This window comes from Magallana gigas, chromosome 3 (assembly GCF_963853765.1).
Source record: "Magallana gigas chromosome 3, xbMagGiga1.1, whole genome shotgun sequence".
Taxonomy (NCBI): domain Eukaryota; kingdom Metazoa; phylum Mollusca; class Bivalvia; order Ostreida; family Ostreidae; genus Magallana; species Magallana gigas.
The window spans coordinates 29,072,102-29,176,583 of NC_088855.1; the positions used below are offsets into that span (position 1 = coordinate 29,072,102).

The 104,482-nt window shown below is 34.6% G+C and overlaps 11 protein-coding genes and 2 long non-coding RNA genes across 21 annotated transcripts; 5 read left to right on the forward strand and 8 right to left on the reverse strand.

Annotated features, from left to right (window-relative positions):
- Positions 1 to 1,367: 1,367 nt before the first annotated feature.
- LOC105321852 (protein unc-93 homolog A) lies at positions 1,368 to 13,970 on the reverse strand. The gene is made up of 7 exons (XM_034483214.2): positions 13,948 to 13,970; positions 4,432 to 4,961; positions 4,072 to 4,238; positions 3,290 to 3,529; positions 2,915 to 3,050; positions 2,536 to 2,667; positions 1,368 to 2,056 (listed from the first exon to the last, which is right to left on the reverse strand). The coding sequence occupies exons 1-7, from the start codon at positions 13,953 to 13,955 to the stop codon at positions 1,818 to 1,820; spliced, it is 1,452 nt and encodes a 483-aa protein (XP_034339105.2). The 5' UTR covers positions 13,956 to 13,970; the 3' UTR covers positions 1,368 to 1,817.
- On the forward strand, positions 9,785 to 10,664 carry LOC136273358 (uncharacterized). Its single transcript, XR_010711549.1, has 2 exons — positions 9,785 to 10,203; positions 10,320 to 10,664. It is a non-coding gene; the product is annotated as an uncharacterized lncRNA (long non-coding RNA).
- Positions 13,971 to 18,558: 4,588 nt separating the features above from the next.
- On the reverse strand, positions 18,559 to 30,590 carry LOC105321853 (regulation of nuclear pre-mRNA domain-containing protein 1B). Of its 2 annotated transcripts, XM_011420329.4 has the most exons (9): positions 30,393 to 30,590; positions 29,280 to 29,409; positions 28,869 to 28,981; positions 28,078 to 28,170; positions 27,318 to 27,433; positions 26,107 to 26,233; positions 24,635 to 24,810; positions 24,071 to 24,216; positions 18,559 to 18,843 (listed from the first exon to the last, which is right to left on the reverse strand). In XM_011420329.4, coding segments are annotated over exons 1-9 (1,053 nt in total). In that variant the 5' UTR covers positions 30,544 to 30,590; the 3' UTR covers positions 18,559 to 18,842. The 2 variants fall into 2 exon arrangements, with proteins under 2 accessions (XP_011418631.2, XP_034339106.1); XM_034483215.2 differs by lacking the exon at positions 28,078 to 28,170.
- A 245-nt stretch (positions 30,591 to 30,835) lies between these two features.
- Positions 30,836 to 36,763, forward strand: LOC105321855 (DNA-directed RNA polymerase II subunit RPB3). Its single transcript, XM_011420332.4, has 8 exons — positions 30,836 to 30,998; positions 31,119 to 31,168; positions 31,961 to 32,082; positions 32,456 to 32,584; positions 35,306 to 35,354; positions 35,622 to 35,790; positions 36,264 to 36,301; positions 36,472 to 36,763. The coding sequence occupies exons 1-8, from the start codon at positions 30,913 to 30,915 to the stop codon at positions 36,648 to 36,650; spliced, it is 822 nt and encodes a 273-aa protein (XP_011418634.2). The 5' UTR covers positions 30,836 to 30,912; the 3' UTR covers positions 36,651 to 36,763.
- On the reverse strand, positions 33,383 to 41,054 carry LOC105321854 (serine/threonine-protein kinase nekl-3). Its single transcript, XM_011420331.4, has 4 exons — positions 41,018 to 41,054; positions 34,922 to 35,092; positions 34,586 to 34,757; positions 33,383 to 34,236 (listed from the first exon to the last, which is right to left on the reverse strand). The coding sequence occupies exons 2-4, from the start codon at positions 35,048 to 35,050 to the stop codon at positions 33,605 to 33,607; spliced, it is 933 nt and encodes a 310-aa protein (XP_011418633.3). The 5' UTR covers positions 35,051 to 35,092; positions 41,018 to 41,054; the 3' UTR covers positions 33,383 to 33,604.
- LOC136273359 (uncharacterized) lies at positions 39,282 to 39,738 on the reverse strand. Its single transcript, XR_010711550.1, has 2 exons — positions 39,635 to 39,738; positions 39,282 to 39,525 (listed from the first exon to the last, which is right to left on the reverse strand). It is a non-coding gene; the product is annotated as an uncharacterized lncRNA (long non-coding RNA).
- A 4,172-nt stretch (positions 41,055 to 45,226) lies between the features above and the next one.
- On the reverse strand, positions 45,227 to 47,315 carry LOC117692420 (mucin-6-like). The gene is made up of 2 exons (XM_066077847.1): positions 46,688 to 47,315; positions 45,227 to 46,572 (listed from the first exon to the last, which is right to left on the reverse strand). Exons 1-2 carry the CDS (start codon positions 47,313 to 47,315, stop codon positions 45,227 to 45,229), a joined length of 1,974 nt encoding a protein of 657 aa, XP_065933919.1.
- Positions 47,316 to 54,690: 7,375 nt separating this feature from the next.
- Positions 54,691 to 56,510, reverse strand: LOC105321857 (UPF0598 protein CG30010). Its single transcript, XM_011420333.4, has 3 exons — positions 56,291 to 56,510; positions 56,123 to 56,171; positions 54,691 to 55,295 (listed from the first exon to the last, which is right to left on the reverse strand). Exons 1-3 carry the CDS (start codon positions 56,438 to 56,440, stop codon positions 54,823 to 54,825), a joined length of 672 nt encoding a protein of 223 aa, XP_011418635.3. The 5' UTR covers positions 56,441 to 56,510; the 3' UTR covers positions 54,691 to 54,822.
- Positions 56,511 to 56,584: 74 nt separating this feature from the next.
- Positions 56,585 to 66,801, forward strand: LOC105321858 (katanin p80 WD40 repeat-containing subunit B1). 5 transcript variants are annotated; one of them, XM_011420334.4, is made up of 20 exons: positions 56,585 to 56,780; positions 58,262 to 58,392; positions 58,586 to 58,703; positions 58,908 to 59,008; positions 59,133 to 59,174; positions 59,283 to 59,366; positions 59,490 to 59,605; positions 59,807 to 59,878; positions 60,074 to 60,224; positions 60,609 to 60,662; positions 61,032 to 61,087; positions 61,196 to 61,264; positions 62,057 to 62,113; positions 62,454 to 62,761; positions 63,462 to 63,613; positions 63,863 to 64,030; positions 64,281 to 64,357; positions 64,840 to 64,914; positions 65,082 to 65,198; positions 65,377 to 66,801. In XM_011420334.4, exons 1-20 carry the CDS (start codon positions 56,750 to 56,752, stop codon positions 65,507 to 65,509), a joined length of 2,112 nt encoding a protein of 703 aa, XP_011418636.3. In that variant the 5' UTR covers positions 56,585 to 56,749; the 3' UTR covers positions 65,510 to 66,801. The 5 variants fall into 5 exon arrangements, with proteins under 5 accessions (XP_011418636.3, XP_034339108.2, XP_011418637.3 ...); XM_034483217.2 differs by having other exon boundaries at positions 62,060 to 62,113; XM_011420336.4 differs by having other exon boundaries at positions 56,586 to 56,780; positions 62,454 to 62,623.
- A 396-nt stretch (positions 66,802 to 67,197) lies between these two features.
- LOC105321859 (uncharacterized) lies at positions 67,198 to 68,121 on the forward strand. Its single transcript, XM_011420338.4, has one exon. The coding sequence runs from the start codon at positions 67,227 to 67,229 to the stop codon at positions 67,698 to 67,700; it is 474 nt and encodes a 157-aa protein (XP_011418640.1). The 5' UTR covers positions 67,198 to 67,226; the 3' UTR covers positions 67,701 to 68,121.
- A 1,316-nt stretch (positions 68,122 to 69,437) lies between these two features.
- On the reverse strand, positions 69,438 to 75,894 carry LOC105321860 (putative ankyrin repeat protein RF_0381). Of its 4 annotated transcripts, XM_066079163.1 has the most exons (4): positions 75,750 to 75,842; positions 75,100 to 75,123; positions 73,031 to 73,335; positions 69,438 to 71,163 (listed from the first exon to the last, which is right to left on the reverse strand). In XM_066079163.1, the coding sequence occupies exon 4, from the start codon at positions 71,039 to 71,041 to the stop codon at positions 69,881 to 69,883; it is 1,161 nt and encodes a 386-aa protein (XP_065935235.1). In that variant the 5' UTR covers positions 71,042 to 71,163; positions 73,031 to 73,335; positions 75,100 to 75,123; positions 75,750 to 75,842; the 3' UTR covers positions 69,438 to 69,880. The 4 variants fall into 4 exon arrangements, with proteins under 4 accessions (XP_065935235.1, XP_034339110.1, XP_034339111.1 ...); XM_034483219.2 differs by lacking the exon at positions 75,100 to 75,123 and having other exon boundaries at positions 75,750 to 75,894; XM_034483220.2 differs by lacking the exons at positions 73,031 to 73,335; positions 75,100 to 75,123; positions 75,750 to 75,842 and adding an exon at positions 71,350 to 71,744.
- A 92-nt stretch (positions 75,895 to 75,986) lies between these two features.
- LOC105321861 (charged multivesicular body protein 1a) lies at positions 75,987 to 80,715 on the forward strand. Its single transcript, XM_011420341.4, has 8 exons — positions 75,987 to 76,090; positions 76,567 to 76,586; positions 77,399 to 77,476; positions 77,563 to 77,709; positions 78,351 to 78,419; positions 78,905 to 78,964; positions 79,069 to 79,256; positions 79,992 to 80,715. The coding sequence occupies exons 1-8, from the start codon at positions 76,084 to 76,086 to the stop codon at positions 80,011 to 80,013; spliced, it is 591 nt and encodes a 196-aa protein (XP_011418643.3). The 5' UTR covers positions 75,987 to 76,083; the 3' UTR covers positions 80,014 to 80,715.
- A 943-nt stretch (positions 80,716 to 81,658) lies between these two features.
- Positions 81,659 to 82,656, reverse strand: LOC105321862 (small ribosomal subunit protein uS17m). The gene is made up of 2 exons (XM_011420342.4): positions 82,364 to 82,656; positions 81,659 to 82,101 (listed from the first exon to the last, which is right to left on the reverse strand). The coding sequence occupies exons 1-2, from the start codon at positions 82,574 to 82,576 to the stop codon at positions 81,721 to 81,723; spliced, it is 594 nt and encodes a 197-aa protein (XP_011418644.3). The 5' UTR covers positions 82,577 to 82,656; the 3' UTR covers positions 81,659 to 81,720.
- Between the last annotated feature and the right edge of the window lie 21,826 nt (positions 82,657 to 104,482).

Below are 104,482 nucleotides of genomic sequence, written 5' to 3' on the forward strand. Positions count from 1 at the left end.
AGTGAAAAATCACAATTTCAAGGTTACGTTAATTCGTGGTCAATGACCCTATCAATGCAAAATGTTAATAAAAATTGCACTTCAATGAACATTTAATTTCGTGGATCAACTTAATAACGAAATCCACGAAAATTGGTATTCAACGAATATTGATGAAACCACAGTATTAAGATTTTTAGGGTAGATCTGATGGATATAAATTTGTTTACCACCCATCCTCCTTAAAAATTGTACAATATTTGTACTCTCTTCTGCCAGTGTGGTTTTAACAAGAGTAACAGGTGTAAAGGGGCAAGAGCTTCCTATCTCATTAAGCGCACGAAACAGCTACATGTACTAGTAACTGATGGTTTGGCAAAAATGGGTTCCTTTAACCTTTTTCAGATTTTGACATTTGAAATAAGACGCCTATCAAGATGTGCACAAATGACACTTTAAATTTTTTACCAGGATTTATGTCGATTTACTTCTGGTCCGTGGAAAACTTTAAGATATCACGTAAAAATGTAGACTCAGCAGTTGGGATATTGTTTCAAGGTCATACACAATATTAGTGTACGTGTCCTCTTAAACTAACAATATATACAGGTACATACATTTCAAGTGAGAATGTTCATTTAATTGTTAGGTAGACCGACATATGGTTTCCGATTAACTGTTAAGAATATTTTTTTCTTCTGTTTTAAATTAAAATCATAAAGTTATCGCTTGTTATAAGGAAAGGTGGTAAAATCACATGTGTGTGTGTTCAACACCAAACGTATATTTTACATTTTGATGAATGACAATGCACTTAATCGTTTACAATGATAATAAAAAAGATTACCAATTGCACAACAACAAACAAACCGTATTGGTACCTATATAACAAATTACCTAATAAGGAACCAAGGTCCAAGCTCCTGTTAAAATGGTTCTAATTAAGTTGCCGGTTCTTTAAATATGCACTGTTTCTTACAGCCAAAATAAACGCATACCAGACTGTCGCTTAACTAAAGCTTATTTGACTAAAATCTGTCCCAGTTTACCGTTTTCGTCAATTTTTAGCTATTTTTTTTAACGAAAATAAGCATGCATATCAAACAAGTGCAATTGAAATGAAAAAAGAAAACAACTTGGACTTCACTTTATTTAAATAATTAAACAATACCTTTAAAATTCATTTATTTTATAAAATAAGCAAAACTAACTGAAGTCATAGCCAAATTACACAAAACTTAACAAGTATTCAACTGTATGGAAACTATTTTAATGTTTAAACACATTGCAATGCATATGTTATAATTATATATAAAAGTTATATATACATATAAAAATGGTTTATCACATGTAGACAAAATACATACAATAAAGCAATAAAAACAAACAAAAATGCGCAAAAACAATGGTGTAAAGACAGTGATATGCTAAGACTTAAGACAGGAATTCTCCATCACTCTTTAATGTACCAAGGGATAAATGCATTCAAGTGCCTATTTATAAAATGGTGAAAAGCAATAATGTATTGCTCTAATTAATGATGCTTTTAAGGCTGAGAAACAACAAAAATAAATAAAAAATCACGATATATCAGACTGTTTTAAGGAAATCTATATCTGATTTGGAGTAGAATCCTAAAAAAATATACTCCATTTTATTTTCATATCAAAATTTACTTCAATGACAATATCAAAAATATACATAATTATGTATATGTTTTCAAATATAAAACGAGCATCGCAAACAACTTTGCATTGCAATGAAAATTTTCTAGCAGAATCGTTAATTGAACAAGTTAATAACATACGACGTCACAAAAATGGATGACCTCCCCTGACTCACAACTTCGTCTTCTCGCTGATGTTGGCGGCCGATTTCCTGGCTCGTCTCTCCAGGTACTCCGTGACGCCATACAGGTACATTCCGACTACTAAGACGGTGAACGTCAGGTATAATTTGATGTCAGTCCTTACAAAGTTCCCGTAACCAAAGGCCAGGATAAAGCCCAAGGACTCCCAAAGGCGGTAGTTAGAGAAGGCAGCTTCCGAGTGGTCGGTGAATAAATATCCGTAGTATGCTGGAAGATAAAACAAAGAAAGATATATGAGAATAATCAACCATGATTAATTTAGGATATCAGTGAATGGATTTTAAAATTTTAAAAAAAATTAAAATGTTTGACCGTTTTCTTGACCCCATTTAGGAGGCCTGGATGGTCAACAAATTAACCATCAGATGATTCAGATCTACCTTAATTAAATTTGAATATGATTTTTTTAAAGTTATAACTTTTCATTACAAATTCTTTACGTTTTTGTTTAAATATTTTAATATTTTCTTATGATTTCATCCTTATATAAACCACGACCATCAAATCTTATTGCCCTTCTGGCCGAAAAAGTCTTTAGAAATAGTAACGAATTTTTGAGATTCTTCTTGTATTTCTTTTTTTAATTTTAATATCGGCCCACTTTGTATCTCTTTGTCCTCTGAGCCAAAATCTCAATAGTGAGAGCAACGAAGCCAGCGTGAGATTTATGTACATGAATTTCTTACCATTAATTTGAGTTTGAATGACGGCATCCCCCATCCCCCACAAGGCGGCGAAGATATAGAACAGGTAGACTCTGTCTGGGTCAGGGACCCACAGCATCAACGTTATCTGTACCCCTCCGTGTAACAGGAAAGCTGCAATAAAAAAACCCAAAAGCTTTGAAATCAAATCTACCATAGAACTGCATAAAATAAAGTTTATCACAATGCGATTCCAAATTAGCTGAGGTACATATATATACATGTATAATAGAAGAAAAATATTTTATACAAAAATGCTTATCATAATAAAATTCTATTGTTTCAAACATGCAGTGCGTTTAAAAATATACACAAAAAAATGTCAAATCGTTTTCTTTTTGATGCGGAAAAGTGTAGTTACCAAGAATAAAGAACGGGATATGGCCGACGAATTGGACCAATCGACCAAAGATGAAAGAGCAGGCTGCGTCCACAACGCCATAGCATATCATGATGTAACCGATGTTCCAGATTCCAAGGGCGCACCCAATGTAGGACTGAAAGGAAATGTAACCTTCTTAGGAAGGAAGGGGGTAGGTAATGCAACAAGATTACCTAAAAATGCTGTATTCGATCTTGCTCAACGTTCTGTTGACAAACTCTTTCAGACATTTATTTAAAGGAATAATTTCTTTATGAATTAACTACTAACAAAAATTTGACCAGATGAAAAATATTTGATTTCCCAGTTTGAATTCCAAAGCTTGTAAACTAACATAGTGGGCTGCATTATTACCTTTGTATAATCGCCCCCGACGAAGCCCTGTTCCACACCGCTGTAGAAAGTCAGCACCATCAAAAGTTTCTGGTACGGGGACCTCCACCAGTGGCTGAACGTGGCGATCAGGGTGTCGAAGGAGAACTTCCCGTATTGATCGTGATTATCCTTGTCCAGTTTGATTTTGTCCAAGAGAACAACAATGATGATGACGGCGACCACGGCACATCCGGTGTAGATTCCACACACCGTGTACACCTGAGTAACAGAGATTGCCACGTCAAAGAAAACCAGGCGAAATACGTTAACCATTGTCCCCACATATTGTTTCTAAATGATACTTTTTCATAATTGTATAAAATTGTAAGTTTACATTAGGAATTTATCATCATGATGGCCGTTTTAATTTCATAAGATCTGTCACATGCATCGCTTTTATTATTGTTTAGAGGAAAAATTTAATTCCACATTGTATTGTTCATGTTATAAAAGACGGGAAAAAACCTGCAATTCAATGTTGGGAATTTTAACACATTTGAATTACACTGTATATCCACCAAAAATTTGTAAACATTAGACACAGAGTATAAAATGTAAAACAATACAAAAAGAAAAGCCTAGCGCGTATTAATGTTTAGTAAGGTCGAGAATCCGGTTAAAGGGAGAAAACAACTGCAGGTATATAAAAGCTTAAATACACCAAAGGCGATTTATCGTGTGAATGTTGCCCTTTTTAACCAAGAAAGGTTGATTTTTAAATAAGGTGACGTAATGCGCATAAATGTACACTTTTTTGTTACCTTCTCTAGTTCCGGCTTTTTCAGAGTTGTTTTGTTTTCTTCGATTGTGGGATCGAAGTTAGCACCACAGCTTTTTAGCTCCGATTCACTTAAATCTAAATACAAAGACTCGTTTTCGGGACGCTGACTGAAAATTTCTGAAGAAATCAAGTTTCCCCAAATTTGACCTAAAAATAAATTTAAAAAAAAAATAAAAAAAAAAATAAAAAATATATATATATATATATATATATATATATATATAACTATAACTCACATTCTTATATATTCTTTTATGCTCTGTGAGTATTACTAAAAACAGATATTAACTTAAAAAAAAATTCAGTTTGAACTTTTACAAACATGATAGATGTGTCATACTTGTTTGGAAGAACATGAAGAAAAATCCAAAGAATCGGTTCACGATATCGTCCTGCGTGGCGCCCGTGAGTTTGGAATACCACACCGCCATCTGTGTCAAATAGGTACATTTAGCCGACCACAAGGTGGCAGCACCGAACCCAATGATGATCGAAGCAGGAACCATCAAGGCCCACACGGCATAGAAATTGGCGGCCATATACACAACATAGCAACACATGGAAAGAGCGATTGTCCACTTGCAGCCCAGTTTCGCTATGGCGACAGATGGCGTAAACATACAACTGACGACGAGGGAAGCGTACAATATGGCTAACCCTCCCGTTCCGACGCCTTCTTCTTTGTTCAATGTGCTTTGCAAGTTTGACAGGGACTGAAAGGCTGTGAACAAGAAGCAGAAAGCAAAACTTATCACCAACAGGTTCTTCAACATTTGGAATTTGGTCATGGGGAATGTTTCAATTTCTGGCGATCCGTGGCCATTTTGTTTCATCTCCATGGCGTCTGATGTTCCAGCCATGTTCACTAATCTGAAAAAAAAGTATTAAACATGTTATATGTTTTCTTACAAAAGTGTTTATATTATAAAATCCAATTTTTAAAGGTTATGTAGCGATAATTCATTTTCATTTCATGAATTTTTGTGTTTTTCCAAACGAACAATAGCACATTTACTGTGTATAATTTGCATTTCACTAAAAGAGTATTCACACCTCATTGTTTATTTGGTTACACTTTATGTGTTGTTTTTTTTTGTTTTTTTTTTTGAGATGCTGCAATTGCAACAGAATTGCATTTATAACTGATGCTAGTTATCGGTGAAACAATTTGTATACATAAACACGTCAATTAATCTGAACATTAGGCTGTCCTTCCTTCATTAACAGATATTGAATTTAATTGAACATATTTAACAACACAAAGTCAAAAGGATCAGACACAAGTTCTGAAACTTGGATAGTCTTTTCCTTGAACAAAATTTATATGCATAGAATAAAATACAATGATAGAAATAATGATTTTAACTACAAAATATAAATTTTCATAGTAAAAATTAAGCTTTTTTTTTGGGGGGGGGGGGGGGGGGGGCGACTTCATTCATTTAGAAAAGTTTTTGAATAATCTTGAAAGTTGAGTATTTCGTAACGTTACAATAATTAGATAATCATTCCCCCATAGCATCAAATGTACATCTATAATGTGCAGATTATTAATAATTATAGCTTATTTATTCAGGAATGTCATGTTTTTGCATGCTTTTTACAAGATGGTATACATCTTCTAGCTAATAAACCAAATGAACAATTCGTACTAACTGGCAATTATAAATAAACCAAAGTTCAAAATACAAATGTGTCTCATTCTTGTGTTAATTATATTCAAAAACATTTTTCCATATGAAAATTATTTTTAAGGTTTTACCATTACAAGTAGTGTAAACTTGAACTATTGCCTCTCGTATCGGGTATTTTATATTTTGTATATTATATAAGTAGGTACTGAATTATTGAGTATTTTATGCATTTTTATTAGTTTGGCTCTATTTCTAAAATTCTGTGTTCCACGGGTTCCCAACCTGTTTCCAAATATAATAAATTTCTTGAAGCATTATAATTTTAAACACAGTAATTATCTTTGCAGCAAAAAAGTGAACTTCAAGCTTTTCAATATCTGACTTTTTGCATCCAGCCAAAACTTCAACAGCATATTATTCTAGTTGTGTTCTAATAAAAGATATATTTACATCCACTAAGTATATATGAATCCCTCTATATCTTACGGAAATTAATAGTAAATCACAATTATTTACATCTACCAGGTATGATTCCCTCTATTTTTTTTTTTTACGGAAAATGATTGTAATTCATATCTCTTTGGAAACTGGCAGGACTGAAATCTACACGCCCCGTATATTGATTGGTCGAAACCTACAGCAACCTATGAAAAAAACACGGACTGCACGAAATAATAATGATGATGTCAGACTCGAAACCCATAGAAGACGATTCGGTTGGGGTTTTTTTTTAGATAACGTACTGATGTTCATTAACAATAATTCAGTAAATTTTACTTATTTTTTACGTTTAATTTATTAATTTGCTAAAATAAAAATGTAAATATAAACAATAAAATGTTTTCTTTGATGATCCATGCGGGTTATAAAGGTATTGATCATTACACAAAACAATTTCTGTGTATTTTTTGTGCAATGTCGCTGCCTTCATATAATAGCGCATAGAATATCCCATGCCACAGTAAATTTCAGCTTTTTCATTAACCCCCGTTTTTCGTAAGATTACATTTTACACTGTAAATCAGACATTCCTAAATATGAAAACAACAGGATCCCAAGATAATTGTATTCTCAAAAACTAAATTAGGAAATTGTTGCATATTTTGTTTTAATGAAAAAATTCAGTTTTTGGTGGTTAAACTTCAACAACCATTCTTACGAACTAGTACTAGTATTCTAAGATCATGACTCAGATTTTGCTCAATAAGATTAATATTTTCTGAACATTGTTGTACACAATTATCATCAGCATATAATGTACAAACAGATATCATTTTTTCAGCTATATCATTTACATACAATAAAAATAACAATGGACCAAGAACTGAGCCCTGAAGAACTCCAGTTTTTACATGCCTTACAGAGCAAAGAAGATTTCTATACATGACTTGTTGTGTTCTGTTGCTTGATTAACTATCAGTTTATCAAACCGATTTGGCATACTACCATTCATTAGACTTTTATGTCAGACTCTATAAAACACCATACAACATGATTTACATGTAGCTCGATCGACATCAATACTTTCTAAAATAAAGTGGTATATTTCTAGCAGCTGACACACTGTAGAATGGCTTGGTAAAAATCCTGCTTTGTATTTTGAAAAAAAAAAACGATTATGTGAATTAATTAAGACAGTTGTGTACATACACTGTATCTAAAAATAATTGCTTATACAGCTATCTTTGTTGTTATCAGCATTTTGAATATGTGGAATTTCATTTGATGGTTTAGTATGAAAACAATCTTTCAATAATTTCCAATATAGTTTTTAACTTTTTTCGCCATTTTATCAAAAAATAAAATTTGTGATATAAATAATCAGTTTGCATTTCTGACATCAAAAAAATCAAAATTTAGTTATAAGAAAATGATTTTTAGATATCAAGAATTCAGAATTTTGATATCAAAAAATACTTTTCTGGTATCAGAAAATATAATCTTTAAATAAAAAAAAATAAAGAAAGAAAACACCATAAAAAATACGAAAACGGCCCTCCATAGAAGTCATTGAGTTTGCTGAGATCCATAGAGTAATAATTATTCCTCTCCAGCAATTTATGGATAGCGTGGTAGACCGATACCAATGGCTAACGAAGAACGCTACTGTCCAGTAAAGCCCTCTTGTTTGGATTGATTTCACCTTTTTTAGTGCTTATATAGTGATATACAAGATATATATACCCAATCATTTAAAAATCTATAAAGTACGAACAAGGCCCTGCTAGTGAGTAAGTTTCCATACACTGATAAAGGCGAAAGTGTCATCAGTATGGGAAATTGCAGTCAGGAGTAACAGTTGAATGAAATTTTTATGGTTTAGACATTTTACAAAGTAGTGTTCCTATAACGTTCGTTATTTATTTTGTATTAACGTGTGACTCAGCCTGTGTATTTACACTTATTGACGCTGACCACAAGAAAACAAGTTGCTTGAAATTTCAATGATGTTGTGCACACTTTTTAAATTAAAAAGAAGATAAACGCGGGCAAGCCCAAAGTTTTCTTCGAGTTTTCGGAATTTTGTTGTCATTTTGCTAATTACTGGCCATCAACCTTCAAACATGTGACAAACAAAGGAGACGCCAAAAACACAATCAATTTTATGTACTACTGTTGTATTAGTTTATCATCGATGTAGGAATAATTAATTTTAATTCTGGTTGTGCAAAGCACTCTTGTCTGCTTTACGCCATTTAATGTTTTAAAAATTGTGACGTTAGTTTGTACAAAAAAGTCACAATTTAAACGTTTAATGGCGCTGATTAAAGACGGAATAGCAAAAAAATTTAATTGTCATGAATGAAAACAATATCTACCCAATTTATACGAGAATAAACTTAAGCGAATGCTTCCCCAATCCAGTTTATACTTGTATAAATTGGATTGATATTGAATAATTTTTCCCCTAAGATAGCTCATGTTTTTCTGTATTCATGCATGAATTACTCGCACACCAATGTGAAATTTCTTTGCACCAGAATGCGTGCAATTTCACCACAGATTCATGTATGCTATTAAACAATGATTTAAAATTGTTAGAGCGTATTATAATCTGTAGAGAAGTACAGATGTGTACAAACTCTCGACAATAACAAAATCCTGTACCCGGCCTCCAATTAAATCGACAACTTACCCCCCCCCCCCCATTTCCCCAACAAGAAAACATTATCCTTCAATGATGATAATGCCTTTTTTTTTTTTTTTTTATTAATTTTAATCGATCATATCAAATGATAACCACATATACCTGCAAATGTTTACTTTTTTCCCACAGATTGTAAAATCTAAAGAATAAAATACTACATATAAACAGATTCTAATGTCTGACGCAGAATTAAAGGATAATATTTATTAAAGTTAGAATTTTTGAAATCTTTTTTATATGATCTTTGTATGATGATATTCAAACTAAAATGTTACATAGATTTTTGAAATTGTCCATTACACGTAAAAACAGTTAGGTAAATTTTCAAATTGTGCCAAAGATAAGCATACAACAATATCTTTACATACGATACATTAGTATAGGTACATATGTTTTAACTGAAAATCGTTGGAAACCCAGGACCAATCTCTCATCCGCTTTCAAGAAACCCCTTTTTTTAAACACCTGATTCGGTAACATACAATAAGTAATTGCTATCAACAGCAATGCATTAAGAACATATGCCTTTCAATCAGTCATTATTACAAAAATATAACTGCTTTGTTTTTTCCTGCATATTTTCATTTCTACACTATAGACAATGGGGGAACAAACATTTCGTGCATATTGTTTACTTGTGCGAGCAACTGAATGTGTATTCGTCCGCAACCCTTTATCACCATCACATAAATAATTTCGATGATTTCGGTCAATCATTACAATACTGTAAAGATTCATTCATATTTTGATTGAAGTGAAAGACGATCATAATGCATGTATTTGTATGTATACAGCCGTTTCTTATAGCTTTCGGTGCATCACAGCTTTACTTTACGGTTACATTCAATGGATATTGGAGAGTTAAAAAAACCAGTCCGGTATACATGTACATCTCACCAGCTTAAAAGATAATCCGACTTAACTCGATATGAGTTAAGTCATGTTATGGAAATGAATAGATTAACCATTTCACTAATATCTACATCGAAAGAAAGATAACTCCTCAATATGAGGTTCTCGTAACTTTTCGCACGGCCCCTTTTGGGGTCCTTATATTACGCATGCGCAGTAGTGTATCGACCTTTCTCAGCTTCAACCTGGAAAAAATTCAATCCCTCCCCCTCCCACCCTATCTTGTAGGGTTATATATTCCATATTTTTCGTGTTTCTGTCTTCTTTTTCTGTATTTCAGATTCGTAATTCCTTGAAGTAGTACTTTCATCACATCCATAGATAAGCGTCATGGCTTTACAACGACACGTGTGGCGTGCAGCTGTCATCAGTCTAACGAATTTTGCTTAAGCCTGCCCCGGATTCTGTTTACTTCCAGGTCCGTGGCCAACAATCGGGCTTACTTTAATTGACACTTTGTTTCATTCAGACATTGATTGACAGTGAGTCATTGAATACACTGAGTAATTGAATAATTCTATTGATACATTGCAGTGGGTTGATTGTCATCATTGAATACATTGAGTAATCAATTAAATTGATACATTGATTGTCATATTGAGACATTCACTAAAGCAAAACATTGATTATACTTTATTGATTTGCATATTGATTGATTGATTGAAATATTGTTTGAATTATTGATCGATTGATTTTATTGATTGATTCATCTTGATTGATTGATTGTTTGGTTCATTGAAGATCTAACATCATAACTACCCAAAAGTCGATGTTGATCATTTAACTTACTCTATTGCTATATTTGCAATATTTTGCATACATTTGAATAGTTTATGATGTACTGATATATTAAAATAAAGCCATGACATAGACTGCCAATACGGTGTTGTTAATCTATTCTATTGAAATAACACGAAATTTTCATCTGATAAACTAAATCCATGTTCATTGATGTACTCGTGTTGATAAAACGGTTACACGACACGCTTATTGGACAAATCTCACAGCTTTTTTTTTACAGATAATATTTCTCGTTAATTTGACGATTTTTTTTTGGGGGGGGGGGGGAGGGGGGTAAAAAATTTTCTCATATTCAATTAAGTTCTATGATTCACGGGACAATGTCCTTGTTATGAAAAAAACATATCCTCCAAACAAACAATAAACATTGCGTACAATAGATAACACTATCTTACAAAATAATTTACATATATTTAAGATTAGGGTTCTTAGAAACACATAATTCGCTCCCAGGAATTCTCGATCAAATAAAAGTACCCCTATCATCATAAATCATTCTTGGTTGGTTTCGATCATTCCGAAACTCCTCAAATTTGACAGACGAGCGCGCGACATTGACGATTGACGTCGATACAAGCAGACGACAACATTTTCTTGAAAACGAAGCCCCAACACTCCCCCGCTTGTCTCAACACACCTTGTCCGTACCTCATTTGTGGGGCAGATTTGTTTACTTTCTTTTTGTTTGTACATACATGTACGTTCACGGTTTGGCGAGCCGTTGCTCTTGTATTACATGTACCTAGCATTTAAGAATGTCACTGACAAAGGCATTTTTTGTCGAACGAAAAAAAAAATTGTCATTAAAATGCCAAAATTTGCGACCGAGATAGCAGAACTTGTCACGGCGAGAGTAACAATTTTGAATATATGGCACTTTGTTCAGAAATTAATAATATATATAAATATATAGCTGGTAGTTTCGGTTGGTTGTTACAATGATAAATGTCGCCCCATGGGCTATAACAAGTCTAATGTTTATATTGAGATATGACTAGTCAGCGTGAAAAAAAAATATCCAAATTTCCATATCAATTCCAAACTGTGTATATTTAATCAGTTACTTAGTAATTTGTGATTTTTAAAACATGAAAATACCCTTGTGACCTAAGATCTAAGATGCAGGTAGTATTAAGGAAGGCGTTGAAAAAATGCAGGTATTCGTTCAAATCCATTAATATAGTTACTTACCTGAAATATTAACCGGTAAAGCCGTTGCGTTCACAATTCTGAAGTACGCGTGCTTGTGCTCTACTCTTAAAGGAGCCAGGTTTGGTTGGTCACGTGACTTCAGATGTCATCACGTTTGTCGACAAGAACAGGCGAGGTTTGTTTGTTTTCAGTATATATATCTACTACATTCAAAATTAATGCTACCTGTGTTACGTTAGGTAGTTATATTAAACGTCAATATTATCGGTACATTTTATTTTATAGGCCTGCACGTGCAAAGTTCTCGTTACGTCTAATTTTTTTTTTTTACATTGAATCAACATGAGTACGCTTTTTTATAATCGGTGGGATGTTTTGTAGTTTTGGAACTGATTCAAGATGTCTTCAGCATCTCTAAAAGTGGGACAAACATGACAGGAATCTCATGGAGTGTGCAGACATGTTTGCGCAAGAAGTGGTTGCTGAAAAATACGAGCACCTGTAGGAAATGCATAATTCTACTCTAATTATTCTGTGATTCTGTTTGTTGTTGACTGTAATGTTGGGCGTTTTTCAAAGTTGTCATGTTATGCATATACGAATTTACGTAATTATATCAAAATGGCTAATATTAACGTACATTCATTTTATAGTATTTAAGACATTAATACAACTTACATTCATTGTTTAAATAATTGCAAGTACCGAGTTTATGCAAATTTTATATTGGAAGTATGATAATAGGTTCAATTAAAAAAACAAAAAACAAAAGTCTGATACATGTATATTGCCCTTCAATAAATATCATTGTTTAGTAAACAAGAAAATGTTTTTAAAGAATTTCCAAAACATGCACCACGATGTCCGTTTCGTAGTTCCCATCTTGGGGTACATCGAGTACAGTCTTATTTACGTCCTATTCGATCGTCATTCTTTCTCTAAACCCTGGTTTCCAAAAAATTCAGAGTACATTTGAGAATAAGCAAGGGGGACACCACCTCCCTGAACTAGAAAATGCCATCCAATGACCATCGTTCATTTTGGAAACTCCTCTAAACACTTCGGAAATGAGGAAGTTGGACCGAAGGCTCAGCAAGGGCATTTTGCCGAAAAGTGTGAAAGCTTGACCCTTTGGCCTCAATGAAAAATTCAGGCTTGAGGACTAAGTATTGAATTCTAAATCATTCAAAACTTATCGAGCAATCCAGCGTTGCTGTGCCGGGGCAGACCCATTTAAATCCATATTTCTCTCAACTTCAGTCATATTGGAAAGGTTTTGCATAAGATAAAGTTGGAAAATTGTTTATCGCAACTGGAACCTCGCTAATAAAGATAATATTTTTTAAACCAAATTCTATTTTGTCGGTACCTCATATTTCGCTATTTTGTATGCAAGTGTATATCTTTTTTTTTCTTCTTTGTTTCTTTTGGGTTTTAATTGATCGAGTATATCTTCATAACACATCGGTTTGTCTGTTCAAAATATTTTCCTTATATGCACATTAGAAATACCGAAAGGTTCCGATGGTTTCCTAGCAACACATCTTATCAATAGAAAACAATCTTAGGTATATTTACTAAAATGTTCATCCCAAATCCGAATCCATTCTTGCTTAATCTTTCTGATACCTATTGAATTTTATTAGCTTCATTTAAATCGGTTTATTATTAACGATTAAGGTGGGCATATAATTTACAAAATGATACATGTCATATAACATACATGTAAACTAAGTTTGATCGCCATTGATGAGAGACACGTGCAAATCGTGCATCTCAGATTTAGTGTAAACAATTTAAGAAACACGTTCCATTGTAGCAGTATTATTTCCATTCACCGAGATTTCGAGTTTACGGTAATCTTTATCAACTCGTGCAAAAAAAAGGACACCCAAGTCGGGGACAGTTCCGGTGTTGATAAGAAGATAACGCATCCACATATACAGACGATCCCATCCGCCTGAATTTCTTTCTTTCCATAAATTCTGGGTTTCATAGAAACAAATTAGCTACTGTGTAACATGTCGGCATTCTTGTACACTAAGTACTATATAGTGGCATGCGGGCAAAGTCTACGAAAATTGCGTTAACATGTAAAGAACCAATTTACTTTGCGTCAGGCAAGTCGCTGAATCTGTAAGCCATATATATATGCTATAAACCTCACACAAAGTGAATAAGTTTATATAAAAATAATTAAGTTGCTCACCCAAACATGTGTAGGATAGTAGTCCTTGTAACCCACAGTCAATGTGGCTGTGTCTGTTTTGGTGTGTTTCATTCAAATCAAGAAATGTAAAAAAAAATTTTTAGGACGACTCTATCAGCAAAAAAAGGGAAAGCAGGAGAACAATATGTACATATGCTATGAATTGTACGTTATTTTCGATCGATCGAATTATTGTCGAAATATGGAGAGAGAAAATAAAAATAAATCAATACAATTCATATCTACAGGTGTGTTAATTTTTTTATATGACTTAGAATCTCAGATGAGTGGCACTCGTTCCAAGAAGTCGAACCTCCCAAGATGAACGAATTCTTTAAGATCGTTTTCCAAGATTACTTATTCAAAAGTGTGATGTGTTTCTTTTCTAAAAGATAACTCACAATGGAAATTTAAAATAAACTTCTGACTAAAGGTGCTGTGACATGCTTTGATTAAAGCACAACCAACTTCTCAGAAGGTAGTTTGGCTTTGAATCAAGATAGAGGTAGTCTTTATTAGCTGCATATAAATATATGAAGGCGGACAATTAGGTACCATTATCTTTTTACTATAGTATCGTATCTGTTACACACACAATTCGGTGCAAAAATATTCTATGTAGTAACCTATTAATGCATATACTGTACATACATATAGCTGTATATATCTGTGTAATATATCATTCATTACGTTAAAATAAACAGTTCTGACATACACAGGGCAAGGCTAAAGGTAAAATACTTTCTGGCAGTAGAAGCCAATGTCTCTAGCAAACACCGAGGAATCTGGGTACTTATATCTGTGTGCTGGCACCCTTACAAGTTCTTAAAGTTCATTGAACTGCACAGATAGAACTATTGTCATCTAGAGAAGGCCTATGAACTCACCTGCTGCTCGGTCTTAACTCTCTGTTACAACTTGAGCCTCTAAATCAGTAATATGCGCATGAGCTTAACTCGCTTACTATGTTGTACTCAGAAGAATACAAGAAAAAAAATGGCATTGTTCCTCTGGCAAAGCAGAAATTTTATCAAATTACCACGACCTTTGACTTTTTTTTAAAGTTAGTATGCTGACAGTGTAGATGACAGTTGTCTTATTCTTGGAACACGACAATTATGTAAATAGACAAAAAGATTATTTTTTAATAGAAATATAACAAATGCCTATGATTAATTCAAACTGCTACTCACTAATTTGGTCGATACTTTAACCATTAATTAAGTCAAGATCTTACCTACTAAATAAATCGAACCCTTGCCTACTAATTAACTAGAACTTTTAACCACTTATTATGTCGAACCCTTACCCAATATTTAAGTGGAACCCTTTCCAACTAAGAAAGTCGAACGCTTACCAAATTAATTCAGGCATACTTTCACCAACTAATTAGTTCGAATCCTTACTCTTTAATTAATTTGAACCTTTACTCATGAACTAAGTCGAACTTTTATCCACTTATTAAGTTGAACTCTTCCTCGTTAATGAAGTCGAACCTTTACTCATTTATTAAGGCAAACTCTTACTCGCATATTCAGTAGAACCCTTAATCCACTAATTAAGTCGAATCCTAACCCACTGATGGAATCGAACCCTTACCTATTAATTATTTGAACTTCTACCCATTTGATAAGTCGAACCCTTACTCACTTATTTAAAAGTCGAACTTTTATCCACCAATTAATTCGATCACTCACTCAATAATGAAGTCGAACCATTACACACTTATTTAGTCCACCAACTTTTATCCACTAATGAATCTAACCCTTACCCATAAATGAAGTTTAACTTCTATCCGCTAATTAGGTCGAACCATTACCCACTAATTAATTCGAACTCTTATCCAATCAAACCCTTACCCACTTAGCCCAGGCTTTCCAGATATTGACACAGAATGCCTTAACTACAACAGTATGAAAATATTATATATAGAATGTCTCATTACATGTGGCAAGTACATGGGAGTAGTAGAGCATATATACAGATGCACCGTATATTGAGACTTTTGTATTGCAACACGAACACGGTGTACTTTGATTCTTAGTACATTTCTGAGCTAATACTAATAGTGACCAAAATAAATGACAAAAGAAGGAATTATTTTTTCTATAACAAAATTATATCAGTAAATGAAGTTTGGTGAAAATATCGTGTACAGTTCAGTGAGTTAACTCAAACTAAGGTAAACGCTAAATAGTTATAAGTGAAGTGATCAAAATCAGAATATTAGATGTACTTTAATTACCCTCATCAATGTGTTACTTTGTATGCAGTTTGAAAATATATCTAGAAGTGTCTTTAAAAATGCATCTGAATAAAATGCAAAGTACAGGCGCAAATCCAGAATTTTTTTTCCAAAGGGGGGGGGGCTTCCGGGGGATATTTATGTTTGCTAAGGGTCAAGGCCAAAGACGTCATTGTAAAAATTTCTACACAGTTGAACTGCACTTATCAATACGTATCTTTGTATGTAAATATCTAAAGCAGATTCTTTAGTCACTAAAAGCAAATTAAGGGATGGTAAAGTTACTATCAATGATAAGGTCAAAACATCATGACAGAGCTGAACTGCTCTCATCAATACAAGTTTGATTGAAATATCATATGGAAATATTCTTTGAAACTGAGCTAACTGCAATGAATTTATAGTAGAATGGAAGACAGCATTGACAGACATCTTTCCATCATAATGATCACTTTTAAGCTTAGATCCAAGTACTAGTATTAAGTTGAATATTCATTTCTGCGAGGTTAAAAAAGTCAACATTTTAATGCACAACAAATGAAATAAAATCATCCTAGCTGGCTTGTTCAACAGAATTGGATCTTGCCAGAATTCCCTATATACTACTATAACACAAATGTTCCCAAGCTCTCTTGAGCACTGCAGGCCTTCGGTCAGAAGTATAACTCTCCAAATGGGCCTACTATAATATCAGAACATCCGATGATGTTTTAAAGTTTATATTTGAAGAAGCCTCTTATCTTGCTGTTTAATTCTGATAATTTCTTGTAGTAAAATTCAGGGGATTTTTCTGACCTGGGACCATTTATCACTACATGTACTAAATTGTAACCAACAAAACATTGACCCAGGAAGGTTTTAGAAGCATTTCAACAGGAGCTTGGACTTTGGGTTGTTGTGTCAAACAGCAATGTGACGTAGGCCTGTCTATTTCATTACTGGTCACTCAACCATGGCTCTTTGAAATCAACAAGATTTGTCTGGCTTTTGAGCTAAGGCTATATACACAATCTATGCATATTTCACTCGAAACCATCGTCATTTAAAGCCTGTTTAAATGCAAGAAATAGATAGTTACATCCTACCGAAAGTCCAAGGTCTTGTTAAAATGGTTCTAACTCATATCAGAAGAGATCAAAACAAAATGGATATTGAGGAAGAAAAGAAGATCAACAACACACACAATAGCAGACTACAATTCTCATTTCATTTAATTCAAATTCAAAAACAAAAATTCAGGAAGTATATATCCTTAAACAGTTGGTGTATTGATCAGAGATAACCTGATAATATATTATCTGTCGCTGTCAATCGTTGTTGTCTGAAGTACTGTTAAATCTTTTACACCTTTGATAAGCCAGATATCTTAGGGACAGGACAGGTTTGCACTGAATCTATCTAGCACTACAGTTAGACTTTAAGATCAAATGATAAAACACATTCTTTAATATAAATATTACAATTGGTTTTGTTTTTTGGGGTTTTTTTTTTTTGGGGGGGGGGGTGGTGTAGTAAAAAATAAATCATGCAAATATATACTTTCATAATAACTAAAAAAATAAAACAAATCTTATTTCTATTTAAAATGCAGTAATGCATATCATCAACTGAATGGAAATCAAATTAGTTAATGTAAAAAGATCAGGGCTTAGAAAAGAATCATCATAGGTTCATAACATTTTATTTTTACATTTATCAAAATGTATGCTAAAATTATCTCATGAACACTTTTGTCATTTCATCAAGATCATACCCATTTTCTAATCTCGTACATTACTACTTGTATGCAAAAAAAAAGAGAAAAGAAGAAAAAAAACTGCCTCTCTGGCAAAACAAATACAGTACATGTTTTTCTCTAACACAAAAACTTTAAAATTTAACAAAAATCATTTCTTAAATAAATAGTTCAACATAATTTTCAATCAAGTGCACTATTATCTCTGCAATGCACAATTAACAAACAACTGGAATAACATAATAACCGGTGTAAATCTTTCTCAATATACTGCATACCGGGTTATTTTCGCCCCATGTAATCTCCAATATACTGTATACAGGGTTATTTTCGCCCCCTGTAATTTCATCCTTCAGCACTTGCAAACAGTTTCGCCCCGTCTTGAATTCGCCCTGACACACTTGTGACAATATGAAACATTTGAATTCGCCCTGTCTTAAATTTGCCCACTGACAACAAGGGCGAAAAGGGGCGAAAATAAAATGGAGGCCAATATTTCACTGTTTACAGTATATATATGTTATATGTTAAGCTTGCACTTCAACAACTAGCAATACACCTTGAACAATATTAATGTATGTGGCAAGCTTGAATTGTTCGTACATAGAACAAAAAAAGTGGTGCATCTATTCAATAAAACTCACAATTTTTTTGTTTTGTTTTTTGTTATTCCAGTTCAGAACTTAGTTCACATCATATGGAACTTACAGGAAAATGTTGTGGAGTACAAACGTATATTGAAAACCACTGGATGTATACATACAACATGGATTCTTAACAATTCGGTGAAATCACAGTTGAAGATTCTTTGTAAGAACTGGTTCCGTATATCACTTTGCAGTCATCAGAAAGTCCCACTCATCAGCAACATCATTTACACTAGTCCTTTTACTCGTACACGTAGAACTTGCACCATCTGGAAAAGAAATGATATTTAAAGAAGAACTTTTTAAAAAAATCTAAACACTTCATTCACTGTAGCTAATTCATTATACATTTGTAAATTTACTTTACTCTAAATGATATCGAAAGAAATTACTTTGTTAAGCACTGCAAAAGTTAAATTAAGATGGAATATAAAATGAACGAAAAAGTGAGCATGCTCACAAACCCAACGCTCACCCATTACTTGACAGGTTGCTATTTTGTAATTACAAATTTATATCACGTTATAACAGTTGTAAGTTTTGAACAATTTTAATGTCAAAGACCTCGTAAGTAATTCATTAAAAGGGCATTGTGGACCCTTTTTACCTCCTCCCCCCCCCCCCCCCCAAAAAAAATTGAAACTACAATACATATTACATTAGTTTGCTGCCACATCAACAGAAGATGTAGCTATATTCTCAGAGCAAATTTCAATTTTTTACTTAATCATTTCTAGGATAAAACTTTGACCCCCCCCCCCCCCCACCCATAAACAAAATTATAAAAAAGCATAAATTGCTCCAACCCAGGTTATACTCGTATAACTTGGGTAGATATTGAGTTCATTCCTTATAATTTAATTTTCTGTAATTTGCTGTACGAATTGAGTCCGTTTTACTTTTAAAATTGATATCAATCTGTTCAAAATTCAAATGTAACGTCAAGCGGATTAGTTTGTTTTTGATGTGGTGCATTGTGACGTGTCTTGTGACGTGCAAACCAGGCTATACACATTTAACTTAATTTTTCTATCCAATCAAATGTCGCGTTACAACCAGAATTAAATTATTACCTGATAAATCTACTAATTATTTACCTTAATATACTAGCGGAAAAAAGAAACTGTGCATTATTTGATATATGAAAAAACATTTAAAAATTACAATGAACAAATTTTATTTTTTGTAATACTGTTAACACATGTATGCTTAACAACATCTCATAACACATTAATGTCAACGTCGAATAACGTCAATTTCAGCACACTCGAAAGTCACTGTTATTTGAAATTGAATTAACAAAATTAATAACGCGTGTGACCATCATTTGCGTTCACGCATGCTTGACAGCGACGCCTCATTGATGCCACTAAAGTGTTCAGAAATGCTTGAGGGATGTTGTTCCAGATGTTGGTTAAAGCCTGGCCTAAATCATCCAATGTCACTCGCTGATTTGGTAAATGGCGTAAACGTCTTTCCATTTCATCCCAGACGTGCTCGATCGGCGACAAATCGGGGGAAACAGCTTGCCAAGGCAATACATCGACATTCTGTTGAACAAACAAGTCCCTGACTACACGTGCCTTGCGTTGTCTTGCTGCAGAGTGATGTAATTTTGATGTCTCTGTATGAAGGGTATAACATGACGCTGAATAATTTCATCTCGATAGCGTACGCCGGTGAGATTTCCATTGACAATTTGTAGAGGGGTCCTTCCACGTGCTGATATTCCACCCCAAGTAGTTGGTACTGCTGCAAAGTTTTAAAAAATACATTAAAATTATGATTTATTGATACTAATAGCTTGTCAACAGTAAAAGGAAACTGTCAAGCATAATGAAGATATTTCTAGTATCAAATTACCTTAAGAAAAATATTTATTGATCAGACTCAAGTTAGGAATTCTGATGTTTTGCTCGCGCAGATGTTTACGCACAGTTCTTTGACTAATTGGTCGAAGCCCTGGAATGCTACGGGCAGTCAAACTTGCTGTCTGGAAACGATTTCTCAGATGCACAAGTCTAATGTGGTTGTCCTGTTGACATGATGTCACAGGAGGTCTCCCAGAGCGCAGTCGATCCTGAGTGTTGCCAGATTGTTGAAAACGTCTCCATAATGACTGGATGGTGTTCTGATGAACTCCAAAGTGTCTTGCTACAGTATTTTGTGCCATTCCAGCTTGCAGCATCCCAACAGCACAATTACGTTGGTTTTCGTTGAGTCGTAGCATGACATAGGGGTAAATTTTGTTAAAACTAAAGTGATTTCCTTAACAAAAAAAGTTTAAAGAAATCCTTTACAGTTCTTATTCCAAACAGTATTGGCCCGTGAAACTTGTGCGTACAAATTCTTCAATAAAGAACAGGTGCTCACTAACCATGAAAAAGTCCGTGCACCCGGACGGTTACCATCCGATATTATCAAACATAGGTAATCATAGATTACTAAGCTCACCGAGACGGAGCATCACCCTTATGAGACATCACCTACATAAGACCACCTTTATCATTTTATATGAAAATCATACTTTATGATCTTGAATATTCATGGATTCTGTTTTGACAAAATATCGTATATCATCTGATAAAATTTTTTACGATAATCATATGTTCATATGTTAATCAATACAATGATATAAAATTAAATATTGCATCATGTCATATTTATAATATATATCATATAATACAATAAAATACCGTAATAAACAATAATGAGATATGATATTGTAACGTATAATATGACATTGTATTGTGTTATACCTTATTGTATTTGATCACATAATACAATATCATAAAATATTATACAATATAGTATTATATTACAATATCATATTACATAATACATCATAACATTGAAACAAGATTTTATATTGTATAATATAGTATGATATTGTATTGAATGACACTGAAACATATTTGATACATTATATGATATTATATCATATAATACAATATAATTTGATTCCAAAATTGTATCTTATCAAATGATACAATATCATGTGATAAAGTAAAATATTATAAAATACATTATTATATTATACATATTGTATCATATGACACAATAATATATATTACAATATCATATAATACAATTTCATGTGATATGATAATATATCATAAAAACCAATATCATATCATACATTATCGTATGATACAATATTATATTATATTACAATATCATATAATACAATTTCATGTGATATAATTCTATATTACTGAAACCAATATCATATTATACAATATTGTATGATACAATATTATAGAATATACAATATTGTATCATAGGATACAATATAATATTTTGCAATATCTTATGTAATTGTATCATGTGATAAAATAATAAATTAAAAATACAATATAATATTATACAATATTGTATCATAATATACAATACTATACATAACAATATCATGATACAATATCATAAAATTAAAAAAAAATGATGCAATATCATATCGTATCGTATAACTTTTATAATATAACATATGATATCATTTTGTATCATATCAAACAATATTGTTTCATATCATACAAAACTATATCATAGAAATCATGTTATATCATTTATCAACAAACACATCTATCTATCGAGCTGGTTTGAGTGAGGTAGGAGATTTCTTTAGCATCCTTGATAATGGAGATCAGGCTCTGCATCTGAAGCAACCTCTGCATTTAATTTATGATAAAGTTAAATCAACTATGCAAGCTATCATCTATAAAACATGTGACCTGTTCCAAAAAACTAAACCTCATCCAGCATCCGAAACCTATGGCTCAGATTCAGCATTCAAGCCCATCAGGTGCATTGGTATCATAAGACGCATCATCCATGCAAGTTTGGTGAAGTTTGGACCAGTAATAACTAAGATATCAACATCAGAGGGCACTAGCAATTTAAACCTTAACTTCCTCCAGCATCCGCAACCTATGGCTCAGATTCAGCATCCATGCCTGTCAGGTGCATCTGTATCATAAGACACACCATCCATTCAAGTTTGGTGAAGTTAGGACCTGTAATAACTAAGATTTATTTTTTAGCATCCTTGATAATGGAGATCAAGCTCTGCATCTGAAGCTACCTCTGCAATTCATTCATATTACAGTTAAATCAACTATGCAAGTTTGAAATAGTACTATCATCTATTAAACATGTGACCTGTTCCTAAAAACTTAACTTTATCCAGCATCCGAAACCAGACTCAGCATTCAAGCCTGTCAGGTGCATCAGTATCATAAGACACACCATCCATGGAAGTCTGGTGAAGTAAGGACAAGTAATAACTAAGATATCATCATCAGAGGGCACCTGTTTCAAAAACTTTATTTAACCAGCTCTTAAAACCTTAACCTCCTCCAGCATCCGAAACCTATTGCTCAGATTCAGCATTCAAGCTTGTCAGGTGCATCAGTATCATAAGACGCACCATCCATACAAGTTTGGTGAAGTTAGGACCAGTAGTAACTAAGATATAATCATCAGAGGGCACCTGCAACAAAAACTTTAACCAGCTCTAAAAACCTTAACCTCTTCCAGCATCCGAAACCTATTGCTCAGATTCAGCATTCAAGCTTGTCAGGTGCATCAGTATCATAAGACGCATCATCCATACAAGTTTGGTGAAGTTAGGACCAGTAGTAACTTAGATATGGCTATCAATGGGCACCCGCAACAAAAACTTTAACCTGCTCCAAAAACCTTAACCTCCTCCAGCATCCGAAACCTATAGCTTAGATTCAGCACTCAAGCCTGTCTGGTGCATCAGTATCATAAGGCACACCATCCATGCAAGTTTGGTGAAGTACGGACCAGCAGTAACTTAGATATTGCTATCAAAGGGCACCTGCAACAAAAACTTTAACCTGGTCCAACAACCTTAAACTCCTCCAGCATCTAAAATTTAGGACCCAGATTCAGCATCCAAGTCTTTCAATTCCATAAGTAGGTCCAGATGCATCATCCATGCAAGTTTGGTGAAGATAGGACAAGTAATAGCTTGGATACAGGACCTGCAACAAAAACTTTAACCAGGTCCGGACGCCGACGCCGACGCCGACGCCACCGCCGACGCCGAGGGTATAGCATAAGCTCTCCTTGACTTCGTCTCGGTGAGCTAAAAACATTACCATTATCGATTGTTTAAATTTTATAAATACAAACAATAGATATAGAAAAATTATACTAATTTTTATAATGCACAGTTTCTTTTTTCCGCTAGTTTGAAAAGGACTTCGTTTATAAATTGCATAAACTTGGAACCCATTACCAACCAATTGCAAATTCAATGCTTTTTGCCAATAATAAGCCAAGTAGTTCAAGGGAGGAAGATAAAAAATAACATTTTAGGTAAGATTACAAAATAATGAAGGGCTTTTCTTACACATCAGTATCATCTTTCGATACAATTTCTGGATATTCAAAGGAAGTTTCAGGTTTTTTCTACAAGCTTTTTTCAAGAAACAAATCAATCAAGCCTGTGCACCCCTAGGGTATACCTACCATTGTGAGAAGAGATCCCCGGCTGAGGGGAGAGGGGCCAGACCTTTCTCAACATCGGGCAATTTAGTGAGGTCTGGGAGATTCCGGATGTGGGACATCAACTCTTCTCTTACCACTCCCACTTTTTCCAGTCTTTGTTTTGACTCCTGGAAAAAAAGAATAAGATTAACAATGGTCTATAGAGGAGGCTGGATAGTCCACAAATTAACCATCACATTAACAAACAATGTTTACATTAACAATTATTTAGTACAGAAAAAACACTTACATTTTAGCTGTATATAAATATTTTTCTATAATAGCTTTACACACAGTTCTCCTTATAAAGGAGATAAATATAGTTGAAAATTGTGAAGAACATCCATTCCTCTTAAACTCATAAGGCCATGAAGTGCTATTAATTATGCAGTCTTGTGCTGCTAAGCATATGAATGTCATGTATGACTCCTCCCCCCTCCCCTCTCCACCCCATCATGCATGAAAATTCCAGATTTACAAATATATGCAACTAGCTAATATACAGGTAATTTTTTAAGTCTCTGCTGTGCTTTATGGTCCACATACCTGAAGTTTTTCTTCCCCTTTCACCACCTGTTCCTTTTGGCACGTTAGGAAATCATACAATATCTTTCCGACTTGTTTCCGCTCCTCCAGCTCTGCGTTCAGGCGGAAATTGTACTCGGATAAAAGAATGCAAGCATCCTCGACTTGACGGAATAGTTTAATGGCTGTCTCTTTATCTGTTAAAAAAAAAAATCATATAAATTTACATGTATATGTAAAACTTTTCATGAAATAATCTTTCAAGCAAAGGTGTTTAAGAAAATGGGTCTGAAATTTTGAGTAGGTAAAAGTCTTTGAAATGATTTCAACTCAAAGAGCAAATAGCACAGTGAGATGTTGCATAGCTCAGGTGATATATGAAATTTAATTGGTCGAAGAAATATTGATATTTGTGCCCCTCTAAGCATCAATCAAGTACTTTTTCTTAGTCTTTGCTCTAAAGTAAACTTTTACCTTTACTGTCTAATATGATTATACAAGTGAAAAGCTGTCAATGTGACAGCAAACTGGGTTTTTATCTATGTGAACTGTATCCATAATCCATGTCAACCCGTATCCAGTGAAATGGAGTACCCTATATGCAATATTTTGCCAAAAAATTACTAAGTTCAAAAGCTGTGTTTTTTCATAAATTATCGGAAATCAAAATCCTAGCAATATGCACACCTCTAATATAAGTACAATCGATTTGCAAAAGAGCAACCTCTTATCTTAAAAACTTTAGGAGGAGTTATCCGTACAATGAGGGTACCCTATATGCAATATTTTGCCAAAAAATGACTAAGTTCAAAAGCTGGTATTTTTTTCATAAATTATCGGAAATCAAAATCCTAGCAATATGCATTCCTCTGATATATGTACAATTGATCTGCAAAAAAACAACTTCCTATCTTGACAACTGTAGGAGGAGTTATCCGTACAATGAGGGTACCCTTTTGGCAGCCGCCCACCGACCCGCCCGCCATTTTCACCATTTTAATAACCGGATTTTTCCGTTGGAAAACCCAGTTAATAAACAGTGAACTCCTAAGTTACCTTGCATGGTTATTCCCTGTTAGAGTACATGTATGTCAGAACTTATAAACTTTCCTACACTTTGTTAATATAAATGCTATATTTTAAAGTCTAGTCATTGCTAGTGCTATTTCTAGATTACAGATCATTGGATCTTAATCCAACAAATGTTTGATGCTTAAAATTATGTATACTGGGTATCATACATTTGCTTATATAAAATGATATAAACACGCTTAAATTTTTCTTCAAAAACTTTCATACCTGGCAATGATGTCAAACATTTATCTAGAGACATAGAAAGTTTTAGGGAGATGGTTGTCTAAGTTACAGAACTTGTGCCTAATTCCAATTGTACATCAGTATAATTATATTATGTTCAAATGATTAATCATAGCTTTAACATATACATGTATTTAACATTAAATTAATATACAATATCAAATGGAGTTACTGACCGGTGATTTTGGATAGGTGGTTGATGTCAGAGACCTCTGGTGGTAGTGCGGCGATCTTCTCCCTGACTGCCGCATCGCTGGAAGCGGAGTGTTCCAGATCAGCCAATCGCTTCACAAGCTCCTCCGCCTGTCAAACATGACAAGACACTCCTTCATTATACATGTGTTTTACAACCATTTCAATTTAATATTTACTTTTTTACTAATTAATGGCTTTCAATAAGCAACAAGGTAAATCATAATGTAAACATTCACACAGTGTTATACATGTGTAAAACAAATTATGCACATTCATAAGAGGGAAAGAGTTGCTGGATTATTAGGAAAGCAGACATAAAAGCTTGCCTCTAATATTCATTTTAACACCATCACCAGCCCCGTAGAATGAAGTGGTGCAGTTTGATTACATGTAAAAATGGTGACTCTTGATCTTGACGAGAATTTAACATACATCAATTTTTGAGATCGGTTATTATGTTTAAGAGAAAGTTCGAGCCAAGTACTAATATCAGTAGAAAAATGACGGAAAAATTTAGTAGTACTATTTTTTCTAAAGAACTTACATAAAAATAAGGTTAACCAGTCCAAAATTAAAACATTCTTTGAGTGCTGTAATTTGCAATTTTTTTACTACGGGAGGCACTGTAGCTCCCAGGTCATCAATCTGATTTTTTTCAGACCAGGAGCTAAAGAAATGCAGCTTCCATTCTCTTACTGTTGTAATAATGATATAAGAATGGGTGCAAGTTTTATGAGAATTATCAGTTATAATCTCCAATTTAAATGTGTGCCAAAAATTGAAATTTTTTTTTTAGATTAAAAAAAGCCTATGCTACATACTTTCTCTACCACTGTATCAAATATCAAATCAAATAAACTATTTGTAATAACAGTCAGTAAAAATACACACATTTAAGGTTTTGACTTATTATGGATTTTTGAATCATATTTTGACAACTGTCAATTGAATGACTTGATACTGTAAACATATTGCATTTGGCAGTGTATTCTAATTAGCATTTTAAGTGGAATGCAGCTACCGCTAAATCAAGTACATCGCTAAATGCCATTCACACATGTAAAGGAGTAGGAACATTCAGGAATACACTAAATCAAATCCACGCCAACATGTTAAAAACTACCTTCCCCCAAATATCGTACACGCAAAATATAATACGTTTACAGTACATATATATTGTGAATTGACTTACGTCAGGCACAACTTGAGTTTCGTCTTTAGGCATCGCCTCTATTTCTTCTCGAAGAGATGGCATTTCATCCATCTTTTTTCTTTTTGTAGGAGGAGCAGACTTTTCTGCATTTTGCACTGAAATATATTATATTAAAAAATTATCCAGTTTTGCTCTTCACTAAAATTGATACAATGAGACAGGTGGTTGATTCAGAAAAGTAGCATCAGTTATGTATCCTAGCTAGGCAGTGGCCAAAAGCAAAAGCATTTAAGACCCTTTAGATATACAGAAAAAACAACTTTAATTCAAACAAAGGTAACTCAATGATTTTTTAAAACTGATAATTGCTCAAAAGTAAATATGTCAAAATTCACTTGTCCCAACATTTTTGTATAGAAAAAAAAAGTTAGAATAAAGTTTATAACTATAATAATCAAGACAGAAAAGAATTGAAAAAAAATCCCACAAAATAGCATGCTAGAGAAACTGCAACCCATCAAAAAAGAATTATAGCAACTACAGCATTCAAGTTGAGATCACTGTGTCAGAATTTTTCATTCCCTCATTTCATAGCTATTTGACATTATCATAAACTTTACTACCGGCATATCATTTTTTTTTTAAAAAGTACGACTTAAAATTTTTGTATATTTTGAAGGCATTTCACCTCACATTTTAAAAGAATTAAAATTAAAGAAAAGAGAACTATTCTCTGTGCTGCAAAAGAAAATCAATCATAACGGGTCTACATAAGCTAGGACAAGCACTTCGTCTGCACCTTTAAACCCTTTTTTCTTGAGTGTCACTACATATTCCTCCACCTTTTTCTTGCGCTGGGATTTCAGGTCAGTTTCTGCGGGGACGGAAGTAGCTACAAAGACAAAACAAAGAGAGCCCACTGTACCAATAACAACAACAGCAGCAGCAGCAGCAAAATGTTGCACTGATCATCGCTGTGTTGCCATGGGGATTGACAGACAGCTCCAATTGGATGCTCATACTGGTAAGACTGCTAAATATAAATTTCTAGCATGTATGGTAAAATGTATATAATTTCAGAAGCCAAATAATCCTGACTTTTGTTTTGTCATTGTGGTGGCTGTTACCAAAGGACAAACAAATATTAAATCTAAAACAATTTACAAAATAAATTTCGGGGGTCAAAACCAATATCCATAAAGAGAATTTCTCATGTTGGCATACTACAAGAAGATTTTAAATAAATGTCTATGCCTTGAATTTTATATTTTTCTTTCTATATATATCAATAGACTGAATAGAGAAAACTATCTTCTAGCCAGGTAGCATGCAGAATTTGATGGGTAACATACATGCATGATTTAAGATTGACCCCCCAGCTTACTAGTCCATGCCTACACTTGAGTAGTGGCTAGAATATAAACCCATCCAAAATTTTTTTTTTACCATGTTCACCAAGTACACTTGAAAATAACTTAATTATCATGCACTTTTTCCCAAAATCTTAGAAGACAGGAAGGAAGAGTTTTGTAATGTACAAATAAAGTGTATGAGAAAAATCTTAATATTGTTTTTCAAAACCTATAATACCTCCAGGTTTACAAAGTCGGATTTGCTCGATAAAATGCTTGCTGTAAACAGCTCTCTCCTCCCATATTCCTAAAATTCTATCGACTGACTTCTTCACTTTTTCTTCTGCATCCCTGGAAAATAAAAAACACAAATAAAAAATAATCACATATCTAATGATTAAAGAAAATACAATACAGACTTAAAATTTAGTCTGCTTCACATATCATATTGTTCAACTATACTTATCACCCCATATATGGCTTTTTATTTTTATTGAAAATATCCAAATGAAATCTTCCTCTAAACATTATTCCACTTTCATGAAAAATCGATATATTGAGTACAATTCTACTGACCTAACATCACAGTCAGTTTCCATGTCTTAAATTTTAAATTCACTTTTACCCTTTTTCAAAGCAATGCACTTACTTTGTGGCAAATTTATAAGCATCAGGTAGAACAGTGGCAAAATCTTTAGTGAACTCGGGACCCTTCTTTTTGCTGTTCTGTATGACATCATTGGCCAGGTACATAAAGGTCAATCTATGACTTGCACGTACTGTTAAAAACCAAAATATTAGGTTACAAAGTGTGTAGTCTCTCAAAAAAATTTTGTCTTTTTTTTTTTTGTAAAAGAAATATATATTTATTTCAGGTAAAATGGTTAATAATTAACAATGTAAAATATCTATTTCAGATTCATAAACAATGTAAAATGTTTGTTTTATGATTTAAGATCCTAACATTCAGGACCAAGAAAATTTTAGAAGTACCGGTAAGAAAAAAAACACTTATAAGACTGTCATTTTAATACTGATCACTCAATTTATAACAAGTCTCAAGATGTGTAAATGAATATTCTTGCAACTGTACTTTCATAAGCTATCAATCTGTCTTGGCTTCATAGTGACACTAATTCAGGATACTATAGATATGTATTAGAGGCCACAAATTAAATGTTTATCAATTATTTTATGTTACCAGTATTCCGGTTCAAAACATAAATTCTTTTAATTATTATCAGACCAGTCAAACATATGCAATGATTTAAATTGTTTAACATAATATGCATGCACAATGATATTTTGTACTCATGAATAGTTCTTTGATATATGCAATGACCTGGTAGTGCATAATTAAACAAAAGGTAAAGAAGTCCTAACTAAATACACAACTACTTATGTGGATCTTACATGTGTAATGCAATAATATCATCACACAATTCCTTCTTCATAAAACCATTTTTAATTTCGCAGAACATTGTGGTGATGAAATCAAACGATGACTTTGAATACATAAAAGTTGGATTGGGAAAACCGTTCTGTACTAACTATAATTGCTATGATCAACCCACTGCTGATAATTTATAAAACCAGAAAAAAAAATACTTAAACAATGAAAACTTATGACACCAGTTTCAGAATTTTAAGCTTGGAGTTTCCTTCCATGCAATAATGTTAAATCTAATCCACGCATGACAAAAAGTGTTCATTGCGGTATTCCATATGTTGTAAACAAAAATAAAACTATGACGATATTTACCTCTCTGCATTTCTCTCAGCCATACTTGAACAATTGTCTTAGAATGTTTCCGGTGATGAATCAGCCATAACGACAAAGTCTGGATGCTTTGCTGTGTATTATTTAACTCCCCTAGCTTTTTGACAAAGTTGTTATCGGAAAAAGAGGACATTTTTCCTCTTTACACCTGCTCCAGGAGAATCAAAACAAAAGTTATCTTTCTTTCCGGAAGTACGATCGGCTCTTTCATTTTCAAAAAAGGGGTCAACGGAAAAATTGATTACTTTAAATCTGTAAAATACCTACTCTAGAATAAAATTAAAATTTGGAACACATTTATAGGTACACTAATATGATACATTATTTGTGGTGATATTGATAAAAGTTCCTCTTTTTCCTTTCCTTTGGATTAGATAGCCTGTTCTCCCTGATAAATTTTGGTTGCATCCTGTAAATAGAGAGGGCACTGTTATACCGGAAGTTGCATGTTTTGAGAAAAGCTGAGGCAGCTTTTGTCAGCTTTTGTAGAGGGAAACAGAAAATGCCGTATGCGAATCAACCAACGGTACAAATTACACAGCTCTCGGAGGAAAACATAAAGTTCGTTCTTGAAGACACGGATTTAAGGTACTACATCAATCGCTTGAATTGTATAACATTTTAGTAATTTGAAATGTCATTCATTATAGTGAGTTATCCCCCTTTTGATTATGGGGTAATGTAAAAAGAATTCTTTTTTTTCTCAAGTGTCGCCAATGCAATAAGAAGAGTATGCATAGCAGAGGTACCTACAGTTGGTAAGTAAACGTATATGTGAAATATGTATATACTATGACATTAATTTTGTCTAAGATTCAAAACATGACAAATGTATCAAGGAATTGGTTTGCCCAGAGACATAAATAACGTGTTATTTATGTCTCTGGTTTGCCCCATACACACTTATATAGCTGGTAAACAATGGTCAATGTATTTGATAGTGTTTCACTTTCAATCAATATTGGTGTTCGGATGATATTGTCGCTGCCATGAAAAGCGTTTATATTAAAGGGATGTAGACACGATTTTAGATGACATTTCATTTTGAAATTTTATCAACTTTTATGTATGAAATGGTTTATTTGCGCATTTTGAATGACTGACCAAAATTTTAATTCAGGTTACAAGTGAGTTACAGAGTCTTAGGAAAGAAGGTCTGTTATGAAAATGAAGCCCGAGTCTTTTATTTGTTTAGTAATAATTTAAAGTTTTGAAAAAATAACTTGTATTAAACAAGATAAACTAATTCAATGTGTTCATAAATAATTTTTTCAACAACAAAAAGCAACATTACCTTGATTTACCAAAACAAAGGTATACAATAACAGGACTCAAGCTTTGTTTACAAAACAAAGATTAAAGAATTCCAACCTCTGTAACTTGCCTGTAAGTTGTTACTCGATATTTGACTTTTAATTTTGACAAAGCATATAAAATATCCATATTGACCATTCTATACATTAAAAATGTAAAAATAAATTTCGAAAAAATTTGAGCTCAAATCATGTCAAAGTACCTTTAATGGTTACTGTTGCTTTTTTTTTCTTCAGCAATTGACTGGGTTCAGATCGAGTCAAATTCCACAGTTTTGTTTGATGAGTTCATTGCACACAGGATAGGCCTTATTCCACTGACCAGTGATGAAGTGGTGGACCGCATGCAATATTCCAGGGTATTTCAATTTGTGGTTCAAATATTTAGTAGTTGTAGCCAGCTATGAAAGAATCAGTTTGTAACTCTGAATTTTTGTCATTAGTCAATCATATCAAATGAATGAAAATTGCAATATACCGGTACATTTGCACATATTTTAATTAGGACGCTATTAAAATGTTCAATTTCGTTTACCGTTAAAAAAAACCAATAATTATACACTGTAAGAAGTAGCTATGAATACCCCGGGTATATATGTTATAATACAGCTATTTCTGTTTTTAAAATTCTTCATCAGTGAATAAATTTTTGAAAAATGTGTGTCATTCACTCCAATTACAGCTTTATAAAACCCAGTGAGTATTTTAAAAAGAAATGAATATTTTCACTAGGATTGTACTTGTGAGGAGTTTTGTCCAGAGTGCTCAGTTGAGTTTACAATGGACGTAAAGTGTACTGAGGATCAAACCAAACATGTGACCAGTGCTGACCTGATTTCATCCAATCCAAAAGTATTGCCAGTAAGTAACGTTTTAAATCTTTGTTTAGTGATTCAAAAGGAAGTCACTTTAATATACTGTAAACATATTATATTTGGCGCGTACGATATTTGGCGGAAATGAGTGTTTGAACAAGTTGGCGTTGATTTGAATTAGTGTATTCTTGAATGTGACTTTTCTTATACATATGTGCATGACATTCAGCGATATATTTGATTTAGCGGAAGTCGCATTTTGCCAAAAGCGCTAATTAAATAGAATACACAGTCAAATGTAGTATGTTTACAGTATAAATCTTTTGATCATTCATCATTGGACCTTTCGTTGACTTGGACCTATTCTCTGTTTCAAGCTGCTTTCTTTGACCAAAAATAAATATACGAGTAGTTATGATACTGTGGGTTTATCTTACTTTTTTAAAAATCATTGAATTAATTTTGATTGTTAATGTTTTCAGTGCCTTACTGAAATATTTCTATAAATGGGTAACCAAAGGAAATTTAAATCTATCAAGTTACAAGCAAAATTCAGCAATTCTTTGTTTTATAAACAAGGCTAAAGCCATGGTTTTGTTTTCTTTTTATCATTGGAAAAGCAATCAAACTTTTAGTATTTTTGTTAAGATTTATTATCAAAAGTGATTTTTATGTAGATTTTAACAATACGAATTCAGTATAGCAAAATATTTCTTATTAGGACAGCCTCATGTCAAAACAATAGAAATGAAGATCAGCTGTTACAGTATTGAAAAGGACTATAATTACTCTTAAATCTTCAAATTTTAAAAGCATTCAATGTTGAATTAGAAAAAAATTGAAATAAAATATGCATAGAATATATTGAAAACAAAGAAACAAATAGGGATATCACACAACAATATAAAATCAAAACATTTTTAAAATTTGAATTACAGTGTTTAAGATAGCAACAAATACTGGATAAAATAAGAAGAATGATAAAAAGAAATAAATGTTTAAAACGGGGAAATAGAGGAATAAACAGTGTTCAAATTATAATGACTTAGTCCAATGACTCAACCATCTATAGGTTAGTAGAGTTATGCTGAATGATGACATCCTCAATTTCCTGCAGACTTAAGCGATTAGCAGAATCACTGACAAGACAGCGGTTAACTAAATCTGTCAGTGACTGACTGGCAGAGGCTGGAATGGCTGGCAAATTTCCCTGCATGATGTCCATGAATACAGAAAACGGGTTCACTCCACTCCTGTCATAGAACGCTGGTTCCAGGGCAAGCATTTCATAAAGCAGACAGCCCAAGTTCCAGGAGTGGGCTTTGGAATCTGGATTCTGGCGGCCCAGGACTTCCGGTGCCTCGTACACGGGCTTATCTATCTGGGCATCCATGGCCGTTACCATCCCAGATTCCTCATTGTCGGGAGGATTGATCGTGATCCAGCCGTTTGGTAGATATCTGATATCTGTTGATGGAATACTGGTTACGGGAGAGATTTGCCCAGATAGAAAAACGTGCAGAACTTTGGTTAGGGTTTTCCAGATGAGGCCGTGTTCTAACGTCGTTCCGGACTCTTTCGCTTTGTCAATTTTCTCGGCAAGGGATTGGGTGGGAATTAGGACACAGCAAAGGTGGCCGTTTTCTTTGAATGAGGCCACCATGGAGGGATCATAGTCAGATAGATGGAAGTTGGAATCTAAAGGCAACATTAAATGAATTTTATGTCATAGTGATACAGTACATTTAATATACTGTAAAAATTCGAAGTTTTTCAACAGATTTACTAACACAAAATTAAAAAATTGTTTTTTTCAAAATTAAAATGCATGTCATTTTAGTAAAGATAAACTAACATCTGGTCTTGCAAATACAGAAACATGTCTGTACATGTATCATGTCAACTGCATATTATTGAGCCTCTACATTGGTTTCAAAATTGCTTATAACAAATGAGCAAATACCGGTACATGTACCAGTACTGTTGATATTATTACTCTGAATAATGTCAGAAATTTTCATTTTTCCATTATTTTTGTTTTTCTTACTTTTTGGGAAGACTTTGATGATGACATCATCATTGGTCAGGCAACAGGTGGCAGGGTAGCACCTCTTGGTGTGGTTCTCTGGGCTCAGTCTTTCCACATCAATAGCAAAGTCCTTCATACTTAATGCTCCGACCTTGGTTTTTATGGACGTTGGGAGAGGGAGTTGATGTACCTTTGTAATGATATGAGCATGATTAAACAGGATGAATCTTTAGAGGAATATTACAATTACAGATAAAGCTATTTTTGTTTGGATTTTTGGGCTTGTGAGGAAGGGGGGCATTCCCTCCTCCACCAAATTTTCAACAATTGGCCAAGTTGTACAATATATATTACCTTTTCTATGTCTCCCAATGTGACAGCCTGAATGATACTTTTTCTACATAAACCCTGTAAAGATGAAGGCTCAGGAAAGTCTTCCTTTTCAAAGACGGTCTGTGAGATAGGATCATAGAGTCGGGACATGGCTATCTAACTCATCACTGCCATCATTAGACAAAATATAACCTGGAAAATATAGAAAATGGGATTTAGTCACAAAAAAATAATAACTTTTAAAAACCATTTTGTTAGCTTAGAAAGTTTTTTGCCACTCCTAGAATGCAAATACACAGAATATAATTTTTTCAATAGGAAATGTTTTAATAAATCAGTCTGGTTTGCTAAAAAAAAATTTTATACTGGAATGCCAAATAACTTATTAATGTTTTTCTCTGACAGGTGACATCCAAAAACAAAGAGGAGACAAGTGAATATGAAGATACTGATGGTAATTATTATGATCATTTTTTATGCTTTTGTTATTTGGCCATCGCGTGAAGTGACTGTATAGTGTATCTATCTATTTGGTCTAATTCAACTGTCATTGAAAAAAGAATAACCTGTGTTCATCTAAAACCTTTCCAAAGGATGACTGTCATAATACCTGTAATTTAAATGACTGTCTGAAAGTTAACTTTAAACTTTATTTAGTAGGTAAGCTTAGTACCATCTTTTGCCTAATTAGATCTGTAAATATATCCTCTCTGTCTTGTAGATATTTTGATTGTGAAACTCAGAAAAGGACAAGAGTTAAAAGTTCGAGCTTTTGCTAGGAAGGGTTTCGCAAAAGAGCATGCTAAATGGAACCCAACGTGTGGAGTGGCTTTTGAGTACGACCCTGACAATTCATTGCGACACACCCTGTACCCAAAACCAGAAGAATGGTCTGTGTTTCATTTTTAGTAATGAATGTTGTAAATTATATTTTTATTAGGCTACAGGGCCATAAATCATGGACTTTCGTTTACAGTATCAAATGCTCCATTATACAATGTACACATGTGTATTCCTTTTGTAAAAGTAAAACTGAGTCAAAAGTGAGTTTGTCTAAGTTTAATTGCCCCCAGGTCAAACATGGTAAATAATACATGTATTTCTCTCAAAGGATAAAATGATATGGATTCATTAATATTTCTGGGACATTAATTTTTGTTGATTTTGCTGTAGAGGGGATCCTCAAAATCCCCTCTATCAATCCTCAAAACCAAATGTCACTGGCACTCTCAGTGCTATTGATTGTGAATTCATTTTGAAATGATGTTGATATAAAGGACACTCTTGTCCTTCCTGCTTGCTGTTCTACAGGTGTATGTACTTTTATTCTCAAGCATACAGAATTGTTTTTCTCTATTTATAGGCCCAAAAGTGAATATTCAGAGCTAGAGGAGGATGTCCGTAAGTACAGAGTGAATGGAAGAAAATTGAAATATGTTTAACTCTTAAAGCAATATGACAAATGCATATTATTGCCTGTAAAGATAAATGATTCTTAAGCATTAAATATGTATTTAAGAGTTTATGCCTAGAACTTCTATGGAATAAGCTGATAATTTATTCATTTACAGATGAAGCCCCATTTGACGGACTAGGCCAACCAAACAAGTACTTCTTCAATGCGGAGTCCTGTGGTTCACTGAAGCCGGAAAACATCATGTTCTCAGCCCTAGCAGTGCTCAAAAAGAAACTCAGTGACTTACAGACTCAACTCAGCCATGAGATCCAACAAGACGTGTTGGCTGTTTGAGTCTTTCAGTGATTTTTTTTCCCAAGAAAGAATTTTTTTGTTTGTGTATATACATGTCATCTTTGTGTCATTATCTTATCATTTTCATAAAGATAGAAAATATTATGAAAGAAGTTTTATCTTCTTTTTTTTTTCTTTATAGAATGACATCAAAATTATTATTCAACCTTTGAGATCCTTTCTGCATCTAACTAGATAAAGTTGGCCACTATAAAAGGGACAAGTTTAGAGTGTAATCATCATAGTTTAAGTAAATGCATGTACATTCAAACTTTGTTACCTCAAACTAAATGGGACTGTTAAAAAATTTCAAGATATCCGAAATAATTGAGATATCAAGAGTAAAATGCATAAAAAATAAGTGGTTGGGACTTACAAATTACTTCGACATATCCATTGTATTCGATTTATCAGTGTTCGAGATATCAAAGTTTAACTATTATCAAAAATTTTTTATCACCTGATTGTTATACATCTTAACTTAAATGGATGTAAAACATAGAAATCCATTTCATGAATGAAACCATGTTTGAAAATATATTGAATCAAAATCCCATGCTGAATGGTGTTTGATGATGAGAAATGAAGTCCATGGGTTTAAAGGATTAAAATGCTGTTTTTTGGAGCATTTGACAGATAATCTCTCATGTTCGAAAGGTTGTTAAATAATGATTTTGTTTATTGGGGTATCTAATATTATCTTGTTTATTTAGGAAATAAAATATCAATCTCGTTCAAAAACGTAATCAAGATAAATCTTGTTCAATTGGGAACTGAAAGTTGCCCTTGTTCAATAAGGTATTGAATATCTATTACATTCATTTGGGTAATGAATATAAAATATACTGTTTTGGGGAACTGAAAATTAATCTCGTCGCCGAGGTATTAATTATATTAATCATAGTCTTTGTTGTATTGACTATACATCTCATTCATTGAAGTACATGTATTGAATATCAAACTGTCGGGGAATTGAATAAAGTTATCTGCCATTGAGAAATTTAAATACATGTATAAATCTCGTTCAATGAGACATTGAATATAAATTCCGTTTATTGGGATATAGAATATAAATATGGGGTATTGAATATAAATCTCGTTTTTTGAAGTATTGAAAATAAATCTTATATTTTTTTTTGGGGGGGGGGGGGGGGGGGGGATATAAAACTTGTTTATTGGGGTGTAGAATATTATCTCGTTAATTGGGATATTAAATATATATCTCGTCCATTGAGAAATTTAAATAGATATCTCGTGCAATAAGTTGTAGAACTTGCTTATCAATCGTTGTCAAGTAAATGAGGTTCAGGTTTTTTTTTATATCTCGTGTATTGGGGTATTGATCATAAATCTCGTTTATTTGGGATAAATGCAAATCTCGTTTTGCGGGGTATTGAATAGAAATCTTGTTGTCTGGGGTATTGAATATTAATTTTGTTTTGGGGAATTTTGAATAGAAATCTCGCTTATTGAGGTATTGAAAATACACCCTGTCCGTGGTGGTATTGAATATCATTCCTGGTTATTTGTGTATCGAACATTAATCCGTTCATAGTGAGATAGTCGGCTATAAATCGATTGTTGTGGTGATTTTTAGTGGATTTACATGGTATCTGCAGTTACTTTGATATTGGATATCACACCGCTCATCGTGCGTTCATCAATGTTAATCTAGATTAATCCTGTTTGTGAATGAAACTAATCTACACCTATTTATGAAATAGAAATAAAGGATAGAAACAATGTAATTAATATTGCTCATGGAAGTAACAGATAAAATCTTGTCCTTGTGCATTATCGTCAATATATACATATTGGAAATTTTGTTTATGAATTAAAAAAAAGAAGAATAGAAATAATTCTAATTACACATTGGCGGATCCAGAGGGGGGGTTCCGGCCTTCCTCTGGAACATTTGAATTTTTTTGAAAACGTTTAGTGCCTATTTAAAGACAATTTTCCCATATATAATAGAAATACTGTAATTATCTCAAATAAATATTTTTAAAATTGCTTATTTAAAGAATTTCGTACTGCATCCCATAATTTTGTTCTTATGTGAAAAGACCCTATCGATTTTTTATCGAAATAAAGTACATTGTACTCCCCTTCAGCATCCGGTGTTTACTACACTGAGTAAACATGTGGAAAATGAAAGAAAAAATACATATCATTACTTAAGTATTTATAATAGATGAGTTTTACTTCGTTTTAAAGGGAAAATGCAAAGAAAATTACATGACCCGCTTACGCGGGTTATGCTATTTTTCTGGAATGCTAGCTACCTTCATACCCACACGAAACACAAAAGAAAGCCTTTTTTGTTTTGTTTCCAAAAGTCGGAAATTCTGTTACAAAAATATAAAGGGTTTATATGTAAATTTATATGTAAACCATTATGAAAATGCCCAGCTTTTCAAAACTTTTCTAAATATGATCGCATCTGTACTAGTGCCGAATGATGTAGCGCACCCGGCCATTACAGAGGTCACATCAAGTTCCCTTGGACGACAATTGCTTTTACAATTGTATTACACACGTACCATCTATTCAGCACATGAATTATCCCCATTTTTTGTCATATCCTATCATTTAGACCTTTATTTGAGAAGGCAATCGATAGAACTCAAAATCATTTAGACCTTTATTTAAGAAGGCAATCGATAGAACTCAAAATCGATAAATAGTTCAGAATTTAAAAACATCAAAGACATAAAAAATTTTACCAAAATATCCATTTTTATAATAGTTTGTCGTAATTAGTCTGAGTTATTCTTTGTTTCTTAGTGTTTAGTTTCAGTCAAGCATAGACGCACTTTCTCATTGCTGGAGACTTGGGTTTCTTGTGGCTAGATAGTATGCAAATCTTCCTTACCTAAACAAAACGGCAAAACGCTCAATAATGCAGTGCACTCTGCTGTTGAAATAGATGTGAAATAGATAGTGATGAGATAAATGTTTATAAAATACAGTTGTATACGCACGGAAAACGTTCAAAAAGTCCTTGTTTATTGACAAATGATGAATTTTGCACATTTTGGTTTTCATCAAATGGAACCCCCCCTTTTCCAAATTGCTGGATCCGCCTCTGTTACATCCATGTGATTATATTCACATAAAATAAATAAAACTATCTTGCACAATTTTTAAAGAATTCAAAGTTGTACAAAAAAGTGTGACGTCACAGAACATTGGATCTACTTTAAACAGAGATATATAAGTTAAAGATAAAATTAATGCAATCCTACTTTTTACTGAAAAGAACCTGTTTTCAGAATGAAAAATAAAGAAAGTTTTCTCGTTGGTGTGTCAGAAACTATTTTTATAAGTGTAATGGATTAATAATGTTCAGACTATAATGTAACGGATAAAAATTCCGTTTATGATTGTACAGAATGGGTACCCTTTCATTTCTTCAGATACTGATGTGCATCATTGGTCATCGTCGATGCAAAGTTCCCATTAAACGACTTGTGTGTTTCATTTACGTTTATTTTTTAAAGAATAATAATAGTGATACAATAGAACATGAGTTTAATGAATTATTAATTGAAATCTTGCTCAGTATCCGACTATCGAGAGTATGAAGAGATCTGCAGGGAGAGAGGGTCCACCTTTTAAACATTTCAAACTTGTTAAATTCACATAGTAAAGTAGTTACTGAAAATAGGACTCGTACCCCAAAAAGACCCCCCCCCCCAATTTAAAAAAAAAACAAAAACAAAAAAAAAACAACCCCCCCCCCCCAAAAAAAAAACAAATAAAAAACAAAAATGAAAAGACCCATTAATTTATGGCAGTATTGTACAGATTAAATTCATTGATTAAAATTTATCGGAAGAAATGTCTAGATAATTTAATTTTTTCATAGTTTTAAGCATTCCTATAATTAGGACATTTTACTGCGAAAAAAACACCCCCCCCCCAAAAAAAAAAAAAAAAAAAAACAATTAAAAAACAAAAATGAAAAGACCCATTAATTTATGGCAGTATTGTACAGATAAAATTAATTGATTAAAATTTATCGGAAGAAATGTCTAGATGATTTAATTTTTTCATAGTTTTAAGCATTTCTATAATTCGCTTAGGACATTTTTACTGCGAAACAGCTTACTACTTACAAATATATATATCTCAACGTGCTTTTTCAAAATTACATGGTAGATTGTGATACAAACATGCAATAACAACTATCAAATCGCAACTTGTATTATAATAGAGTTTTTGACTTCTGAACATTCAATATGATATGAGATTTGAGAAGGCAAAACAAGATTTGATAGGACGGTACACACTTTAAAAATCGCCATTAATTAAGGGTGTAAAGTAAAATTATCAATTTTGTAAAAAAAAAAATTACCACTTACCTTCTGATTCTGTAAAATCAATTGTGACGTCATTGACTATGACGCAAGATCGCGCAAATAGCAACGGTCAACTATGCGTACGTACTAAAACCCCGAACGTCAAGCCTTATAAAAATAAACTATGGTCAGAATATTTCATTTGTAGTTTTCCAGGTCAAACACTCCAAAATATAAATCGACAATGTGGGGTTTTTTTTGCAAGATTTGCAAAGGTAATCACTTAATAATTCATTTTTCTGTTAAGTTGAGTTGTTTCCCGATGCATCTTTTTACCCAAATGAACCCTGAGATATCCCCAATGAATTTGTTGTACCAAAATCAACCCCCAAAATACTCCTTTGACCCATATGTAGATATTCGGTTGTAATTATATATAAGTGCGGATCCAGAGACGGTGGTGGTGAGGGGAAGGGGGTCCGGATCCCTGGAAAAATTCACATAGTAACTTAACCAAACGTATGCCTCGGACCCCCCCCCCCCCCCCCCCCCCTCCGCCGGCAAACACAATTATCAAGTCACCAATCCCAGTAAAAATTCCTTGATCCGTGCATGATATAATAAACTTGCACGATTCTTTAAATTAAATATCTAATGTACTTATTTTACCTTTTTCTGCATTTACTTTTGATAAAAAACGCTGGTGATAAGATTGATGAGCCATGAATTGCATATTCAGTAGTACATTGTTTATTATTAATTGATGCATCATTGTACAACTCCTTTGTAAGGTGTACTTATTTTACTCTTGATTTGCCTGTTACGTGTGTATATATTTCTGACTACCTAAATAAACGAATTTAAATAAACCATGCTCTAAATTAGATAACAGATAATGTAACTCCAGTTACATTTTATTTAAAAATTTACAAAATCACAAATCTATGCAAATGCTTCCTATCGTGAGAACATCACACCCAAAGTTATTATTTCCAAAATAAAGTTGAAAAAAAAATTCCATATATGTTTACACCTCATAGGCATCGGAACCGGGGGGGGGGGGGGTTTCCCCCCCCCCCCCCCCCCCCACACTTTTTTTTTTTGGCAAAGTTATACATAACCATAACCAGCCTTTTTTTTAAACTGATTTTCTTTTTGCTTGTTAAGTGTTTTGATAAGTATAGCCACCCCCTCCCCACCTACACACACACACATACACTTTCAATTTGTTTATTGTTTTTGACTTTAATATATTCGACGCAAGTTCTTTTAAAACCCATCGAGACGACTCTATGGTCAATGGTAATGTATTCAAAATTTGAAAGAAATCTGATCACACAATTTTTCCCCACATTGCCCCAAATCTACCATTTCCACATCTACTTTAGGCGAATGTAAAATGGAATAGTGACTATTATAATTTGCAAAGCCAATGTTACTTTTGAAGATATTACATTGAAATGTTTGTGCTGTTATTTATACATTTCACACTCGGAGTAAATTTGATATAATGTAAAAATAGCGCTTGTCAATGATTTTAAGGCGAAAATTTACAACACTTGGGGTCTCTATACATAAAATTGCATTATTCAAATTTCAATAAAATCTAACCGTATAATATTGCCATAATGACTCCTGTATATCGAAAAAGTGAAAATTTTGACTTTAGGTTTTATATTTATTACGATTTAAGGATATTTGACAGATGTAAAAATTGATTTTAAAAAATCCAAAATTACGTCATCATATTTTCTTTTGATCTTTTCATATGACCTCGGAGTTTAATGACCATAACGCCTCAACACCTGTGATGATTGTGTCATAATTTCAGGCCTTTACTGTTCATTACAAATTATTAAATGATACGAGGATAAACTGTACAAAGATTCAAATGGTTTCGAAATAATCAAAATATGCTGTTCCTCGATTTCTTTCTGCTTCGAGTACATGATTGGTATGATTTATATTTTTTCCCGAAAATAATGGATTAAAATTAACTTTTACAAAATATTAAGCCATTATTTTGCCCATTGGAGAAAATATTTCAAATAATCGATTTTACGGGTGTTTTGTACTACTAACACTGAATATTAACCCCCTCTAAATAAATATATATAAAAATAAATAAATACAATAATTTAAATGAATAAATAACCTCTATTGAAAATGGAAGAATATAACTTTTTGTTTCTTTTTGAACGCACAATATAGATATATATAATTATATCTAGGGTGAGTGTAAATTAGTCATTCTAGATCTATTACTGGCCAGTTCACCAGGCGAATTTTCACACAGTTCTGCAATTGGATTTGTATGTTTCAAGGATATTTATTTTGCGAAGCACATATATACATGTATGCAACTTTTTCACATTTGAATTGTAAAAGGGAGTTTAATAATTGATTGTTCAAGCTTTTTGATATTTATAACGTTTGAATTTTTTTTAAAGTCCAGTTTACAGACTAACGCTGTGAACACTTCAATAATAATTATGCTTTCATTGGTGTTTTATACGGGCGGAGGAGGTAAATGTACATGTGTACGATCTGACACGGGTTATGTTTATCTAATTTTGCAATAATTGGTACTTTCATAGGCCGTATGAAACACAAAATTGAACTTATTGATAATTGTGTACATATTTTCTATATTTAAGATCTTTAAATTATTATTCTTAATTTTTTTTCCCTTCTGGGGAACAATGCCGTTACAGCAAAGGAGATGCTGAACGAAGGAAGAGAACCACAACTTTCATAATCGTCATCGTTCTCATCATCATCATCATCATCAGCAACAGCAGCAGCATCATCATCAGCAGTTTCAACAACAAAGTCTTGCAGCATGTACTCTATCTTTCGTAAGTGTGTTTCATGCAACAAATATTAATATTTATACTTTACCCCGTCCTATTCCTCTCACTTTCTGCCAACACACATGCTTGTAAGTCATGCGTGGAATCAGAAAATTTTTACTTGCGGGTGGGGGGGGGGGGGGGGGGGGTCCGACGGTTATTTGAGTTTGCCGGGGGGGGGGAGTTAATTTTATATTGTAATTCAAAGAAACTTGATTTTTGCAGGGGGGGGGGGGGGGCGGGAGAGACCCCCCCCCTCTGTATCTGCGCATGTCAGTGAAAATATAACTGTTACTGAAATCATGATAACGCAAATGATTTCTTTATTGTTTGACATGTTCCCTTTTAAAGTTGAAAAAAAAAATATTTTCCCCACGGGAATTCGTTGACTGATTGAGAGGAATTCATTGGACCCTTTTTGAACATTTTGCTAAATTTTTTGAACTTTCATATCTTTTGCAACGAACATGTAGCTCTCTTAAATGCATTTGACCTGTAGAAGATGGACTGTAGGGATGCAATTATATGATAAATGAATTTATCTTGTACTTTATAATTTTTTGAGGATTGCATTTATTTTCAATACATGCATCTTTTCTCGTGATAGATGAATAAAAATAATACAATAACGAACAAAACTAGACATACTTCCTGCCTTACAGAATTATTTTTAGAAACACGATCCTTTATTTTCAATTCCAGAATAATGAAAATAAAATTAATGTAAGTTAGGTAAAAGGTGAATTTTATTCTGGTTTTCTTTTGAGTCACATGTATTGAATAACATCCAAATACGCTTGATAACCAATAAGTTTGTTTTTCTCCATGAATAGATAGTTTAATAAAGGAATTCTAGATGATTGATTATTCATGTTCATTACAAATGTAGCTACCCAAAAAACCTGGACATCAAAACCTTTGTTGGAGTATCAAGAATAACCATTACAATGGATCCATGTTTAGGAAGTTTGAACATGAAACTGGAGACGCAAATGCCTGTATTGTAATTCTCCGAGACATCAAGGGACTTCTTGCTTGCGGTTGAATTGTGGAAGAAATAAAGAGCTGCTCTTGAAGAGATAGTTGTGCAACTTAATAAAATTAAAATATTCATTGGTCAATTTGTGTGCAAAGACAGTCTTACGTATATTGAGAGATTGACAGTGGAGCTTAGAAAAAAAACCGTGATAAATAGTTGGCTCAAAATATTGTACTTTTCCTAATGATGAAAAATTGTGTTGGCATAACATAGTTACATGCTTGAAGTTTTATTAATAAAGTTCTTTGGTTTGTTGTTATCTTTGATAGAGGAAGTAAGTGAAAGGAAGCAGAGGTAGATTGAGAGTTGAGGAGACTGGAGTGAAACAGTATACTCCCTCTCTACTCACCCCACTTTCCTCAACCCCCTTTTTCACTCCACTCACTCACTCTCGCCCATCTCTCCCACTTTAACCCACTCATCCAAGTGGATGAAGTGAGAGAGTGAGGTGAGAGAGTGGGTTTCAAAAGGGGTTCGAGAGTGGGGTGAGAAAGTTGGGATGAGAGAGTGAGATGAGGAAGTGGGATGAGAGGGTAGGATGAGAGTGGGTGAAAAAGAGGGTGGGAGAATGGGGTGCAAGAGTGGGGTGCGAGAGTGAGGTGCATGAGTGGAGTGCAAGAGTGGAGTGTGAGAGCAAGGTAAGAGAGTGAGGTGTAAGAGAGGGGTGAGAGTAGGAGGTGAAAGTGAGGTGCAAGAGCGGGGTGAGAGTGTTAGGTGTGATAGCAGGGTGAGGTGCGAGTGTGAGGTGAGAGAGCAGTGTGAGGTGAGGTGAGAGAGCAGGGTGAGAGTGTGAGGTGAGAGAGTGGGGTGAGAGTGTGAGGTGCGAGGGGTTAGAGTGAGGTGCAATAGCAGGGTGAGATTGTGAGTTGAGAGAATGGGGTGAGGTGTGAGATGAGAGAGTGGGGTGAGAGTGTGAGGTGCGAAAGCGGGGTGAGAGTGTGAGGTGCGAGAGCGGGATGAGAGTGTGAGGTGTAAGAGTGGGGTGAGAGTGTGAGGTTTAAGAGCAAGGTGAGAGAGTGAGGTGTGGCAGCAGGGTGAGAGTGTGAGATGTGAGAGTGAGGTGCGAGTGTGAGGTGTGAGAGGGATGAGAGTGTGAGGTTTGAGAGCAGGGTGAGAGTGTGAGGTGTGAGAGAGTGAAGTGCATGAGCGGGGTGATTGTGTGAGGGGGGAGAGCAGGTGAGAGTGTGAGTTGTGAGAGTGTGAGATGAGAGAGAGGTGAGAGTGTGAGGTGTGAGAGCAGGGTGAGAGGGTGAGGTGAGAGAGCAGGGTGAGAGTGTGAGGTGTGAGAGCAGGGTGTGAGAACAGGGTGAGAGTGTAAGGTGCGAGAGCAGGGTGTGATAGCAGGGTGAGAGTGTGAGGTGCGAGAGCAGGTGATAGTGTGAGGTGAGAGAGCGGGGTGAGAGTGTGAGGTGAGAGAGTGGGGTGAGAGTGTGAGGTGAGATGCAAGAGCTGGGTGAGAGAGTGAGGTGCAAGAGTTAAGTGATGTGCAAGAGCAGTGTGAGGTTTGAGAGCGGGTGGGAGTGTGAGATTCGAGAGCAGGGTGAGGTGAGAGTGTGAGGTGCGCAAGTGGGGTGAGAGTGGGAGGTGTGAGAGCAAGGTGAGAGTGTGAGGTGTGAGAGCAGGGTGTGATAGCAGGGTGAGAGTGTGAGGTGCGAGAGCGGGTGAGAGTGTGAGGTGAGAGGGCGGGGTTAGAGAGCGGGGTGAGAGTGTGAGGTGAGATGCAAGAGCTGGGTGAGAGAATGAGGTGCGAGAGTTAAGTGATGTGCAAGAGCAGTGTGAGGTTCGAGAGCGGGTGGGAGTGTGAGGTTCAAGAGCAGGGTGAGGTGAGAGTGTGAGGTGTGCAAGTGGGGTGAGAGTGGGAGGTGTGAGAGAGGGGTGCAGAGCGAGGTGAGAGAGTGAGGTGTGAGAGCAGGGTAAATGTGGGAGGTGTCAGAGTGGGGTGCACGAGAGTGGAGTGCAAGAGTGGTGTGAGGTGCGACAGCAAGGTGAGAGTTGAGGTGCGAGAGAAGAGTGAGAGAGTGAGGTTCGAGAGTGCGGTGAGAGTAGGAGGTATGAGTGGGGTGTGCGAGAGTGGGGTGCAAGAGTGGGTGATGTGAGAGTGGGATGCAAGTGTGGGGTGAGAGTGTGAGGTGCCTGAGTGGAGTGCAAGAGCAGGTGTGAGAGAGGTGTGAGAAAATGAGATGCAAGAGTGGAGTGAGAGAGTGAGGTGTGAGAGATGCAAGAGTAGGGTGAAGTGAGGTGCGAGTGTGGGAGGTGAGAGAGTGGGGTGGGAGATGAGAGTGTGAAGTATGGTAGTGGGGTCCAAGAGTGGTGCAGGAGTGGAGAGCAGGAGTGGGGTGAGATAGTGGGGTGAGATAGTGGGATGTGAGAGTGAGGTGAGAGAGTGAGGTCTGAGAGCATGGTGAGAGAGTGAGGTGCAAGAGTGAGATACAAGAATGAGAGGTGTTAGAGTGGGGTGCATGAGTGGCATGCAAGAGCAAGGTGAGAGAGTGAGGTGTAAGAGTTGGGTGAGAATAAGAGGTGAGAGTTGGAGGTGTGAGAGTGGGATGCACGAAAGTGGGGTGAGAGAGTGAGGTGCAAGAGTGGGGTGAGAGTGTTAGGTGAGAGAGTGGACTGCGGAAGTGGGGTGCAAAAGTGGTGCAGGAGTGGAGATCAACAGTGGGGTGAGAGAGTGGGGTGAGAGAGTGCATGTGAGAGCGGGGTGAGAGAGTGAGGTGCGAAAGTAGGGTGCAAGAGTGGTGTGGGAAAGGAGATTAAGAGTGGTGTGGGAGTTGGGCGAGACAGTTGGGCAAGAGAGTTGGGTGAAAGAGTGGGATGAGAGAGACTGGTACGCAAGTTGGGTGAGATGAGAGAGTGAGGTGGATGGTGAGAGAGTGGGGTGGGAGGTGAGTGAGTGGGTTGCAGAAGTGGGGTGCAAGAGTGGTGCAGGAGTGGTGTGTGAGAGTGGGGTGCAAGAGTGAGGTGAGAGAGTGGTGTGGGAAAAAAGTCTAAGAGTGGAGTGGGAGTTGTGTGAGACAGTTGGGCAAGAGAGTTTGGTGAGAGAGTGGAATTAGAGAGTGAGGTACGAGAGTTGGGTGAGAGAGTGGGGTGCAAGAGTGGGAGGTGCAAGTATGGGGTGCGAGAGTGGGAGGTGAGAGAGCGGAGCAGTTGTGGAATGCAAGAGTAGGGCAAGAGTGAGTGTGAGAAAGAGGGGTGGTAGAGCGGGGTGCAAGAAAAAGGTGTGAGAGAGGGGGATGAGAGAGGGGGTGCAAGAGTGAGGTTTGAGACAGGGGGAACAAGAGCAGGGAAAGAGAGTGGTGTTTGAGAGTGGAGAAAGCAAGTGGGATGTGAAAGTGGGGTACGAGAGTGGGATGCGAGTGTGGTGCAAGAGTGGGAGTGGGTTAAGAGAGTGCAGTGCGAAAATGAGATGAGAGTGGCTAATAGAAAGAGTGAGAAAGTAGGGTGAGAGAGTAAGATGAGTGAGTTGGCTGAGATAGTGGTGTGCAAGAGTGGAAAGAGGGAGTGAGGTGTGAGAGTGGGGTGCAATAGTAAGAGAGAGTGACACAAAAGAAAGGGGCACAAGAGTGGGGGTGAGAGAATTGGGTGTGAGAGTGGGATGCCTGAGTGAGGTAAGAGAGTAGGATGCAAGAGTTGGGTGGAGGAGTAGGGTTAGAGAGTGGGGTGAGGTAGATGAGTAAGCAGTGGGATGGAGGAGAGTGGGTAGTGAGAGAGAGGAGAGAGTGGGGTGGAAATGTGAGGTGAGAAAGTGAGGTGAAAGTGGGGTGAGAGATTTACATGTGAGAGGAGTGGGAAAGTGAGATTAGAGAGTGGGACCAGAGAGTGGGGTGCCAAAATGGGAAGAGGTAGTGGGTGCCAGACTGAGTGGAATGAGAGAGTGGGGTGAAAGGGTGCAGTGAGAGAGCGCGATGTGAGAATGAGGTAAGAGAGTGGGGTGAAAGAAGGTGTGAGAAAGTAGGGTAAGAGACTGAGGTAAAGGAGTGGGGTAGAAGAGTGAGGTGAGACAGTGGGGATGGGTAGGTGAGTACACAGTTGGGTTTGTACACAGTTGGGTTTAAGAGAGTGGGGTGAGAGAGTGGGGTGCGAAAGTGGGATGAGAGTGGGGAGAGAGAGTGGAGTGATAGAATGGGGAAACTGTCAATTTTTTTTATAAATGTATAAAGTATTTATGGATTCAAATCAATGACGCTGGTTTCAAGCGTTATATACATCGATTTCTTGTCTTTACTCAAAAGCTACACAAATCTTGTTGATTTCAGAGAGCCATGGCTGAGCGGCCTACAATGAAATAGACAGGCCTACATCACACAGCTGTTTGACACAACTACCTAAAGTCCAAGTCCTTGTTAAAATGGTTCTACTATAAACAGGCAATGGTTGACCCATTATCCTGGAAAAAACCCCCTTTATTATTGATATCAATGTCTATCAGGTACTCAGGATTCTTGATCTTGCACATCTGCAAACATTTGATTTCTGATATTCATGTATCTCCTCTCATAATCAATTGTTATATCTTGGCAACCACACTATAATGCAACATGCTGCTTATGTAAAATTAATTTATAGCTGTATTTCATTCTTAATGTAGTTCCTGTGAAGTTATGACTGTGCTGCAATCTTCAAATCTAAAATGCAGCCCTACCACCTCCTCTCTATCTCTCTTATAATTAACAAAAAAATGTCACTGACACTAAATACTTCAGTATGTTTATCATTTATCAGTACATGTAGTTGGCCATAATACATGTATGATGCAATGATAAAAGAATTCAGATTTTTTACTGATCTTACTTAGAAATGCAAGAAAATTAAGTACCGGTATACAACATTGCTCTGATTATGGCAAATCTGAATAAAAAAAAATATGGATAATTTTGTTTCAAATTTATACACAAATAGAAATATGTACAGGCAAAAACACAATTACTGGAAAATTTCAAAGATATCTAATAAAATAAATAAAGATACCTGCAAGAAAATAAAGTGCTCTGTTATTGTTTAGAATTAATTTTTGTGATACCTGGACCCTAAACATTCTTTACTTACATAGTTATTTAACTGGCTCTCTAACCATTCTCTTACTTAAGGAATTTTTTTAAACTTACGTATATAATGTTTGTTTACCTCTGAGAGTCTATTTTCATGGTAACACATAGCAATGACTGTTAACTCTTGAAATTTAAAAGATACATTGTAATACATTTACGATTACAAAAATTTACTCAAAATCGGTTATTTAATTCAGAAATGATTCATATTTGATGCATAACAAATAACAACATTATTACATGTATTATATATGACAGTAATGCTATACATTTCTTAGATAGACACATTCTCATTTTTATCATATTAAATGTATCAATATTTATCAATATCTGTACTATTTATCACATTAAAAATGGTTTGCTGTGATAACCACTGTCGTGTATCCGCGCCGGTAGTGACATGTTTGGATAACGTGAAAATGGCGTATCCAATTCAATTCAATTTATTCTCTCAAACCATTATCATACAATGGTACATGAGGTACAATAACATATTTACATTAAATTGTGATGTCAAGGGTCTAATAAATTATATATAAATTATAATACAACATAGTATTACATGTGTTAGTAAGCATAAGTAAGTAAGAGAAAAAAAAATAGTAATAATACAAAAAGTGGTAGAAAAAAAAAAAAATAGATCATCATATAAAAATTTAATACAATGTTTCATTGGTGTTCAATACGCGGAGAGTAATAATAATAATAAATGCTAATATAGTTTAGGCTGGACAGCAGAATTGCTCTTGGATATTCAATATAAAAGAGCTTAATTTTTTCAATGTTTTGATGTTCGTTGTCATCAGCAGTTCCCTAAATTTTAATGTACTTGGTTTTTGAAAATACTTGGTACATAGAAATTGCTTACGTAAAGTTAAAAAAAATTTACATTCAAGAATAAAATGGTATTCGTCCGCTAATTTACCACTATTACAGAGTGTGCAGCTTCTGTCATTTACAGGAATTCCATACCATCTACCGGTTTCAATCGGTAAACGGTGATTTGCTGTTCTGAATTTAATAAGTGGTTTCCAAAATTTTTTAGTAAGAATGCCTAAGTATTTTTCAAAACCAAACTTTTGTTTATAAATTTTATATATTTGACCTTTAGATGAATTATCTATATCTTTTGCCCATTTCTGAATGAACTGGTCCTGCAATCTTTGTTTGATGGCGGCAGAAATCCACTTATCATTAACTATTGCAGTACATTGTTCTGTCCAGATATTAGAGAACCCACATGAGTCTAAAATATGTCGTATAAAATCAGTCCATGGATTTACACAGTCATTATTATACATATATTGGTTTGCTAAATATTTGTAAACAGTAAACACAATCTTATTGTCTTGACCTTGGATCATTTTTGTCCAATAAGAAATCATTCGAGAATATACAGTTACGTATAAAGGATAACGACCTGATTCACCGTAGACCATATACGATGGAGTACTACTTTTCATACATAGAATATATTTTAAAAATTGCAAATGGATTTTTTCAATAATATCTATATTCTCGTAACCCCAGATTTCACAAGCATAGAGCAAAACCGGCACTACTACTTTATCAAACAAATCAAACTGTTGTTCCATGGGTAGATTAAAAAGTATCCAGTGCAAAAACAATGAGTGTTGTGTCCTTTTTTCTATCGACAACGGGGTAAATATTAATTAAAATATCGTAATAGTCATTCATATTTTTCTGAAGGTTTTGCAGTTGAAAAGAGTGTGCGTTATTTTCGTTCATCGTTTATAAAAACGACTTATTTGTAGAAAAATCAATCGTTAACGTGTCATTTTAACGCTAAAACCAAGAACTATTTCTAGATTACGTAGATATTATAACACATACTAAAAATCTGAAGCAGCCAAAATTAATTTAAAACATTACATTAACCAAATAAAATCAAACCGATGTCTTTTTAATACATTAATATGTATAAATATAGCAATAACTTCATGCACCTGCTAAAGAAGTAGTACGGTTTGGATAAATAAATTATTCCGGTTTGGATGCTAAAATATGAATTGTGCAAATGGTACGGTTTTAATAATTAAAAGTTATAGGATTTTTGATATTTTAGACATAATGAGAGCACTTTGCATTTTATCGATGTGCAACCGAAGATACATCTTTTAAAAAAATAGTGGGTCATTCAAATTACACAGCATGCAAAAGATGTATTTTAAGTCAGGTGAAAAGAACTTAATATATAGACGATGAATTTTTCTTTCCTGTCCGACATTTTTATAAACGTTATGAAACCAAAATACTTCCACATGTTCGATTGGAACTAAAACTGGATGCCTAAGTTTATTTCTTTAGACAAGCACGTTTTTTCTCTGATAAAATGGTATATTTAGTGTATAATTGATCAGAAATTGATTATTTAACGAATAAGGAATCATTCTTTGATCGAATATCATGAGTTGATTATTTTGGTCGGGGCGTGGTCAAACCCAATAAAGCTCGAAACGAAATTACACTTCACAATATCGAAAGAATGATTCCTTATTACTTATATTAATTTAATTCACAGCAATTGTACTTTTAAATATTTTAATAAGCAAACGTCATTTGATTTTATTGGACTGAATATGAACAAATTGATACTTAGTGTTGTTATACTTTCATGTTAAATACTGAAATCTGATTGGTTAAGACGCAGTTAATAATATTTTCTATTTCCATCAGCGTTAGCAACGCACTTAGCAGCGGGTAACATTAAAAAATGTTACATGCGCAAAAAATATGCGCGTACGGTTCGATGTAGAATTCACGTTATTCCTATATAAAAGCAGTAAAATTTTCTTAAAAATAAAGACATTCAGTATAACAAAATAAATAGCGCCTGTTTGGGAGGATAACAGTTGAAATTGACACCCCTCGAAAACCATTGTCAACCTCCGCTTCGCGTCGGTTGACAATGGTTTTCTCGGGGTGTCAATTTCAACTGTTACCCTCCCAAACAGGCACTATTTATATATTATCAAATGAAAAAACATTGAAAAATGTAAATATAGTTATATCAAATCTTTTTTTTTACTATGATTTCAAAAGAATACTTTCTTTAATTTTAAATTATAACGAAAATATGAGTTGAAACATGGGGAACACAATCAAATGTAAAAAAAAAAAAAAGTTTTTCACCTTTAACGTTAACCTGAAAAGCAATATATCATATGAACACCTTAACAGACAACTATCTACTACTTTTATGGCAAGCGACTATATGATGTGTTTTTTAGTTATTCTGATATGATATTTATAATCGTGAAGTAAGTTGAACGGAGAACGTGCTTGGTAATAATATTATGAAAGTGAGCCTCGTTTACATTCAATACCAAGCCTGTACATCGCTAGACAAAGAAAGTTCTACAATTATTTCACTCCCAGTGATTATACTGATATAATACAAAGTACCATAGATGTCTGCCAAGTCATATATTTACTCTGTTGTTAGAAATAGTTGGTCCAAAAAATTCAAGTGATGACGAGACCTAGGTAAACATCGCCATTTTATATGTACATTAAATTTTATTCAATCATAATTCTCACCTGAAAATCAAAACAATAAATATGTATCTATGTATATCAAGAGGTTTTGGTGACTCATGCGGGAAATGAAGGTGGCATTACTGCAGAAAAAGTACAAAACCCGCGTTAGTATTTAACATGAAAGTATAATGATTAAAATTTCATTGTTAAAAATTTGCCAAAGCGCAGTTGTTAGGCTGTTGCAAAACTAAAAAGTTGTTTGGGAACGTTTCAATTTTTAATTTAAAAAAATAGACAAGTATGGTGTTTGATAAGTTACTCTGTATAAAAGAGAATATTTTTTTTTCATTTTCATGAAACCCATATCAGGATACCAATAATTAAAAATATCCACGTTATCACGGTTTGTTCTGTGCAGTGTATCGATATATTATATCGTTTCAATTTTAAAAGAAAAAAAATATTTGTATCATTAGATGATTTTACAGACTTTAAGCTTTTTAAAGTTGGTATAATTCTGTATTTGACTGATCTCCTCTGATTTTTTGACGTTTTCACGTTTAAAGCCGATAACGATATAGAAGCATAACAATTGAAACTGTCGTAAACACATGTTTTTTGTGTCGGTAAAGATTTTGGTAAGGCTAAATCTTTCGAAATTAATATCGAGGGATTGATTATACAATATACTTAACATATCTGTAAAGCACCATGTATGCAATTTTTATAAGCCAATTGCAAGTTATTTGGAGCGTGTGTAAAATTGAAATTCAAATTACGGTATATTAAGTTTTGTTGGCTTAAATGCACAAGTCTTTAACGTGTATGTTTATTTTTTTAAACAATGTGACTTCATATGTCTATCACATGACGATATCCATTATATTGAAAGCATGCTTTTCAGTGAGGGCATGTATTTCGCATAGTAGCGATGCTATATCCCCTTCGCGAGGGGATAATTAAAGGAGCTGTTTACACTCACAAATTAATTACATCCAAACTGTATCAGATGCGTATCCAAACCGTTCCTATTTTGAAAAACAAGGTCATCCAAACCTGTTCCGTTGTTCACAATTAATCGACATGAACTGCTTATTTACATAATTTTAACATAAACTTCGTAGAACTTTAAAGATTTTATGCACTTTTAAATAGATCTGACGATCTTTTTCATGTAAAAGTAGACAATGTAAGCCTTAAATAACACGAAAACTTATTAAGAAGCAAACGGAACCACCATTTTCACTTTATCCAAACACGTCACTACCGGCGCGGATACACGACAGTGATAACAACATTTTAAAAAATATAAGTAATTTAAACAAATCATACAAATGCAGTGTGAAAAAATTAACAGGAAAATCTGTAACACTTTCAGTTATCAAGTTTTCTCCATTGACATTCAACAATACAATTACAGAATTAGGCTTAATCACTATTACTCAAAAGTTCACGGATCTCTAAGGGAGACTTATCCATTAGGTCAATCAAATCATTAGTCAGATGAAGCTTTTCCCCCTTCCAGGTAAAGAGAGTGGGAGGGTTATCTTCACCATTTTCAAACTCGAAATATTTGCTAAGCTCTATGGCAAGACTTGATTTGATTAGTCCAATGCCCCCGACTTTGGCTGGGGCAGGATGGTAAACTCTTCCAGTGTTTGGGAGCATGCATATCCTCGAGGGTAGAAATTCTGTGGTCATTGCATTGCCAGCACCCCCAAAGGATAAGAGAGTTTCTCCAGAATCACTTTCGATCAGGTGTGTATACACTATAGGTTTATCATCACATCTTATAAAGTTCCTTTCTCTACCACATGGTGAAAGATAGGGAAATTCATCTGCGTATCTGTCACTTTCATTCAGTCTCAGTCGTTTAAAAAAGAAAACCAAAAAGTCCTTTTCTGAAATAAAGCAAAACTCTGATCACAAAAGCTCATACTGTAAACAAAATTTTATTCACTTTGACTTATTTCATGATTTTCTAGTGGTAATCTGGTTTGTGTGCACATTTGGAATTTTTTCTGATCAATCTTCGTAAATCAAATTAAATGTATAACATCAAATGAATTCCATTACCAGAAACTTCTACAATATTTCTTTTTGATGACACTGTTAAGTATATGAAACAGTGACACATGGTAAAGCCCAAAAGCACCTATTAAAGTTCAAAAGATGTAAAATTAAAATGATGTGTAGCTCTTTGGGGCTCTATGTCACAGAATTTTCAGAAAAATAAAGCATGAAGTGGTTTTAAAAAGCTCAAAGTCTGCAGTACATGTACACCAACAAACAACATCTCATTAAAAGTAATTTTTTTTTAACTTTGAATGTACCACAGGGGTTAAATTTTATAGACAATAATATACTAGTATGCTGTTATTCCAACACACTAAAGGTTTACTCATGTAATACATGTATATATTGGTCTATTGGATTATTCAGAATGCTTTAGATTAACAGATTAATGGCAAGATACTATTGTACTGGTGAGAGGGATTATATGAGGATGTCAATCCAGGGTATCCAAATATTGAGTCTGACTATGCCTAATCTCCATCTTGATGTCCCATTATATTGTATGAAAAAATTCCTGAAATCTCTTGTTGTGGATCATTCAAATACCATATAATCTAACTTTGTCGAATGTTTATAATGACAGTCAAAAGTTGAAGATATATCAGTGTATGGGCATTAAAGTATAGTTGTTTTTTTTTTAATAATTGCTCACCTTTGAAACAAGATGTGAAATTTTTTATCCTTGCATCGTCAAGAAACAACTAAAATGTAAAAGATATGTGATCTGAATTCATGTAACAGCAAAATGAAGTAACGTTACACCGATAGCAAACCGTATGGTCTACATGAAGAGAAAATTCTAGCTGGGAATATTTCTTACTTGGCCTTGGTGATCAATGAAATAAAAGTATTCCCGTATTTTTGGCTCTGGTTCCTGACCTTGTACGTAGTGAAGGTATCGGAATGAATAATGTTTTGACCTGACAACGGCACGTCTTCCTAAAAACAGGGTAGAAACTTTCAGAAACATGCTCGTTTTGTAAGATTGTTTACATCGGAAGACATTACGTTGTCAAGCATGCGCAAAAACATCATGAAATGAATGTTACGTTGAATATTATTGGGTCTATTGGCACTACCGGTTATTCATACAGCGAATCAGAAAGCGTGTTAGGAAAACCCACACTGCTCAGCCATTTTTCATTGCAAAGTTTGGATGGTCGTGAAAATGAAAAAAGTTACTGAGAATTGAACTGATGCCGAATACATTATGAAGTTGGATATGCTAAATTCAGAGATTTGATATTGAATTTCAACTTTTTTATTTAGATTAACGAAAATGAGTCAAACTAAACGAGCATGGAAACTTCGTACGTAATAATTCTTTCTTGTACTTACTCTGTATTATATTCATTCATGTTTCATCACAAGTTTTTTTTAACTTTCATCCTTAAATATGCAGTAGGTTCTTTTCATTTGATTAATCACTGATATTTTCTAAAGGAAATTCTGAATGTGTTGTTTGTAGTTTATGATAGTTCTGTGAAATTGGGCCCTCTGAAAGTTCTTGTCAAATTATTCACTGGCAGAAAAAAGCACAAATTTAAATTACACAAGAAGTCATATGTCCTTTGACCATGTTGACTCAAAGATTGACAGATAAAAACAGAGTTTATCACCGTGTGCATAATAATGCAATTTGTTGTGTCTTGTGTTTTATGACCTATGCTATAATATGTTTTGTATTGTGATGAATATATTTTAAGGGCTAAAGTTAATTTTGAATGCATTTAAGGGGTTGAATTGCAATTTTTATCTAAAATCAGATCACTGTTGTAAGTGTTGTCAAAGATTCAGTCCTTGAGAAACAGAGAATGGGCAAAATTAGAGATGTTGAAGTATGTTGCAAAAAATCTTCATACATACACATTGTACAATTGCAGTGACCAGAGTAGAATGTTTAAATCATAACTAGCAAACAACCAATTCTCACCAAGGACCTTTTCTTGCCAGTGCATTGTTACGTCATTTTATCAACACATAAAAGTACAGTGTATATACAAATCAAAGTACTGAAGAACTTACGGGAGTTGATTTTGTCGATGTTTTCAATGATATGTTATTTTGCATGACAAGTACATGTATACGTAGTTTCTAATTTGAATAACGCATATTTTTATAAAATGAATTTTTGAACTTTTTCGACTAGAATGTCGAGAAACCTCCATATGAATCAGGTTAAATAATATTTAAAGATAAAATTAATTCAATCAAACTATGTATCAGTGGTAGAAATATTTTTCGAAAATTGTATGGATCCAAGCAATATTGAACTCTAGTCTCGTTCAACAAAACGCTCAGCTGACACCGTAAATCTCCGACAAGGGTTTACGGAGACAGCCAAGCGTCGAGTTGAACGAGACTATATTGAACTCTGGCGTAGGAATACATACGACTACAAAAAATATTTAAATTGTTCGTACCATTTAAAATCTGACTATTTTTAAGGTATTTGTAAATAAGTTTCCTTGAAAAACAATGCTTTAGCATACATTACATCGAATTCATCAATTATTTTCAAGAACTAAGTCTTGTCAGGAGCAATGATTTGTGCTGAGGTCCAAACACTGTTTCACTTTCGGTTTGTCCGAGTGACTGCATAGGAGAGTTGATTAAAAATCAACTCCCAAAAAATTAGGTAACTGGCGTCACTGGCAAGAGATAATACTTGAAGAGAATTGGTAGCACACCTATATGGTTTATCAGATGAAAATGATTGGCTTGATTTACTTATATTTGAAATTGACTTAGACTAAAGGTTTCTGTATCCACATTTTTCCTTTTTTTGTAGAGGAGTTTGTTGCACATGGCAGCACAGTGAACTGTGTTGCTTTGAGCAAGAAATCTGGGCGAGTCATAGTAACAGGGGGAGAAGACAGAAAGGTCAACTTGTGGATAGTTGGCAAGCCAAACTGCTTAATGGTAAGAAAATAAAGAAAAACATGATGGAAAACTTTAGAATTTTCAAAGATAAAAATTGCTTTATTGAATTCTCTTTAATGTAATATTTAATTACTCAAAGGGAGAGAAATTGGCAGTTTAGAAATGGTTGCAATAAAAGAATAAGGAATTTTTGGTGTTGGGATTAAAGTCTGTCCGATATTACTTTATTTAGAGTCTTTGTGGACACACAACTCCAGTGGAATCGGTTCGATTTGGACATGAAGAGGAGATGGTGGTAGCTGGTTCCATGTCCGGAGCCTTGAAGGTGTGGGATCTGGAACAAGCCAAAAGTAAGAACTGAGTACAAATATTCTGTACTGAAAGGGGGAGTGATGTTATTGAAATACTTTATGAGATCACAAATGACAGTTCTGAGTTACTCCAGTCATTCAACCTAACATTCCTCTTCATTTTGTTTAAACCCAGATTATTATGATGTTATGATATAAACCCATTGACATTTGTTCAGTGTCTGCATTTCATTTGTGTTGTAGTTATGAGGACGTTAACAGGGCATACCTCAAGCATTAAGAGTCTGGACTTCCATCCTTATGGAGATTACTGCACCTCTGGCTCTCTAGACTGCAATGTTAAGGTAAGGATTCAGATCACTTTATTAGGATATTTAAGTAGCTGTATATTTCATTTGCATGACTAGCTTCAAATTCTTTTTGAATTTCAAAAGTAATGTTTGTGCATCTTGACTTTCACTTTTACAGTTGTGGGACATTAGGAAAAAAGGTTGCATTTACACATACAGGGTAAGTATGAACTTTTGTTTCACAACATGATATTTGTGATACATGGTATGTGTATTACACGTAAGTTGGTGTCTTAGACTTGAATCCAGATTTACTCTTCATCCACAGGGCCATAAGAATGGAGTCAATTGTGTCAGGTTTAGCCCTGATGGAAAATGGATTGCATCAGCTGGAGAAGATGGCCTTGTCAAGGTTTGATTTCATTGTAAACAGTTTTGTGTACAATTAGATAATCTAGTACTATTGATGCATGTTTTGTAGTCTAAGTACATGTATAATGGAAATTCAATATACATGCATATTCTGTTGAAATAGATCTGGGATATCACAGCTGGTAAAATCCTGACAGATTTAACATATCACAATGGACCAGTCAACATAGTGGAATATCATCCAAATGAACTTTTATTGGCATCTGGCAGCTCAGATAGGTAGGTAGTGCCGAAACATTTACATATTAAACATGTAGTTAAGAGGTAAAAATATTGAAGATTTACCTTATTTGACATTTTTCACATTCAGATACATGTGTATGTAGGTAGTGAAAAAACGTCCATGTGCATGTTATGCATGTGATTTTGGGGTAAAAATTTAGAAAATTGATCTGATGTGTGTGCTCTCAAATTTTGCAGGACAGTGAAGTTTTGGGATTTAGAGAATTTTAATATGGTGTCTACGACGGATGGAGACTCGACCCCAGTGAGGTATGAAAACACTTGGCACAAATGTTAGCTTACCATTTGAAAAATGACAATTCAGATTTTTAAAAATGTTTTATTTATTAAATACTGGTAACTTTTCATATTGATTGATGAAATTTTAATACATTAATGATCAACTCAATGAACTCTAAAAATCAAAATTTACAGATGACTTGATGTTTAAAATGTTACTTTCAGGAATATTTTATTTCATCCGGAGGGAACGTGTTTATTCAGTGGCACAAAAGACTTGCTAAAAGTTTATTCATGGGAGCCATCAAAATGTTACGATTCCATTCCTGTCAATTGGGGAGAAGTAGCAGATATAGCCATAGGACAGAACCAGCTGGTGGGTATTACATGGAAACTGTCATTTATATGAAGAAGTCAGCAAATATTTTTGAATCAACAAACCAGAGAAAAAAATTTGATATACTCTTGCTGCTTGAATTTTTATTTCACTGACTCAAAAAAGTATACACAAAGAAAGTCAAATATTACTTTGATGAATATTGGAATGCTTGTTACATGTATTCATTTTTTTCTTCAGTTTCTAATGATACAGAATTTTTTTGTTTTTTATTCAAATTCGTGACATTTAAAAGGAGACATTTATATCTTTAGATGCAATTGGAAAAACAAAAGAATGATATATATAAGCCAACATAAGTGTTTATGTTAACATGAGTTTGTATTGCTGCAATTTATTTGTATTTGGGTTTTTTTCTTGCAGATTGGAACATCTTTTTCACAGACCAATGTTTCCACATTTGTAGTAGATCTGAAGGTAGTTATTCCATTGTCACCCATGACAAGTTACTGGATGATATGCCACTAGCCTACAAATATGGATTATATCCTTATCAGTTTTTGGATATATATATTAATGTATATGTACATGTATATGTAATCATAAAAGTATACATACATTAAATGCAATGATAAAACAAGAAATGGCCAAGAATTAGATTACATGTCTTAAAAATCAGTACTACTGCAAGAGTTTATTATGTCCATTATGTTTTAGTTGAAGCATGGTATAAAGTAATGATGTTTTGATGAAATACTTGCTAAAATTTGATCAAATACCTGATATATTTAATTTATTAAAAACATTTATCATGTACTAATGTACTCAAAAATGCTATTCTTTCAGAGGGTTCAGCCATTTGGAGGAATCCCACACCAAGAGGGTGGATCCAATTTTTCCAGGTGAGACCAATATATATTATCTAACAAGCGCCATTACTCTCTTTTCTGTGTGATTCTGCAATTTCAATTCATACTTTGCCTTCATCACCACCATTGTTTCATTTTCAGTAAAAATATAGATGAGGTTTTCACCGATTTAAGTATATCTAATTCCTCTGTATCAGAGGGCCTAAAACAGTAGGTATCTTTTCAACCATTGGCTGATATCTAATGTTGCATGTTGGGATAGGATTGATGTCTTTTTTTATGTGCATTGTAGACTCGGAATGTTGCAACATGTAACTAATACCTATTAAGATTACATAAGAAAATAATGCAAGAGCTTTGAGTCCTGTTCACATTTTCATTGTGTATTTTTATCAAGATAAATTCAATTTCTTTGTAAGTAATTAGTGCATCTGCATCCCTGCAGAAAGTTCAAGAGCTCTCAAATATTGGTTATTGTAAACTGTAACCTGTCATCATGAATATTCTATTCTTTTTTTGACTAGTATAATTGAAGTTATAATGTTGTCATATGGCTGGCTATAGCATTTTGGTCACAAATTATGTAGCTGTGCTTTTCAGTATCTTATTCAGACATCTCTTATACTAAACTTGTATTATTTGCCACCACTATCATGAAATCTTTGCTTACTCATAACAATCTATACATGTATTAACATTATTATATAACCAACTTAGTGCTTCGTCATCTTGCATTTTGTTGCTCTATATTCATATGTGCAAAATTTCCCTTTATTTTTCATCATGTGGTGCATATTTCATTCATTAAAAATAATTTTTTGCTTTTCATATAATACATATGAAATTTGAGGATTATGACAATTTTGGGGTGAATTTGAATTGCACTTCATTCAAAGATTTTGAGAATGAAAATTAAAAAAAAGAACAAAGATTATTCCCTATTGACTGCATGTTTTAGCTGGCTTTAAAGTTTGGTTTTTTTGTCTGTTTTCCATCCCTCAGCAGTCGAAATAAATTCATCACCGAGAGGCCGCCCACTCAGTCCTCTAGACAAGCCAGGTAGGACTTAATTGACCAATCATTGATCAATTTCTCATCTATTAACGTTTGTTGTGCATGTCACGGTTTGGTATTGACAGCTTGTGTGGCATTCTAGAAATAACTCAAAAATATACCTCTGGGGTCAAGTTAAAACTGTTTTGTTTGGCTTTTTTGTAATGTTAATGAAAATTTGGTGTAATATTTATTGTTTTCCATTCCATGAAATAATTTATTGCTTACAAAATCTCATTTTGTGTGTCAGTTTTATTGAGATCTTTTGTGGTGTTGAATTTAGGGGGGGGGGGTTGAAAGATTTTTAAATAGGAGAAATAATGCATTGTGTTGTCAACTATTGCAGTGTACCAAAAGAAGACATCGAAGAACCGACACAAGACAAAGAAGACCAAGACAATGACTCTTTCGAAATCGCAAATCCAGAAGATTACCGACAAATATTCCGACCAAAATCTCGACTCTCACATTCCCCTACTAGGCAAATAGAGCCTTTCCAACCACCTCCGGAAGATGGTATGTTCCCAACAAAACATGTGTCCTCCCCTCGTAATGTGAATCGTCAGATCTCCTCCGATCGGAAAGGCTCATCAGAGCGTAAATCTGCCACCCCGTTTCGAAAAAGTCAGTCCTCCAAATCTGTCTCGGACGATGGTAGGCCCCTTGTGTAATGTATGATCTGTACGCTGCATGTTGACTTAGCTCGGAGGTGTCCAGGACGGTGTAGGAACTTACCTATATAGTGTATCTGACCCTTCCTTTTTAATTGCTTACCCTAGCTGGCTTGTTGCTATAAGATTTACAGGGTATTCATATCCTCATCTACATATAAATGCATACATGTATGTAACTATAAAACCAGATATGCAATCTGATTCTTCAGTAATTTCATAATTCTTTATCAACAAAATGTAGGGAAAAGTTTATTGATTTTCTTTGGATTTTTGAAAAAGCTTTGCAAACTATTTTTAGATGAAGAATCAGATGAAAAATTTTAGACATCTAATCATTACTTATTTACTCATATCGGTAGTCCTGTATCAACTTACCCTATTACATCTATCAACTTGTCTTGTCCAAAGTCTTTACATGTACATGTATTTATATATCGGAATAAGTCTGTCAAAGATAAGTTGTACAGTTTATTTATGTAATGAAGACTTGCGGCATTGGAAAAGTTAAGGAATGGTTTCAGCTATTGATTACTGATATTTTCTTTGAGATAACAAGATAACAAATCAAAGGACGAAAGAAAAATTACCATGTCGTGCACTGATCTCTTTAAGTTTTTTCTTTGAGTTCAATTTTTATTGTCTGCACATAGCATAAAAAATTATAAAAAAATTATTACTAGGTGATATGGAACCAGTGAGGCAACCAGCACCAACCAGGTCCAACAAAACCAGTAAACCGGTCAATAAACCGCCCAGTAAACCAGTTGTCAAGCCTTCTCCTCGACAACCAGAGGAGGACAAATCCGGAATATCTCCTGAGGATTTCTTACCAGTAACTACTCAATCTTTTGTTGTATCAAGTGTAAAGATAAGAGTACTTTTATTTTTTTATTTATACCCCAGCTTTGTTTGCAAAATTATTTTAAGATATAGGAATGTCAATTTTTGGGTCCATTTCCTTTTAACTTTTTGAAGCAAAAACAATGGTTTGTAGATAATACCATTTAGTGTGTGTGTAAAGTTAAAATTTTCAAGTGTGGATTTCAGATTGTATGTTAAATTAAACATTGAATCTGTTTAGCAAAAGGCTGGCGGGAATGATGGCTACAGTTCGTATGGTAGAGTGCCTTCTGAGAATGAGACATTATCAACCTTGTTCAGTGGGCATGATGCCATGGCCAGGGTTTTAGCACATCGGAGCAAGAATCTGCAGATTGTACGGGCCATGTGGACTTCAGGGAACACAAAAGTAATTTTTTCATCCTTTTGATGCAAACTTTTCTTTACTTTAAAGAATATTTTGCAAAGCTCAAGAAATCTAGGCAACATGAACATTTTCTCAGTTTAAAATTCCTGTAATATCTTTGTAATTTGTTTAAGATTATCTACTTACACTTGGTTATTAAGAAAATTGCTGTAAACAAGTAATACTGGTAAGTCCTTTGCTAAAAACCTGATATACGTTGGTACAAAAAAAGGTTTTCTTTCTTTTTTTACAGACAGCAGTTGATTCGGCCATTAGTATGAAAGATCCCTCTGTGATAGTAGACCTTCTCAATGTATTGAACTTAAAATCGTAAGTACATGTATCAACATCAAAGAATACTGTGGAATCGTTTAAATTTGTGGGGACCATTTTTTGTGGGTTTGCTTGTTAGTGGGGATGTAATTTCATGGATGCATTGGTTTTCAGTTTCAGTAAGAAAATTAACTCTTTCAAAATTCGTTTTCGTTGAGGATGCAAATTTGTGGCGTAGGGCTACATGTACCTATGAAAACAATGAAATTAACCACCACAAATTATAATGATTCCCCACTGGCACAAGTAGATGGTTTTTTGTCGGAGGATCAGTTCTCATATCCTTATATATTGAATGAGCAAATACATTGCACCATGGAAAGTGTCATGTAGTTTCTACATTGGTTATCATTTCAGTTTTATATGATTGTTTGTATAAATTGTTTGTCATGTATATATACTGGATCGACATTTCTGTTCTGGCAAGCTTGTTCTATTTTCATGTATTGAACGTGTTTTTTTTCTGCTTTGAATTGCAGAGGCTTATGGAGTTTAGATCTTTGTTCATGTTTGTTGCCTCAAGTACAAGATTTAATGGACAGCAAATATGACAGGTACATAAATGTATAGGTCTAAATTATTACGAATATTAGCATCTATCGGTTATTTTAACAAATGTTTTTAAAAAGAATTAAAAATTTAATAAGTATCTCTCAATATTTGTTTGACTTTACAGATTAAATTGAGTTGATTTTTAACAGTTTCTATTTTGTTTTGTCAGTTATGTGACTGCAGCATGTGAGGCACTGAAGATCATGTTGAGGAACTTTGGACCAGTGATAAAGTCGAATCTGACGGCCCCACCAAGTCAAGGGGTGGATCTATCCAGGGAAGAAAGGTGACTGCCATTAGTTTTGGTCCAGTGGTGAAATAAATTTTCTTGTAGTTAAATTCAAATATAAATTTGTGCAAAGTGGAATAAATAAAATGAAAATGTTTTTATTGTTTATATTTGTTGGTATCATAAATGTTGATGGCGTTAATATGAAAATTTTTTTTATTGTTTATATTTGTAGGTATCGCAAATGTAGACAATGTTATGAAAACCTGTGTAACATCCGGTCAAAGGTAGCTAGTAGAGGCGGTACGCCTGGAAAATTAGGACAACTGCTGCGTGAAATTCAAATTCTAATGGCAAGCTTGGACTGAAAATATAAGACTTGACAGAATTCTATGATATGTGTGTGACTCTATGCTTAAAACTGAATCTGGAGCATCTTTCTCAAGCTGACAAGGGCTAAGGTGATGACCTTCTATTCGTCCAGGATTAAAAAGGTCACCCACTAGGAAACAATCTGTGATCATGATGTGATATATGACAAAGTGCTATCCGCACAGAGTGATTTCCCCTTTATGCAGATTTATTTATTGGTGAACAACTTAAGTGGAACAAAGTTGTTGCCTAACATGTGCATTGCAGGCACTGTCAACAAAAATTTTTTGGTTCACTATAATAAAATCTTGACCAATCCCGACTTCCTTCTATGATGCTACTGATGTAGGTATTATCTTTGAAATGTATTTTTGCCCTGTCAAAATACTAAACTGCACATTTGTTTTTTTGGGGTTTTTTTTTTTTCTATATAAAAATCCTTTCAATTAAAGGTAAATATTAAGTGCATGTTCAAGAATATTTTTTGGAATACCTATGTGTGTACATGTATATACATTTTAATGAATGCAAGTGCTAGAAGTGTTTTTCTTCCCTTCTTTTATACTCCTTATTGAATAGATGCTACATGTGCCTACACTAAAACTAATGGAATAAAAAACCCCTGTGCGAGTGTTTTTGTTTTACAGTAAGTTTGTCAACATTCCAAAGGTCATGGCATATCAACAGAAAAGTGCACAATTTTTTCTTTTATTGTGATACAAAAATTTATGCATATGTAATGTGCAATAAATGGTCCATTGTAGGAAAGAAAGATGCAAACTTGTATTAATAAATCTAAGATGAATGAATTATTAATAAATTAATTGTTCTAATATTGGCTCAAAAGAAAGGTGGTTGTGTAATTTTTTTATTTTTTTGTGCATACAGCAAAATATTTAGATTTTTGCGTTATTTGAAATTGATTTTCAGGTTTGTGTGGATGAATAAGAACCTAGAGTATATTTACAAAATGAATGTACATCTATCAAATGTTTATGGCGTTTAAATGAAATTTACAATCCCTGACTTGTTATTTTTTACTGTAAATTCTTTGTCCTATATTGCCATCAACACTTGCGTCAGTTACACTTGGTAAAATTTGGTAGGCATGCACTCTTAGTTTTTGAGCTTTTCACACCAGAGGCATTACATGTGATTACTTCCAGTTTGTCAGTCAGATAATTAAGTTCACCTCAGTGCTTGCTTTATCCCTGTTCAAATGCATTTGTATTTTTCATTTACAATATGTTTAAATTGAAGATGTAAAATAAATTACATTTTAAAATGATGTACTTTTGGGTTATTCTCTCAGTATCCTCAAAACATGATTGTATAAAATTGTGTATTATTTCTATGACCAGTTGGTAATTTTTCACTTGAAGCAGTAGTAATATATTCATTTTTTAGGGGTGGGTGGGGAGGGGACATATCCATATCTAAAAAGACATGCTTTTGCCCTTCACGTGCCGCCCCAAGAATAGGGTGATTGCATTGTATAACCTCACGTTGTGTAGACCCTTCTAAACCTGCCATAATTCGGACAGTATAAGTATGTGAACAGTTCCATATTGCTCTGCTATATATGTACATGTAGTTGATAAGGACGGCCCTGTTAATATATCATTATATCAGATACCGCTGACCCAGAAAATGACATTCATAAAATGTGACTAGATTTCCCAGTTCCGTTCATTTCAACACAGTAACACAAACATGAAGGTCCTTGCGGTGCTCTTGTCCCTTTTTGCTGTAGGACATTGTCACCTTTGCCTCCTGAGCCCGCCCCAGAGAGGGTCCATGAGCGGCATCAACACCCCAGCGGCCAATGACTGTATCCTGACCACGGGGCCGTGCGGGGGCCGCCAGCCCGGGCGTGACGCCACTTTCTACGGTCGCGGCGAGAACATCACCGTCACGTTTATGAAGAACTTGGATCACTACAACAAGACTAATCCCGGGAAATTCGTGATTTCACTGAGCGAGCGGCAGACGGTCGCGCCAAAAGTCCTGGCCACTGTTCCGGACGCGGGCGAGCCCTCGCTCCATATCTACTCGGTGAAAGTGATGGCGCCCATGGAACCCCCCAACACCATGCACTTCCTGCAAGTGACGTATGAGCCCAACAATGCGCAGGCGCCCAAGGCGTTTTATCAGTGCTCGGATGTGGGATTCGAACCCAGACCGTAGACATAAACGTGTATAGATTTGACTGAAATGTGTATTTTTGACAATTAATTTATAGTACGTGTGTTTTCTTATGATGAAATAGTTATATATTGACGGTGCAAAATTCTCTGTGTGTTGTAAGGATGCCTATTGACTTTTGTACTGTATAGGATTAGTGGATTAGGAATAAATTTATACTTATTTACAGTGATTTAAATACGGAGACATTATTGAAAATATAAAGAGGTCAGAGTAACCTCGTCTAGACAACATCAAAACGGTTTGATGAAGTGGGAGGGGTTGACATTTTAAACGGTGCATTGACCCAATCTTAAGATGTAGGCGCCGTGACCAGTAATTTCATTACATTCCAATCTATAGGTAATTGTAAGAAGGAGAAAATGTTGATTTGAAATTCGAGGGGTTTAATTTTGTTTAAAACGCAATTGAAGAGGATTTGGCTGCATGGTTGCTTCAATTTTTTTAAAGATATTCCAGAAAAGTGGTTAACCAAACGATCACGTGACAATCGACTCTTTGTTGTAGATTTACGCATGCACAATATGCAATGCACGTGTTTCGCTTTTTGTGTTTTTCTTAAAGTCAATCCTTATTTATCGATCATATTCAAACAAGATCAGAATGTTTCGATTTTTTAGACAGATGACATAATTTCTTGTTTAGTTTAGAATTCCCCCTTTATTTGGTTTGTCTATCTAAACAGTCTTTTTGGAGGTAATTCTAATTCATAGTAAGATAGGGCAACAATTTCCCTAATTTGAAGCGTAACGTTCGCTTCCGAGTCGCTTTAACCAAAAATCTCCTCCCACCCTACCCCTCACCCCCACCACCCCGAAATCCTGTTACTTCTCTCCTCGTCAAGTAATTTCTTGTCATTTTGTATATTTCCGGGGGTGTATTTCGATGTCTTTTTTCCAACTTTACGTTTATATGTCACATATTCTTTTGAATAAGTTGACTCAAAGTTGGCGAGTCGCACTGAAGTTAATTCACCAATTCATTCACTAGTCCATTTTTAATGTAGAATAAAAAATAAACTTGTAAGCTTGCACATGTAACTGGTTTTATAGAGATTTTTAATGTGTTAATGCATAAACGTACATGCTCTTTGACTTCTAGTGCATTTGTTGCATTGTTAAAAAAAGAGACAATAGAATGTTTTAGATTCCAGATGCAACACTGAAATGCATTACAGCATCAGTGTCTAAATTCTCAAAATAATAAAAATCTCTTCAAGTTATATCGCCTTCGAAACACGGAGCAATTTGTGTCTTCCTTTTTCATTTCAACAATTAAATGTCATTTGAAACATGCACTGTCTATGTCAAAATAACCCACTTAAATCCCCGTTCACTTGCACGTCAGTAGGGTCTTTGCAGCAAATTTTTTCCTTCTTGGAATTGTAAAAGGTATAGCTTTATGACGAAAAAAAAAATTTTGGTTGTGAGAAAAAAAAGTTTAAATAGTTTATTCATGTGCTGTTTACAAGCATTTATAATTTTATAGTTATTTCTTGTCAAACTGAATAGTCTGCTGTCTGACTTTTGTGCAGAAAGACGAGATTAAACGTTCGCAGAGAGATATACTAGTATGCACCGATGCCTATTATCGCTATGTTCCTCGCGTCTAAAACATTCTTCACCAGCTGTGACCGTGGGTTTCTTTTTTTCCCCCTTTTCTTCAAAAACATCTACGTACAGCGCAATTTCCTCTTTCAAAACAAGTCAGATTTATAAATAACTTTCCTCATCTTTATTCTAAAAATAAAAATCATATATAAATAAAACAACATTTTGCGAGAGAACCTATAGTAATATAAAAGCATGCGTTTTGACACCTTGCCGGGTGTAAGTCTTCAAGGTTGTCTTAATTGATTGTTGGATTTCTCTGAATTTCTAGCAAAGATCCCCGTAGAAGAGATAACAAAAGAATATTGGAACTGAACACTGAATAGAAGGGGGCGTTGTTATAGAGACTAAACAAAAACAAAACATGTTCATTGAACAAGATTTGCATGGCAAATAAAATACAGTACAAACACACATACTAAAGCGCTTCATTTTTAAGTTCCCTCTGTAGTTCGGAAACTTGGTATTTTGCCTGTACACCCATGCACTAAAACGGACATGAGTATCCATACACCACTCTCTTGTACACATAAATACATCCACTCTCTGCATTTAACCAAGGTGGCTGAATTCGTCCAAAGCTATGTACTCTTTCAAACAAGTTGGAAGGATGAGCTTTCTGATATTTGACAAAATTGAGGTATCCCCTGACCCTTTATTAAGCGACTGTCGAATACTGAACCGGCAGATATCTGAAAGCGAGGCTGGGTTGTGGGACCGCTCCTTTAACCACGCCATCATCTGGAGTCCATTCGTTGAGGTATCAATCCCTGAGAAAGCTAAACGTCTGAAAGACCTGGAGAAGGTTGGAATACGTCTATTGCACTGTTCCACTTCGTCGATGGTCAAGTGGTAACCACTAAGGACCATCAGTTTGACCACATTTGGATCGCATCTCGTAAAAGCGTCCACGAGTGGACTTCGTCCGGCGAACTGATCCAGAGTTGGAATTTGGCAGCCGTGATACAACAGAAGTCCAGCAATGAAACTGTTTCCAAGAGATATACACGACATCAGGGGAGAGTACTGTCCGTCACACTGGCTCAGTCGACTTCCGTTATCCACCAACATTTTGGCTATAGAGTCTAGACAATTATACGCATGTCTCTGCGAGATCCGGAAGTAAAAGATGGCTGTTGAAAATGGCGTTGCTTTGTACTGAGTAATGGCATTGACGTCGGCTCCATCTTTGAGTAGTCGTCGAACTATATTCTCGTTCCCGACCCGTATTGCTTCGTGAAGAGCAGTCCAGTCATTTTTTGTTTTTGAATTGATGTCAGCTCCACGCTCACATATAAGGTACACAACGCCTTCCAAGTTTGTGTGAATGGCTCTTTGCAAAGGACTGTTGCCAGAATTGTCCAAAATGTTGACGTCACATCCACACGTGATTAAGTATGACGCAATATCACTGCCATAGTGATTACAAGCAATGTGTAACGGAGTCTGAGATTTGTTGTCTGTTGCGTTATAGTCCCACTTGTTTTCCACCAATAAGTACACAATATTCACGTATCCATATTCCGAAGCCCAGTGGAGAGCGGTGCGTCCGAATCCGTCGATATAGTCTACATTCCTGTAGTTACCCCCAGATAAAATGGTCCGCACTTGTTTCTCTTTTCCCGATTTAACCGATTCTAAGAGCAAGTAGTCATCGTCCACTTGAATATTGTTTGGCATTGTGGGCATGTGAAAAAAGTTGCGCACTCTCATTCGAGTGAAAAAGTTATAGTTTCTCCCTGATATATTGATCCTTGATCAATTCTAGGAATTAAGTCCTCCGCGAGATAGCTTGGTTGGGACGTTTGCTTTAACAGTATGTGGTCCTGCAATTTCTGAAAGAAAGAAGAAATTAACAGCTTAAAAATCGAACAAAAAAAACCACTACTACAAGCGCATATATGCTCGTTTACATATCCACACACTTGTTCTAGTACACCATTAAATCGTGCACTCCATCGTTAACACAGGAGGAGCATTGCAAAGATCACGACCATTTCACCACAATTTTTACTACTCACCCGATGTATCGTCTTTGTTTTGTTTCAGGACCACTAAACTCTAATGTACACAACAAGACACAGGGTTGCTCATGCGCGTGCATGTAAGAGGGGTTGTTGTGAGGGAAATTATATTATGAGTTTGATTGCCAAAAAACATAAGTAGTTAAGCGGCCGATTTATCTGATGCTATCACTCGTTCCATTCAGTTTCTGATCTTGTTTCTGTACGAGCAGACGTTCGGATGGGTGCCAAACACAAACTCCGCTATCTCGAGAGAAGCTCCCAGTGTGCAGTGTATTGCGCGTGTATTGGTAGCGATTGCTGATAAAAATATTTATTTTATCTTGAGATACTATATATGAAGGTCGACTGGTCAAACATCCATCTGTGAAAGTTTTTCGTGTTGAAACGGAATTGTTAAATCGTCGACATTTCATCTATAATACGTATTGCTTTCTTTGGAGCCTTTATATGTGCAAAATTTGCAAAATACATTTGTAAAATACAAGACATCAATTCAAGGGAATTTTAAGTCACGTGCCTTACTATTAGTATATACAGCTGTCCGTGAAAACACGTGTCATATCTTCAGGATAGAATTTCATTTTCGTCGGTGTAAAAAGCTCACGTTCCAATCAGAAATTCGTTAAAATTCTGCCTGAATACCAATTTTTTAATGCAAAGAGTGTGCACAGCAATATAGATGACATATACTAATATATCAATGTATACATAAAGATACGTACAGCTGAACGGAAAACACGTATCATTTCTGCAGCTAGGATAAAAATTCATTTTTGTTGGTGAAAAAAAAAATAGCTCATGTTACAATCCGAAATTCGTTAAATTCTGCATGAATAGCAATTTTTTTAATAAAAAGATTGTGCTCAGTGACATATTGGGGGCGTATATGATTTAAAATCGTGTAATAATTGAGTGGATTGCAACATAAGGACAGAGATTTAGCCGTGTAAATATCTTGTAAGCTAATGGCTAGAACTTGTTAACACGCCGTGCATCGCGCAATGTTAATTGTTCTGTAAGTACAGCTGATCATCAGGTAACAGATTAGGAAATGCAGAACTATATACGCGGCGGATCCAACATTTTATTGTTCTCAAAACGGCGTTCCTACAGTGTATATCTGTTTGTGTAAATCATGCAACTGCAACCTTTTAAAAGTTTCTCTTTGGCCAAAATGATAATGAGAGCATGTTTATTCCATGTAGGATGTATTGAACTGAACTTCAATTTGCCCACAACTGTCAAACTAAAGGGATAGCGTGTGTATCTCATTACATGCTCTGTATAGATTTCTTATTTTTTTCATACAAAATGCCGATACAAGGTCAAGCTTACTGAATAGTAGAAGAGTGCGTGTCAAATCGAACCCATTTTTAATCAAAATCTGAGCCTTCCTAATCATCTTCATCATCAAATACGTTTACTATATGTACACTTATAATTGCTCGTACAGCTGTACGCATATACATTGTGTGTCCGCAATTCGGTACATTCGTCGTTGTTTGTGGTTTTTTTTTCAATAAAAAAGGATGGATTAAAACAAATGGTAAAACATAATTAAGACGCAACTTAAAAGTACAACTTAAATTAAAAACCAAATTTCAGCGATTTTTTTTCAAACCTTACATATAGATTACATGTACTGAAGAACTGAGAAGAAAATTAAAACACATACCGTCGATATGAAAAAGGAAGAAAGCTTTTGAACATGATCCGTCGCCGGTGACAATGACTGAAGAACAGGGACATCTTCTCCTCTTATGCTGCGGAAACCGACACTCGCCGAACGAGGCTCTGGTAGGGGAACAATTAATTAAATGTTTGTCACGTTCGAGTGAATCCCCCGTGACGGATCGGGTCATATGGTCACTTTAATGGCTGTGGTACGGATGTTGCGGTCCTGGCAGACACGCTTCAGTGCAAATGTACCCATTATATTACGTCACGTGACGTGTCCGGGTTTGACATCCTCTGCATCCTCTGTAATTAAAATGAGTTTAAAATTCAAATCTATATAATTTACTTTTAACTTAATTTCAAATATAAAAACAGTAAAACTATCAATAGCAAAATAAGTTATCGAAAATAGTTTGATACAAGTATTACATGTGTATATTTAATTTTATAGACCTATTATACCTAACAAATGAGACCTATGTATACGATTAAAAATGTTATTTTGTTACCTTTAATAACTAGAATAGAACATGTGCATGGATTTTTTAAAGATACTTCCCTACGTATTGCAATATAGGACTACCTTTCGCAGAAACTAATAAAAAACATGAATTGCAGAAGTGATCGAAAAAATGCCCCTTCCTATAACTGCATTGAACTTGGATAATACAAAGGAATATGTCCTTTTGTCCTCGGCATATATTTTTCTTAGAAATTTCGTGCTGGTTTAAAAGTTTACACTGCCATATCAGTAACGCGGGCTTTGTACAATCACATAAATGGCTATCCGAGCGTTATAGAAATTTTGACAGAAGCAAGGCTATATTATTAAAAGAGCATTGTTGTGTAATTCCATCGATTGTTGTGTAGTTATGTATCATTTACAATTCATAATATCATGTCACAGCTATTGAAGCAATTCAATTTCTGTATTATTAAGACATTTTAAGTCGTAAGTTGATATTTTCTTGTCTTTTATTTCGAGCAAGGGGTGTCCATTAAAAAAAACAATTTTCCCCAGATAATCGAGGCCTCTTCTGTGTTTGTGAAAATGTAAAAAAAAAAAAAAACCATACAAACAAAAAAAACGTTATTTCCTGGAATTTTTAAAACTGTGTTAGAATGTAAAAATGAAAAGATTATGATTTGCGATAAAACGATTGGCGCAAGATAAGAGTGTATTCTTACATGAAATTGTGATTAATATTAAAGTTGAAAACTAATACTTTTCCTTTAAAATGTCAGTAATTGTAATTATTTATAATCAGATAAGTTAACAAATCTATTTATAAATGTTATATTCTGTATGCTTTTCCACTAGATTTATCCAAATACATGCCCACGGTCAAAGTGATTTTATAGCAAGAGATACAGATCAACGGGATCAATTAATCAAGGTTTCCGTTAAGATGGGTCCTCTTTGTTCAATTTGTTCAAGCTGAAACAGTCGTGGCGACGATTAAATGACAGGTTACATGGAGGGGGTGCCTCTTTAATCCCGTCCGGGGTGGTTACGGGGATTTACATCGAGTCTATTAACGTTTATTTATACGCCGTGGTAATCGTGGAGGGCCGTGTCTTTATCCGGATAAACACGAAAATAAACAACCACAGCAATACAATTATGTTAATTTGTTGTCATTTGTTGCCGTTACAAACACTTATCTATTCACTTAGTTCTGCTTAAGTGGATACCCGGTACTAACATTCACGAGAGAGAGAGAGAGAGAGAGAGAGAGAGAGAGAGAGAGAGAGAGAGGTGGGTGGGTACTTGTACTGATGTAGATTCACGAGCATGTGACCTTTTCAGAGTATCAGCTATATGGATCGATCACTAGAAAAAGAATATTTCTGTATAGAATTTTTGTAAATTATTTAAATAAGTGTTTAGAAATCGTGTACATTTTTTTACGGGATATAACATCATTCTTAAATTTTTAAAGTGTATCTGATGCGTAGTTTATTTACCATCCAGCCTCCTTAATAAACCGTAACATTGAAAATAAATTAAGATTACATTTTATTGACAATATTCAATTTTCTAGACCCGTTAATGGTATAACTCACATTCGGTGTGGCATTTCAATTTATCTACAAATCAGAAAGAACATTGATTTAATTTTAATGTCCCCGATTTTATGCTATTTTAATGACATATGGATTTAATTACTATTGATCAACTTGTGCTAAATAACTCGTAAAAGTAAAGTAGATTTGATAAAATAAATGACACTCAGAGAATGATATTATGTTTAATGTGGGGTCTTTTTTTTATATTATATAGAAACTTGCAAGTCTATAATTATACACTAAGGAGCAATTTCCATTATACTATCAGATTGGACTTATTCAGCTAGTGAAAATCTATGGTCTTTAAAAGTTAATGGGCGATTATTCAATTATAAGATTGAAATTTTAAAAGGCAACCGTGTTATATATTTTTTTTTAATTTTGCACCCTTAATTTGAAATGAAAATTTACCTCAGTGAATTAATGATGTACATGTACCGCGGTTATCATGCATGGTTATACTGATTATACCTGTACATTCCTGTACACATATTAAATCACCCCATCTCACTTATTCATTCACAAAATGCACAATAAGTAAAGCAACCAAACATTAAAAAATAGTTTAACAACAATAACATATATTTCGACTTTAAATAAATATATATGGTTGCATATGTAGTAATAATTATGATATTATCACTTACTTGTTTATAAATCCTTCGTCGATAATTTCGTATCCTTTTAGTACATATAGAATACCCGTTCTCAATGTACTTTCGCTTGTGGCTTAGTCTGATTATCAAGCATGTCATAATTTTATTACATTGTCTGGAAAAGGCAGGTCCTTTGTTCCTACATGTGATTATCTATAAATAGTATTCAATGTAAACAAAACTGTTTATAAGAGCCAATGAAACAAAAAGAAAAAAATTACTGCTGGAAAAATATCGTCACTTCCGGTTGTGATTGCTCATTAGTTCCTGACGAAAATATTTTGAAATAAAAGTCCCACAAAGTGGCACAGAGACATATATCAACATGGATGGTAAGATCTATCAAAAAATAATGTTCTGCATCAACGTGTCAAACTTGTAATTATTTATCTTCTTCTTGTATGATTTATTCAAGCAAATAAAATCGTCACAATTTGTCTCGAGATGAATCTCGGTGAAGTAAACACTTTCTTTTCATCATGCCAAACTTGAAGTAATCTTAAAGTCAATATCGTCAGGAATGTTAATTAAAATGGGGTGGGATATACTCCTCATTAAAAGTGTTGTCTTTATTCAAAACCAAATGCCACAAGTTTAGTACAATTGTCATTTTGATGCCCCCTCTCTCAGTGTCTATATCATGTGTCCATCAGTATGTTAACCATTATAAATGGTAGTCAAGGCACATGTACACATGAACTGGTATAATTCCCAAGATATGCTATAATAACAGTTTGTGCATGTAATATCTAATATTCTTGGCAGATGTGATTACAAATTATATCCTCAAACTTGATATTTTTTTCAGATATGCTGTTTCAGTTAAAAGTAAGTATACCTGAGACTTGTATATATTATACATTTATTGAATGATTGTGAGGGAGGTATTAAGATTTATTTCCCCAGTGAAAATCTTATTTATTTCGCTCAGGCGTCCTGAGCGAAATGTGATTTTTCTGGAGGAATAAATCTTCATATCTCCTGAACGTTCATGCAATGAATTGTTTATTACACCGAACAACAGGGATAATTTAATTATTTATTATACATCAGGTTCTAATCGTTTTTCAACTATTGTAAAGCAATAACGGGATATAATGAAAAATATGACGACGACAGGGAAATATTATACAGTTGTTGACTGTGTCTCAGGCAATAGTTGATCGGTCGGACCTGCTCGCAAACTGTTGCCCAAGGCCACAGTCAACAACTGTTTTGTTATACCCCTTCTAATCAACAGCTTGTTTTCATGGAATGTGACGTCACCGGTCAACAGTCTTTTTTATCAGTTCCAATCCAACAGTTCCAGTCCAACAGTCAAAATGCTGGACTTTTTTTGCATAGAGTTTTATAGTAACTGTTTTACAGGGGTATAACAAGAAGTTTTATTGCCCTGAAATGTGAATGTTTAGAACCAATCAGATAATACGTTAGATAAAATTATTATATTGAGGTATTTTAATGTGCTTTTCTACCTGCATTAATTGTTTTAACACCTCCAAATCATATTTATTCTTAAAAGTAAAATAGATTTAAAGATATTTAAAAAATAATAATTTTTTACAACAAACTCTCTTATACATGTAAAATACGTTGTGAAATGTAAGTTGTTGAAAATGTTTATTTTATTTGATTCATAGTTTACTACTAAACAACTTGAAAGATTGTCCAAAAAAGCAGAAAAAGAACAAAAGAAGGAAGAGGCAAAAATCAAGAAGGTACATGCATTTGTTGAATATTAAGTTAGACCACAGATCCATGTTATGAAGTGGCTATAGTTAATGTATCAGGTACTCTTTCTCAGGCTATAGCGCAGAAAAATGTGGAAGGAGCAAGAATCTATGCAGAGAATGCCATCAGGAAAAAGAACGAGAGCCTAAACTATTTGCGATTTGCAGCTCGAGTTGATGGAGTGGCAGCCAGAGTACAGACAGCTGTAGCAATGAAAGGAGTAAGTACATGTATAAAAGTGTATTAATGAGTTTATGTAAAATAATAATGTCTCATGAACTCTTCATGCCACTGATGCTGATAGCTATGACATAGAACCATTTTAACAAGAGCTTGGACTTTGGGTAGTTATGCCAAACAGCGATGTGACGTAGGCCTGTTTATTTTATTGCTAGCCACAGCTTTTGAAATCAACAAGATTTAAATGTCTGGCTTTTGAGATAAGACTATGCAATTGATGCATATTTCACTTAAAAGCACGTCAGTTTAACTTGTTTTGACGCAAGGAATAAATAGCTACTCCCTACTGAAAGAGCAAGGTCTTGTTAAAATGGTTCTAAATTGACTGTAGAGTTAGTATGTCAATATCCAAGGCTCATTGGATAAGCCAAGGTATAATTTATTCAAAGGACTGTATCTTAAAGTTAAAGAATCTTAGTTTTTGATACTGGTAAATATTTTTCTGCTTAAAGATTTTTGTTTGTTTGAAATAGAGCTTGGAGGACTGTTATTCAGATAAAAAATAGAGATAAGGCCTACATTAAAAAAAAATGTAATGACTTTAGTCTTTATAAACTTTAAAGATAAACATGTGTAGTTTATTTTGATTTTTATCTAATAATGATAATTGATTTTTTTCAGATCGCAAAACAAATGGAGGGAGTGACAAAAGCATTAGACAAAGCCATGTCATCAATGGACTTAGAAAAGGTTAGTGACACATGTACAAAGTAACTGTAAGTAAGGAGCTTGTGTGATTTACCTGTTATTCAGAATCACAAATATGGTTCATTTACCAAGTCCAATGTGTGCATAATCTTTTGCACATAGTATCAAATTATTTGACAATAAAAAAAAATATATACGATTATTTGGTATGTAAAGTGTGATGAAACTTTATTTGACTTCATGGAGTTATTTCCCCTAGAATAAAATTGACATTGATCAAAGAGTTTAACAGTTGTGTGAAAAGAATGTTTCATATATGCAAGAATGCTCCCTTAGCACAACATGATGGTACTAGTATGGCTATGCTGAATACTTTTCTTTACAGGATACTGCAAATGGAAATCAAAGCAACTGTTTGTGCTAGAAAAGCCCACTTTTACACTGACTTATTTTTAAAACAATTTTGCTTGAAAAATGTGGAGTAAAATCATTGTTGCACTTACAAAAACATGTTCAAATATTTACAGGTTGAGCAAATTATGGGAAAATTTGAGAAGCAGTTTGAAGATATTGATGTCAGGACATCTGTAAGTTAAAGTTTTGAATACATGTATAAATGAAAGTTCTTTTCCTACTCATTTTTCGACTCGCAGAGAAGAGTACCAACGTGTGAGTTTTCTTTTTATCGCAGACCTTGGAGAATTCCATGAGCTCTGCCACCACATTATCGACACCTCAGGACCAAGTGGAGTCGCTGATGAAACAGATCGCTGAGGAGAATGACCTTGACATTACCGAACAACTCACAGATCTTAACCCAACGACTGCCTCCATCAGGGAAGACACGGAGAAGAAGAAGGAAGATGATTTGTCACGGAGGTGTGTACAGAAACACAGACATTACTGTCATACTCCAATCTGATTAAAAATGAATGCTCCCTCTTTTAAGGGAAAAGGAGGAATAAATAGATTTTACTAGTCTTTATAATACCGATACTTCAGATTTAACACAGAAACATAACTTAAACATTTCTCTTTTGCATTGTCTTCAAACCAATAACTGTCGACCCCAATAATTCAAGGTGGGTGGAAGATGAATGAATTTGATTTCATTTCATAATACCCCAGTACTTCAGATTTACCAGTATTAACGTGTTTTGTGCATAAACACAAACGTTTCCGACAGACTGGCCCATCTGTCACCAACTCTCCTCAAGTCAATACTCTGCCTCAAGTCTTAGTTTTGACCTCAAATTAATTCACTTTTCATAAGGATTTGAGTTGAGGACTGAGTTGAGCGATTTGAAAATTTTGGTGATGGCAAAGCCTGATTGGAGAAAAAAATCACTCTCATTTATTCTTCTCAAAGACAAACCTAATGGGTGTAGGACTGAACAGACTTCGTCTTACTCTGTGTTATTTGCTTGAAGTGATATTCCATTTTAAATGATAATTTTATAATAATTTTAAAGTACTTGAACTGCTTTTGTTCTTAAACAGCTTTAATCTATAAATTTAAAATGGTAAAAGACAAATATTTATGAGTGCTTAATAGTTTGTATTTGATTGTTAATTTGTAAGTTCATTTTAAAAATATTAATTTTTGTATTACAGGTTACAAGCTCTTCGACACTGATCATCATTCACTCTCTATGTTGTAAATACATGTAGTAGATAAATATGTAGTGAGAATATGTGCAGTGAGAGGGTTTGAACAGAGTGTATCCGTATCAATTAAAAAGTGCTGCAATTTCACTGGGAATCAGAGCCTTACAAGAAGAGAGTATAGGAAATGATCAACCGACATCCATCAATTATTAATTGACAGTGTCTTGTGGTTTCTTTAATTGGCGCTAAAGAGTTTGATTTTACTGTTCAGTTAGAAAAATTATATACCAGTTTATCTTCTCATGACAAAGTTTTCATTCAACTAATTAGTTAAAATGGATAGTTATTAATACAAAAAGCTGCTGAATTATGTTCTTACCGGTAATATTAAGTTTTGCAAAGATTGTACATGTACCGGTAGTTACTCAAAAAAATTAATTTGATTTATTTTGAATCAAAGTTTGATTTAATAAAAATGTATGTTTTCTGTCGCTGACCTCAGTGATAGCCACGTTCTGGAACAGTTAATACAAATAAGAATCTATACAAGACCCTGTAATTTTTTTTTCCCGATGTGAAGACATTTCTTGGGGCAATTTTTTTTTATTGTATCATTTGTACGTTCTCAGTATGCTGCAATATTTTAGGTTAATTTTCATTAAGAATTTTTCTCAGTGTAACAAAGTGGTCTTTTGTGTATACATAGTTTACCCGTAGAGAAAAAGAAAAGTCTTTAATACATATGCTAGGTTTCTGCAGGAATGTGACCAGTGAAAATCCTTAGAATTATTTCACAATGTCCAGGCATAAAATGATTTTTTATATGCCAAATCATTTAATGTATGTTTTTGATAATTTGTTAAAATATTTATTGTTTTTACGACATAAAATAAAATTACTGAAAAAAGCATTGAATTTGTGTGAAAAATTCTTGATATGGAAGGTATAAATTAAAACCAGTTACTTGCCAGTGCAACAATGATCAAAGAATGTGCAGGTGTATGAAGTCAAATGCTAAAACATCTGGACAATTTAGTGGAGTATATTTCATATTTTTTCCACATATTCAATGTGTAACGGAGCAAACAAGTACTGAAAAAGAGGCCATATGTTTCTCTTTTGGGTCACAACACATTCTGCCAACTTGCATCTGCATGGCTGTCAGCTGAAAAAGTTTGATGTTCTTGGTCTAACTATGCCTTTAATATGATTTTAAATGATCTGAATAATTTCAAAACAAGGTGACAGTGACCTTCTTTTGAATTGCTGCATACCTTGTACTTTCTTCCTTAGATGCATTAGCAGTCTAAGTGTTAAATTGGTTGGAGTCTCACAGAGTACAAAAAAAGTATTTGGATATGAAAACAGCAATGGACAGACAGGCTCATGGGAAAGCTATACCATCCATTAGATGAACTAATTATAGACAGTACATTGAGAGCAAATCTGATCTCTAACCTCTTTCACTGACCTTTGAACTCTAATCTGACAATAACCACTGATATACAGTATTCTAAATTTGGTAAGTCACTTGTTAACCCCAAACATATCAACTCTTGGCAAAATTCTGCCATTTCTGCTCTTTAATTAGTTGTTGACCATGGAAGTTTAAAAAAAAAACAACCTTCAAATGTTATAAGGGCTTACAAGTTTGCTAATTAAAATTATCAAACTTTGCTGTTTATGTGTCTCTATACATTTATTTATGCATGTCACGAAACTACAATTTAATAATTCACACAAAAGTTTCCCCATCATCATCTTCATCATCGTCCTCATCATCATTGTTCAATTCCTGTTCTTTGGTTTCTAGTTCTCTGCCAAGCTCCAACAAACGCATTCTTTGAACCATGGTGTTGTTCATCACATTATCTTGCCATTTTTCTGGGAAATTTCCAATATGGTCAGTCCTTGCTGGGTCAACATACTCTAGTCCCCTAACACCCTGTCCAGTGACTGGGCAGATCATTTCACCAAGCTGATGTAGGTACTTGTAAATTTCAAACTTCACACGTGGGGAATAGGCTTCATCCATTAACCGAATAAGAACAAGGTCTCCAATTTTTACCTTAAGATCTTTTTCTAGCACCCAATAATCCAGCCTTTTGTAGTAATACTGCAAAAAGTTAAAACAATGTACATGTTTACACATTACAGATGTACTTCAGGCACTTTTATACTTTTCTTTGTTACAAATGATTAAGAAAAAAATATTTTTAATGGGATGTCTTTTGACTAAGACTACGGGGGAAAAAATGATCTCAAACCTTGTTGAAAATCAGAGTAAATTCGGTCGCAAACATGTCATTGGTTTGAGTAAATGATGATATGATAGTTTGCTTTAACTTAAATGTGATATAAGATACAATCCGACTTACCTTTGTAATATATGTGTCCAACTTCAATTTTAAAACCCTGACTTTTAATGTCTCGGGAGTTCCCACACTTCTTTTCATCACCGTTCCGGCAAATATATCTCTCACTGGCCTCTCCGGTGGTTTAACCTCGACACCTTGCTGTCTCAAAATGTTTTTTGGAAGCTTTTTATATACCCTAAACTTTTCTTTTGCTACATTCAAACGTAAAGGCATTTTTATGACCAAATTACTCAACCTTCGATTTTATATTTTTTTCCTACAACGAATTATGTTATCGGATCTACGCATGGGATACTAATATTAAAACCAAATATTTTTGCGTTGACGGAAATTGCCGAGTAGTTACGATTGGGCTTATTCCATTTTTTTAAAATAAAATATAAAATAAATTTAGTGCATAAATTTATTGTTCATTTTTATCTTTTATTCTAATACTCTTTTTTACTTTTACACCATTTCATAAAAAAAATTCTATAGTAGATTTCCGGTATACAGCAAAAAACCAAGGAAGTCGACGTTGCCATGGGTATTTCACACAAGTTAATGGCCGCGAAAGCTTCAGATGCTGAGTGTCTTGAAAGAATGAACGCAAACAGAAATTATAATTAATGGTATGTTAGCATAACATGATGACGGGTTGTTATAGACGATTAAGTGATATATTTCTGATATTTTTTTTAGACTTTAATCAGAATGTTGAGCGAATTCTTTGTAAATAAACTGGTTACATGTATGGTAGCATATTTCTGCCCCTACATGTAAGATAAATTATGTCAATATGGAAAGGAAAGTATGTCAACATAAACATGTATGCATTAAATTCCTTAAAATTCTTTAAATAGCGTCATTTCCCTTAACCTCAAAATATTTTATAAATGAAATGCAATATTTATCAGCCGAGTCTGCATGATGCACAAAATTGATGTAACATCATGACAACGCAATGGATCAAGACAATCTGAATTCTAGAATGAGACTTGTTCATCATAGTATGGATAATGCAGTGAGCTGATGTACCACGGTGACAACAAAAGGATCAACACAATCTGACAAAGTTAAAATGTGAGTGCATTTACTGAGTAATTTTAGATATAGTTGATAGACGACAAAGGTAGTAACTATGACATTGTTAAAGATTTGTTTTACCGTTTGTTCAGTTGATTGCAGATTAAAGTTAGCAGTCAGTGTCGTTGTGTTCAAAGGGAAAAGTGTACTGTGCTGTATGAACAAGACTCTCATTCTGAAACAATTTTGAATTGTGGTACCAGTTGCTAACATCCCTGGTTTTGTCCAAACTCTGGGCCAACCCAACGGATTAAAAAACTGAAGAGAGCCATATGTTAGGAGCCATATGTTAGGAAAGAATTCTAAAATGAGACTTGTTCATCAGCAGAGTATGGATGATGCAGTGAGCTGAAGTTCCACGGTGACAACAAAATGGATTAACACTGATAAAGTTAAAATTTGAGTACATTTACTATGTTCTTTTAGATATAGTTGAAAGGCTACAAAGGTAGTAACTATGACATTGTTAAAGATTTGTTTTTCTGTTCGTTCAGTTGATTGCAGATTAAAGTTAGCAGTCAGTGTCCTGGTGTTCAAAGGGAAAATTGTACTTTGCTGCATGAACAAGACTCTCATTCTGAAACAATTTTAAATTGTGGTACCAGTTGCTAACATCCCTGGTTTTGCCCAAACTCTGGGCCAACCCAACGGATTAAAAAACTGAAGAGAGCCACAGGTAGAAAAGAATTTCAGAATGAGGCATGTTCATCAGCAGAGTCTTGATGATGCAGGGAGCTGATATAACATCATGATAACAAAATGGATCAACATAATATGACAAATTTGAAATGTGAGTACATTTACTAAGTACTTTGAAATAGTTATGAACAAGATTATCAGTTGTAGTATTGTTAAAGATTTGATTTGTGACCCTTCGTTCAATTTATTTCAGATTACATTTAGAAACCAGTGTCGTGGTGGTCAACAAGAAAAATGTATTTTCCTGTATGAACAAGACTCTCATTCTGAAACCTTATTGAATTGTGGTACCAGTTGCTAACATCCCTGGTTTTGCCACAAACTGTGGGCAAACCCAACGGATTAAAAAACTGATTTGAGCCATATGTTAGGAAAGAATTCTAGAATGAGACTTGTTCATCATAGTATGGATGATTGCAGATTAAAGTTAGCAGTCATTGTGGTGGTTTTTCAAAGGGAAAAGTGTACCTTGCTGCATGAACAAGACTTTCATTCTGAAACAATTTTGAATTGTGTTACCAGTTGCTAACATCCCTGGTTTTGCCCAATCTATGGGCCAACCCAACGGATTAAAAAACTGATTTGAGCCATATGTTAGGAAAGAATTCTAAAATGGGACTTGTTCATCATAGTATGGATGATGCAGTGAGCTGATGTACCACGGTGACAACAAAATGGATCAACACAATCTGACAAAGTTAAAATGTGAGTACATTTACTATGTTCTTTTAGATATAGTTGAGAGGCGACAAAGATAGTAACTATGACATTGTTAAAGATTTGTATTATCAGTTGCAGATGAAAGTTAGCAGTCAGTGTTTTGGTGTTCAAAGGAAAAAGTGTACTTTGCTGCATGAACAAGACTCTCATTCTGAAACAATTTTGAATTGTGGTACCAGTTGCTAACATCCCTGGTTTTGCCCAAACTTTGGGCCAACCCAACGGATTAAAAAACTGAAGAGAGCCACAGGTAGAAAAGAATTTCAGAATGAGGCATGTTCATCAGCAGAGTCTTGATGATGCAGGGAGCTGATATAACATCATGATAACAAAATGGATCAACATAATATGACAGATTTGAAATGTGAGTACATTTACTAAGTACTTTGAAATAGTTATGAACAAGATTATCAGTTGTAGTATTGTTAAAGATTTGATTTGTGACCCTTCGTTCAATTTATTTCAGGTTACATTTTGAAACCAGTGTCGTGGTAGTCAACAAGAAAAATGTATTTTCCTGTATGAACAAGACTCTCATTCTGAAACCTTATTGAATTGTGGTACCAGTTGCTAACATCCCTGGTTTTTCCCAAACTGTGGACCAACCCAACGGATTAAAAAACTGATTTGAGCCATATGTTAGGAAACAATTCTAGAATGAGACTTGTTCATCATAGTATGGATAATGCATTGAGCTGATGTACCACAGTGACAACAAAATGGATCAACACAATCTGACAAAGTTAAAATGTGAGTACATTTACTATGTTCTTTTAGATATAGTTGAGAGGCGACAAAGATAGTAACTATGACATTGTTAAAGATTTGTATTATCAGTTGCAGATGAAAGTTAGCAGTCAGTGTTTTGGTGTTCAAAGAGAAAAGTGTACTTTGCTGCATGAACAAGACTCTCATTCTGAAACAATTTTGAATTGTGGTACCAGTTGCTAACATCCCTGGTTTTGCCCAAACTTTGGGCCAACCCAACGGATTAAAAAACTGAAGAGAGCCACAGGTAGAAAAGAATTTCAGAATGAGGCATGTTCATCAGCAGAGTCTTGATGATGCAGGGAGCTGATATAACATCATGATAACAAAATGGATCAACATAATATGACAGATTTGAAATGTGAGTACATTTACTAAGTACTTTGAAATAGTTATGAACAAGATTATCAGTTGAAAAATTGTTAAAGATTTGATTTGTGACCCTTCGTTCAATTTATTTCAGGTTACATTTTGAAACCAGTGTCGTGGTGGTCAACAAGAAAAATGTATTTTCCTGTATGAACAAGACTCTCATTCTGAAACCTTATTGAATTGTGGTACCAGTTGCTAACATCCCTGGTTTTGCCCAAACTGTGGACCAACCCAACGGATTAAAAAACTGATTTGAGCCATATGTTAGGAAAGAATTCTAGAATGAGACTTGTTCATCATAGTATGGATAATGCATTGAGCTGACGTACCACAGTGACAACAAAATGGATCAACACAATCTGACAAAGTTAAAATGTGAGTACATTTACTATGTTCTTTTAGATATAGTTGAGAGGCGACAAAGATAGTAACTATGACCTTGTTAAAGATTTGGATTATCAGTTGCAGATGAAAGTTAGCAGTCAGTGTCGTTGTGTGCAAAAGAAAAAGTGTACTTTGCTGCATGAACAAGACTCTCATTCTGAAACAATTTTGAATTGTGGTACCAGTTGCTAACATTCCTGGTTTTGCCCAAACTCTGGGCCAACCCAACGGATTAAAAAACTGAAGAGAGCCACAGGTAGAAAAGAATTTCAGAATGAGGCATGTTCATCAGCAGAGTCTTGATGATGCAGGGAGCTGATATAACATCATGATAACAAAATGGATCAACATAATTTGACAAATTTGAAATGTGAGTACATTTACTAAGTACTTTTTAATAGTTATGAACAAGATTATCAGTTGAAAAATTGTTAAAGATTTGATTTGTGACACTTCGTTCAATTTATTTCAGATTACATTTTGAAACCAGTGTCGTGGTGGTCAACAAGAAAAATGTATTTTCCTGTATGAACAAGACTCTCATTCTGAAACCTTATTGAATTGTGGTACCAGTTGCTAACATCCCTGGTTTTGCCCAAACTGTGGACCAACCCAACGGATTAAAAAACTGATTTGAGCCATATGTTAGGAAACAATTCTAGAATGAGACTTGTTCATCATAGTATGGATAATGCATTGAGCTGATGTACCACAGTGACAACAAAATGGATCAACACAATCTGACAAAGTTAAAATGTGAGTACATTTACTATGTTCTTTTAGATATAGTTGAGAGGCGACAAAGATAGTAACTATGACATTGTTAAAGATTTGTATTATCAGTTGCAGATGAAAGTTAGCAGTCAGTGTTGTGGTGTGCAAAAGAAAAAGTGTACTTTGCTGCATGAACAAGACTCTCATTCTGAAACAATTTTGAATTGTGGTACCAGTTGCTAACATCCCTGGTTTTGCCCAAACTCTGGGCCAACCCAACGGATTAAAAAACTGAAGAGAGCCACAGGTAGAAAAGAATGTCAGAATGAGGCATGTTCATCAACAGAGTCTTGATGATGCAGGGAGCTGATATAACATCATGATAACAAAATGGATCAACATAATATGACAAATTTGAAATGTGAGTACATTTACTAAGTACTTTTAAATAGTTATGAACAAGATTATCAGTTGTAGTATTGTTAAAGATTTGATTTGTGACCCTTCGTTCAATTTATTTCAGATTACATTTTGAAACCAGTGTCGTGGTGTTCAACAAGAAAAATGTATTTTCCTGTATGAACAAGACTCTCATTCTGAAACGTTATTGAAATGTGGTACCAGTTGATAAAATCCCTGGTTTTGCCCACACTGTGGGCCAACCCAACGGATTAAAAAACTGATTTGAGCCATATGTTAGGAAAGAATTCTAGAATGAGACTTGTTCATCATAGTATGGATGATTGCAGATTAAAGTTAGCAGTCAGTTTCGTGGTGATCAAAGAGAAAAGTGTACTTTGCTGCATGAACAAGACTCTCATTCTGAAACTATTTTGAATTGTGGTACCAGTTGCTAACATCCCTGGTTTTGCCCAAACTGTGGGCCAACCCAACGGATTAAAAAACTGAAGAGAGCCACAGGTAGAAAAGAATTTCAGAATGAGGCATGTTCATCAGCAGAGTCTTGATGATGCAGGGAGCTGATATAACATCATGATAACAAAATGGATCAACATAATTTGACAAATTTGAAATGTGAGTACATTTACTAAGTACTTTTAAATAATTATGAACAAGATTATCAGTTGTAGTATTGTCAAAGATTTGATTTGTGACCCTTCGTTCAATTTATTTCAGATTACATTTAGAAACCAGTGTCGTGGTGGTCAACAAGAAAAATGTATTTTCCTGTATGAACAAGACTCTCATTCTGAAACCTTATTAAATTGTGGTACCAGTTGCTAACATCCCTGGTTTTGCCCAAACTGTGGGCAAACCCAACGGATTAAAAAACTGATTTGAGCCATATGTTAGGAAAGAATTCTAGAATGAGACTTGTTCATCATAGTATGGATGATTGCAGATTAAAGTTAGCAGTCATTGTGGTGGTTTTTCAAAGGAAAAAGTGTACTTTGCTGCATGAACAAGACTCTCATTCTGAAACAATTTTGAATTGTGGTACCAGTTGCTAACATCCCTGGTTTTGCCCAAACTCTGGGCCAACCCAACGGATTAAAAAACTGATTTGAGCCATATGTTAGGAAAAATTTTAGAATGAGACTTGTTCATCATAGAATGGATGATGCAGTGAGCTGCAGTACCACGGTGACAACAAAATGGTTTAACACTGATGAAGTTAAAATATGAGTACATTTACTAAGTTCTTTTAGAAATAGTTGATAGACGGCAAAGGTAGTAACTATGACATTGTTAAAGATTTGTTTTACCATTTGTTCAATTGATTGCAGATTAAAGTTAGCAGTCAGTGTCTTGGTGTTCAAAGGAAAAAGTGTACTTTGCTGCATGAACAAGACTCTCATTCTGAAACAATTTTGAATTGTGGTACCAGTTGCTAACATCCCTGGTTTTGCCCAAACTTTGGGCCAACCCAACGGATTAAAAAACTGAAGAGAGCCACAGGTAGAAAAGAATTTCAGAATGAGGCATGTTCATCAGCAGAGTCTTGATGATGCAGGGAGCTGATATAACATCATGATAACAAAATGGATCAACATAATATGACAAATTTGAAATGTGAGTACATTTACTAAGTACTTTGAAATAGTTATGAACAAGATTATCAGTTGTAGTATTGTTAAAGATTTGATTTGTGACCCTTCGTTCAATTTATTTCAGATTACATTTTGAAACCAGTGTCGTGGTGTTCAACAAGAAAAATGTATTTTCCTGTATGAACAAGACTCTCATTCTGAAACCTTATTGAAATGTGGTACCAGTTGATAAAATCCCTGGTTTTGCCCAAACTCTGGGCCAACCCAACGGATTAAAAAACTGATTTGAGCAATATGTTAGGAAAGAATTCTAGAATGAGACTTGTTCATCATAGTATGGATGATTGCAGATTAAAGTTAGCAGTCAGTTTCGTGGTGATCAAAGAGAAACGTGTACTTTGCTGCATGAACAAGACTCTCATTCTGAAACAATTTTGAATTGTGGTACCAGTTGCTAACATCCCTGGTTTTGCCCAAACTCTGGGCCAACCCAACGGATTAAAAAACTGAAAAGAGCCACAGGTAGAAAAGAATTTCAGAATGAGGCATGTTCATCAGCAGAGTCTTGATGATGCAGGGAGCTGATATAACATCATGATAACAAAGTGGATCAACATAATATGACAAATTTGAAATGTGAGTACATTTACTAAGTACTTTGAAATAATTATGAACAAGATTATCAGTTGTAGTATTGTTAAAGATTTGATTTGTGACCCTTCGTTCAATTTATTTCAGATTACATTTTGAAACCAGTGTCGTGGTGTTCAACAAGAAAAATGTATTTTCCTGTATGAACAAGACTCTCATTCTGAAATCTTATTGAAATGTGGTACCAGTTGATAAAATCCCTGGTTTTGCCCAAACTGTGGGCCAACCCAACGGATTAAAAAACTGATTTGAGCCATATGTTAGGAAAGAATTCTAGAATGAGACTTGTTCATCATAGTATGGATGATTGCAGATTAAAGTTAGCAGTCATTGTGGTTGTTTTTCAAAGGAAAAAGTGTACTTTGCTGCATGAACAAGACTCTCATTCTGAAACCTTATTGAATTGTGGTACCAGTTGCTAACATCCCTGGTTTTGCCCAAACTCTGGGCCAACCCAACGGATTAAAAAACTGATTTGAGCCATATGTTAGGAAAAATTTTTGAATGAGACTTGTTCATCATAGAATGGATGATGCAGTGAGCTGCAGTACCACGGTGACAACAAAATGGTTTAACACTGATGAAGTTAAAATATGAGTACATTTACTAAGTTCTTTTAGAAATAGTTGAAAGACGGCAAAGGTAGTAACTATGACATTGTTAAAGATTTGTTTTACCATTTGTTCAATTGATTGCAGATTAAACTTAGCAGTCAGTGTCTTGGTGTTCAAAGGAAAAAGTGTACTTTGCTGCATGAACAAGACTCTCATTCTGAAACAATTTTGAATTGTGGTACCAGTTGCTAACATCCCTGGTTTTGCCCAAACTCTGGGCCAACCCAACGGATTAAAAAACTGAAGAGAGCCACAGGTAGAAAAGAATTTCAGAATGAGGCATGTTCATCAGCAGAGTCTTGATGATGCAGGGAGCTGATATAACATCATGATAATAAAATGGATCAACATAATATGACAAATTTGAAATGTGAGTACATTTACTAAGTACTTTTAAATAATTATGAACAAGATTATCAGTTGTAGTATTGTTAAAGATTTGCTTTGTGACCCTTCGTTCAATTTATTTCAGATTACATTTAGAAACCAGTGTCGTGGTGTTCAACAAGAAAAATGTATTTTCCTGTATGAACAAGACTCTCATTCTGAAACCTTATTGAATTGTGGTACCAGTTGATAAAATCCCTGGTTTTGCCCAAACTGTGGGCCAACCCAACGGATTAAAAAACTGATTTGAGCCATATGTTAGGAAAGAATTCTAGAATGAGACTTGTTCATCATAGTATGGATGATTGCAGATTAAAGTTAGCAGTCAGTTTCGTGGTGATCAAAGAGAAAAGTGTACTTTGCTGCATGAACAAGACTCTCATTCTGAAACAATTTTGAATTGTGGTACCAGTTGCTAACATCCCTGGTTTTGCCCAAACTCTGGGCCAACCCAACGGATTAAAAAACTGAAGAGTGCCACAGGTAGAAAAGAATTTCAGAATGAGGCATGTTCATCAGCAGAGTCTTGATGATGCAGGGAGCTGATATAACATCATGATAACAAATTGGATCAACATAATATGACAAATTTGAAATGTGAGTACATTTACTAAGTACTTTTAAATGATTATGAACAAGATTATCAGTTGTAGTATTGTCAAAGATTTGATTTGTGACCCTTCGTTCAATTTATTTCAGATTACATTTAGAAACCAGTGTCGTGGTGTTCAACAAGAAAAATGTATTTTCCTGTATGAACAAGACTCTCATTCTGAAACCTTATTAAATTGTGGTACCAGTTGATAAAATCCCTGGTTTTGCCCAAACTCTGGGCAAACCCAACGGATTGAAAAACTGATTTGAGCCATATGTTAGGAAAGAATTCTAGAATGAGACTTGTTCATCATAGTATGGATGATTGCAGATTAAAGTTAGCAGTCAGTTTCGTGGTGATCAAAGGAAAAAGTGTACTTTGCTGCATGAACAAGACTCTCATTCTGAAACAATTTTGAATTGTGGTACCAGTTGCTAACATCCCTGGTTTTGCCCAAACTCTGGGCCAACCCAACGGATTAAAAAACTGATTTAAGCCATATGTTAGGAAAAATTTTAGAATGAGACTTGTTCATCATAGTATGGATGATGCAGTGAGCTGCACTACCACGGTGACAACAAAATGGTTTAACACTGACGAAGTTAAAATATGAGTACATTTACTAAGTTCTTTTAGAAATAGTTGATAGACGGCAATGGTAGTAACTATGACATTGTTAAAGATTTGTTTTACCATTTGTTCAATTGATTGCAGATTAAAGTTAGCAGTCAGTGTCTTGGTGTTCAAAGGAAAAAGTGTACTTTGCTGCATGAACAAGACTCTCATTCTGAAACAATTTTGAATTGTGGTACCAGTTGCTAACATCCCTGGTTTTGCCCAAACTCTGGGCCAACCCAACGGATTAAAAAACTGAAGAGAGCCACAGGTAGAAAAGAATTTCAGAATGAGACTTGTTCATCATTAAAGTCTTGATGATGCAGGGAGCTGATATAACATCATGATAACAAAATGGATCAACATAATATGACAAATTTGAAATGTAAGTACATTTACTAAGTACTTTTAAATAGTTATGAACAAGATTATCAGTTGGAAAATTGTTAAAGATTTGCTTTGTGACCCTTCGTTCAATTTATTTCAGATTACATTTTGAAACCAGTGTCGTGGTGGTCAACAAGAAAAATGTATTTTCCTGTATGAACAAGACTCTCATTCTGAAACCTTATTGAAATGTGGTACCAGTTGCTAACATCCCTGGTTTTGCCCAAACTGTGGACCAACCCAACGGATTAAAAAACTGATTTGAGCCATATGTTAGGAAAGAATTCTAGAATGAGACTTGTTCATCATAGTATGGATAATGCATTGAGCTGATGTACCACAGTGACAACAAAATGGATCAACACAATCTGACAAAGTTAAAATGTGAGTACATTTACTATGTTCTTTTAGATATAGTTGAGAGGCGACAAAGATAGTAACTATGACATTGTTAAAGATTTGGATTATCAGTTGCAGATGAAAGTTAGCAGTCAGTGTTGTGGTGTGCAAAGGAAAAAGTGTACTTTGCTGCATGAACAAGACTCTCATTCTGAAACTATTTTGAATTGTGGTACCATTTGCTAACATCCCTGGTTTTGCCCAAACTCTGGGCCAACCCAACGGATTAAAAAACTGAAGAGAGCCACAGGTAGAAAAGAATTTCAGAATGAGGCATGTTCATCAGCAGAGTCTTGATGATGCCGGGAGCTGATATAACATCATGATAACAAAATGGATCAACATAATATGACAAATTTGAAATGTGAGTACATTTACTAAGTACTTTGAAATAGTTATGAACAAGATTATCAGTTGTAGTATTGTTAAAGATTTGATTTGTAACCCTTCGTTCAATTTATTTCAGATTACATTTAGAAACCGGTGTCGTGGTGTTCAACAAGAAAAATGTATTTTCATGTATGAACAAGACTTTCATTCTGAAACCTTATTGAATTGTGGTACCAGTTGATAAAATCCCTGGTTTTGCCCAAACTGTGGGCCAACCCAACGGATTAAAAAACTGATTTGAGCCATATGTTAGGAAAGAATTCTAGAATGAAACTTGTTCATCATAGTATGGATGATTGCAGATTAAAGTTAGCAGTCAGTTTCGTGGTGATCAAAGGAAAAAGTGTACTTTGCTGCATGAACAAGACTCTCATTCTGAAACAATTTTGAATTGTGGTACCAGTTGCTAACATCCCTGGTTTTGCCCAAACTCTGGGCCAACCCGACGGATTAAAAAACTGATTTGAGCCATATGTTAGGAAAAACTCTAGAATGAGACTTGTTCATCATAGTATGGATGATGCAGTGAGCTGCAGTACCACGGTGACAACAAAATGGTTTAACACTGACGAAGTTAAAATATGAGTACATTTACTAAGTTCTTTTAGAAATAGTTGATAGACGGCAAAGGCAGTAACTATGACATTGTTAAAGATTTGTTTTACCATTTGTTCAATTGATTGCAGATTAAAGTTAGCAGTCAGTGTCTTGGTGTTCAAAGGAAAAAGTGTACTTTGCTGCATGAACAAGACTCTCATTCTGAAACAATTTTGAATTGTGGTACCAGTTGCTAACATCCCTGGTTTTGCCCAAACTCTGGGCCAACCCAACGGATTAAAAAACTGAAGAGAGCCACAGGTAGAAAAGAATTTCAGAATGAGGCATGTTCATCAGCAGAGTTTTGATGATGCAGGGAGCTGATATAACATCATGATAACAAAATGGATCAACATAATATGACAAATTTGAAATGTGAGTACATTTACTAAGTACTTTGAAATAGTTATGAACAAGATTATCAGTTGTAGTATTGTTAAAGATTTGATTTGTGACCCTTCGTTCAATTTATTTCAGATTACATTTAGAAACCAGTGTCGTGGTGTTCAACAAGAAAAATGTATTTTCCTGTATGAACAAGACTTTCATTCTGAAACCTTATTGAATTGTGGTACCAGTTGATAAAATCCCTGGTTTTGCCCAAACTGTGGGCCAACCCAACGGATTAAAAAACTGATTTGAGCCATATGTTAGGAAAGAATTCTAGAATGAAACTTGTTCATCATAGTATGGATGATTGATTGCAGATTAAAGTTAGCAGTCATTGTGGTGGTTTTTCAAAGGAAAAAGTGTACTTTGCTGCATGAACAAGACTCTCATTCTGAAACAATTTTGAATTGTGGTACCAGTTGCTAACATCCCTGGTTTTGCCCAAACTCTGGGCCAACCCAACGGATTAAAAAACTGATTTGAGCCATATGTTAGGAAAAACTCTAGAATGAGACTTGTTCATCATAGTATGGATGATGCAGTGAGCTGCAGTACCACGGTGACAACAAAATGGTTTAACACTGATGAAGTTAAAATATGAGTACATTTACTAAGTTCTTTTAGAAATAGTTGATAGACGGCAAAGGTAGTAACTATGACATTGTTAAAGATTTGTTTTACCATTTGTTCAATTGATTGCAGATTAAAGTTAGCAGTCAGTGTCTTGGTGTTCAAAGGAAAAAGTGTACTTTGCTGCATGAACAAGACTCTTATTCTGAAACAATTTTGAATTGTGGTACCAGTTGCTATCATCCCTGGTTTTGCCCAAACTCTGGGCCAACCCAACGGATTAAAAAACTGAAGAGAGCCACAGGTAGAAAAGAATTTCAGAATGAGGCATGTTCATCAGCAGAGTTTTGATGATGCAAGGAGCTGATATAACATCATGATAACAAAATGGATCAACATAATATGACAAATTTGAAATGTGAGTACATTTACTAAGTACTTTGAAATAGTTATGAACAAGATTATCAGTTGTAGTATTGTTAAAGATTTGATTTGTGACCCTTCGTTCAATTTATTTCAGATTACATTTAGAAACCAGTGTCGTGGTGTTCAACAAGGAAAATGTATTTTCCTGTATGAACAAGACTCTCATTCTGAAACCTTATTGAATTGTGGTACCAGTTGATAAAATCCCTGGTTTTGCCCAAACTCTGGGCCAACCCAACGGATTAAAAAACTGATTTGAGCAATATGTTAGGAAAGAATTCTAGAATGAGACTTGTTCATCATAGTATGGATGATTGCAGATTAAAGTTAGCAGTCAGTTTCGTGGTGATCAAAGAGAAACGTGTACTTTGCTGCATGAACAAGACTCTCATTCTGAAACAATTTTGAATTGTGGTACCAGTTGCTAACATCCCTGGTTTTGCCCAAACTCTGGGCCAACCCAACGGATTAAAAAACTGAAAAGAGCCACAGGTAGAAAAGAATTTCAGAATGAGGCATGTTCATCAGCAGAGTCTTGATGATGCAGGGAGCTGATATAACATCATGATAACAAAGTGGATCAACATAATATGACAAATTTGAAATGTGAGTACATTTACTAAGTACTTTGAAATAATTATGAACAAGATTATCAGTTGTAGTATTGTTAAAGATTTGATTTGTGACCCTTCGTTCAATTTATTTCAGATTACATTTTGAAACCAGTGTCGTGGTGTTCAACAAGAAAAATGTATTTTCCTGTATGAACAAGACTCTCATTCTGAAATCTTATTGAAATGTGGTACCAGTTGATAAAATCCCTGGTTTTGCCCAAACTGTGGGCCAACCCAACGGATTAAAAAACTGATTTGAGCCATATGTTAGGAAAGAATTCTAGAATGAGACTTGTTCATCATAGTATGGATGATTGCAGATTAAAGTTAGCAGTCATTGTGGTTGTTTTTCAAAGGAAAAAGTGTACTTTGCTGCATGAACAAGACTCTCATTCTGAAACCTTATTGAATTGTGGTACCAGTTGCTAACATCCCTGGTTTTGCCCAAACTCTGGGCCAACCCAACGGATTAAAAAACTGATTTGAGCCATATGTTAGGAAAAATTTTTGAATGAGACTTGTTCATCATAGAATGGATGATGCAGTGAGCTGCAGTACCACGGTGACAACAAAATGGTTTAACACTGATGAAGTTAAAATATGAGTACATTTACTAAGTTCTTTTAGAAATAGTTGAAAGACGGCAAAGGTAGTAACTATGACATTGTTAAAGATTTGTTTTACCATTTGTTCAATTGATTGCAGATTAAACTTAGCAGTCAGTGTCTTGGTGTTCAAAGGAAAAAGTGTACTTTGCTGCATGAACAAGACTCTCATTCTGAAACAATTTTGAATTGTGGTACCAGTTGCTAACATCCCTGGTTTTGCCCAAACTCTGGGCCAACCCAACGGATTAAAAAACTGAAGAGAGCCACAGGTAGAAAAGAATTTCAGAATGAGGCATGTTCATCAGCAGAGTCTTGATGATGCAGGGAGCTGATATAACATCATGATAATAAAATGGATCAACATAATATGACAAATTTGAAATGTGAGTACATTTACTAAGTACTTTTAAATAATTATGAACAAGATTATCAGTTGTAGTATTGTTAAAGATTTGCTTTGTGACCCTTCGTTCAATTTATTTCAGATTACATTTAGAAACCAGTGTCGTGGTGTTCAACAAGAAAAATGTATTTTCCTGTATGAACAAGACTCTCATTCTGAAACCTTATTGAATTGTGGTACCAGTTGATAAAATCCCTGGTTTTGCCCAAACTGTGGGCCAACCCAACGGATTAAAAAACTGATTTGAGCCATATGTTAGGAAAGAATTCTAGAATGAGACTTGTTCATCATAGTATGGATGATTGCAGATTAAAGTTAGCAGTCAGTTTCGTGGTGATCAAAGAGAAAAGTGTACTTTGCTGCATGAACAAGACTCTCATTCTGAAACAATTTTGAATTGTGGTACCAGTTGCTAACATCCCTGGTTTTGCCCAAACTCTGGGCCAACCCAACGGATTAAAAAACTGAAGAGTGCCACAGGTAGAAAAGAATTTCAGAATGAGGCATGTTCATCAGCAGAGTCTTGATGATGCAGGGAGCTGATATAACATCATGATAACAAATTGGATCAACATAATATGACAAATTTGAAATGTGAGTACATTTACTAAGTACTTTTAAATGATTATGAACAAGATTATCAGTTGTAGTATTGTCAAAGATTTGATTTGTGACCCTTCGTTCAATTTATTTCAGATTACATTTAGAAACCAGTGTCGTGGTGTTCAACAAGAAAAATGTATTTTCCTGTATGAACAAGACTCTCATTCTGAAACCTTATTAAATTGTGGTACCAGTTGATAAAATCCCTGGTTTTGCCCAAACTCTGGGCAAACCCAACGGATTGAAAAACTGATTTGAGCCATATGTTAGGAAAGAATTCTAGAATGAGACTTGTTCATCATAGTATGGATGATTGCAGATTAAAGTTAGCAGTCAGTTTCGTGGTGATCAAAGGAAAAAGTGTACTTTGCTGCATGAACAAGACTCTCATTCTGAAACAATTTTGAATTGTGGTACCAGTTGCTAACATCCCTGGTTTTGCCCAAACTCTGGGCCAACCCAACGGATTAAAAAACTGATTTAAGCCATATGTTAGGAAAAATTTTAGAATGAGACTTGTTCATCATAGTATGGATGATGCAGTGAGCTGCACTACCACGGTGACAACAAAATGGTTTAACACTGACGAAGTTAAAATATGAGTACATTTACTAAGTTCTTTTAGAAATAGTTGATAGACGGCAATGGTAGTAACTATGACATTGTTAAAGATTTGTTTTACCATTTGTTCAATTGATTGCAGATTAAAGTTAGCAGTCAGTGTCTTGGTGTTCAAAGGAAAAAGTGTACTTTGCTGCATGAACAAGACTCTCATTCTGAAACAATTTTGAATTGTGGTACCAGTTGCTAACATCCCTGGTTTTGCCCAAACTCTGGGCCAACCCAACGGATTAAAAAACTGAAGAGAGCCACAGGTAGAAAAGAATTTCAGAATGAGACTTGTTCATCATTAAAGTCTTGATGATGCAGGGAGCTGATATAACATCATGATAACAAAATGGATCAACATAATATGACAAATTTGAAATGTAAGTACATTTACTAAGTACTTTTAAATAGTTATGAACAAGATTATCAGTTGGAAAATTGTTAAAGATTTGCTTTGTGACCCTTCGTTCAATTTATTTCAGATTACATTTTGAAACCAGTGTCGTGGTGGTCAACAAGAAAAATGTATTTTCCTGTATGAACAAGACTCTCATTCTGAAACCTTATTGAAATGTGGTACCAGTTGCTAACATCCCTGGTTTTGCCCAAACTGTGGACCAACCCAACGGATTAAAAAACTGATTTGAGCCATATGTTAGGAAAGAATTCTAGAATGAGACTTGTTCATCATAGTATGGATAATGCATTGAGCTGATGTACCACAGTGACAACAAAATGGATCAACACAATCTGACAAAGTTAAAATGTGAGTACATTTACTATGTTCTTTTAGATATAGTTGAGAGGCGACAAAGATAGTAACTATGACATTGTTAAAGATTTGGATTATCAGTTGCAGATGAAAGTTAGCAGTCAGTGTTGTGGTGTGCAAAGGAAAAAGTGTACTTTGCTGCATGAACAAGACTCTCATTCTGAAACTATTTTGAATTGTGGTACCATTTGCTAACATCCCTGGTTTTGCCCAAACTCTGGGCCAACCCAACGGATTAAAAAACTGAAGAGAGCCACAGGTAGAAAAGAATTTCAGAATGAGGCATGTTCATCAGCAGAGTCTTGATGATGCCGGGAGCTGATATAACATCATGATAACAAAATGGATCAACATAATATGACAAATTTGAAATGTGAGTACATTTACTAAGTACTTTGAAATAGTTATGAACAAGATTATCAGTTGTAGTATTGTTAAAGATTTGATTTGTAACCCTTCGTTCAATTTATTTCAGATTACATTTAGAAACCGGTGTCGTGGTGTTCAACAAGAAAAATGTATTTTCATGTATGAACAAGACTTTCATTCTGAAACCTTATTGAATTGTGGTACCAGTTGATAAAATCCCTGGTTTTGCCCAAACTGTGGGCCAACCCAACGGATTAAAAAACTGATTTGAGCCATATGTTAGGAAAGAATTCTAGAATGAAACTTGTTCATCATAGTATGGATGATTGCAGATTAAAGTTAGCAGTCAGTTTCGTGGTGATCAAAGGAAAAAGTGTACTTTGCTGCATGAACAAGACTCTCATTCTGAAACAATTTTGAATTGTGGTACCAGTTGCTAACATCCCTGGTTTTGCCCAAACTCTGGGCCAACCCGACGGATTAAAAAACTGATTTGAGCCATATGTTAGGAAAAACTCTAGAATGAGACTTGTTCATCATAGTATGGATGATGCAGTGAGCTGCAGTACCACGGTGACAACAAAATGGTTTAACACTGACGAAGTTAAAATATGAGTACATTTACTAAGTTCTTTTAGAAATAGTTGATAGACGGCAAAGGCAGTAACTATGACATTGTTAAAGATTTGTTTTACCATTTGTTCAATTGATTGCAGATTAAAGTTAGCAGTCAGTGTCTTGGTGTTCAAAGGAAAAAGTGTACTTTGCTGCATGAACAAGACTCTCATTCTGAAACAATTTTGAATTGTGGTACCAGTTGCTAACATCCCTGGTTTTGCCCAAACTCTGGGCCAACCCAACGGATTAAAAAACTGAAGAGAGCCACAGGTAGAAAAGAATTTCAGAATGAGGCATGTTCATCAGCAGAGTTTTGATGATGCAGGGAGCTGATATAACATCATGATAACAAAATGGATCAACATAATATGACAAATTTGAAATGTGAGTACATTTACTAAGTACTTTGAAATAGTTATGAACAAGATTATCAGTTGTAGTATTGTTAAAGATTTGATTTGTGACCCTTCGTTCAATTTATTTCAGATTACATTTAGAAACCAGTGTCGTGGTGTTCAACAAGAAAAATGTATTTTCCTGTATGAACAAGACTTTCATTCTGAAACCTTATTGAATTGTGGTACCAGTTGATAAAATCCCTGGTTTTGCCCAAACTGTGGGCCAACCCAACGGATTAAAAAACTGATTTGAGCCATATGTTAGGAAAGAATTCTAGAATGAAACTTGTTCATCATAGTATGGATGATTGATTGCAGATTAAAGTTAGCAGTCATTGTGGTGGTTTTTCAAAGGAAAAAGTGTACTTTGCTGCATGAACAAGACTCTCATTCTGAAACAATTTTGAATTGTGGTACCAGTTGCTAACATCCCTGGTTTTGCCCAAACTCTGGGCCAACCCAACGGATTAAAAAACTGATTTGAGCCATATGTTAGGAAAAACTCTAGAATGAGACTTGTTCATCATAGTATGGATGATGCAGTGAGCTGCAGTACCACGGTGACAACAAAATGGTTTAACACTGATGAAGTTAAAATATGAGTACATTTACTAAGTTCTTTTAGAAATAGTTGATAGACGGCAAAGGTAGTAACTATGACATTGTTAAAGATTTGTTTTACCATTTGTTCAATTGATTGCAGATTAAAGTTAGCAGTCAGTGTCTTGGTGTTCAAAGGAAAAAGTGTACTTTGCTGCATGAACAAGACTCTTATTCTGAAACAATTTTGAATTGTGGTACCAGTTGCTATCATCCCTGGTTTTGCCCAAACTCTGGGCCAACCCAACGGATTAAAAAACTGAAGAGAGCCACAGGTAGAAAAGAATTTCAGAATGAGGCATGTTCATCAGCAGAGTTTTGATGATGCAAGGAGCTGATATAACATCATGATAACAAAATGGATCAACATAATATGACAAATTTGAAATGTGAGTACATTTACTAAGTACTTTGAAATAGTTATGAACAAGATTATCAGTTGTAGTATTGTTAAAGATTTGATTTGTGACCCTTCGTTCAATTTATTTCAGATTACATTTAGAAACCAGTGTCGTGGTGTTCAACAAGGAAAATGTATTTTCCTGTATGAACAAGACTCTCATTCTGAAACCTTATTGAATTGTGGTACCAGTTGATAAAATCCCTGGTTTTGCCCAAACTGTGGGCCAACCCAACGGATTAAAAAACTGATTTGAGCCATATGTTAGGAAAGAATTCTAGAATGAAACTTGTTCATCATAGTATGGATGATTGCAGATTAAAGTTAGCAGTCATTGTGGTGGTTTTTCAAAGGAAAAAGAGTACTTTGCTGCATGAACAAGACTCTCATTCTGAAACAATTTTGAATTGTGGTACCAGTTGCTAACATCCCTGGTTTTGCCCAAACTCTGGGCCAACCCAACGGATTAAAAAACTGATTTGAGCTATATGTTAGGAAAAACTCTAGAATGAGACTTGTTCATCATAGTATGGATGATGCAGTGAGCTGCAGTACCACGGTGACAACAAAATGGTTTAACACTGATGAAGTTAAAATATGAGTACATTTACTAAGTTCTTTTAGAAATAGTTGAAAGACGGCAAAGGTAGTAACTATGACATTGTTAAAGATTTGTTTTACCATTTGTTCAATTGATTGCAGATTAAACTTAGCAGTCAGTGTCTTGGTGTTCAAAGGAAAAAGTGTACTTTGCTGCATGAACAAGACTCTCATTCTGAAACAATTTTGAATTGTGGTACCAGTTGCTAACATCCCTGGTTTTGCCCAAACTCTGGGCCAACCCAACGGATTAAAAAACTGAAGAGAGCCACAGGTAGAAAAGAATTTCAGAATGAGGCATGTTCATCAGCAGAGTCTTGATGATGCAGGGAGCTGATATAACATCATGATAATAAAATGGATCAACATAATATGACAAATTTGAAATGTGAGTACATTTACTAAGTACTTTTAAATAATTATGAACAAGATTATCAGTTGTAGTATTGTTAAAGATTTGCTTTGTGACCCTTCGTTCAATTTATTTCAGATTACATTTAGAAACCAGTGTCGTGGTGTTCAACAAGAAAAATGTATTTTCCTGTATGAACAAGACTCTCATTCTGAAACCTTATTGAATTGTGGTACCAGTTGATAAAATCCCTGGTTTTGCCCAAACTGTGGGCCAACCCAACGGATTAAAAAACTGATTTGAGCCATATGTTAGGAAAGAATTCTAGAATGAGACTTGTTCATCATAGTATGGATGATTGCAGATTAAAGTTAGCAGTCAGTTTCGTGGTGATCAAAGAGAAAAGTGTACTTTGCTGCATGAACAAGACTCTCATTCTGAAACAATTTTGAATTGTGGTACCAGTTGCTAACATCCCTGGTTTTGCCCAAACTCTGGGCCAACCCAACGGATTAAAAAACTGAAGAGTGCCACAGGTAGAAAAGAATTTCAGAATGAGGCATGTTCATCAGCAGAGTCTTGATGATGCAGGGAGCTGATATAACATCATGATAACAAATTGGATCAACATAATATGACAAATTTGAAATGTGAGTACATTTACTAAGTACTTTTAAATGATTATGAACAAGATTATCAGTTGTAGTATTGTCAAAGATTTGATTTGTGACCCTTCGTTCAATTTATTTCACATTACATTTAGAAACCAGTGTCGTGGTGTTCAACAAGAAAAATGTATTTTCCTGTATGAACAAGACTCTCATTCTGAAACCTTATTAAATTGTGGTACCAGTTGATAAAATCCCTGGTTTTGCCCAAACTCTGGGCAAACCCAACGGATTGAAAAACTGATTTGAGCCATATGTTAGGAAAGAATTCTAGAATGAGACTTGTTCATCATAGTATGGATGATTGCAGATTAAAGTTAGCAGTCAGTTTCGTGGTGATCAAAGGAAAAAGTGTACTTTGCTGCATGAACAAGACTCTCATTCTGAAACAATTTTGAATTGTGGTACCAGTTGCTAACATCCCTGGTTTTGCCCAAACTCTGGGCCAACCCAACGGATTAAAAAACTGATTTAAGCCATATGTTAGGAAAAATTTTAGAATGAGACTTGTTCATCATAGTATGGATGATGCAGTGAGCTGCACTACCACGGTGACAACAAAATGGTTTAACACTGACGAAGTTAAAATATGAGTACATTTACTAAGTTCTTTTAGAAATAGTTGATAGACGGCAATGGTAGTAACTATGACATTGTTAAAGATTTGTTTTACCATTTGTTCAATTGATTGCAGATTAAAGTTAGCAGTCAGTGTCTTGGTGTTCAAAGGAAAAAGTGTACTTTGCTGCATGAACAAGACTCTCATTCTGAAACAATTTTGAATTGTGGTACCAGTTGCTAACATCCCTGGTTTTGCCCAAACTCTGGGCCAACCCAACGGATTAAAAAACTGAAGAGAGCCACAGGTAGAAAAGAATTTCAGAATGAGACTTGTTCATCATTAAAGTCTTGATGATGCAGGGAGCTGATATAACATCATGATAACAAAATGGATCAACATAATATGACAAATTTGAAATGTAAGTACATTTACTAAGTACTTTTAAATAGTTATGAACAAGATTATCAGTTGGAAAATTGTTAAAGATTTGCTTTGTGACCCTTCGTTCAATTTATTTCAGATTACATTTTGAAACCAGTGTCGTGGTGGTCAACAAGAAAAATGTATTTTCCTGTATGAACAAGACTCTCATTCTGAAACCTTATTGAAATGTGGTACCAGTTGCTAACATCCCTGGTTTTGCCCAAACTGTGGACCAACCCAACGGATTAAAAAACTGATTTGAGCCATATGTTAGGAAAGAATTCTAGAATGAGACTTGTTCATCATAGTATGGATAATGCATTGAGCTGATGTACCACAGTGACAACAAAATGGATCAACACAATCTGACAAAGTTAAAATGTGAGTACATTTACTATGTTCTTTTAGATATAGTTGAGAGGCGACAAAGATAGTAACTATGACATTGTTAAAGATTTGGATTATCAGTTGCAGATGAAAGTTAGCAGTCAGTGTTGTGGTGTGCAAAGGAAAAAGTGTACTTTGCTGCATGAACAAGACTCTCATTCTGAAACTATTTTGAATTGTGGTACCATTTGCTAACATCCCTGGTTTTGCCCAAACTCTGGGCCAACCCAACGGATTAAAAAACTGAAGAGAGCCACAGGTAGAAAAGAATTTCAGAATGAGGCATGTTCATCAGCAGAGTCTTGATGATGCCGGGAGCTGATATAACATCATGATAACAAAATGGATCAACATAATATGACAAATTTGAAATGTGAG

Bases quoted from the DNA above. Each gene is read 5' to 3' on its own strand.
- LOC105321852 (XM_034483214.2), bottom strand. The intron at 3,530-4,071 runs GTAACAAAAAAG...TCTGTTACTCAG, and splicing joins AAAAGCCGGAACTAGAGAAG to GTGTACACGGTGTGTGGAAT. The intron at 2,057-2,535 runs GTAAGAAATTCA...TTTATCTTCCAG, and splicing joins CATTCAAACTCAAATTAATG to CATACTACGGATATTTATTC.
- LOC105321853 (XM_011420329.4), bottom strand. From the start codon at position 30,543: ATGTCCTCTTTTTCCGATAACAACTTTGTCAAAAAGCTAGGGGAGTTA. The intron at 28,171-28,868 runs GTATTATAGGTT...TTGTCTTTGTAG, and splicing joins CCGACTTTGTAAACCTGGAG to CTACTTCCGTCCCCGCAGAA. The intron at 24,811-26,106 runs GTCAGTAACTCC...TTTTTTTAACAG, and splicing joins CCACCTATCCAAAATCACCG to ATAAAGAGACAGCCATTAAA.
- LOC105321855 (XM_011420332.4), top strand. From the start codon at position 30,913: ATGCCGTATGCGAATCAACCAACGGTACAAATTACACAGCTCTCGGAG. The intron at 32,083-32,455 runs GTATTTCAATTT...TATTTTCACTAG, and splicing joins ACCGCATGCAATATTCCAGG to GATTGTACTTGTGAGGAGTT. The intron at 32,585-35,305 runs GTAAGTAACGTT...TTTCTCTGACAG, and splicing joins CCAATCCAAAAGTATTGCCA to GTGACATCCAAAAACAAAGA.
- LOC105321854 (XM_011420331.4), bottom strand. From the start codon at position 35,050: ATGTCCCGACTCTATGATCCTATCTCACAGACCGTCTTTGAAAAGGAA. The intron at 34,758-34,921 runs GTAATATATATT...ATCATTACAAAG, and splicing joins CATTGGGAGACATAGAAAAG to GTACATCAACTCCCTCTCCC. The intron at 34,237-34,585 runs GTAAGAAAAACA...TGTTGCCTTTAG, and splicing joins CATCAAAGTCTTCCCAAAAA to ATTCCAACTTCCATCTATCT.
- LOC117692420 (XM_066077847.1), bottom strand. From the start codon at position 47,315: ATGCCACTCATGCACCCCACTCTAACACCTCTCATTCTTGTATCTCAC. The intron at 46,573-46,687 runs GCACACCTCACA...TCTCTCACCCAG, and splicing joins CTCCCACTCTCACCCCACTT to CTCTTGCATCTCACCTCACA.
- LOC105321857 (XM_011420333.4), bottom strand. From the start codon at position 56,440: ATGTTTCTGAAAGTTTCTACCCTGTTTTTAGGAAGACGTGCCGTTGTC. The intron at 56,172-56,290 runs GTAAGAAATATT...TTTACATTTTAG, and splicing joins TCATTGATCACCAAGGCCAA to TTGTTTCTTGACGATGCAAG. The intron at 55,296-56,122 runs GTGAGCAATTAT...GCTTTATTTCAG, and splicing joins TTTCACATCTTGTTTCAAAG to AAAAGGACTTTTTGGTTTTC.
- LOC105321858 (XM_011420334.4), top strand. From the start codon at position 56,750: ATGAGTCAAACTAAACGAGCATGGAAACTTC. The intron at 61,088-61,195 runs GTGAGACCAATA...TTTCATTTTCAG, and splicing joins GGTGGATCCAATTTTTCCAG to TAAAAATATAGATGAGGTTT. The intron at 65,199-65,376 runs GTGACTGCCATT...TTATATTTGTAG, and splicing joins GATCTATCCAGGGAAGAAAG to GTATCGCAAATGTAGACAAT.
- LOC105321859 (XM_011420338.4), top strand. From the start codon at position 67,227: ATGAAGGTCCTTGCGGTGCTCTTGTCCCTTTTTGCTGTAGGACATTGT.
- LOC105321860 (XM_034483219.2), bottom strand. From the start codon at position 71,041: ATGAGAGTGCGCAACTTTTTTCACATGCCCACAATGCCAAACAATATT.
- LOC105321861 (XM_011420341.4), top strand. The intron at 78,420-78,904 runs GTTAGTGACACA...AAATATTTACAG, and splicing joins CATCAATGGACTTAGAAAAG to GTTGAGCAAATTATGGGAAA. The intron at 79,257-79,991 runs GTGTGTACAGAA...TTTGTATTACAG, and splicing joins GAAGATGATTTGTCACGGAG to GTTACAAGCTCTTCGACACT.
- LOC105321862 (XM_011420342.4), bottom strand. From the start codon at position 82,576: ATGCCTTTACGTTTGAATGTAGCAAAAGAAAAGTTTAGGGTATATAAA. The intron at 82,102-82,363 runs GTAAGTCGGATT...AACTTTTTGCAG, and splicing joins TGGACACATATATTACAAAG to TATTACTACAAAAGGCTGGA.